Source organism: Bubalus kerabau, chromosome 1 (assembly GCF_029407905.1).
Source record: "Bubalus kerabau isolate K-KA32 ecotype Philippines breed swamp buffalo chromosome 1, PCC_UOA_SB_1v2, whole genome shotgun sequence".
Lineage (NCBI taxonomy): Eukaryota > Metazoa > Chordata > Mammalia > Artiodactyla > Bovidae > Bubalus > Bubalus kerabau.
The window spans coordinates 159,046,325-159,190,503 of NC_073624.1; the positions used below are offsets into that span (position 1 = coordinate 159,046,325).

General features: G+C 45.4%; 1 protein-coding gene and 1 long non-coding RNA gene across 3 annotated transcripts; one reads left to right on the forward strand and one right to left on the reverse strand.

Moving 5' to 3' along the window:
* Positions 1–14,559: 14,559 nt before the first annotated feature.
* On the forward strand, positions 14,560–98,534 carry SH2D4B (SH2 domain containing 4B). 2 transcript variants are annotated; one of them, XM_055537806.1, is made up of 8 exons: positions 14,560–15,177; positions 36,049–36,208; positions 37,784–37,931; positions 53,708–53,855; positions 70,734–70,950; positions 74,505–74,629; positions 94,280–94,500; positions 97,765–98,534. In XM_055537806.1, exons 1-8 carry the CDS (start codon positions 14,898–14,900, stop codon positions 97,855–97,857), a joined length of 1,392 nt encoding a protein of 463 aa, XP_055393781.1. In that variant the 5' UTR covers positions 14,560–14,897; the 3' UTR covers positions 97,858–98,534. The 2 variants fall into 2 exon arrangements, with proteins under 2 accessions (XP_055393781.1, XP_055393791.1); XM_055537816.1 differs by lacking the exon at positions 94,280–94,500 and having other exon boundaries at positions 14,560–15,191; positions 36,045–36,208.
* Positions 98,535–135,350: 36,816 nt separating this feature from the next.
* On the reverse strand, positions 135,351–139,848 carry LOC129641848 (uncharacterized). Its single transcript, XR_008709479.1, has 3 exons — positions 139,713–139,848; positions 136,902–136,981; positions 135,351–135,685 (listed from the first exon to the last, which is right to left on the reverse strand). It is a non-coding gene; the product is annotated as an uncharacterized LOC129641848 (long non-coding RNA).
* Between the last annotated feature and the right edge of the window lie 4,331 nt (positions 139,849–144,179).

Here is a 144,179-nt window from a genome sequence, read left to right on the forward strand (position 1 = left end):
CACCAGGATCCTCTGTCTGTGGGATTCTCCAGGCAAGAATACTGGAGTGGGTAGCCATTCTCTTCTCCAGGGGATCTTCCCAAACCAGGGATCAAACCCAGGTCTCCTGCATTGCAGGTGGATTCTTTAATATCTGAGCCACCAGGGAAGCCCTCAAAGACTACAGTAAAGATATATTCATTCTCAGAATGCTTTTAGGGTCTCCAGGGCACCTGAGGACAAGCCGACATGGGCACTGTAATACAGCGACTGTGATACAACTTTGGGATTCAAATGGATACTGTTCTGGTGAACTTGCCAGTTTTAGAGATTCCAGCTTTGGAGAAGGAGGAAGTCTGCCTCACAAAGGTCTGGGAGAGTTCTCTCTCCCTGAGTTTTCTTGCCATGCTCTGCATTTTGTACGTCAGCAGGGGCTTCAAAAGCATGGTTTAATAACTACCAAATTAAATTATCACCTAAGACTCTATCACCTCAAGTGACTTTTAAACTAATCTTTCTCTCTTTTTTCAGTATAAGTCGAGACAGTCCATGCACAGAGTATAAAGTAACAAGTACGTGTTCTGTTCCCCAGTGACATCCACCACAAAGTACCCTCCTTGGAAATGTGCATGCATATTCAAGTATCTTTTCCACACAAACGAGAATTGTGTTTTGCAATTAATTCTACTTAACTATATCTCAGAAATATTTCTCTGTGGCCGAATACCCATCTACAATGCGTTATCACAGTCCACTGAAGGACTGCCATGAGTGAATGAACCTAGTTTTAGAATGGGGATTGTGTTCACAGTCACAGGTAACAGAAAACCCAATTCAAACTGACCAAAACAATGAAGGGAGGTTTTTGGCTCCTGAACCTGGAAAGTCCAGAGGTGGGGTGAGTTTCAGGGTTTGATCTGAGTGACTCAGTGATGCCAGCACTGAGGATCTGGTTTCCTTTCCTGTCTGCTCCACCTGTCACGGTGTTCTCATCACCCAAGGCAGAGGGAGGGAAGACCCCACCACGAACCACCTGGAGCCGCTGAAGAGGACGGTATGGTGGTAAAGCCATTGAGGGGATTTCCACCCCCAGCAGCCCCCTGTGTGTGTTCATCCCACTGAAACGCCGTGGTGGGGGAACCAGACTCCTGTAGAGGAGACGGACATGGGAAAGGCTGCCAATCACCCCTATTACACTCCTGTGGATGAACATTTTGATTACAGGGTGTTTTGTTCTTACAAGGGCTATTAACCCCACTATATCTTATTATTAGAATTACCTCCAAGAAGGTTTTTGTAAGGAAAACATTTTACAGAAATAGTCCAGGGAGGTGGGCTGCCATCGTAATGAGCGGCTACTCAGGGCTGGAGTGTTCCTGTGCTGCCAGGCTGTTGAGTGGTAAGGGTGGCCTGAGCATCTGGGATGTACGGGCTAGTTCTGGGGTGAGGGGTGGTGGGCAGGGGATGGGTGACGTGTCCTCCAGGAGCCTGTGGCCTGCGACAGCACAGCTTCCACAGGGAGGCTGAGCAAGGTGGCCCTGCAATCCACCTTTGCCTTCGGAGACAGCTGGTCCTGTGAGAAAGGAGTGGCTTGAATGGCATCCTTGTGTACAAATGAGGACATGTGCGCTGGAGATCCAGGGCCGCCCTGAGGTTGCCAGGGAGGGAGCTGCAGAGCCCGGCAGACAAGCCTGCAATGGGGCTTTGGGGTCCAGATGGCTCACTGCCGGACTGCTGGGTCGACCCCCTCCTGGAGAAGGGCAGATCACCCTGATGGGCTCAGCCTATTGGTGTGGCCACTTCCCCAGACAGGTAGCTATGTGCCAGAGGCAAAACTAGACAGTGAACCCAGGGTAGGTGGGGAAGCGGGGGCGGTCTTGGCTCTGTGAGGGTGTATTCCCGTGGAGACTGAGTGGGGTTGCCATTGATCCTTTGCAGTACCAGGCTCTCTGTTCTAGATCAAGGCCTGTGCAGGAGCTTGGGCTTGAAAACAAACACCCCAAGCAAACACCTCAGTGTCTCAGTTTCTTCATTTCTCAGGTGGAAATAATTTGAGGTCTTGATTTCACAAGGTTTCTGGGAGAATCTGATGAGTTTGTGTAGAGGAGAGACAGCAAGGTAAACTTGAAAGGTGCTATCAGCTGCCCAGCCACCTACTGCTCACTAGCCTGTAGCCTTTGGGAAGTTATTTAACCACTTTGGGTGTTTTTTGTGAAACACAGCTCCAACATGAGGTTGTTTCAAGGTTTAAATGAGATGAGGTGGCTTATCTAAGCATTTTAACATAGGTTTAGATGGATTACTTAGTAGGCACCCCTCACAACTACTGCTAATGCAATGATTGAATTCTAACTACCAGTCCCCACCAGGCTCAGCTGCCTGGGTTATGAGAAACACAGCTCAAGTTCCCAGCCAGGCTGAAGTGAAAAGCCCCACTTTTCCTTTTAGGAACAAGGCTTAGGTCTGTTGGGGGCTCAGCCAGTATTTGAGGTTCAAGGTCTGTTTGCTTTCTATGTCATGGTGGTGGGGAGGCAGAAGACGGGTTTCTTGCTGGGAGTGTGGATCCTGCCAGAAACCAACACAGCCTGAGACGTAGCTCCTGAAGCCCCCAGAGGAAGCAGTGTTCCTCTCCAGCCAAGGGGGCCAGCAGAGGGCCACAGCCTGCCTTCAAGAGCTCCTGAAGGGATGATCTGGGGGAGACTGGGGAAGGAGCTGGGTTAAAGGAGCTTGGACGAGAAAGAAGAACCTGAATAGATGCTCTGAAACTAGCAGGATGACATGTTTGGATGGGGTGGATGCTCCTGTGGTTGGAAACCATATTTGGTTCCATTCCAGGCAGGGAGAACAGAGATGAGAGAAGTGCTGGGACCACCCTAGGCCTCAGAGTGAGGGGCTGAGTCCAGCGGAGGGGCCTGGAGCAGGCCTGAAGCCAAGGCCAGGAGGTGGTCCGTGCACCTCCCACCTTGACAAGCGAGTGTGTCCAACCCTGATGCAGGATGGCCGCAGCAGGACTGGAGGCACTGGTGTGTGTGTGTGAGACACGCATGCAGTCCTGGAGGCATGTGTGTGTATGTGTGTAAGACATGTGCATGCAATTCTGGAGGCACACGTGTGTGTGTGTGTATGTGGGTGTATATACGTGTGTGTGCACATGCATGCACTACACATGCATGCAGTCCTGCTGTACTAGCCCAGGTCCCCAGGAGGAAATCTTCGTTTTCAAGACCTTTTGGATTTTATTTATAGCCCTAAGGTCAGGAGGGCAGCTGGTTAACAGTGTCTTAAGACTGTTCTAAGGCACATGAGCCCAGCAGTCTCACCTTCGGGCTCCACTGCGTGGCGGCACCTTCTTCTGGGTCACATCATCCCCTCCTAGCCCTCACCGCCCAGCCATTTCAGCCTTACCGTGCCTTTGCAGGGAGCCCGGGGTTGCAAGCTTTGTTTGTAGGTGATTTTGGGGGTCCAAGCAGTCATCAGCTGGGGCTGGGAGGAGGGCTGTGTTTTCTTTTTAGTTTTAGATCTGTTCTTGCTTTGTTCTACTTTTAAAAGTCAGCACAGCTATGATCATACATGTGGAGAACTGACCTCTGGGAGGGACTGAGCACCCTGTTGCTGGAGGTAAAACCCAGGGCAAACCCAGGCTGGACACCTCCTGTTGGGGGTGATATGGATGGGGCTGCCGGGGAGGTTGCACTGCATGGCAACTCTTCTCATCCCTGAGAGGCTCTCCTTCCTGTGTATTTTGTCAGATTATTTTTCAAAAATGCGGCATCACTCATCTAAATGTTAAGCACATGTGAAAGATTTAACTCATTAATTAAACAATGGATCTGGCAAGATTAACAAGCAGTTCAAAGGAGAAATTGCAGTGGACTATAAATCTAAAACGAGTAAAGGAATGTTGAGACTGGCTTTTTTTCAGGGGGAAAGGGTCAATGGTCATTCCCCTTTCCTGAAGGATCATGCAAATATACTATATGCATGTCCATAGACAAGAAGTATTTTGCATTAACTACAACTTAAAGAGTTGTAAAACAGCTCAAAGGCAATGAAATTTGAGAATCAGGATCAGATAACTGAAGGCTGTTCTCTAAACCATGCAGAGTTTTCCACTCACAATCTCTTGCTTATTCCAAATTTCCTTCCACTTATTGTTACTCTGGCAGAGCTCACTTTAAAAAAAAATAGGACCCATTCAGGGAGTCCAAAGGAGCCAACTTCTCACTGTGAAGTGGAGCCCGGGGATGAGGGTGTCTCCCAGGTGCCCTTGGTCAGGGTCAGCCACTATCAGAGGGGTCCTAAGGGCACTGGCTGCCTTCTCAGTGGGGGCTGGATGGCTCAGGTCTGCTGCCCAGAGAGCCCACTGTCAGCAAAGCCACTTTAGACCCACGGGGTCACCCGCTCCTGCAGACATGTAGGATTTGTCTTCGTTCCTCCAACTGTAAGTCTCAATCATATCCCAAGTTACCCTTCCAGTCTCGCCCATCTAAGCTGAGGGGACTATTGCCCGTTAGCTAAATCCAGGCCACAGCCTGGATTTGAGGGCTCCTGGAGGGATGATCCAGGAGTGTGGGACTACCAGGGCCCTGAGGATGAAATTGGCTACTCCAGTAAACAGAACATCTGGTCACCTCTTCTAAAAGTTAGACATCTCACGTGTATCTGAATCTCTTTCCAAGCATAACTGCATTTTGAAGTGAGCTTACCTCCCCTCTCTGCGGATCTTAAAACAATTCTTGGAAGCTGCAGGGGGTTGGGGGGGTGGTCTTTGCAGGATTCTCATATAAAAGAGAATCTGTAAGGATGTTCTAAGAAACTGGGGTGTGGGGGCCCAGTCCCTGGCTGGTGAACTCCCCTCCTTCCTCCGGGCAACACAATTCTCACACCTGGCCAAAGTGTGCATTAAAAGTTTTCGACTGTGTTTTTGTTTTCTCTTTCTATATTCCACCCCGCACCGTTCTCCACCCCCAAACTGTACGGGGACAAATGTCAGTCACTGGCCTTGGAGGCAGCAATACCGGTGAACGTCCACGTGGTTCTCAGGAGCGAGGCTGGAATGGGCTCATCTGGACCCATATTCTTTCCTTCTGTTCCAAGTATCTGCTGCTCAGGGCAACAGTCAGATAGCCTCATTAAAAAACCTACTTTGGGCAACACTGCTGGGCAGGTGCCGCGCATGTTGAGTAGCAGAACTGGGTTTATAGCCCAGGATGTCCACTCCAAGGACTGTTCTCACCCTGTCTGAAAACACCAACTCACAGGACACAATCAGTGTACATAGAAGGGGCTGATGTGGGGGCCACACACTGATGTGGTCTAGTGTGGAGGCAGCACAGTGCCAGTGAAACAGACAGAACTGGGGACCATTTCCTCTGTCAAGTGGGGATACTGATTATAACACTGCAGCTTCAGCAACAGTGTGATGATTCTCTGTGTGTGACCCCCTAGACCAGCAGCTGTGGTATCACTTGGGAACTCGTTAAACATGCAAATTCTGTGGTCCCACTCTGGGCCTGTGGTAACAGAAACTCAGGAATAGAGCTCAGCCGTCACTGTTCTAACCAGCCCTTTGGTGATTCTGGGGCTTCCCTGATGACTCAGACGGTAAAGAATCTGCCTGCAATGCAGGAGACCCAGGTTTGATCCCTGAGTCAGGAATATCCCCTGGAGAAGGGAATGGCTACCCACTCCAGTATTTTTGCCTGGAGAAATCCATGGACGGGGGGTTGCAAAGAGTTGGACATGACTGAGCAACTAACACTTTCACTTTCACTTGGTGATTCTAACACAGGTTCAAGTTAGAAGACCACTGCATTAGAGTCAGGATTGGAGAAGGCAATGGCACCCCACTCCAGTACTCCTGCCTGGAAAATCCCATGGACGGAGGAGCCTGGTAGGCTGCAGTCCATGGGGTCGCTGAGGGTCGGACACGACTGAGCGACTTCACTTTCGGTTTTCACTTTCATGCATTGGAGAAGGAAATGGCAACCCACTCCAGTGTTCTAGCCTGGAGAATCCCAGGGAGAGGGGGAGCCTGGTGGGCTGCTGTCTATGGGGTCACACAGAGTCAGACACGACTGAAGTGACTTAGCAGTAGCAGCAGCAGTCTAGTCAGCTGGTGGCTGGAGCAGGGAAGAGGGTGAGGACCCAGTGAGGGAGAATCTTAGGAAAGAGGCCTGGATGCTTGCACATCACTCGTGCCCATGTTCCATCATCTGAAGCCACATCAAGCTGCCAGCTCAAAGTCTCTCTGTATGCCCAGGAAGAAGAGGCGAGGCTAGATATTGAAGGACACCAGCCGACTTTACCCTAAGTCCCACAGCTTGGGGAAGTGAGGATTGGGGCTGGAATCCCCCTTTGTAGGGAACTGAGGACCCAGCCTGTGGGGGATTGTTTGCCTAGCTCACAGCCTCTGCTCAGCCTTCTCACTGCTCCGAAAAGCAGCCTTGAGGTGGCGGGTGCCTCTTCAAGCTGAATGGTATGTGGGATCCCACAGGGACAGATGTGGTTTGTGGGCAGATGGTGGCGGGGAGCAGGAGGCACACGTACTCTTGTCCATACCCACCAGGGGTGACCACTGGGGAGGTGAGACACCACTGCATGGCCCCAGAAGGACTGTTCGGCTCAGAACAAGAACCCAGAGGGTGGAGGTGGAGGATGGAAGGGCAGGAACCTGTTAGGGCTCACTAAGACTTAGGTTTAGGTCCTGGATCATTAGCAGCTGTCGACTTTGACAACAAAATTGGCCTTGGAATAATAAAACTGTCTGCCTCATAATCTTATTCTGAAAATTAAAGAAGTTAGGAGAAGAAAGGCCTTAGCACAGTGCCCGTGGCTTCATGGTGGGCATGCAGGAAGTATTGGCAGTGATCTTGGCTCGCTCTTCCAGGCCCGGATGGGAGCCCAGGGCTCCCTGGAGTTCTCAGGTGCTTATAGGGTGAGGGCACTGCTGCTCCTCTCCACTGGGCGGGATGGCCTAGGGGCCTGGTGGGGCCAGGCCTGTGGTTTGGAGGTGACTCTGCAGCTGAGAGAGGCAGCAGGCAGGCCTGGCTGATGCATGGTCTTTAGTAGGTGCCAGGGGACCTGGGGAGGTCTGTGTGGGCGGCTGCCCATAGCACAAGCCTGTTTGCCATCTGCGGTCTCAGAGTCGCCTCCTGCCCTTTGAGTTAATAAGAATCAGTCCTGGGCTGACACAGTCAATCTGTTATACTTGTGCTGAGTGGCCTGGTTCCAGGGGGATTTGGATGGAGTCAAGCGTTTTCTAATTAGCAGGACCAGGGCTCCTGGAGAGGTTTAGGGAGCGGGAGTGCAGATGAGCGTAGGTTGTCTGTCTGTGATGGAGAGGGGGCAGCCCGCTCAATCCTCCCTCCACCTGAGGACCCAGAGCTCCCTGCTGTACGAGCGGTGTGCAGCCCAAAGGACTCGGCATCCGGTGAGCCGAGGACCATCTCTGGAAACCACCTTTTTTTTTGCTGTGTCACTGGCTTCCTGGGGGAGGTGATGAAAGGGGGGCTGGGCAGCAAGGAGGGCGGATGGCTGCCGTCAAAGAGAGAGCGGAGCCCAGGAGGGACCTCCAGTGGGAATGGGCCATCAGAAACGGCCCTTAGAGAGGGTCTGGCCGAGGTCCTTAGTGTCATGTCCAGTCCACCCCTGCGGCATCCTTGGCAAGACAAATGCAGGGCTAGCCAAGTAACACACTGGTCGTAATGACCTTAACGGAGAGGAGGTGAAGCAGAAGGGGACTGTGATAACAGGGAGGAGGGTGGGGTACTCTCAGAGAGGCATGGGGCATGGGGACAGGACCAGACTTCACACTGCCCCGTGTTTTCTCTCCATCAGTGTCTCCGCCTCCTGGAACGCTGGCCTGTTCCCAGACTCCCCGAGTGCTGCAGCCACAAGTTCAAACTGTAGTAGAAAATCAGCTGATTTCTCCTTGTTTTGCATATCGGTCCCAGGCTCAGGAAACACACCTGTGGAGAACTCAGGACTTTTCCTGTAAACCAGAAGGAGTCTGGGGACATAGAATTAGCTCCCAACACCCACCACCCCCACCTAGTATGTTGATTCACCAAGTTAGTGAGGAACTCAGTCCCATATTAAGGAACAGGAAATAACTCCCACTGCCACCTACTGTGAGCCTGGCCAAGTGGCTCTGACATAACTTACCGAACCCACTGAATGCTGATCAAAGCCTTGTGCAGAGACCTGATTACTTAAGCTCTGTGCCACTGGAAGGTCAGGTCTGGCTGGCTGCAACCCTGGGCTCTGAAGCTAGAATCACAAATGTGTGTGTCTGTGCTTTTTATTTAACATCAGCATTGGTGTCCTCAACCTGTACTCCACCCTGTACTCTGACCCCAGCAATTCCATGGTGGGGAAAGCCCCAAGCCCTCCTCATGAACTCTGCTAATACCTGGCACTCGGGCCCACAGGCTTCCCACTACTATGTCCCTTAATGGTTCCTTTTTGTCCCTCCTCTGTCCTGGCAGAATTAAAGTTCACTTTTTTCCCCTCTTTTAAATAAATCTCACAGCAAGCATTTTGTGAGTTAAACCATTCTGATGAAGATCTGGGGCAGAGTGGTCCACCGTCTCAGGTGTGTGGCCGCCCCTTTGCTTCTTCCCCTGCCTCCTCTGGGCTCAGAGATCCTGGTTTTCAGTCCTGGAGCAACTCAGCTCACCACAGCTTGGCCTCCCAAATGTGCATATCTAAACCTAGCATGGTTTCCAGAAGTTCATGGGCTGTTCCTTTTTTTTTTTTGGATTTACTTATTTATTTTTGTGTGTGCTGGATTTGAGTTGCTGTGCGCGCGCTTCCTCTAGTTGTGGAGAGCAGAAGCTGCTCTCTAGGTGTGGTGCTCGGGTTTCTCACTGCGGTGCCTTCTCTTGTTGCAGAGCACAGGCTCTAGGCACGTCCGCTTCAGCAGTTGTGGCTCATGTGCTTAGCTGCCCTGCGGCATGTGGGATCCTAGCTTCTGGACCAGGGATCAAACCCATGTCCCCTGCATGGGCAGATGAATTTTTAACAACTGGAGCATTAGGGAAGACCCTGGGCCTTTCCTTTTATTAGGACCTGTTTACTCTCTTTAGAAGGCACTGGGGGTTAAAATACTCTTTTTCCTGATACATTAAACTGGGAGCATCCTACACATGCTTTTCCCCACTAGTAATATATCACGATTACATTTATGCCAACAGATATGCTCAATGTCAGTTCTAATATCTGTATAGTATTTCATTCTATAGACTCACCATGATTTATTAATCTAAGCCCCTTTTATTGAATCCATCTGTTATTTTGAAATTTCCCACGATTATGACTAATGATGCAGTAGTTATTCTTTTGTATGTCACAGAACCCCTAAGGTCATGACCACTGAGGGCGATCCTGGTACAATCACAGGTAACAGGCAAGGATCTAGCTAATTATCCCAGCTCTGATTATTGAATAAATATCCATCCTCTCCCTCACCCCCGTTATTAAGTGTCAATTAGATCACATTCTAAATAATTACATACATATTTGGATCTGAGTATGGGCTTTCTCAGGTTTCCCTGGTGGTTCAGTGGTAAAGAATCCACCTGCAATGCAGGAGACAGTGGTTTGATCCCTGGGTTGGGAGGATCCCCTGGAGAAGGAAATGGCAACCCAGTCTGGTATTCCTGCCTGGAAAACCCCATGGACAGAAGAACCTGGAGGGCTGCAGTTCATGGGGTTGCAAAAGAGTCAGACACAGCTTAGTGATTAAACAACGGCAACTGGGCTTTCTTATTTCAATCTATCTGGTTTTTTGTGAGTGTGTCAGAACTGAAATGTTTGTTTTAGAAGTCTGAATACTGGCAGTATAGAGTTCAACATTCCACTGTATTTTCTAGACTGTTCTCATCTGTTCATTATTTGGCTAACTTGGGAAACACTTTATCAAAGTGTCTTGCCCACATACCAGTTAAATTTCAGGTTTGGCTTGAAATTGTAGAAATAGATGAATTATTTGAGATTGTATTAGTTATGCTTCGCTGCATGACACATTACCCCAAAGTTCAGCAGCTTGAAATAGCACTTATACATCTTACATCCTGTCTGAGGGTCAGGAAACTAGGACCAGCTTGGCTGGGGGATGCTAGCTCAGGATGTCTCGTCAGGTTGCAGTGAAACTGTTGGCTGGGGCTGCAGTCTTATCTGACCAGATCCTCCGCCACTCACGTAACTGTTGGCAGGAGACTTCAGTTCCTTGACATGTAGGTTTTGTAACATGGTGTCCCCAGAGTGAATGCTGAGAGAGAGAGAAGAAAAGAGAGAGAGGAAGGGAGAGAACCCGAGGAGGAAGCAGAAAAATCTTTTATAACCTAATCTCAGAAGTGACAGATGATCACTTCTGGTGCATGCTATTACTGATCACACAGACGACCCTGGTACGTGTGAGAGAGGCCACCCAAAGTCACAGATACCAGGTGTCCGGGATCATCGAGAACCATCTTGAAGGCTAATTAATACAGCGGTGGACTGAACATGTTACGGTACTGCAGCTCTTCAGTTGTGAATGCAGTGTGTCTCTGCTGCTGCTGCTAAGTCGCTTCAGTCGTGTCCGACTCTGTGTGACCCCATAGACGGCAGCCCACCAGGCTCCTCTGCCCATGGGATTTTCCAGGCAAGAGTACTGGAGTGGGGTGCCATCATACCAACTTAAATCCTCGGTGTGCTCTCAGCAAGGATATTCACTTTTTTTCACATAGGTCCACACAATGTTTGTTAAATTTATTTGCAGTGTTTCATATCTGGTTCCTATTGTGAACTGGATGTCTTTTAAGTGGCTGTTGCACTCATACAGGGACACTATTGATTTTTATGGCCATGATTTTTCAGGGGAGCTTAACAGGTAACAAAGCAGAAATTCCTCTAGACTGTCACTGAGCCTTTGGATCACAAAACAGAGACCAGATAAAATCCTAAATGTGCGCTTGGGACCAGTTTCCCCAAGTGACTTCGTGCCAGGGAGGTGGGAGGAGAATGTAAGGAAGGCCTTCCCGCAGTCCGTCTTTACGTGGTGCTCAGGGCAGCAGCAGCAGCAGGGCTGCCTGAAGTCAAGATGATGGGGTTCTCTGACCATGACTTGACCCTGCCTTTAAGGGAGCCCTGTGGTCAGGACCTGGGGGGATAGACAGGGCAAGTGGCCAGTCCACCTAATGCTCCAGAGACTTAGCCCATCTGCCCACAACTTCCAGGTATGGATCTCCAATAGCATCTCCCCAGAGCCCTGTTCTGCAGCGTTTACACAGCCTCTGGTCAATTCCCACATGAATGTTCCATCATCCATTCTCATTTCTAGTAGCTACAGTGTTTATCCAGCACCTGCTGCACACCCAGCAGAGCTCTCAGCACCAGGGATCAGCAAAGCACCTGCCCTTGTGATGCTTGTTACAAGTAGGGAGAGAGAGACAACACCAAACCAATTGTAAAATAGTCTTTTACAGAGTAAGTGATACAGGAATAAATAGAGCAGAATAAGGGAGGCTTCCCCGGTGGCTAAGCAGTAAAGTTTCCATCTGCAATGCAGGAGATGCAGTAGACACTGGTTCAATCTCTGGGTTGGGAAGATCTCCTGGAGGAGGAAGTGGCAACCCACTCCAGTATTGTTAACTGGGAAATCTCATGGACAGAGGAGCCTGGTAGGCCACAGTCCATGGGGTCACAAAGAGTCGGACACGACTGAGCATACATGCAACCAAGGAAGGATCGGGAATATAGAGGGGCTAAAAATTTGAGCAAAGACTTGAAGGGAGTGAAGGAGCTAGCTGAGACCTGGGCAGAGGGAACAGCCAGTATAAGGGAGGGAGTGTGTATTTGTGGAAAGGTGAGAATGGGAGTGGTGGTTAACAGGGACTTTGCGGAGGTGGGAGGGGTGGCTGGGAGGAGGCAGATTCTGTAAGCCTTGGACTCTGAGTGAAACAGGAGCCACTGCAGGGTTTCAAGTAGAGGAATGACGTGATCTACATTTTAAAATGACTTTAGATGTAAGCAGATACCTGATAGGAAGCTCCGGGATAAGGAAATGCCCTCTCTTGTGCCCTTGGTCCCCATGGGTCATGCTTCTACAGTCCTCATCACCTCCCTCAGAGACTTTGGCCAGAGTCCGCTGACTTCTCCCAACCTCCTGCTCTTCTGTCTTAGAGAAATGTCTCCAAGCCCTTATGCAGCTTAGGAACCTCTGGTGACAGGAAGGATTATCCCTGCCAAGGTTCTAGCCTTCCTGCTAGGAAGGTCTGGCTTTGTCTGCATGTCCCTCTTTGGGGGTGGATGCCAGTGTGGGCAAGACTGTGCATGTCCCTTCCCGTGTCCAGAGGCCAGTTTTCTTGGGGGCACATTTCAGCACTTCTCAAATATATTTATTTCACTCATAGGAATTATATATCTTACTCACTGTATAAAACAATACAGAACGGTCTAAAGTGGGCTTCCTCCCCCTTCCAACAAGAAAGCAAGGAACCATGTGTGTCTTCTTTCATATTCTTCCTTCGTTTATACGAAAACAATCAAACATAGAATTTTAAAAATGGATTGCACAATGCACAATACTCTGTCACCTTTCCATTTTTCTGCCCTGGACATTTTCCTCGGCCAAAGCAGACATAGAGACTCCATTCTTTGTGACAAGTGTCAGTGTTCCTCATTAGGCCACTCCCCACCCCACTGAGGGACATTCGGGTGGTTTCCAGTTACTTTCGTAAGAACATTGCCTGCGTGCACCCTGCCCCCAGAGGGAACTGCGTTAGCATGCAAAGTTCAACACATCACATCAGCCGATGAAAAATGAAAACAAAATAAAACCAGTTGGAAGGCGGTAAAAGGCCATGTGTAAATACCCCTGGGACTCCTCACCTGGTTCGTTTCCAGTCGCTGGGCGCTATCTCGGCAGGAACTGCCACGGGCTCCTTTGGTCTGCGCTGCCGCCGCCTTGGCGTCTGGGCTCTGGACCGCCGTCGTGTACTGGCGCAGCGCGCCAGCGGCGGGAAGGGGTCCACCTGCGCGCAGACCCCGGGGCGTCCGGCGCGCTTGGCCGGTGCTAGCTGCTTGCTCTCCCTCTGGCTCTCCCACGGGCAGGCGCGCCCACTCCGATTGGCCGTCAGGGGGCGCTCCAGGCCGAGTCTAGCGGCCTCCCTCGCCCGGGGACCGCGACCGGCGGGCGGAAGCCAGGCCGGAGGTGGAGCGGGGAGCGGGGCCAGGCAACACCCACCCGCACCGGCCCTAGCACGTCCTTCCGGAAACCCGATCCAGCCCGCGCCCCGGCCGCGCTCCATGCTCGGCCTCCTGCCCCACTGACCTGGGATAGCCAGGGAGCTCTTTGCCCGCTGGGACACAAAACGGGGTGCTAGCGTCGTCCTTCCCATTTGGCTACCACCCACCCTCTTTCAAACATATCACTACCACAAGGATGACATTATCACCGCCCTGGCCAGAGGACCAGACCTCATGCCGTCGGCAGCCGGCCCGTCCCAGCAGCTCTGTATTGTGCACGCTCTCTGTCCTCCCTGAGTGGGGAGGAGAGAGAAGAGGGTGGGTGGCATCCAGAACTACAGCGCTGCATGGCAGGAGCCTCTGTGTGGGGCCTCCATGGTCTGGGTCCCACTGGGACAGGCCAGCCAGACCTGTGGGTGGGGCAGCCTGGCCCTCTATACTTCCTGTGACCCCCTGGGCATAAAGAGCACCCACTCATACCTGGGTTCCATCACTCTGGGGTGCCTGATCCGCCTTTAGTCCTCTTGGGGAGGGAAGAGGATGTGAAGGTTACCATCCCTCCCAGGCCATAGTGCCAAACTCTGTTTTCTCCTGCTCAGGCTGCAAACCATCAAAATATTCATAGTATCTAGTGGATGTCAAATTTGAAAATTAGATGAAGTCCCCAGGTGGCAGCCTATGGAGTGGGTAGCCAGAGACAAGTCTCTTACCTTCTCTGAACCTGTTTCCTTGTCTGAACACAGGGGCAGCTGGGAATAGCTCTGAGTGCTTGTTAGGGTGAACTTTGGATCTGTTGCATGAGCAACACTACCCATCCTCATGGCCAAAGACAGGTGAGTTCCCTCCAAGCAGAAAGCAACATCCCCCTCTGTCCAGGGCACTTCACATTCAGGGCATGGAGAGGACAGAGAAAACACACTTGTATTGTTTGTGATCATGTCCAGATACTTGCAACAACAACAACAACAACAAAAAAAGGACCAGCAATGACCACAATTGACCCCATACTGAGTCAGCCCATTACCGGGGAAAGGGAGAGGTCCTTGAATCCTGTGATCAAGCCCCTCGGGTGTCCCTACTGATTCCATTTGGCTTTCTTCCTTAACTGCAAGCCAGAAAGAAGGGCAGATCTCTTTTCCTCCAAGGCAGAGTGTTAGAAGCATTATCTTAGTAGGCCAACGTCCTGGAAAAGAGACAGACTGGCAATGATGGAGCAACTAAAGCGAAAGACAGCAGCCTAGAAGCTCCTGGCTGGCTCCTCTGGCCTGTTTGATGTTGACTGAAAAGACATGGAATTCATTGGCAAACTTGCCTCCTCCTCCTCCTCTTACCTTTGGAGGAAAGATCGGTTCCTGGTTGGCTGGGGTAGTGTCATTGATACAGCTGGTGTCATCGTTACCTTCCACTAACAGATCACTCGACACCTGCTGGGCCAGGCAGGGCCAGGCCTGGGCATTGCCCGCAGAGCTGGAGGCTTTGACTCTTCCATCATCTGAGAGCCCAGGGGAGACCACGACCCAGCCTCTTGGGGACCCAACAGAAGGACTAGACTGTTCCAGGCGCCGGATTGCCATTGCAGGTCTTGGCTGCCTCTTTCCTTCCAGCTGCCTGATCCCTGTTGTTGTCCCGAGCAGAGGAGATGAGTTCGTCGTCAGCTGGGAGCTGTGGCAGAGTGACAATGCTGCATGGAGAAGGGGCTCTGGGAGTGGCTGTGGCGTGAGGAGCCCGGGGTGAGGAGTGGCCTGGGGTGTCCTGCTGGCGTGCGCATCCCAGGCGCCGCCATGCTTCAGCAGATCCTGCATGACATGTACATCGACCCCGAGCTCCTTGCTGAGCTCAGCGATGTGCAGAAGCACATCCTCTTCTACAAAATGCGCGAGGAGCAGCTGAGACGCTGGAGGGAGCGTGAGGCTTGGGAGGCCCTGGCCCAGGTTGAGGGCCTCAGGCCCCCCAAGGTCAAGCGAGGTAGGTGGCTGGGAGTAACCAAAGGCCTGAGCCCTGGCCTCCTGGGAGATGGAAAAGTTGATAATATCAGGCTGCGTTCTTTAAAATGTGTACTGATGTGATGAGGGTCAGGGGCTTGAAACCCTTGTTCTGTGAGCATCCTATCCCATTAGCCTGGGCGTCTATCTTTTATACAGGGCTCCAAGGCTGCACAGGGGACTGCCTGGGGACCCTGACGGCACGGACAGAGGGCAGGGTGCAACGAAGACACTCTGTTCCTCCCTCCCTTGCGAGTGCGGCTCAGTGGCTCCAGCACAGTGCCCCGTGGCCCTCCTCCCTCTCCTGTGAGAGGATGCTTTGGGTTGTGCTGGGGCCCCACTGGGCCTCTGGACCTGCATTAAGCGTGAGCAGCCCCAAAAGTAGTAGCAACTGCAGATGAGAAGCAAGGGTTCCACCCACATTTCAGGTAGTTACCATGCAGTGATGTGCCAGTCACGGCTATGGACTGGGGCGCCTGTGAGTGAGGGCACATCTGAAGCAGGCAAGCTGCTGAGTTATGCGGTACTCGAGACCCTGCTGGGGAGGGCACTGTATGTGGGTGCTGCACTTTACCATTCACAAAACCTGTTTGTCTTCTCTCTCATTGGCTGCCCACAACAGCCCTCCTCTTAGCCTCTATACTGTTGGCCAGAGTGAGGTGTAGACTTGATCAGTTTGCAAGTTTTCAGTCTAGGATATGGTTCTGCCTCTCGATAGACATACAGGCCCCTGGGTGACCTGGCTCCCTCTCTTCACTCCAGGCTCACCATTAGCCCCTGCCATGTTCTGCAGGCCGCACCTGCATCCATCTGGCCATCTTGCTGTAGCCTCTCTCTTTACACACATGATTCTTCTCTTGAGGAATGTTCTCCTGCTTTTATCCTCCTGGCAGACTCCTGCCTCTTGCAGTCTTTCGGGGGTGCTCCTGGCACAGGAAGTACTTGCTCCTTGGTGACTGCTTGGACCCATCCCTGCCCTAGCATTTGGCACACTGTCAGTGTCTGTGATCCTCTGCTTGCCTGGTTCTCCCAGGGGACTCAAAGCTCCGGGAGTGAGATCATTCTCCATCCTGTCTTCCACCCTCGGGTCTAACACAGAGTTGTCATAGAGTATGAAATCCCCGTTTTGAGCAAGACGTGGTAGGACCCCAGGGAGGCAAAGCTGTGACTTGGCTGCCTGTGGCTCGTGCCAAGGCTGGGATTGCACTGGCAGCTTCATCACTGCTGGTGAAAAAGACAGGCCACTTTCCTGCCCCACCCCCAGAGCCCTGGGGCCGCATGTCATCGATACCGTGACTCTTCTGGGAGGAAGACAGATGCCTAAAATTTTAACTACAAAAATATTTTTACTACGATTTGTCACACGTTGACATCTACATTTTCATGCATAAATTATACATTAAGCTCATTTGGGTTTCTGGTGCAGAAGACTCTTTTCCAGATAGTTAATTTTCTGATTTATAAAGAATGGAGATGAGGAGGAGTGTGTGTATTGCAGGTCAGGATCCTGCTCAGATCGCAGCTCTTTTCTGCAGTCCCAGAGCTGTCTGGGAAGACCTGGGGGAAGCCCAGGGGGCAGGCTCAGCCCCAGAGGCTGAAGAGCTTCTTAGTATGGGTCTGGGTGCACATTGTCTGCTTCTCGTCCTGGAATCTTGATAAAAGGTTGCAACAAACATCCCACCTGTCCGAGACCTTTAATATTTACCATGTGCTTGCCCTCACTGAATGCCCCCATAGTCCTGTCACCCAGTCTCAGATGAGGAAGCCACAGCCCAATCCTCCAAAGTCACCTAGCTGCTAAGAATGGAGTTCTGTGACTTTGACCTTGGTCCAGTGACTGATGTTTTTCTATTCACTCACTTCTGAACTCAGTGCTTCAATTTAATGGATGATCTGTGCGTGTATTCATTTGTTCATTCATTCATACCTTTAGCCAGCATCGCTAAGCTCTGATCTTGGTGAACTGGACAGAGCTTCAGCTCTTGAATCCATGGGTAAACAGATCAGATCCAAGACAGCATGCCAACTGGAGTGTCAGGAGTGAGGCTTGGGAAAGAAGCAGCCACGGGGTGGCTCAGGGCAGGGTGTGTGGGCACAGGCTCTATCAGCTGGATCTTTTCCTTCCTTTCACAGACACTTCCTTCCCAGCTGGTGCCTCCCTCCCTCCAGTCTGTCCTGAAAGAAGCACCTGCTGCACCCTGTTGTACGTGCCAGACTCTTGGGATCCCTGAGCACAGCTTAGTTCCCATCAGCCTGGAATGACCACGAACCTCCTCCTGGCCATTGATCCCCCAATCCCATTGGTCCCTGGAGAACTCCATCCCACCCTCTCTCTTCTGAGGACACTTCTCAGCTCCTAGCAGGCCTGACCTCGCTGTCCCTAGGACTCAGGCAGGGCAAGGTGCGTCCTGACCCCGAGAACGTCTCAGCTTTCCAGTTGTGCCCGCAGAGGGTAGGGATAAACACTGGTGATATGGATTATTCCGGTTTACAGAAACTCAGTGGTTGTTCTGGTCCTGGGAGGGTCCCCAGAAGTGAGCTGGGCTGAAAGAGGATGGTCATGGCTGGTCGCATCTCACTCCCCTGATCATGCAGGTGTGTCTTTTTGGTCTAGCTTTGTACTTTGCTGAGACGCTTCTGGTGTTCTGCCCTGTTGTAGAAGGTACAGACCCTTAGTCTATGTTGTTTTCCTATTTCCCATCATATTTGCTAGTTTTTCATGTTTCTGGCAAAATTGATGTCTGATGGAAAATTGTGTTGTTTGTTGAGACTCTGGGAAGACGTGTTACATTACATTCTGCTAGATTCACGCCACGGCCATCAAGCATGATGACTGCAGCTCCTCACATGTGATGTGGGTTCTTGCAGCCTTCACAACCTCCTGGCCCTTTCTGGGTTTTCTTGGGGCTGGAGCTGTGTGTCACCTGGAACACTGGACGCAGGACACATGTGTTCCTCCTGCTGCGGTGACCCAGGAAGCCTCTCCACCTGGTCTTGCTGGTTCTGGCCACGATCGGCAGTCCCTGTCAGTGTTAAATTGGTTTCTCCGTGACCATCTCCTTATCTGTCTGGACATCCTCTTCCTGGGGTCCAGACCTCTTCCCCCGCTCTCCTTCCTGCTCTCTCCTTTCATGTGGCTGACATTGGCTACAGTGCAAGCCAGACCTGCAGTCTCACGGAAGTGCCTTATTCTCACCCACCCAGCCAGCCTCATGCCTGCCCCTCAGTCCAGCCTATGGGAGACTATAGGTCCGGCTGTCCAGCCCCTACTGCTTCTGTTCCCCAAGGGTCAAGAGGCAGCTCCCACCTGTTAGGCCCACCTCTCTCTGTCCTCCCATCCTATGCCACTCCTACAGGCAGCCCTGACCTGGGGCTAGAGGGAGACACCCAATCCAGCATCCCGTCTCAGCTCTCAGCCATTCCCACTGCGCATCTGCCCTGGACTTGGTGCCCAGGTGGGCCTGGTCCATGCTCTAATGAAACCTGTGGGACACAGTCTTTCTCCCTGGACATCCACCTTGTCTCTGTTTCCTGGGAACCTTCCAGTAACCATGGCAACCTCACCTGCTTGGCCTAGACCCTCCTAGCCTCAGTGTGTTCCCTTTCCGGGCGTGGGAACCTGTACTAGCCTGCAGACATTCCCAATGCATCCATCTTCTCAGTGGTCCCCCTGTTTCAGGCTCATGCCCTGTGACCTTTCTCTGCAGAGTAGCCAAAGTGCCCTTTCAACACACTAAGCTCAGGGACCTCCCTGCCCCAGTGGCTTCCATTGCACTCAAAGGAACACAAATGCTTCTTGAGGGCCTCTACCCATTCTCCAACCCAGTTTCTCCCTCTTTGGTGTCCCTCTGTGTGGAATGCTCTTTTCCCAAATCCTCATGAGCCTGGGTTCTCCCCTCTGTTCATTTCTCAGTTAAATGTTGAGCTCTTCACTGACTCTTTGCCCTTAAGGAGCCCCACCCTTGTCTTTATTATAACATCCAGCCTGACTTCCCTCAAAGCACTTTACCTCATCTGAAAGTATCATTTTTCTTTTCTTTTTTTTTTTTTTGTGGTAAAATACACACAACATAACAGAGAAGGCAATGGCACCCCACTCCAGTACTCTTGCCTGGAAAATCCCATGGATAGAGGAGCCTGGTGGGCTGCAGTCCATGGGGTTGCTAAGAGTGGGACTCGACTGAGCGACTTTCCTTTCACTTTTCACTTGCATGCATTGGAGAAGGAAATGGCAACCCACTCCAGTGTTCTTGCCTGGAGAATCCCAGGGATGGGGGAGCCTGGTGGGCTGCTGTCTATGGGGTCACACAGAATCAGACACGATTGACGCAACTTAGCAGCAGCAGCAGCATACACAACATAAAGGTTACTATTTTAACCATTTTAAAGTGTGCAGTTCAGTGACGTTTAGAATATTGTGCAACCACCACCCGCGTCATGTACATCACCCCAGAAGGAAAGCCCATATCCATTATTCGGTCATTCCCCATCCTTCCCTCCCACAGCCCCTGGCAAGCACCGATCTGCTTTCTGTCCCTGTGAATCTGCCTTGGAGGTTATCGTCTTCTTTTTCTCTCACGTGTGTTTGCTTGTGTACAGTCTGTCTCCTCCATTAGCCTGCATGTGCCGTGTCAGCATGGCTGGGGCTGTGCCGTGTCCATCCTAGCAAGTGAAGAAAACCTGAGGATTGTGGTTGGGGCCAGCTGTGGGCGGGGAGCAGCTGAGACCCTGGTGTGCTTGGTGTGTCAGAGGGGCTTGACTGAGGAGACAGGTATTAAATGATTTCTCTTTTGAGTAGAAGGCTGTGAGCTGTGGGATTCCCAGGTGACTCAGTGATAAATCTGCCTGCCACGCAGGAGACATGGGCTTGATCCCTGGGTTGGGAAGATCCCCTGGAGAAGGAAATGGCAAACCATTCCAGGATTCTTGCCTAGGAAATCCCATGGACAGAGGAGCCTGGTGGGCTATAGTCTGCGGGGTCACACAGAGTCGGACATGACTGAGCAACTGAGCACGCATGCGCACATGACTGAGCGACTGAGCACGCACGTGCACGGTGTGAGCTGTGCAGTGTGACCTCTCCCCTGCTACTGCTGCTGCTAAGCCACTTCAGTCGTGTCCGACTCTGTGCAACCGCAGAGACGGCAGCCCACCAGACTTACCCGTCCCTAAGATTCTCCAGGCAAGAACACTGGAGTGGGTTGCCATTTCCTTCTTCAATGCATGAAAGTGAAAAGTGCAAGTGAAGTCGCTCAGTCGTGTCCGACTCTAGCGACCCCATGGACTGCAGTCTACCAGGCTTCTCCGTCCATGGGATTTTCCAGGCAAGAGTACTGGAGTGGGGTGCCATTGCCTTCTCTGGACCTCTCCCCTAGACGTTGAAAATCTTCAGTAAAAGTCTAACAGTCTCAGTATACTTGTGTTTTGTGATATATATTGTAGAAGCTGAACTATAGTCTGTAATATATGAAAAGTGTTAGTCACTCGGTCGTGTCTGACTCTTTGTGACCCTGTGGATGGTAGCCCATCAGGCTCCTCCGTTCCTGTAATTCTCCAGGCAAGAATACTGGAGAGAGTAGCCATTCCCTTCCCCGGGGACCTTCCCCACGGAGGGACTGAACCCGTCTCCAGCACTGCCTGAGGATCCTTTACCACCTGAGCCGCCAAGTGGTGGGAATTCTGTCACCTTTTCACTCGTACTTACAACTCATTTCCTTCTCATTTCTTTTTTTTTAACATACAATTCACCATTTTATTTTTAAAATTCCTTTTAGGCTTTTACATTTTGGGTCTATGATCCATTTGAGTTAATCTTTGTATGTGGTGCAAGATGTGACCAGTTGTTGCTGTAATTTTGCATAGAGGTATTCAAGTTTTCCAGCCGGGTTGGTTGCTCTGTACCGCATACCTTGTGGGACCTTAGCTCACCAACCAGGGATCAAACCCACACCCCTTGCATTGGAAGGCGGAGTCTTAACCACTGGACGCTGGGTAAGCCCTTCCTTCTCATTTCTCGTTTTAGGGTTTTGACTTCGATTTTTAGGTTGACTGACTCTGCTTTTTTCCTTTGCATCTGCCTAGTGTTCATTTCCTTGTATCTTTTCTTTCCCCCTCCTTTGATACTACCGTTTTATTTTAAGGGACTCGACTGAAAAGTGTATATTAAATAGGGTATATTCGTTTAAAGCTTTAAAAATATATACTTGAACCCATTTTATCTTTATCAGGAATGAAACGTTATAGATTGAAGATGAGAAACAAGGGTATTTTAATATCCCTCTCCATGGTTTTGTTGGTATAATCAAGAATTTTGGATTGATTTTGTTTAGTTATCTTTGAAGACTTATTTTTTATGCCAATAGCGGTTTTATAATCAAGTCATAACACTAATTACTTGGACACTAACTCCACTTTGTACTGCTAGTTCTCCACATTTTTTCCTCTGAGGGGAAAGTGATAAATATTTTATCCCCTCTCTGTGCCCTCTTGTACAAATGATTTGGCCAACCCAGCAGCATACCATTCATTGTTTGGATTCTCAGCACATCACGCAGAAGTTATTAAACATCAAGGGAAATTCGTGTTTGAAGCTGTCTCCTGTCCCATCCCTGTTCTTGCTGTCATATGCAGTGGGCATGCTGATTTTCTTCAACTCCCTTTTTAAATTTCTCTATTAGTTCCAACAGTTTTCCAGTAGCTCCACTTAGAGGACAGTGAGTATGTAGGAACGCTGGGAAATCAAGGGCATGGAAGCCCTGGATTTGGGGACTGTAACTCTTTGGGGTGTCACTCTGCTTCCCCTCATCTGGGATGAGGCGGGGGCTTTCTGGGTGGCGGTGAGGCTGAAGTGCGCAAAGTTCTCACGCTGGCTCTGGCCGGGGGCCTCTGCAGCCCCCTGGCTCTCTCCCTGTCCTGGCCTTCCCTGAGCCCAGTGCCAGGGTTCTGACCGAGACAGCTCTGTCAGAGCCCTCGGCTCCCTGTCTCCAGCATTTGCAGAAGCTGCAAAACTACAGACTCACCAGGTAGGCAGTGGGAGGAGCCAGGCAGAAGCTGCTGTGAGAGGATGTGGGGGCATGGCCTTAATCGCTTCTGGTGCCCAGTAGGTGTGGGTGTCCCCAGGGGTGAGGGTGCAGTCTTGTTGAATGTGGACAGAGGTCAGCCTTAGACAGAGCCCTTAACTGTCAGCTCTGAGCGTCCTGGATATGGCAGACAACTGAAGGTATGGCCTTGTCCCACTGAAGGTTTTAGGGAAGGGGGCCTGAAGGAGCCCTCCATTCCTCCTGGAATGGAGGCTCAGGTTCTGGAGGCTAAGGAGGAAGGCCCAGGATTGCAAGAAGAATGAGGCCTCAGAGTAGCTGCTTTCTCTGGAATGAAGATGAACTCACCTAGATGGAATGTCTCACCCACCCTGGGCCCATGAAGTGCCTGTTTATCTCACCCCCTTAGGGACCTGAGGTTGGGTCCTTTGTGTTTCAAGAAATCTAAGATGGGCAATTGAAGAGTTACAGCCCCCAAATCCAGGGTTTCCAAACCCCTGATTCCCCAATGTTCCTACAAACTCATTGCCCTTTAAGTGGATCTACTGAAAAACTGTCGAACCTAACAGAGAAATCTAAAAAGGGAGTTGAAGAAAATCAGCACGCCCACCTTAGATTCATGAAATCTAAGATGCTGGAGCTTGAAAGACACACTATTTTTATATACTGCTAAGAAAGCTGTAAGTGAAACCATGATACACCATTGTTTATAAGACACATCCTTATTTCAGAAACTTTTAAGATGTGTGTCGTCAAATTAACAAAATAGGTTATTATCTCTGTTTGAATTGAGGTAGAGTTAGAATCCAGGTCCAGGTTTGTTGGGGCTCCAGGTCACCACACTTGAGTGCACAGCATCTTCCTCCTTCTCACAGCTACTCTTATGATGAAACAACATATTCCAGGTGACTAAAGACCAATGCAGAAAAAACAAAAACAAAATTCTAGAAGTAATCGAGGAAAAAATGAGAGCATATTGGGGAGAGTGAAGGCTTTCTTAAAATAAGACACAACAATAAAAATAAGGAAAATAAAGATAAATATGACTAAATTTTTAAAATCTTTATAAAAGGTACCAAACTGAGTTTAAAAAGAAAAACAGGAGAGATAAATGAGAGGAAAATATTTGCAACGTTTATAACAGGCAAAGGACTTGTATCCAGAGATGAAAGAAACTTCCCCAGTCAGCAAAAGAAAAATAGTAGAAAAATGGAGGAAAGATATGAACAAGCCATTCACAAGAGTGAAATTTCAAATCCACAATGACCATGAGGAAAGGTCTTCAGCCTCACTAGTAAAGTATGTCATTGCCAATTAAAACAATAATACTGGCAAAAGTTAAAGAAGTTTAATAGTAGTAATGTTGACGGGGATCCTCCTACAAGGCTGCTGCTGCTGCTGCTAAGTCGCTTTAGTCGTGTCTGACTATGTGCGACCGCATGCACGGCTGCCCACCAGGCTTCCTCGTCCCTGGGATTCTCCAGGCAAGAATACTGGAGTGGGTTGCCATTTCCTTCTCCAATGCATGAAAGTGAAAAGGGAAAGTGAAGTCACTCAGTCGTGTCCGACTCTTAGCGACCCCATGGACTGCAGCCTACCAGGCTCCTCCGCCATGGAATTTTCCAGGCAAGAGTACTGGAGTGGGGTGCCATTGCCTTCTCCGCCTACAAGGCTAAGGAAGGACATATAAAGAGGGAGAGAGTTTCTGCAAGTACTCGAAGAGCTTGGCCCACAAGGATGGGATTCTCCTGCCCGCCTACCCCTCACCATTTTCCTGGATGCTGCCAAGAGCCCATGGGCTGTATATTTTTCTCTAGTTAAAAAAAATTTTTTTGGAGTGTAGATGATTTACAGTGCTGTGTTAATTTCAGGTGTACAGCAAAGTGAATCAGTTATGCACACACATATATCCACTTTTTTTTAAAGATTCTTTTCCCATACAGGGCATTACAGAGTGTTGAGTAGAGTTCCCTGTGCTATACAATAGACCCTTATTAGTTATCCATTTTATATATAGTAATGTGTATATGTCAATTACAGTCTCCCAGTTTACCCCACCCCCTCTTTCTTCCCTGGTAACTGTAAGTTTATTTCCTGCAGCCCAGGGACTGATTTAACAGATGGAGTTTTGCTCTACTCTGGCTTCTCCTGCCTGTTGCAGGACCCCAGCTGGGCATGCCAGGCTGAGCTGCTCGGGTTGTATTTTCTCCTCTTGCTTGAGAGGTGTTCATGCCTGCCACCTCCCTTCTTCCCTGTCCACCTCACTGCCTCCTCTTCCACCTGGAGGTCAGCAGGGGCAGTTTCTGAGAAAGGCCACCACCTGGTTATCTCGTGACTCCCTGTAACCTGACGCCAGGTCTCAACTCTCCTTAGTGGAGTCATGCTGAAGTAGCAGGTTGCAGGCAGCTGCCGGCTCCTCTCTTATCTCTCGGAGTGGCTAGTAGCATCACTGCTTTCCAGGTTTTCTCACATTAAAAACTAGCAAAGCTTCCTAGGATTCTCTCATTTGAAACCAGATTTTGCATTTAGCTTTGGGGTTTAAATTCTTCAGGTGCATTTCCACACCTGTTTCCTGCCTGTCCTTTCAAAATGACATGATTTGGGGCCTCAGGGAGCATTTATTTTTATCTTATCATCGCATGGATATGCTTATTATCTGGCCACCATGGTTGGGTTCCCTATACATTCCATAAATGATTTCAAACGTTTAAAACTTGTTGTTTATTTTATAATGGCTGAGAATGTAGTCTATCCAGGTGAGTGCTCTGTGTGCACTAGAAAGAAAGTGTTCCATTATAGCGTGGACTGTTCTATAGATGTTGGTTAGGTTAAGTTTGTTCATATCTTGTTTAGACTTCTGTACCTTAACTAATTTTTAAAATTACCTTGTCAAATAATTACCAGGAGAGTTTGTCTTGTTGTTGTTGTCCAGAACAGCTTTTTGAGACATAATTCATAAACCATACAAGTCACTAGTACCCTCCAGGCCCCTCGCTCCCTGCTCCAGCCTTTAGTAACCACTAATCTTCTTTAGGGGCTTCCCAGGTGGTGCTAGTGGTAAAGAACTTGGCTGCCAATGCAGGAGATATAAGAGACACAGGTCCGATCCCTAGGTTGGGAAGATCCCCTGGAGGAGGGCATGGCAACCCACTCCAATATTCTTGCCTGGAGAATCCCATGGATAGAGGAGCCTGGCAGGCTACAGTCTATAGGGCTGCAAAGAGTCAGACACGACTGAAGCGACTTAGCATGCAGTCTTCTTTAGGTCTCTGGATTTCCCTATTCTGGACTTTCATATGGATGGAATAATATAATATGTGGACTTTTGTGACTGGCTTCTTGCACTTAGCATAATGTTTTCAAGGTCCATCCACAATGTAGCATATATCTGTATGTCATTCTTTTTATGGCTGAATAAGGTTCCATTATATGAATGTATCACATTTTGTTTATCCATTTATCTCTTAAAGGATATTTGGGTTTTCACTTTTGACTATTATGAATAATGCTTCTGTAAACACTCATGTGCAAGTTTCTGTGTGGATGTATGTTTTCATTTCTCGTGGGTGTGTAGCTATGAGTGGGATTGCCAGATCTTCTGATAACTTTATGTTTAATAACTTGGGGAAAAAAAAAACTTGGGGAATTGGTAGATTGTTTTCCAAAACAGTTGCACCATTTTAATGTTCCACAAGCAGTGGGTAAGAGCTCCAATTTCTCCACACCCTCATCACTACTCGTTATTATTTATCTTTTTGGTTAAATCCATCCTTGGAAGTGTGAAGTGTTGTGTCATTCTGGTTTTGATTTGTATTTTCCTGATGAGTAAAGATGTTGAGCATCTTTTCTTGTGCCTTTTGGACATCTGTATATCTTCTTTAGAGAAATGTCTAGATCCTTTGCCCATTTTTTGACTGAATTGTCCTTTTATTATTGAGCTGTAAGAATTTTTATGTACTCCAGACACAAGTTCTTTATCAGATATATGATCTGCAAATATTTACTCCCACTCTTTGAGCTGCCCTTTTACTTTCTTGATGGCATCCTTTGAAACACAAAAGTTTTAAGTATCAAATTTTGATGACATCCAAATTGTATATATGTTTTTTGTTGTTTATGCGTTTGGTGTCATATCTAAGAAACCATTGTCTAATTTAAGATTATGAAGATTTATGCCTATAGCTATATTTTCAAATTTGTTAATACAGAATAGTATATGATATTCTCTTTTATTTATTTATTTAGTTTTGTCTGTGCTGGGTCTTTGTTGCTGCATGCCAGCTTTCTCTAGTTGGAGAGAGTGAGGGCTCCTCTTTGTTGTGGTTGGCAGGCTCTCGATGTGGTGGTTTCTCTTTTTGCAGAGCACAGGCTCCAGGGTGTGTAGGCTTCATTCACTGTGGTCCAGGGGCTTAATTGCTCCATGGCATGCGGAATCTTCTGGGTCAGGGATCAAACCCATGTCCCCCGCATTGGCAGGCGAATTCTCGTTCACTGTACCACCAGGGAAGTCCTTGATACTCTCTTTTAATCAGTTCATGTTTTACACTCTCTTTTTTATTCCTAATTCCATATATATATTATATATACACACGTAATGTATATAAACATATATATATATATATATATAAAACATATATATGTTTATATATATGTTTTAACTTAATTTAAGCATGCTGGGTGGTTTCCTATCATATTAAATTTTTTCAAAGAACAAATGTTTGGTTGTATTTATAATATATATGTCGTATATTCACTAATATTAGTTTTTTCTTTGGTAATTATTTTCTCTTTTTATTTTCTTTTATTAATGTCTTAGATTGAGAACTTAGTTTATTCATGTCTCATCTTTTTTTTTAAAAGAAAGCCTTAAAAATTTCTCACTGTAAAATATTTAAACATAGACAAAAATAATAAGTAGTGTAATATGTACTTATGGACCCATATTACTAACGGTTAACATGGTGCCTTCTTTGTTTAAAAACAAATTCTTTATTTGGCTGTGCTGGGTCTTAGTTGCAGCATGTGACATAAATTTAGTTCCCTGAACAGGAGTCAAACCTGACCTTCTACACTGGGAGTGCAGAGTCTTAGCTGCAGGACCACTAGGGAAGTCCTACCTTCTTCGCTTTCATTAAAGTGTGAAGTACACTTTAATATCTTTCTAAAATTTCACTCCTCATCACTCTCCCGATATGCAAGCCTATTATAAATACAAAATGTATCATCCTTATATATTTTCTGTACTTTAATATATATTTTGTGAGCAGTGTGTTGCTTAATCATTATATGAATGACATTATACTATATGCAGTCTGAATTTAATTTATTGGTTCTGCATTTTTTAAAGAGATATGTCTGTGTTGTTCAAACCTATTTATTTTTCTTGCTATGGAGTACTGCATTATAAAAACATACCAAAATGTATTTATCTGTTTTCCTTTACTGGTCATTTATGTTGTTTCTGATTTTTAATATTTTGGACAGTGTTTCCATGAACCTTCTATTTCAGGTTTTTCTGGGCACATGTGTACTTGGAAGTGCTTTGTAATAATGTGTAGCATGTTTAACGTTACTAAATATTTGCCGAATATCATCAAAATGATTGTATCGGTACCTTCTACCATCAGCAATTTATAAGAATTATTGTTGTTCTATATCCTTTCCAACAAGCAGACTTTTCCATCAGACATTTTTATTCTTTCCAGTCTTGTAGGAGTGAAATGGTTGTATTTTTTCATCATCATACACTCACAGTAAAGTTGATGGTGGTTTCACTCCTTGATGAAACAGTAAACCTTATTATTTTATTGTGTGACAAACTGGAAGGCTACATAAACCATTTCTGCTGCATACTGAAGGATGATGGCTGTCCTGAGGAAAAGCAGGATGTGATTTTTTGAGTTATGTGCTGAACTAGCCTCCTTTTTCATGGAATGCCATTTTTATTTGAAAGAAGACTGACAAATGATGTCTTTTTTCAAACTTGGATATTTGAAAATTAATAAGATGACTCTGTCACGTCAAAGAAAACAACTGATAAAATTTAAGGCAGTGATAAAATTCCAGCTTTCAAGCAAAAATTAGAATTTTTGGAAAACTTATATCAGCCACAATGAGCTTATTGGATTTCCAATACATAGAAGCTTTTCTTTGAGGTTTGAAGTGATATTAACAGATGTGATTTTATGATATTGTAAAATAAAATGGGTCCACATTTGGAAGATCTGCTCGACTCCATGGACCAGTATTTTCCAAAGGAACAATGAGAAAAGTTGCTAAATCACGCATGAGTGAAAGATCCTTTCAAAGTGCAACATAAACCAATGGATTTTAATTTTATTTTACTTAGAAATTTTAATTTTTAATTTTGTGGTAACCTTAGACTTACAGAAGAGTTGCAAAGTTGTTCAGAGAATTTCCCTTATACTCTGCATCTAGCTCCCACTAATGGTTACATCTTATGTCACCATGATACATTGACCGAAACTAGGAGATTAACATGACCTATGAATTTTAATAGGACAAAGTACAATAAATTCACTGATATTGTTTCAGGTTTCACATCACAACAAACATTTAAGAAACTACCACTTTAGTTTTGGTGTGGTATAATAAAAGATTATCTATAATATCTGAAAAGGCATGGATTTTTCTCTTTTCTTCTCTTTCCTATTATATATCTGTGTGAAGTCAATTTTTTTCATATGCTTCAACTAAAATTATGTATTACAGCAGAGTCCAGCTGCTTTCTATTAAGCTGGACATTCAAAGGATTTGCAAAAATGGAAAATGAAGCCACTCTCCCAATTAAATATTTTTTATTTTAGAATATATAGCTATTTTTTATAAAAGTGCTGTATATGTTATTATGTAATGGATTTGCTATTATTTTATCTTTTTTTGATCATGCCCCGCAGCATGTGGGATCTTAGTTCCTGACCAGGGATTGAATCCCTGCTTCCTGCAGTGGAAGCACAGAGTTTTAACCACTGGACACTAAGGGAGTCCTGATATGTTATTATTTTAAATAAATATATATTACAATTTTCTGTTTTAATTTTGAATATGGTAAATATTGATAGGTATAATCCACATAAACAAAAATCCTTTGAGATGCTCAATATTTTTAAAGAATATAAAGGGGTCTTGAGAGCAAGTTATTTGACAATAGTTGCTTGAAATGATACATAGTATGTAAAGAGTTGACTTTTCTACAATGCGTCTAGACTGCTGCTGCTGCTGCTAAGTCGCTTCAGTCGTGTCCGACTCTGTGCGACCCCATAGATGGCAGCCCACCAGGCTCCCCCGTCCCTGGGATTCTCCAGGCAAGAACACTGGAGTGGGTTGCCATTTCCTTCTCTAATGCATGAAAGTGAAAATTGAAAGTGAAGTCGCTCAGTCGTGTCCGACTCTTAGCAACCCCATGGACTGCAGCCCACCAGGCTCCTCCATCCATGGGATTTTCCAGGCAAAAGTACTGGAGTGGGGTGCCATTGACTAGTACTATCTATATACCATTCTTAGAGAACTGAGAAAAAAATCACCATTCAAATTATGTTTTCTAGGGCTTATTTCTCTCACAGGACTCTAGTAAAGAAAGATTGTTCTAGACATTAATAAGTTAATACATGTAAAATATGTTGAACCATGAATAGCATATAAGCCTTCAGTAGATGTTAACTGTTACTATTGCTTTTATTAATTGGTGGAGTTCTTTGACAGTTGTGCATACTCAAGTATCTTCTCTCAGTTGGTTGCTGATTTTTAATTGTCTTTGTGGTATTTTTTTGTGTGAGAAAATTTTAAGCTTTAATCTGTATTCAAATACATCAACGTTGTCTCTTATATTCTTTTTATGTCTCATAGAAGAAATTCTTTCCTTCCCCAGAGTAATAATGATATGCTTTTATATTTTCCTCTAAAGGTTTCTAAGTGTTCCTTTTCACAGACTCATGAAATCACCTTTGTCAAGGTCATTGGTGACCTCCATGTTGTTGAATCCAGCGGTCAATTCGGTCTTCATCCTGTTGACCCATCAGTAGCCTTTGACACAGTTGACCTCTCTTTAATCCCCGAAATGCTTTCTCCCCTTGGTTTCTGTGACACTGGGCTCTTTTTGTTGTTCTCCTGCCTCACAGGCTTCTTTGTCCTCATCTCCTTGGGGGTCCTTCTCCTGTCTACATGTTGGAATGTGCGGGACTTCTGTCCTTCCACCTCTTCTAGTTCCTTCCTATACTCTTTATCTGCTCTCATCTAGGCTTACGGCTTTAAATATCTATACAGTGATGGCTATAAAAAATTATATTTTAGTTCTAGTCTCTCCTCTGAACTCTTTTATTCGATTTCCTGTAGGATGTCTAATAGACATCTCAAACTTAACTTGGCCCAAACAGAAGTGTTGATTTATCCAAGCTATTTCTTTCATGTTATTCCTTTCAGTAACACCACCTTTCATTCCATTACTTAAGTGGAAACATTGGAGGTTTCTCGTTCTCTTTCACAACTCATATCCCAAATTTAAGCAAATATTGCTCTTTCCTCCAGAATATATTTTAAATCTTAACCACTTTATACTTCTTCCACCAGGATCATCTTTAGTCCAAGAAACAATTATCTAGCCCCTGGACTATTTCAGATGCTCTCTGTTCTACCGGGTGTCCTTGTCCCCTGTTTTCCACATAACAGGGAGAGTGAGCATTTTGATCTATCAATGAGATTATGTCACTTTCCACTTGTCATGACTTCCCATCCCACTTAGAAAAAAATCCACAGTCCTTACCTGGGTCAGCAGCGTCCAATGCGAAGGTCGCTGAATGAACTGAAGCTGATGCTTCTCCAACTGCATTTGTGATTTCCCTTCTTGCTCCCTCTCCTTGCAGCCATTGTAACCTCCTTGCTGCCCGTTGAGCTTGCTGAGCGCATCACCAGCACCTGACTTGAATCCTCCTCCGGCCCCTGTCTCACCTGGAGAACTTTGACTTCCCTCTACCCTGTAGGAGTCACATTCCTGGTGACCACCATTTCCTTCAGGACCCACGTGGGAGCTGAGGCTTCCACCCTGCAGACTGCTTCACGTCTGTTTAGTATTGAGTCCATGGAGGTATCTCTTGTATTCCTATACATTTGTTCCTGTTATTTTGGTTCTATATTGTTATGTGTTTGGACAAGAGAGATGTTTTCTTAAATTTTTAATTTTAACTTTTATTATTTTGGCTGCACCATGTGGTTTGAAGGATCTTAGTTCCCGGACCAGGGATTAAATCTGGGCCCTCAGCAGTGAAAGGGCAGAGTCCCAACTATTGGACAGTGAGGGAACGTGTGGAGAAGAAAGTTTTATCTTCACTGGGACATCAAAAAGAAAAGGCTTTAAACCTATAATTTTTCTTTTGAGCTTACTGTTACTTGTACTCATATTTTTTTTTTTTTGCTACAACTTTTCCCCTTGATAATGTATAATTTCAGTTTTGATTTGCCCTAAGATCCATGAGTTCTCTAGGAGTATTTTCTTCATGCCTATTTTCCCTCATTGATTTCTAAATTTAGTGTCATTATTAGAGAACATAGCCTATAACATTTTTCTCACAAATTGCAAGATCAGAAGAATAAAAGTATATTCTTAAACTTTAAGGGGTAAAGTTCTATAGTTGTTAAGTAAAATTTATTGACTATATTATTCAAAAACTTTATATTATTAATTTTTAAAATCTATTTGGCTTGCCAGCTTCTGAAATAAATATTGTAGAACTCTCCACTATGGATATATATACATTTTCAAATTCTCTTTGAGTTGTTAGGAGTTTTTGTTTTATGTAGTTGTCTGCTATGTTGTCTGTTGTATAAAGTTTTATGACTGTTACAGCTTCTTTGTGGGTTGCATCTTTTATTATCACATAATATTCTTTGCCTAGTCTGACATGTTTGCCCTTGAATTTGCTTTGTCTGACATTGGCACTTCTGCTTTCTTTTTGCTTGCCTTTGCACGGCCTATTGCTGACTATTTTTAACCTTTTTCTTTTTTACGTGTGTGTTGTATTTAAACAGTACAGAATTGGATTTTACTTTTTTTTTTTTTTTGCTTCGGAGAAGCAAGGATTCATTATTACTTGCAGCCAGTAAGGAGAATACTTGGCCTTTCCCAAAGCAGTGTCTGGATTTTACTTTTTATTTACATCTGCCAGTCTCAGATTTTTAATAGAGAAATTAATTCTGTTCCCCTTTTTGTGTTAATGAGTATACTTAGGGTTTAGGGCTTCTGTGTTATTTTTCATTGTTCTCTGTATCAGTTAGGAATGTGCTCGGCCGTAAGTGACAGAATGCACCATTAATAGTTGTCTGATTAAAGAAATCTTGCATATTTGTATTACCACATTTCATTTAGTAATTAAAGAACTTTATTTCTTGGAGTTCCTCATTTTTCCTAAATGATAAGAAGTCTGGAGGTGTACCGCAGTGGCTCGATTAGTTTAGCTTCTCAGTCAGATCGGCAAGGCCTCATCTCCTCTCACATTTCTGCTTACTCATCTCTGGCATGTGGCTTTCTTCCTCATGGCTGAAAAAGTCCTCCAGCAGCTCCTGACATCACTTCTTCATTCCAGCCAGGAAGAAGGAAAGGAGGTAAATGATCAAAGAGTGAACACATTTCTCCTAAGAAGTCTTCACCTTTTGTTTAGAACAAGAAAGCCTTTCGCTGGGACATCTGCCCATATCTTCTTGGTCAAAAGTGGGGATGACTGGTCACTTCTAGGTCGACTACTTGCCAATGAGAATAATATTATGTGATGGGTTTAGACCAGTTTCATTTGTCCTTTGAGGCTGGAGTAGAAACTTGCCTTTCCTGAAATGCAGGGATCTCTGTTACTTCCCAAATTGGGGTTTTTAGCAAGGGAGGAAGGTGGCTGGGATGGATGGTGAGGAGGTAACTGATAGCATCTGCTATGATAGCTACTCATTTTCTGTTGTTTTCTCTTTTCCTTTTAAGTATTTTTCCAGGATTGACAAACCTGTTATCGTGTACCTTTGCCCACTGCTAATTTGGAAGGTCTGCAATTCTGGTAGTAGTTGCTTCCTTGCTTCTATCAGTCATAATTAAACTTACATTCCTCTAGTACTGCATTGCTTTTAACATAGTAAAAAGATAACGATGCCTTTATATATCAGCCAGGGGAGTTAATGCTGCCGTCTGCAATAGATAAATTCTGAAATTTCAGTGAGTTATAATGGAGGTCTAGTTCTGATTACATCACAGCTTGATGTGGGTTGGGTAGCTGTGGCATGGCTCGCCTTGGAACACTGACTCGTGGATCAGGCCTATTTTCTCTCCACCATCTTGGAGTTGTCAATTTCCTGCTGGGTGGGTGGGAAAGAGAACGTGGAAAAAGGCACACTGACTGCAAACAGCCTTAGCCCGAAAGTGGCACAAGTTACTTCCCCTGACGTTTCATAGACTAGAATTCAGTCATGTGGCCCCATGGAATAGAAGGGGACCTGAGAAAAGTGGTCATTTGCTGGGCTCAGGGAGAGGAGGTGGCGTGCTGGACATAGTGTGGTCACTGTCACAAACTGTCATTCCAGTCATCCATGCATTTGTTTTTCTCTGCATAGATACACTCACTGCCTCCTTAATGGAGGTGCCTGCAAGTCTCACCTGGTCACTGCATCAGCCCAAAGTCCACAGTCTACATGTGTATGGCGTTAGGCCCTCTAAGGTCCTGATGTGGCTCAAAAGACATGTCATCCTCACACGCTCGAGACACGATACACAGTGGGGGGAGCAGGGTCAGAATGTCCACTGTGGAAAAGGAGGGAGTATGAGCCCCACTTAGTCACTAGTCTATAGCATCATGAGGTCCTCCAGGTCAGACTCTGTGAGGACCCCCTGCGCTGGCAGTGAAGGGATGACCTTGAATGGACACTGACCATACTCTGGAGGCTCCTCCTTGTTCATTATTCCCTAGGCTGCATCCGAAGTGAATACAGAGGATCTCATCCTCCTCGGACCATATAGATATAGACTTTGAAACCTGCCTCCTGTTCATCGAGGTTGGGTGCCCAAGGATTGTTTAAGTCATTAAGTCCAGACTCAGAGACTTAGTAGGCTTCTTATCTCTTTGCTTCCATGTGCCAGGAGCAACAGCTAAGATTCTTCTCTGGACGTATTTCAAAAATTGCGTTTTCCTTTGCATCTTTATCCCATGCCTCTACTTTTCAACTGAAGGTCATCTGCATTTAGGCTCTTTGAAGAATAAGTGTGAAAGACTGCACCCTTCGTGTCTTGTTTTAGCCTGGTTCCTCTCAGGAGCAGAGACAAGGGTGGGAGACAATCACACAAGAGTTTATTCAGCAAACACCTGTGTGAGAAAAAGGGCCGGGAGCTGGAGGAGGCTGTGGTCAGTGCAGGCACGACCTCGAGTGAAGGAGAGGGGAGGGGAGGTTGGGTGCAGGCGTTCCAGGCTGTCCAGGGAAGGTTTGTTACGGCCTCTGAGGAGTTGCCCTTCACAGGAGTCTCATGTCTCCCAGGAACCAGCCTGCCATGCTCAGCTGAAGGCTGGGAGCATGACCTTGGGCTCAATGCTTTCTGTTTCTTAAACACTTAAAAAAAAAATTAAAAAAAATTCTGGCTGCACCACCCAGCATGTGGGATCTTAGTTCCCTGACCGGGGACTGAACCCGTACTCCCTGCAGTGGAGTCCCAACCACTGGATTGCCAGGGAAGTCTCCTCAATTCTTTCTTGAACTCATTTCTTTCCCTTAACATCTTGCCAAACACAGCACCTAGCAACTAATGCATACTCCTAGTGCTGTGTTTTCCAACCTCCTTTCTTAAGAGAGACAAGTTCAGAAGGCATGAGGGTCTTTAAGTTACAGTGTCTGACAGCTTTACCAGATGCTTCGTTCCTGCATCACATGAATCTTCAGCCAACCAGCCTGCTAAACACCACAACTAAAGCAGTGACAGTCAGTTGATATTCCTGTTGCAGCCTGTACCCCACTTTGGGGTCAGATCTCCATTTTAGTCATGGTTATCAGTGGAATCTATTAGAACAGGCAGACTGAAAAATCTCAGTGACTTAATCCAACACAAATTTATTTCTTGCTCAGGTTATGGGCTGATGTGGGTCAGGGAGATGCAGGGGCCGGCTGCTTCCTCTTGCAACACCACCATCTCCAATTCTTTGCTTCCAGTCAACAGACAGGGAAGATGATAGATAGAGATGAGAAATGAGAGAGAGAGAAGACTCAGAAGATGCTTGGCTCCAAAGTGCCTTGGCTTGTATGAAAGTGTTAGTTGCTCAGTATTGTCCAACTCTGCAACTCCATGAACTGTAGCCTACCAGGCTCCTTTGTCCATGGAATTCTCCAGGTAAGAATACTGGACTGGGTAGCCATTCCCTTCTCCAGGGGATCTTTCCCATCCAGGGATCAAATTCAGGTCTCCTGCATTGCAAGCAGCTTCCTTACTGTCTGAGCCACCAGGGAAGCCTTGGCTTGGAAGTGACACAAGTCTTCCTTCAGTGAGTCACCTGATGTCCGCTCTGCTGAAGATCTCAGGTCTCTGGGCTTTGGACACCAGTTCCAGCCCTGAACACCTGCTCCAGCAGGCTGACCTGGCTGCCATATTGTTCCCTAGAGGGAATGGGAGGGGGAGATGGCGTGGAACAGGTCAATCTCTGTCTGGCATCCTCTTTGCAGATGACAAGGTTTTGTATGGTGATGTGATGGTTGTGCACCCCTGGTCAACCCAGGTCATTCCTCACTCATTACAATTCTGACCTTTTTTTTTTTCCTTCTTTCTCCTTTTTCCTCCTGTTGTGAGGCAGCGAGTGACAAGCACATCCAGTGGCTGCTGGGGGCAGATGGCGAGGTCTGGGTCTGGATCATGGGAGAAGGTCCCGGCGACAAGCCGTATGAAGAGATCTCTGAGGAGCTGATTGCAGAGAGAGCGAGGCTGCAGGCGCAGCGGGAAGCCGAGGAACTCTGGTGAGAGGTGCCATCGGGTGTTGAGGTGGGGAGAGGGTGCTGGTGCCTGAACACGGAGGCTTGGGGTGGGCTCAAATTAAGGATAATAGATTATGGGTGGGAAGGAGAAGCCAGTGCCAGGCAGCTGGCAGGCTGTTTGGAGCTGTGCTAAGATTAGGTGGCTGAAGAACTAGTCTTACATCAGGTAGAGCTTGTGGTCCAAGTCCCAGTTCCACTCATTAGTGGGGAGGTGATTCGAGGCCTCAGTTTTCTACACCTATGGTTTGGGGACCACAACACCTTTTTTATATAGTTGGATTTATTGAGATAATACATTTGATATTCTTTCGCCTCTTCCCTCACTGAGCTGTCCTTAGGACAGCAGGGCAATTTGAATATCACTCTTAAAGTCTGCTTGTTCCTCTTTGTGTTACCTCTGTTTTTCACACAAGATGGACACTGAAGCCTCTGCTGATACTGGGAGGGTCAGACTTCTTTCATAAACAACTTACGACATATTTGTTGCTAAACTTGGAAGTTTGTATGAGGTCGGTGCCAACATTTTTCCCTCAAGTTTTAATCACGGTGTTTTTGTTGTTGTTGTTTTTGACTACACTGGGTCTTCCGTCCTGTATGCAAGCTTTCTCTACTTGCAGCGAGAGGACTTCTCATTGTGCTGGCTTCTTTTGTTGCAGAATGCAGGCTCTAGAGCCCAGGCTCTGGAGAAGGCAAGGGTCTATGGGGTCACACAGAGTCGGACACGACTGAAGTGACTTAGCAGCAGCAGCAGCAGAGCCCAGGCTCAGTAGTTGTGGCGCATGGGCTTAGTTGCCCCTCGCATGTGGGATCTGTCTGGACCAGGGATTGAACCCCGCTACCTTGCATTGACAGGCAGATTCCCACCCACTGGACCACCAGGGAAGTCCAATGACAATGTTCTAATAATAAAATTGTGACATATATTCATGTTGAGATTTGACAGAAAACAGCAAAATTCTGTCAAGCAATTATCCTTCAATAAAAAATAAATTAATTAAAAAAATTGTGACATATGACCAATATTGAAAACTACAAAGAATTAATTAAAGAACAACTCAATAACCATCACCTAGGATAAGCATGATGAGGATTAGGGCAATACCTGCTCTGTAAAGTGCTGTATTCACGCCTTGATAAATTGATTACTGTAGATCCACAGCATTATTCAAGGTACCTGTATAGTATCCCATTACATGAGGAACCCAACTTGTTGTCCTGTTGAGGGACATTTGTGCCGTTTGCCATTTTTTTTTAATGTTATAAAAAATCCTCTGATGTGCATCTCACTACACCTTTGTAAACTCAAGCAAGAAATGGGATTCCCGAGATTTTTTTTTTTTTTCTTTTTCCCTGGCTTCCAAAGCAGTTCTGCTGATTTCCACTCCTGTACAGGAGAGGAATGGTTTTTTTTTCCCACCTTTGCCAACATTAGTGAACCTCAGACACTTGCCATTCTGATAGACCAAGAATGACTGGGCATGGCTTTTATTTGAAATTCTGTCGGCATGTGGTCCCTTCTTTTCCCACGCCTCCTGATATCTGCTGTTCTCTTGAAAGGAAACAGAAGGAGGCAGAGATCACCAAAAAGTTCCGGGATGCTCTGGCCAATGAGAAAGCCCGGATCCTGGCAGAGAAGTGGAAGGTGGAGATGGAGGACCGCAAGGCTGCCAAAGTCCTGGAGGAGCGCATCCATGAGGAATTCAAGGTGGGCCAGTGCCTGGGTGTTGGTGTGAGGCCACCTGTTGCAACCCCCAGCCTGATCTCTGGTTGGACCAGTCCTTGGCCAACCACTCTATGCTTTAGAGCACTCTCATAGTGCTTTATGAGAATAGAAATCAGACGTGTCTGAGTAGGAAAGAACTTGATATACCATCTTGGCTAATTCACTTCTCCTTGTACAGATGAGGAAATTGAGGGCCAGATAGGGAAGAGACTGTGTGTAGTGGTGATTGGTTTGGCAACAGAGCCAGGATCAGAACTCAGCCCTCTGCATCCCAAACCAAGGGTCCTGAAATGGGGCCGAAAGAGAGCTGAGTCTGTGGTCAGACCAGCCTGGGATCCAGTTCCAACTCTATTGCTCACTGCTGTGTGACCTTGGGAAGCTTGCTGAACTTCTCTGAGCTTCTTGTTTGTAATATTTGTAATAACAACACTCTCTTTGAGATTTTTGGAGGATTCAAGGAGATGAAAAATGTAAATTTTTCTGCCCAGGACAGAACATTGTTTGTAAGTTTGCATATCTGTTCATTCTGAGACTCAGAGTTTGGAGCTGGTAAAGGAGCTTTACAGTCCTGTAGCAAGAAGCTGAAGTTTCTTGAAAAAAAGCTTAGATTAATATTTTTTCTTCTGGTTCCTATTTTGAGATTTTTTTTTTTGGCTATGTAGGAATAATATATTTTTGAGGGAGTAGAAAACTCAGAAAATACTCTAAATAAAAAGGGAAAAAAAAACAAGAATCATGCTGAATCTCAGCAGTTGTATATTTTTGTGAATTGTATATTAATGGCATATGCCCATTTTTGAATTTTTAAAAACGTTCCCCCATAATGATTAGATAAAGGGGACATTGGCCTTTTAATATCATTTCTGTTGTAAATATTTTTTCTCAGTGTTGTTGTGGTTTTCTTAATTTTGGTTACAGTGGTTCATGATGTACAGAAGGTTAAAATTTTTATTAGCCAGTTATATGAATCTTGTTCTCTATTAGTTGTTTTATGCACAGAAAGGCCATCACAAGCTTATAAAAATACTAATCTACATTGCTTTGTATGTCTTTCCAGATCTCATTTCTTTGTACTCAATTTTCCTTCACTTTGCTATGTGGTATGATATATGGCTCTCACTTTATTTTATTCCAAATGGCTAGCCCATTATGCTAACATCATTTACTATGTAAATCATCCTCTCTCCTCTCATTGGATTTCCTGCCTTGATTCTTACTTCTTACTTACTTTTGGATCCTTTTGTGGATTTTTCTTCTTTGACTGATTATTCCTGAGCCAGATGTAATTGTTTAATTGTATGTAACTTTAACATAAATTTTACCATCTATTAAAGTTAGAGAGTATCATTATTCTTCATTTCTAAAATGTCCTTGGCTAATCTCATCCATTTTTTTCCCCATTAGAGCTACTTTTGAATTATATTCTCAGTATCCTCTTCTCCCCTAATATCCAAAAAAATCTGTGTGGTGGTTTTCATTGAATTGCATCAATACCATTGCTGTATTTGTGGAAGATGAACATTTTTTATAATATTAAATCATTAAATCTTACTCAGGAATGTGGTAAGTTCTTCCTTTTATCCAAAGTTTCTTTTTTTATCTTTGATATAGTTTTTTTTTTTTAAATACCTATAAATGCACTGGCCACCCAATCTCAAACATTTTCAGTGACATATGTTCTTGTGGGCTTCTTTTTTTTGGACTTGGGTAAAATTTATTGTTTTCTTTAGGTGCTCTCTGTTTCTTTTCTTTTAAATTTTATGTTTAATATTTTTATTGTTATTGTGATTGTGCTCATTACTTTTAAACCTACTGCAACTGCTAGCTATATATTTGCATTGTTATTGGGTCTCCTTATTTAACTTTCCCATAAGTTGCCCTTTTTCTCTAGGAGATTCTTTTGCATTTTTAAGTGAAGGAATATGTACTCTCAAGACACTTCATTTAAAAAAAATTCAAACTTGGAGAAAAGTGGAAAGAAAAATGACATGAGTACTCATATATTAATATTACCACCTACATTTACCTATTGTTAATATTTTGCCTCGATTTCATGCTCTTTGCTCTTCTCTTTCTGCATCCATACACGCACACCCACAGGCGCACACACGGTCACATAGACATACTTGTGCTTTTTCGTTGCTGTCAAACAGTTTGAGAGAAAATTGCAGACATAGTGCTTTCTAACCCAGGAGTTGGCAAACTATTTTCTGTACAGGAGCAGAGGTCAGTATTTTAGACTCTGTGGGTCATGCTGTCTCTGACACAACTACTCAACTAGGACATCATGGCACAAAAGCAGCCACAGACAACATGTAGACAAAAGAGTGAGACTGTGGTCCAACAAAGTTTTCAAATAATGCCTGTCATTGGCCTGGGAGCTTCCTGATCAAACCTTAATCCTTCAGTGTGCATCTCCCACAAAGAAGGACATTGCCTGTCATAGCCACAATAATCATTGTCACGCTGATTGAAATTAATGATGTAATTCCATAGTAGTGACTCAAATCCCATCCACACTGGAGAGATACTTAGTTTATATTGCTGGATTTTGCATAGGAGCCTGGTGGGCCACGGTCCATAGGGTGGCAAAAGAGTCCAACGTGACTTTGCAACTAAACAATAACAATTTAAGTCTGCTGGGGAAGAAAACCAGTACTTTTCACATGTCTCCAGCAGTGAGCATCACCTGTTCCAATCCCTAGCCTACCTCCTCCCCAGAGGTGGGCTGAGTCCCAGATGCTGGGAGGGTAGCTTGGCGGAGCTGGAGTCTTGGGGCTCGGTTCCCAGCAGAGATTCTCTGATGTTCTCCTTGAGGGCCTCAGTGATTGAGGGATAGAAATTGTATGCTGGCTCTGCGTTGGGGTTTATGGAGGAATCAGTAAAGCCATATGTTCACTGAGGAACCCAAATGCAGGCTTTTGTGTTATTTCCAAAGGTTATCGTTATTGTGTGGTTTTTTTCTTTTTTTTTGTATGTGTTTTTTCTGTGTGAACACATATAAATGTGTTATATATGTTTAATGTACATAGTAAGTATGTCTGCTCTGAGGAGCCTCAGAAGTACAAGTAGCATCTTTGAGGCCTTGGAAGGCTCATTAAGGAACGTCAGATCAGACATTGGGGCTGGATGGTCCTTGTTAATGAGCTGAGATATTTTCTGTCAGTGCGTCCGTACTTAGTTGCTAAATCATATCCGACTCTTTGCTACACGCCTGTAGCCCGCCAGGCTCCTCTGTCCATGGAATTCTCCAGGCAAGATACTGGAGTGCGTTGCCATTTCCTTCTCCAGGGAATCTTTCCCGCCCAGGGATAGAACCCATATTGCCTGCATCTCCTGCCTTGGCAGGCAGATTTGTTACCACTGAGCCACCTGGGAGGCCCCATTTTCTGGCAGAGCTGTCTGTAAATGAACTACCCTTTTAGTGTGACAGGCTCTCCATCACAGGAAGTGGTTATGTGTAGGCTGAAACAGTATCTGAGAAGGTTTCAGTGGTGGATTAAATATGCCTGACAGCAAATTCTTGGCCTCTCCTCCCTTTGAGAGGAGGAGTCTGGTTCCCCATCACTGAGCCTCTGTGACCTTGTGGCTAGCCTTGGTCTGTAGGGTGCAGTAGAAATGACTGTGTGTAAATTCCGAGGATGGATAAGAGCAGATTGTACCCTCTGGCAAGGCTCGCTTTTGTTTTCTTTTTAATTTTTTTTTCCCACATCTATATATTATTTTTAATTTTATTTTTAAACTTTACAAAATTGTATTAGTTTTGCCAAATATCAAAATGAATCCACCACAGGTATACATGTGTTCCCCATCCTGAACCCTCCTCCCTCCTCCCTCCCCATACCATCCCTCTGGGTCGTCCCAGTGCAGCAGCCCCAAGCATCCAGTATCATGCATCGAACCTGGACTGGCAACTCGTTTCATACATGATATTTTACATATTTCAATGCCATTCTCCCAAATCTTCCCACCCTCTCCCTCTCCCACAGAGTCCATAAGACTGTTCTATACATCAGTGTCTCTTTTGCTGTCTCGTACACAGGGTTATTGTTACCATCTTTCTAAATTCCATATATATGCGTTAGTATACTGTATTGGTGTTTTTCTTTCTGGCTTACTTCACTCTGTATAAGGGAAGCTGCCTCACAAGAAGCCTTCCTGCCCTAGGTTCCCAGGCTATCTGCAAGGACACCCAGGCTAGCTAAAGAGAGGCTATGTGAAGGAGCACCTAGGCACCACACATGTGAGTGAAGCCTTTGTGGTTCTTCCAGTAAATGACCTCAGCCAAGTACTCGACCATGACTGACATAATGTGGAGCCGAAAGGCCACCCAGCCAAGCCCAGCCCGAACTAGTATCTACAGAATCTCAAGCACATAAAACGTTTGTGTTTTAAGCCACTAGTTTTGTTGATAGCTTGTTGTTATAATACTTAGCAATAGATAACTGCAACAGCTTTGCCAAAGGGATTTACGCAACGGGTTAGAGATTGGTTTAGATAATTTGTATTGTGTCTTCCTACATCAAGATGCTAACATAATACGAGTCTTGCATGCAGCAATGCACCGATAACATTCGTCTAATTTAATACTTTTTCCCCTGAGACCAGAAGTGGAGGTTGTTTGGAGGAGGGTAGCGGTGGTAGTAATAAACTCCCTGTTCTCAAAAAGCTTACCAGGTGCCAGGGAAGAGAGAATTCTGAGCAGCCACTCAGCCCCAGCCATGACCGGAGGCACCTTAGAGGGCAGAGGTCTTTCCAGAACTCTGCACAAAGACAGAAAATGGAAAGGAGATAAATGGGGTGAGAAATGATCTGCTGGGGGAGAGAAAAAAGCACATGATGGGTGGAGGCAGACAAAAATCTGGAAAGACTGGCTATGAGGCCCTTGAATGCCATGCCAATGAGGTGGACTATTTTCTGTGGGCAAAGCAGACCTGCGTGTATTCAGAGGGCCATGTTTGATCACATTTTACAAGGAAAACTGGTGATGTGATTCAAGTCATGAACATTTAGGGTGCTGCTGCTGCTGCTGCTAAGTCGCTTCAGTTGTGTCCGACTCTGTGTGACCTCATAGACGGCAGCCCACCAGGCTCCTCTGTCCATGGGATTCTCCAGGCAAGGACACTGGAGTGGGTTGCCATTTCCTCCTCCAATGCATGAAAGTGAAAAGTGAAAGTGACGTCGCTCAGTCATGTCTGACTCTTAGCGACCCCATGGACTGCAGCCCACCAGGCTCCTCCATCCATGGGATTTTCCAGGCAAGAGTACTGGAGTGGGGTGCCATTGCCTTCTGAGGGGGAGCCAATTAGGAGATCTTTGCAATGGTCAAAGTGGGAAATGATGAGGGTCTGGACAGAGTCTGGGACTATGAAGAGATAAAGGGGATGGACAAAGAAACGCTGGTGGTGAAATCAACGATCAGTTAGATGTTGGTATGTGGCGCTAGTGGTAAAGAACCCACCTGCCAATGCAGGAGGCCTAAGAGGCATTACTGACTCAATGGACGTGTGTTTGAGTAGACTCCCAGAGTAGGTGATGGACAGGGAGGCCTAACGTGCTGCAGTCCATGGGGTTGCAGAGTCAGACACGACTGAGAGACTGAACTGAAGAGACTTAGGTTTGATCCCGGGGTCAGGAAGATCCTCTGGAGGAGGGTATGGCAACTCACTCCAGTTTTCTTGCCTGGGAAATCCCATGGACAGAGGAGCCTGGCGGGAGGACAGAGGAGCCTACAGTCTGTGGAATCCCAAAGAGTTGGACATGACTGAAGCGACTTAGCACATGAAGGAAAGCAGAGAGCAAGGCATCTGAGCCCCAGGTGGAGGGATGGCTAGATGGCACCAGCCTTTTGCATGGGGATCTGGGAAGGAGGTTCAGGCTTGGAGGAGAGAGAATGTGCTTGGAATGGTCATGCTGAGGTTGGTGTTTGTTGGTTTTGTTTTTCCACCCAGGACAGAGAAGAGTGGGGAATGGAGGAGAGGAGAGAACCTGTATGAGAAACCTGGTGGTTGAGGGAGTTTGCCTGGGGAGCCTGGTCATAGAAATTCATAAAATAGGAGGCATACTCCCAGAACCTTCTGTAGGATTAAAGACGGAGTTTAAAAATAAGAGCTACAGATAGCTAGAAAACTGTTTGTTTGTTTTTTTAAAAAAACAACATTCTGTTGTGGCTGACACTGTGCTTTGTCACTCAGTCATGTCTGACTCTTTGCAACCCCAAGGACTGTAGCCCACCGGGCTCCTCTATCCATGGAGATTCTCCAGGCAAGAACACTGGAGTGGGTAGCCTATCCCTTCTCCAGGGGAACTTCCTGACCCAGGAATCAACCCGGGGTCTCCTGCACTGCAGGCAGATTCTTTACCAGCTGAGTTGCTGGCACTATTTTAATACAGTTTACATGCATACAGAAGTTTTTTGTTTTTTTTTTTAGTAAAAAGGTCGTGGAGCCAGATAAAATTTGCATTTTCCCCCGTTTTTTTTTTTAAACTCCTCAGACTACTTTTAGGTGCTTCTCTCTCTGCTTCCACCCCCAGCACATGGGCAGCAGGGCTCCTGCTCTGTCCCTCACCCTCGAGGCCTGTGCCCTCCCTTCCCAGCCTGTAAGCCTCTTGCCCCGTCCTGCCTCCTCCGGGTTTCCGTGATGGGGAACAGACTCGGCACAGCTAAGTTGTCCTTTCATTTCCCTCTGTTTTCTACTCAAAGCCATTCTCTTTCTGTTCTTTTTCCTTTAGGGCTGGAGTTCATTTTGGCCACCTCACAACACGCTCTGCAACCAGAGATGCTATCGCTGCTTTAATTTCTCTCGAACATTTGTAGACTTTCTCTGAATTTCTCTTGGACAAGGCTGGCATCAGCGAGACACAGCATGGGGCGGTTTACCCTTTCCTCATCACAGATCATCACAAACACTCTCTTCATCAATTCATTAATTCACCCGCTCTTCTGGTCAATGTTTATGGAACAGCTACTATCTGCCTGGCCCTGTGCAGGGTACTAGTGATAGAAAAATGAACGACACAGGCCTGGCCCTGTCCTTTGGGAGCACGTCGTCCTACAAGACACGATGGTATCATTGGGCCAGGCCAAAAACAAAAAGGACTATGCCTTCCAGAAAAAGCATGTGTCTTCATGACATTTTCCACTGGGGTGAGACGGACTGCGCGTCTGTGGGCTCCTGTGGTGTGCTGTTACTGATGTGTTATCAGGAGAAGGGGGATTGAATCAGCTGGACAGCTCAGAGGGCTTTGGGCTTGCCAGAAAAAGGCAATCGACTCCTAAGGTGGAAGGCGAGTGTTTGCCTACCTGCCTTTTCGCTTTATTGGCTTTTCGCTGCTAACCCAAAGAAAGATGGCCTTTTCTTCAGTGATCACAGATGGGCCAAAGGATTCTGAAAGTAGCAACAGTGAGAGTTTCCAGGCAATTTCAGCCGTAAAGGTTGAGCATTTTGGCAAAACCAGGGTGAGGATGATGCAATACTCTTTATTTGTGGTGGAAAATGTCTTCTTTTATCAATTCATTTCTGTGAAGAGCTTACTTTGCCACAGTAAGTGACCGGTCATGTTCCTTTGAGGTGGAGCTTGATGCAGGTTTCTGGCTCTCTTTTAAAAGTATTTCTTTGTTTCTTTCTTTACTTATTTGATCTTTAGTTATGGCATGGGGACTGTTAGTTGTGGCACGTGAGATCTAATTCTGTGACCAAGGACGGAACCCAGTCCCCCTGCTTGGGAGCATAGAGTCTCAGCCACTGGACCACCAGGGAAGTCCTTGGTTTCTGGTGTTGTCCCATTCTCAGGAGAAAAGAACTGAGTGAACTGTGGAACTGCCATCCATCCATCTATCTGTCTATTTATTGATAGTAAATTTTCCTCCATCTTTATTGAGGTGTGATTGACAAATCAAAATTGTATGAGAGGAGAAGGCAATGACACCCCACTCCAGTACTCTTGCCTAGAAAATCCCATGGACAGAGGGGCCTGGTGGGCTGCAGTCCATGGGGTCGCTAGGAGTCGGACACGACTGAGCGACGTCACTTTATTTTTTCACTTTCATGCGTTGGAGAAGGAAATGGCAACCCACTCCAGTGTTCTTGCCTGGAGAATCCCAGGGACGGGGGAGCCTGGTGGGCTGCCGTCTCTGGGGTCGCACAGAGTCGGACACGACTGAAGCGACTTAACAGCAGTAGCAGCAGTAAGGTGTACAACGTGACATTTTGATATACATATATATTATGAAATGGTGACACAATCAAGCTGACTAACATATCCATCACCTCACCTACTCTTTTTGTGTGATGAGAGCACTAGTTTGATGAAACCCATGTCCATTAAATACGGTGTTCATTTATAGTCCTCTTGCTGTACGTTAGATCTCCAGAATTTTTGCATTCTGTATAACTGAAGCTTTGTGCCTTTTCGCCACACAGCTAAAGTATCTATAGATAGATTTTTAAAAGTAGTATATGTGTATCTACAGCGAAATATTATTCAGTCTTAGAAGGAAATCCTGACATTTGTGACAACACAGATGAACTTGGAGAACATTATGCTAAGTGAAATAAGCTAGACACAGAAGGCCAAATGCTGCATGATCTTACTTAAATGTGGAGTCTAACAAAGTTGAACTTGTAGAAGCCGGGAGTAGAATGGAAGTTGTGGAGTTGGGATAGGAGTGGGTGGGGAGGGAAGTGGGCACTGCCATTTACCACGCTGCTTCCTGTTGCCACAGCTGGTTGGAGTCAGAACACTGTATTTAATTTGAGGTGGTTGGTCAAATGCCATTTATCTATGGTACACCAGTCATAACCCTTTTCTGGGGGTACTAAGTCTCCTTGTTATGGTAAATTGTGTCCAGTTAAAATACATATGTTGAACTCCCAACCCTAGGGTCTCAGGATGTAACTGTATTTGGACCTAAAGGTCTTTATAGAGGAAATTAAGTTAAAATGAGGTTTTTAGGGCAGGCCCTAAATCAATGGCTTCCCAGGTGGCTCAGATGGTAGAGAATCTGCCTGCAGTGCAGGAGACCTGGGTTCGATCCCTAGGTTGGGAAGATCTGGAGAAGGGAATGGCAACCCTCTCTAATATTCTTGCTTTGAGAATTCCATGGACCGAGGAGCCTGGCAGGCTACAGTCCAAGCTAAATCAATATGTTTGTTACCCTTTAAAGAAGAGGAAATTTGGACAGAGACATGCGTGAACACAGAGGAAAGACCATGTGCTGCTTATAAGCCAAGAAGAGAGGGCTCAGAAAGAAATCAACCCTGCTGACACTTTGGTCTTGAACTTCTGGCCTCCAGAAACTGCGAGACAATAAATATCTGTTGTTTAAGCCTACCTTCCCCCGTCTATGGTGCTTTGTTATGGCAGCTGGGAAAACTAGTATCCTCACAAGGAAGTAAGACTGGGGGGTTGAAAGCCCTCTGGCTCTGACATGCCTCAACTGTGTGTAATTTCCCTGAGATGACTCTTGTTTGGAAGACTTCTGTGAGTGGACAATAGAGCTATAGTCCCTGGTGGAAGCTCTCTTGGTTAGTGCGCTGTGTATTGAGCAATGTGGTGACCACAATCCGATTAAGGATTCCTGGGAGAAGAATGGGAAACCCACTTTGTAAACTGTAATGTGCCATGCCAGTGTGACGCTTCGTTTTTATGCTGCTGAGATGCTAGTGACTGATGAAAGTGAAATACAACTTTGGGGTAAAATTTGATTTTTTCTGCTTTGGAGGCGGACAGACTTTGGTTCCAGTTTTGCATATGTCATTAACTCTCTGCTCTAGTATTTCACATCTTAAAAACAACCAACTCAACCCTCCCTTTTCTAGCTTAACCCCACAGCCCCCTCTGGCTGCTGCTTCCTGTCTCTGCTCATTTTTAGAAGGAAATGTCTTGAAAGGAGTTGTCTGTGGTCACTTCCTCTCTCTCCCCCATGCTGCCTGGATGGCTGCCCATTTGCTCCACCAGGGCTGCTGTTGACAAGATCTCACATCTCGTGGTCCTGAGACCACGTTCTGCAGTCCCTTGGTGCTTCTCTGTCATCTCTTGTGGTGTCTCAGTAGCCTGCAGCTCGGCTCACCACCCCCCTTTTCCTCTCAGCTTCTCCTGCAGACATAGCCCCCTCTGGGTTTTTATCTTACCCCTTGGTCTGCCTTCTCAGTCTCACTTTCTGGCTCCAACTCTTTCTCTCAACTTATAAATGGCTCAGTGCCCCCAAGGCATTCTGGGTGTTTTCTCTGATCTACATTCTTTCTCTAATTGACAACATCAAGCCCGTGGCTGAGAAACATCACCCCCATGCAGAGGGCCTCTCACTCAACCTCTGCAGCCTGAGCTTAAGTCCCTGGGACCCTTAAGTCCCAGGCTTATGCATCCCACTACCCACAGCAGGTCTCTTGGATGTCAGATGGCATCTCAGACTCATTAAAGATAGAATTTTGACTTGTTTTCCTTCCAGCTGTAGTGGATAATTCCCTACTCAAACATGCCAAACCCATTTCCAATGCTGGGGCCTTTGTGCCTGTGGTTCCCTCTCTCTAGAAGTTTCTTCTCCCTGAGATTCACTCATCAGCCTTCGTATTATTTAGGTCTCAGAGCAGCCCCTTCTCAGAGGATTTCTGGTCATGCTGTCTAAAGTAGCTGCCTAGACTCTATCACTTACCCTGTTTTAATTCTCTGTATACTTTATTATATAATATGATATATTGTATAGTGTATTATATAAATATTATATGTAATATGATATATTACATAGTATGATATATAATACTTCTGATATTCTGATATATTTTTTATTTTACCGGATGAGTGTTTTTCTGTCATTGGAAGGCAAGCTCTGAGAGAGTGAGGCTAAGTGCCTTTTTCACAGCTATGTCCCCAGTGCCTGGAGCAGGCAGAGTCTCCTAGCTCAGTAAGGATTTGGTGAATGACTGGAGAAGCCCCTTAACATCTTTATCCCTTAATTACTAACTCCTAGAGAGTGGGTCATTAGGAATTTGTCTTTTTTTAGAATTTAAAAACGTGATTGTTGAATTGGAGTAAAATTCTCAATCTGTGTCATTTCAGAAGTGACAAAATCCTTGTTTTTTTTTAAACGAGGGGCTCAAAACTCAGTTCCTGTCTTCTTTGTTTTTTCTTCTTGATCCATTAAACTATCAGCGGACTGAAAAAATTATAAGCCACAAAAACAGAAAATGAGAGGAGGGGAAGAGCAGATGAAAATAATGCCCAAAGAAATTTGGTTTCTGGAAGACAGAGGGAGAGTGATGGGAGGTTAGCGGGGCACCTGCAGGAAGGGGGCTGGTGGTCCTGAATCAGCTCAGCCCAGAGGCCCCACAGGCTCGAGACTTGGGGACATCGGGTTCAGTGAAGGATGGCGCTGAGAATGAGGGACTGGTGGCACGTTTTTGCGTGGAGCGGCTGGACCCTCAGTTCCGTGCTTTCACCCGTCTCTTCAGGCTACTTCATCCCTCCCTCTGACCGGGAGTTGAAAGGACAACACTGGGGCTCAGCATATCAGGACAAGTGGAGAGAACAGATGGGGGCAGGTAGGAATCCGGGGGAACAAGCACAGGTTTGAACTCTGAACCGTGGAACCTACAGTCAGGGTTGCCTGTAGGGTGTACAGAACTGGTCACATTGTTTTTTTGGTGGTGTTTTTGTCTATAGCAAGTTAATAATTTGAGCTACATAAACTCAGCCTATTAACTCTATTCTGGTGGCCAATCTCAGGTGATCTTATGATAAAAATATTCAGTTGGCCAGGAACATTCATCTGCTCGCTGGGCTACCCTTCTGGAACAAGGGCTTGGCCACTGGACCTGGGAGTGACTCCATAGTTATGAATCCTGGAGCTCTGTAGGGCACTTGGTTAACCCTTTGCATGGAGGAGAGGGTCAGAGAGTACCCTGAAGGGCTGAATGGGACCTGGTCTGGGTTTGGGGCATCTTACCTGAACCTACTGCTGCCCCTGCCTGTCCTGGGGTACTATTTCTGGGAAACTTGCAGGGACAATTTGCAAAAAGGTACCTCAAAGCTTTGGTTTCTCATGAATCATGGGGCTCAGGCTAGGGGTCCTGCTTGCTTGAGTCTAAAGGCTGTCCTACCTGTAGCCTGCCTCCTACCCAGACTCCTGGGATGTTGGTGGTCAGGCACCACCCAGGTGGACACAGAAGATGTCAAATAATTGCAGAGAAAGAACCTCCAGGTGTTTCCACCTGAGGGTTCTCAGTGGAGTGGCTGATCCCTCATCCAGTCTTCCTAGAGTGAAACCCAAGGAAACCCCGAATACACACTCCGAGTCTCTGTTTCAGATATACTTTTTTTTTTTTTTAGTTTGGCTGCCTTGGGTATTTAGTTACGACACGTGGTGGTGTGCAGGCTCAGTAGCTGTGGTGTGTGGGCTTAGTTGCTGCAAGGCAAGTGGGATCTTAGTTCCCCAACCAGGAATCAAACATGTGTCCCCTGGATTGCAAGGAGGATTCTTAACCACTGGACCACCAGGGAAGTCCCTCAGAAACACACTTGCTTTCCTCTTTGAATTGTGAGCAGTCAGGGAACATCAGACATCAGAAGAAAACTTCTGACACAAATGATAGGTACCAAATAAAACAAACTTTAAAACAAAACAGAAAACAGAAGAAATAGACCTACATCAGAATATGAGGGAGAAAAATCTCTAAAATCCTCAGAGATGAGTTTTGGCGTTTATGAAACAAGTACAGAATGCCACAAAGCAAAAAGGAACAAGCAAAGAATAAAAGAGGGCTTGGGAATTAAAAATGTACTAGCTGAAATAAAAAATTCAGTGGAAGGTTTGGGGGATAAAGTCAGTGAAATCAACCAGGAAGTAGAACAAAAAGGCAAGAGGCAGGAAGTAAGAGAGAAAGGATAAGGCACTTAGAGAGTCAAATCAAGAAGTCCAGCAGTTGACACATAGGAGTTCTAAGAAGAAAAAAGCAAAATGAGAGGAGAGAAATTATCAGAAAAATCCGAAGCAGAGATGTAGTAGACTAGGACCTGAAACTCCAATCAAAAGCACCCTGAGTGCCTAGTAATCAATGAAAGAAACTCCACACCAAGACACATCTATTAAAAAGCTTCAGAATTCAGAGATAAAGAGGAAAATAGTGCCTTATGCAGAACAATGAGAATCCGAGTGGCAGTACTGGATGCTAGAAGATAAGGAAGTGAAGTCCTCTAAGTTCTGCAGGAAAATGATTTTAAGCAAATTCTATGCTTAGCTAGACTAGCAGTTACATGCGAAGGTAACATAGATATTTTCAGACATGACTCTATATGGATATATAAATCATATATATATGATACAAAATATGCATATAGATCTAGCTATTCATATGTTGCTGTTGTTTAGTTGCTAAATTGTGTCTGACTCTTTGTGACCCTCTGGACTGTAGCTCACCAGGCTACTCTTGTCCATAGAGTTTTCCCAAGCAAGAATACTGGAGGGGGTTGCCATTTCCTACTCCAGGGGATCTTCCCAACTCAGGGATCCAATGTGCATCTCCTGCATTGGCAGGCAGATTCTTTACCACTGAGCCACCAGGGGAGCCCCTGATGGCTTTACAGTGAACTATATTTATTTTTAAAAAATTTATTTATTTATGGTTGCACTGGGCCTTCATAACTGTGCATGGGTTTTCTCTAGTTGCAGTGAGTAGGGGCTACTCTTTGTCCTGGTGTGCAGGCTTCTCATTACGGTGGCTTCTCTTGTTGCAGAGCCCAGGCTTTAAAGCTTGGGCTCAGTAGTTGTGGCATGTGAGCACAGTCATTCTGGGTCATGTGGGATCCTCCTGGACCAGAGATCAAACCTGTGTCCCCGGTATTGGCAGGCAGATTCTTCACCACTGGACCACCAGGGAAGTCCTGTGAACTATATTTAATTATGTACCAATTTTTGATATAATTATGAATTGTGATGTAAATCCATTGTGAGGATGATTAGAAGAAAAATATGGGTTTACACCAGTGTGGGAACTGTAAGTGCTAAATATTCATGTACCCCCAAAAAAGGTAGTAGTTAATGTCTAGAATCAATAAATCAATAATGGCATTGAAACATGTATAATATCATATATGAAACGAATCGCCAGTCCAGGTTCAATGCATGATACAGGATGCTTGGGGCTGGTGCACTGGGATGACCCAGAGGGATGGTACGGGGAAGGAGTTGGGAGGGGGGTTCAGGATGGGGATCACATGTATACCCGTGGCTGATTCATGTTGATGTATGGCAAAACCAATACAATATTGTAAAGTAATTAACCTCCAATTAAAATAAATAAATTTATATTAAAAATAAATCAATAATTAGCAGCATTATTCAGACATGGTTATAACCACATAAAGGAAAGTTAAAATAATTGAGAATGGTGACCTCTAGGCACTAGATAAGAGTGGGGTAGGTTGGGTAACGGAGAAGGCAATGGCACCCCACTCCAGTACTCTTGCCTGGAAAATCCCATGGACGGAGGAGCCTGGTAGACTGCAGTCCATGGGGTCGCTAGGAGTCGGACACGACTGTATAACTTTCAAGTAGACAACCTGAGCGACTTCACTTTCACGTTTCACTTTCATGCTTTGGAGAAGGAAATGGCAACCCACTCCAGTGTTCTTGCCTGGAGAATCCCAGGGATGGGGGAACCTGGTGGGCTGCCATCTCTGGGGTAGCACAGAGTAGGACACGACTGAAGTGACTTAGCAGCAGCAGCAGCAGCAGCAGGTTGGGTAAAGTGGTTTAGAGAATTAATTTTTTTTTTATAACAAGCCTTCTGGCATGATTGACATGTGTGTTCATGTTGCTTTGATTAAACAAAAGTAAAGGAAAATACACACAGCCTTTTTGGAGCTTGAAAGCAGGACAATATTTGGAGATTTGGGGCCCCCGAAACTGTTTTCTCTTTGAAATATCTTCTTTGGAAATGAGGTTAAGATATAATCATATCCTCCATTCTTCCCCAGTAGCCTAGTGGACACCTTCAGACCTGAAGGACTCATCTATTGGTGTCATATCTTTTTGGCCTTTTATACAATTCATGAGGTTCTCACAGCAAGTATACTGGGCTGGTTTGCCATTCCCTCTTCTAGTGGGTTAAGTTTTGTCAGAACTCTCTGCTATGACCTGTCCATCTTAGGTGGCCCTGCATGGCATGACTTCACTGAGTTATGCAAGCCCCTTTGCCACGACCAGGTGGTTGATGCAAACAGACGACTCATTGGAAAACTCCCTGATGCTGGGAAAGATTGAGGGCAGAAGGAGAAGAGGGTGTCAGAGGATGAGATGGCTGGCTGGCATGACTGATGCAATGAACATGGACTTAGGCAAACTCCGGAAGACGTGAGGGACAGGGAGGCCAGGTGTGCTGCAGTCCATGGGTTTGCAAAGGATTAGACACGACTGGGTGACTGAACAGCAACAACAATAATCATATACTGCTTAACTTGCCTCCAAGAAGACCAGGCTCCCCTCCTCATGCCCACTTCGCTCTTCCCCAGAACGGAAGTGTGACCAAGCGTGGCCCAGAGTTCTCTTATTATTGCAGAAAGCTTCACATATTTGGTTCACATATTTCAAGTCATTTGATCTTTACCATGGCCTGATCAGATATAACTGTTACCACTTCATGTGTGTAGAGACGGAGTCTGGAGTGGCCTCCTCTGGCCACCTTTCCATGTGACATCTCAGCCCTGACTGCCTGGTGACCTGTTACTGTCACCTGATGTCATTCTGTCTCCATGTTTTTTAGAGGAAAGAGGAAGAGGAGAGGAAGCGAGGAGAAGAGCAGATTCGCCTCCAGGAAGAGCAGAGGGCGAAGGAACTCTACTGGACCCTGAAGCAGGCCCAGCTGCAAAGCCACCCCAGCGAGAAGGAGGAACATGAGTGGGAAGAACAGTGTGAGTAGCACTTGCTTTTTTTAAAAAAATTAATTCAGTTCAGGTCAGTTCAGTCACTCAGTCAGGTCCAACTCTGTGACTCATGGATTGCAGCATGCCTGGCCTCCCTTGTCCATCACCAACTCCTGGAGTTTACCCAAACTCATGTTCATTGAGTCAGTGATGCCATCCAACCGTCTCATCCTCTGTCATCCCCTTCTCCTCCTGCCCTCAATCTTGCCCAGCATCAGGGTCTTTTCAAATGAGTCAGCTCTTCACATCAGGTGGCCAAAGTATTGGAGTTTCAGCTTCAGCATCAGTCCTTCCAATGAACACTCAGGCCTGATCTCCTTTAGGATGGACTGGTAGGATCTCCTTGCAGTCCAAGGGACTCTCAACAGTCTTCTCCAACACCACAGTTCAAAAGCATCAATTCTTCGGCACTCAGCTTTCTTTATAGTCCAACTCTCATATCCATATATGACTACTGGAAAAACCATAGCCTTGACTAGGTGGACCTTTGTTGGCAAAGTCATGTCTCTGCTTTTTAATATGCTATCTAGGTTGGTTATAACTTTTCTTCCAAGAAGTAAGCATCTTTTAATTTCATGGCTGCAGTCACCATCTGCAGTGATTAGTTAGGTCTGCTGGATCTTCCTTTCTGTCTGCAGTGATTAATTAGATCACTAGATCTTCCTTTCAGCATGCAGACTCTTAGTTGTGGCATATGGGATCTAGTTCCCTGACTCAGGCCTCTTGCAATGGGAGCTCAAAGTCTTAGCCCCTGGAACACCACGAAGGTCCTAAGCTTTCTTATTGGGGACTGGGAGACTGGCCTGTTTTCTCAGCCACTTTCCTCCCACATGTCTATTTGCTCAGTCATCATTCCAGTTCATCTGCTTAGCCCAGATGCCTTTAACCTGTGTCAACTATGTATATGGTTCTGCTAAGGATCCAGACGGTAAGAGCTCCATCCTCAAGGAACTTACTTGCCTGTTGGGGAGATTTCTTATACTAAAGAGTAAAACTCTACATTTACTGAGTTACCAATAATTTTCTGGCTGTGTGCTAAGCCCTGGAGATCCAGAGATGAGGGATCATGGTCTGTGTCTTGGAGGAACTCGCCGGCCAGGCAGGAGCTAGACACACAGGCTAAGGGCTTTGAGGGAAAAGGTACACGTTCTGTTGGAGCACATGGTGGCTATTCTGGGGGCATTCCAGATGAAAAGGTATAAAGTGAAGCTGCTGGGAGCATGGGGATATCGGACAAAGAGGCTGGAGAAGGTAGTCAGGATGGAGGACCCAGAATATGATGAAGGGATGTGGTCTGCTTAGGAAGTTAGAGATGTATGTGAAAAAGTGAAAATCACTTGGTCATATCTGACTCTTTGCGACGCTATGGACTGTAGCCTGCCAGGCTCTTCTGTCCATGGAATTCTCCAGGCAAGAATACTGGAGTGGGTTGCCATTCCCTTCTCCAGGGGATCTTCCTGACCCAGGGATCAAGCCAAGGTCTCCTGCACTGCAGGCAGATTCTTTACCGTCTGAGCCATTAGAGATGTATAGGTGGCTCTTAATCTTAGAGAGTGCTGGGGGTGGCAAGAAGTTAGGTTGGAAAGAAGAAGTGGAACTAAGCTTGAAGATGGTGTTTTAATACGTACTCAAGACTTGCCTTAACCAGGTATAGATAGGCATGCAGATGTGGAAATGACTGTTACAAGAAGTTTTTGCTCACAGATTCCTAGAAATGGAGGGCATGGTATGCCATGCAGGGCCACACAAGAAGCACCAGTGTGAGTCAAAAGGCAGAGGAAACAAGTAGAAAAAGTGGGCAAGAGCCTTTACTATGGTGTCATTGGGAAAGGTAAGGCATGCGTGTGTGTGAGCTCAGTTGCTTCAGTCGTGTTCGACTCTTTGTGACTCTATGGACTATATAGCCTACCAGGCTCCTCTGTCCATGGGATTCTCCAGGCAAGAATATTTGAGTGGTTGCTGTGCCCTCCTCCAGGGGATCTTCCTGACCCAGGGATTGAACCGGTGTCTCTTAAGTCTCCTGTATTGGCAGGCGGGTTCTTTACCACCAGCACCACCTGGGAAGCCTCAAAGGTAAGGCAGGACAGGGTAAACAAACAGGACTGGCTGAAGTGAAGTGGCGTCGCTTAGTCGTGTCCGACACTTTGTGACCCCGTGGACTATAGCCAACCAGGCTCCTCTGTCTATGGGATTTTCCAGGCAAGAATACTGGAGTGGGTTTTTGAATAATTTCAGCAGGGTCTGGAGTATAGGAGCTGTCTCTAGTTCTCTATACCCAGCACTGGGGTGATTAGGGCAGATGGACCGACTGAGGAGTACAAGAACCAGATAAACGAGGTGGTTGGGGTATGGGCTTTGCATTGGTTGGTTTGCATTTGAAAGGTGCACTTGCAGCTGGGTCCTTTGCTAGCTCTAGGAAATGGCTAGATTTTGGAGGGGCAGTATTTGAAGGACCAGCAAGGTCCCAGATGTCAAAACTTCAAAACATACAGAAAATAAAAAGACATGACTTGTATGCGTGGACAGAGGAAACTTGTAAAGTTGAGTGACATAGTTCGGGCTGGTTTGGGGTGTGAGAGAGAGGAGGAGACTGTGGCATGATTGACTTTGGAGATGACTAGGGCCATAGCAGGGAGAGCGGAGATATGAGGTGCCTTCCGCTGGCTAGCATTCTGATCTTCAGCATTTCACAACCATCTGCCCCATTCATTAGACAGACTTTAAAAAAATTGAGATACAATTCACACACCATAAAATTCATCCTTTCAAAGCATGCAGTTCAGTGGTTTCTAGTATACTCACAAAGTTGCCCCACCATTACCACTCTCCAATTCTAGAACATTTTCATCCCCAGAAAAGGAAACTCTCTGCCCACTGCCCCCTCTCCCACTATACCCCTGGAAATAATCTATTTTCTAATCTAATTTCTGTCTCTATGGATTTGCCTGTTACAGGCAATTCATATAAATAGAATCATGTATTATGTGGTCTTTTGTGTCTGACTTCTTTCATTTAGTGTATCTTCATGTTGTAGCATGGATCAGTCATTCATTCTTTTTTATGACAGTAAAATTCTAATGTGTTCGTATACCACACATTTGTTTATCTGTTTATCAGATGATGGCCATTTGGGTTGTTTCTATTTTTTGGCTATTACAGATAATGTTGCTCTGAGCATTTGTGTATGTTTTTGTGAATATGGATTTTCAATTCTCTTGGATATGTATCCAGGAGTGGAATTTCTGAGTCTTATGATAACTCTATGTTTAACACTTTGAGAAACTGCCATTCTGTTTTCCAAAGTGACCATACCATTTACATTTCTACAAGCAATGTGTAAGGGCACCAATGTCTTCCCATCCTTGTTAGCACTCGTTTTTGGTGTTTTGTTTAATATCCATCCTAATGAAATGCTATCTTATTGTGATTTTGATTTGCATCTACCTAACACTTGCCACGAAAATACTGAGGATTGTAAGGAGCTACTATGAACAGCTATAGTCCAACAAATGAGATAACCTAGGAGAAATGAATCGCTTTCAAAAACGTACAACTGAACAGACCAATTACTAATAAGAATGTTGAATCCGTAATAAAAAAATCTGCCAACATAGAAGAGTCCAGGACCAGATGGCTTCACTGATGGATTCTACTGAACATCTAACAAAGAATGAACACAAATCCTTCTCAAAATATTCCAAAACATTGAAGAGGAGGGGAGGCCAGCATCATCCTCATACCAAAGCCAGACAGAGACAGTATAAGCAGAGAGAGTTACAAGCCGCTATCCTTGATACACATAAATGCACAAGAATCCTGTAATATTTTGCTACAAAATATTTGAACATTTGGAAAGGCCCCATGGAAGAAATGGCAGGTGGTTTGGGAAAGTTGAGTAGGAAAGGGGAAGGTGGAGAAGGGTGTCCCAGCAGAGGGAACAGCACTGAGCAAAAGTGGGGTCCTTGTGTGTGTGGAACACGGCACATGGTTTTGAAAAAACTTATTTATGGCTGCGCTGGGCCTCGTGGCTGTGCGTGGGCTTCCTCTAGTTGTGGCGAGAGGGGGCTGCTCTTTAGCTGAGGTGCTCAGGCTTACTGCGGTGGCTTTTCTTGTTGTGGAGCACGGGCTCTAGACACACGGGCTTCAGTAGTTGCAGCACATGGGCTCAGTGGTTGTGGCTTGCGGGATCTAGAGTGAGGGCTGGGTAACTGTGGCACCTGGGCTTGGTTGCTCTGTGGCATGTGGAATCTTCCCGGACCAGAGATCAAACCTGTGTCCCCTGCATTGACAGATGGACTCTTAACCACTGGACCACCAGGGAAGCCAGCACATGTTTTGACGCGCCTGCAGCCTGGGCTTCATGTTGGGTAATGATGGAAATAAGGCTAAAAAGGTAAAACCTTAGGCAAGACCTAAGAAAAATTTGTTCATATAAATTTGGAATGGATGGAGAGATAGGTGGAAAAAGAAGGCAGGACAAAAGTTTATAGTGAAAAAAAAAAGTGAACAATCACAGAGTGAAGTCACTCGAGCCACAGTGTTCTGGGGAAGGAGCACTGGGCTGGGAGCCCTGTCCCAGAGTGAAGTCACACGAGCCACAGTATTCTGGGGAAGGAGCACTGGGCTGGGAGCCCTGTCCCAGAGTGAAGTCACACGAGCCACAGCGTTCTGGGGAAGGAGCACTGGGCTGGGAGCCCTGTCCTAGCTCTCCTGCTTCCTAGTGTATGACCTCAAGTAAGTTCTCATTCTGCTGTTGCTCAGTCTCTTCATTTGTAAAATGAGGGTGAGCATGGAGAGTTGAGGCTTGTTGGGAGGGTGAAATGAGAGAGAGGAACCCAGGTGCTCTCTAAGCTGTGAAGGGCTGTCACTCATGGAGCGTTCCTTTTTTAGTACCTACACCCTGAGATGGAAAGTTACGGGCTGGGCTAGTGTTTAGCTGGGGATGGAGGGTGGAAATCATTTGGTGCAAGTGCTGCCTATTTGCTAATTAATGGGCTGTGTGGCACCCGAAAATGGGAAAACCGACCCTAAACAGAGAAAAGATGTGATAATTCAGGCCCATGATTCCGGTTCCCTCATTTTATGCTTTCTTAAAGAATGATGAGCTTAACTCTGAAGCTGTCATTCAAATCCAGCAAAGCCATTCTGCACTCAATTAACTTAATATGAAAGCTATAGTGGGCCATTAATCTACTGGGAGCAGCAGTTTTTGATAAAACACCTAAATTAAATTCTCCAAGTTAGGAAAAAAAGAGGGAATTGTTCCCTTTAGTATCACTTGAATACAGAGTTAGTTATTCAGTTCAAACAGCAGAGCAGGCTCTGACTTCTAAGAAGCTCTGAATATATCAGGCAGAAATTCGCTTAATAGTTTCTCAGCAGGAATTTGTAGGACTGTGTTAGGTAACATCTAGTCGCCCAGAGATTTTTAGATGAGCCAGTCTGACTTGGCTAATGGTATCGCTTTTAAAAATTGGGACAGTGTTACAGTTAACCCCTCCCCTTCCTCTTTGAGCTTTATGATCCCAGTTGTGGCCCCCACCCCACAATCTACATCCTCGTGTCAACACTTTGTGGGGTTGTGGCCAGAGCTGAGTGAGAAAATGTGTGCTCAAGTCTACGAGGGAGTCCAGTTGTCTTGGTTCTGTTCTCTTCCCTCATAGAAGGGCATGTGCTCTGGAGTCTGGGTTTAAACACAGGAATTCTAGGGGACTCCCCAGGGATTCAATGGCTAAGAGTTTAAGCTTCCAGTGCAGGGGGCCCGGGTTCAATCAGGGAACTCGATCCCACAGGCTGCAGCTTAGAATTTGCATTGCCACAACTAAAGATCCTGCATATTGCAACGAAGATCAATAACCCCATGTGCCGCAACTAAGCTCCGGTGCAGCCAGAGAAAGAGAGTCAGTGATTCTAAACTGCTGTGTACTTGACCCAGGTAGAACCCGGGGGCTTGTGGAAAGGGGATATGGTCTGGAGATGGGATGGGGCAGAGAATTTGGGGTTTGAAGGACAGCTGGAGAATAGCACAGAAGTGTTTTTTCTCTCCACTGATGGGATGGGAAACTGTGGAGTTCCTCCTTGGGCAACTGCTCCCCAAACTCCAAGTGCCATATATTTTTGGTTTTACAGCTCAGAACAATGCCAGCCTGAGCCCCCACATGCCCGATTCAGGTCCTGCCTAGGGTTCTCTCTCCTCTTGATTGCTCAAGAATCCCTGGGGAGCACTCTGGTCTTAAGGAACCCCTGATGTTGCCCCTGGTGGCCAAGACGGGTCACTGTTGGCAGCCATCAGGATTGTAAGCCAAACAAGGATGGTTGACAGCTGACATCAGAAGCCTCTGAGTCCAGGTAGAGAGAGCCCTAAACAGAGATTTCTTGTTTAGCTGTGGGTGAACCTCACTGGATTTCTCTGAGGCTCATCAGGATTCATTGCCTCGGTGACAAACCCATTCTTCCCCAGGTTATGGCTGTTCCCCAGGCTACCAGAGGCCTGAATGTATATCCTCCAACATCTGGACCACATGTTTCTCTTTCTTAGGGGTCAGGAAACATCCCCTTCTCACAAAGCTTCATTTTCCCCATTTCCCTGACAAGGGCTCCTGACTCTATGCAGCCCCCCATCTTACACCACTTCCCCACCTCCACCCCGCTGTGCCTTAATGAGACTGGACCCTTTCTAAAGGTTGTATTCCAGTTCCCCTATCTCACAGAAAACACAATAATATTTAATGAACTCTTGCCATGTGCCAGGAACTGTCCAAGCCCCGTCTATGTACACTCTCATTGATGTCTCAAAGCAACCCTGTGAGGCCCTCATTTTACAGATGAGGAAATAAAGTAGAGCCAAGGTAATTCAAGTTGCCTAAGGTTCCCATGAAGCATAAGATGGAGCCGAATTTAAACACATCTACACACATACACAACCTGAATATTTATTGGTGCCTTTTCATGTATATAGGATTATTCACTAATTTTCAGAGACATTATGCTATTCACCTAAGGGCTTACTACAAATTGATAATGCTTTGAAGCATTTGGTTTCTCTGCAGGCTCTAACTGGCTCATCTGAATTCTATTCAGCACTGAGTCTTTTCTGTCTGGGCAGAAGTAGGGAGAACAGTAGTTAAGTGCTCTAGAAATAGGTTTCATAATGAGTGGCAACTGGTGATCTTCTAAGACCTCATGCTCCCTGGACCTTCCCCCCTGAATCCCATAGGCACCTCTACCTCCACTCGTTCAAAACCCAATGCTCCTCTCCCCCCACCTGCTTCATCACCTGGCTGTCAAGGCGGAAACTTGGCTGTCATTCTGGTCTCTTTTCTGCTCACTACCAATCCCCAAACCTACCAAGTTATAAAGATTCAACCTCCTCAATATTCTTGGAATCTATACCCCTTCTCCTCATCATCCTGACCATGTCTTAACTTTGACCCCATTTCTCTTTGTCTGGCTTTCTGTTTTGCAAACGTTCATGCTTGTTCCTGTCAAGTTCATTCCCAGCAATGTAGCTAAGTCAACCTTTGAAAAGTTCCAACAGCATCCTGCTTTCCTGCTTAAAGCCTTTCAGTGGCTTTCATCACTCTTTGGTAAAGTACTGAAATTGATTAGTCAGTGTTTTTGGGTTTCCTAAATGGCCTTATCTGTTTCTGCGTCTTTACCTCTTGCTCCCTCCCCACAAGAGCTTCCTTCCAGCCATTCTGTGAGAAATGTTGCAACTCCCTTTTGCCTCTGGGCCTCTGCCCCTGAGCTTCCTCTGCTAGAACAGCCCCTCCTTGGCCTCTCTTGTTTGAATCCCTTGAGTCCACCGGGCATCAACTTAGATGTCCTCCAGAGGATTTCTCTGCTCTCTCTGGCTCCCCAGCACCCTGTCCATACCGCACAGCTCCATGCACCATTAGCTGTTGTGTCCCCCCTTCAAGGCAGTGAACTCTCCGAGGATGGGGACTGTGTCCTGCTCGATGCTGTTTTTACATCCCCTAGCATCAGCCAGGCTGCCAGCCGACAGGGTGACCTCGTGAAAAATTAGGAAAAGGTGCCCGCTTTTCAAGTTGCTGCACTGGCATCTACCAGGAAACTGTCACCACATCTGTACATACTGATTGTGATCATGGGTCACTGTGCCCCCTGGAATTGTGCAATGCACAGCTCCTGCTTGCGCAACGTGGAGCTGGCGCAAGGGAGGCACTGTACACGTGTGCTAAATAAATGTGTTTTTTGTGCCCAAATGTGTTACTACTTAAAGTGTTAAAAATCCTGCCTCTTGCAGTGACTAGCCTGGCCACGTTTCTGGAGCTGTGTAACTGCTCACAGATATGCTGCCAAGAGGAAACCCAGCTCCTGCCATTTCTCTTCAGCGTGGGAGAACTGAGCAGGAGTCTTGAGCAGAGGCTCGGACGTGATTCCAGAGCAGCCTAGCAGTTCGATCCCTGGGTTGGGAAGATCCCCTGGAGAAGGTCACGGCAACCCACTCCAGTATTCCTGTCTGGAGAAGCCCACGGACAGAGGAGCCTGGCGGGCTACAGTCCATGGGGTTGCAAAGAGTTGGACACGACTAAATGATTTAGTAAACACACACAAGGGATGAAAGAGGGGGTGGTCTCTGTTTTCCACGGAGGGAAAACTAAGACCTAGGGAGGTGAAAACGTGTCGTGGGCTAGACAGAGAGTCAGGAGCAAAGCCAAGCAGAATGCTCAGCTCCCCTCCCGGCCTGGGGCAGCTGAAACTCCCAGGTCCAACAAGAGTGAGGCTGGACTCCTAAGACTGGGGGTCTTGGTGTCTTTTAAGCATGAGGGTTGCAGGCCGGCAGTCCTGGAAAGTGGTGTCTCAGTTCTGAGTGGTGGCCCCAGGCCGAGCAGGTGTGGGTACATCCTTGTGATAGGAGGGCAAAGCTGGAAGGGGCCTTTCCCCCTGATCTGCAAGTAAGAGAACTGAGGGATGGCTGGGGGCACACACAGCTGCGTACATTTCTAGCTAATGGCAGCACCTGATGTGCTCTGGCCTCTTCATTCTAAGCCCAATGCTCCCCAAGCCAGAATGTTACAGAATGGTTTATTATTTTTTTAAATTTTAAATTGTGGTAGGGGCCTTCCCTGGTGGTTCAGTGGGTAAGACTCTGAGCTCCGATGGAGGGGGCACAGGTTTGACCCCTGCTGGGGAACTAAGATCCTGCATCCTACAGGCCACATGGCAAGGCCAAAAAGAAGGTAAAAAAAACCCCAGCAAATGCATTGTGGTTTTGAACTGTGGTGTTGGAAAAGACTCTTGAGAGTCCCTTGGACTGCAAGGAGATCCAACCTGTCCATCCTAAAGGAAATCAGTCCTGATTATTCATTGGAAGGACTGATGCTGAAGCTGAAATTCCAATACTTTGGCCACCTGATGCGAAGAACCGATTCATTGGAAAAGACTCTGATGCTGGGAAAAATTGAAGGTGGGAGAAGAAGGGGACGGCAGAGGATGAAATGGTTGGATGGCATCACCCACGCGATGGACATGAGTTTGACAAAAGGCTCTGGGAGTTGGTGAAGGACAGGGAGGCCTGGCGTGCTGAAGTCTATGGGGTTGCAAAGAGTCAGACATGACTGAGCAACTGAACTGAACTGATACAGCTTCAGACTGACCATTTTAACTACTTGTAAGGGTATAGTTCAGTGACACTGAGCACACTCATGTTGCTTTGCTACCGTCACCGCTGCCCACCTCCAGAAATTTGCTTTCTTCCCACATTGAAACTCTGGCCCATTAAACAATAACCCCTCATTTCACCCTGCCTCTAACCCCTGGTGGCCACCACTTTCTACTCTGTGAATTTAGCTACTCTAAGTGCAATCCGTGGAGTATAAATGAAATCATACAACGCTTTTCCTTTTGTGTCTGCTTATTCACTTAGCATTAACATCTTTAAGTTTCAACCATGTTGTAGTTTGTGTCAGAATTTCCTCCCTTTTTAAGACTAAACAATATTCCTTTTATGTATATACTGTGTTTTGTTTATCTGCTTATCCATTGATGGACATTTGTGTTATTTCCATGTCTTGGCTATTGTGAACCATGCTGTTATGAACATGGGTGTACAAATATTTGTTTGAATTCATGCTTTCAATTCTTTTGGGTATATATCTAGAATTGGCATTGCTGGACCATATGTAATTGTGCATTTAATTTTTTTTATGGAATTACTGTACTATTTTCCGCTGCAGCTGCACCATTTCACAGTCCCACCAACACTGCATAAGGGTTCCAATTTCTCCATATCCTTGCCAGCACTTGTTATTATTGTATTTCTTTTAATTTAAAAACAATAGCTATACGGATAGGTGGGAAGAGGTATCTGTTTGTGGTTGGTCCATTTTTCAGTCTATAAATTCAGCTTTTCTTCTGGTCTTCAGTGTTTTCCTGTTGTTCAGCTGTCTTTACATTATTTCTGAGAGACGAGGTTCACTCTCCCCTTTAACAGATGGAGAAAGGAGACCTTGGAACCCACCTTAGAAGTGGGAATGGCTATGATCCCCCTTTGTTCTGTGCAGTGCAGGCCCTTGCCGTGCCTACTGGACAGGCCCGTGTGAGGTCATCCTGGACTGGAATTCGGGCCGTAGGAGAAAGCGAAGCTGACTTGGTTGGGGCCCCATCTCTTCAGTGGGTCCTCTGGAGTATGAGACAGTCTGATACTTGCTGCCTCAGGACCAAAGGTGCTTGTGGTTGGGATAGAAGCCCAAAGCTTTACTGGGATAGAAGAAAAAAGCTTTGAGTTCTGGCTGAGGGTTTCCATGGCAGATTCACATGATTACAGTTGGAATCTATCCCAGATTCAGAGAAGGAACAGAAGCAACCTTTGAAGATTTCAGAGCTTCCTTTAGGGTAAGATGGGAGTTCCCTGAGGTCCAGTGGTTAGGACTCGGCGCTTGCACTGCTCTGGCTGGAGAACTAAGGTCCCACAAGCTGCTTGTAAACAGACCCAGAATCCATGCCACTGAGCATCAAGGGTGCCCCCTCCTGGACTGACTGAGAACTGCTTATGTCTGCATTTTGACGGTGCTAATGCCACCCGCAAGAATACACAGAACTGTACAAAAAAAGATCTTCACGACCCAGATAATCACGATGGTGTGATCACTGACCTAGAGCCAGACATCCTGGAATGTGGAGTCAAGTGGGCCTTAGAAAGCATCACTGTGAACAAAGCTAGTGGAGGTAATGGAATTCCAGTTGAGCTATTTCAAATCCTGAAAGATGATGCTGTGAAAGTGCTGCATTCAATATGCCAGCAAATTTGGAAAACTCAGCAGGTGCCACAGGACTGGAAAAGGTCAGTTTTCATTCCAATCCCAAAGAAAGGCAATGCCAAAGAACGCTCAAACTACCTCACAATTGCACTCATCTCACATGCTAGTAAAGTAATGCTCAACATTCTCCAAGCCAGGCTTCAGCAATACGTGAACCGTGAACTTCCACTTATTCAAGCTGATCTTAGAAAAGGCAAAGGAACCAGAGATCAAATTGCCAACATCTGCTGGATCATGGAAAAAGCAAGAGAGTTCCAGAAAAACATCTATTTCTGCTTTATTGACTATGCCAAAGCCTTTGACTGTGTGGATCACAATAAACTGTGATAAATTCTGAAGGAGATGGGAATACCAAATCACCTGACCTGCCTCTTGAGAAACCTATATGCGGGTCAGGAAGCAACAGTTAGAACTGGACATGGAACAACGGACTGTTCCAAATAAGAAAAGGAGTACGTCAAGGCTGTATATTGTCACCCTGCTTATTTAACTTATATGCAGAGTACATCATGAGAAATGCTGGGCTGGAAGAAGCACAAGCTGGAATAATATGCAGATGACACCACCCTTATGGCAGAAAGTGAAGAGGAACTAAAAAGCCTCTTGATGAAGGTAAAAGAGGAGAGTGAAAAAGTTGGCTTAAAATTCAACATTCAGAAAACGAAGATCATGGCATCTGGTCCCATCACTTCATGGGAAATAGATGGGGAAACAGTGGAAACAGTGTCAGACTTTGTTTTTTTGGGCTCCAAAATTACTGCAGATGGTGACTGCAGCCATGAAATTAAAAGACACTTACTCCTTGGAAGGAAAGTTATGACCAACCTAGATAGCATATTGAAAAGCAGAGACATTACTTTGCCAACAAAGGTCTGTCTAGTCAAGGCTATGGTTTTTCCAGTGGTCATGTATGGATGTGAGAGTTGGACTGTGAAGAAAGCTGAGCACCTAAGAATTGATGCTTTTGAACTGTAGTGTTGGAGAAGACTCTTGAGAGTCCCTTGGACTGCAAAGAGATCCAACCAGTCCATTCTGAAGGAGATCAGCCCTGGGATTTCTTTGGAGGGAATGATGCTGAAGTTGAAACTCCAGTACTTTGGCCACCTCATGCGAAGAGTTGACTCATTGGAAAAGACTCTGATGCTGGGAGGGATTGGGGGCAGGAGAAGGTGATGACAGAGGATGAGATGGCTGGATGGCATCACTGACTCGATGGACATGAGTCTGAGTGATGGACAGGGAAGCCTGGCGTGCTGTGATTCATGGGGTCACAAAGAGTCGGACATGACTGAGCGACTGAACTGAACTGAACTGAACTGAATGCCACCCACTCCAGTATTCTTGGAGAATTCCATGGACCGAGGAGACTGACAGGCTACAGTCCATGGGATGGCAAAAGTTGCAAAGACATGACTGAGTGCCGAAAACTTTCACCTTTTTCACTTCCGATGAAAATAAAAGCTTTAGTTAACACCATGGTGCTCAAAATGTACATGGTACAGTTATAAGTGATATATATTAGTTTCATAGTAACTTCATAACAACTTTATGAGGTAGGGACCGTTATTATGTCCATTTTACTTTTGACAAAATGGAGGCCCAGGGTGATTAGCTAACTTATCCACTGTTACACAGCTGGTAGATGAAATTGAGATCTGAACCCAGGCAGCTTGGTTCCAGAATCAGGCTTTGAGAAATTTGAAGAAAAGATCAAGGTCAGAGGCCTGATTTAGTATAAGACATTGCTTTTCCAAAGCACTTCATCGTTTAGAGTGTTTTATATGTTTCATTTAATCTTTATAATAACTCAATGAGGCAGACACTCACATCATTCTTATTTTGACAGAGGTAAACACTGAGGCCTGGAGGCATTCAGGGACTTTCAAAAGAAAGCTGGCATAGAGTGTTGATGAAGGTTGGAGAAAAGGGATCCTGGGCACTGTTGGTGAGAGTATAAATCGATGCAGCCTCTGTGGCAAACGTTATGGAGGTTCCTCACAAAAATTAAAAATAAAGCTACCATGTGACCCAGCAATCTCCCTTCTGGGTATATATCAAAAGGAAATAAAATCAGGCTATTGAAGCGATATCTGTACTCTCATGTTTACTGCGACATTATTCACAGTGGTAGCCAAGCTACAGAGACAACATAAGCATATGTCAACGGATGAATAAAGACCACACACACACACACACACACACACATATATATACCCACATATACATACATGGACCTTTAGAGGTTATGCTAAGTGAAAAAAAAGACAAAGGAAAATACTACACAATTTCACTTACATGTGAAATCTAAAAAAGTCAAACCCATAGAAACAAAGAGTAAAATGGTGGTTTCCAGGGCTTGGGGGCAGGAGTGGCAGGGTGAGGAGGAGTTAGAAGTTGATCAAAAGGTACAAAATTAGAAGGTGAATAAATTCTGGGGATGCTTCCCTGGTGGCTCAGAGGTTAAAGCATCTGCTTGCAATGCAGGAGACCTGAGTTCGATCCCTGGGTTGGGAAGATCCCCTGGAGAAGGAAATGGCAACCCACTCCAGTATTCTTGCCTGGAGAAGAATCCCATGGACGGAGGAGCCTGGTGGGCTACAGTCCATGGGGTCACAAAGAGTCGGACACGACTGAGTGACTTAACTTTCAATGCACAGCTTAGTGACTGTAGTCAACAATAATGTGTTATATACTTCTAAGTTGCCTAGAATGAAAGTGAAAAAGTGAGTCACTCAGTGGTGTCTGACTCTTTGGGACCCCATGGACTGTAACTCACCAGGCTCTTCTGTCCATGGAATTCTCCAGGCAAGAATACTGGAGTGGGTAGCCATTCCCTTCTAGGGGATCTTCCCAACCCAGGGATCCAACCCAGGTCTCCCACATTGCAGGCAGGTTCCTTACCATCTGAGCCACCAGGGATCTCAAATGTTCTTGCCACAAAAAAGAAATGGTAACTATGTGACTGATGAATGAGTTAGCTAATGCTATGGTGATCATCATTTTGCAATATATTAAGTATTTCAACATCAGCACATAGAACACTTTAAGCTTATTTATGTACATCAATTATGTGTCAAAAAAAAAAAAAAAAAAAAGAAACACAAGAAGAGAAAAAGACCCAAGAAGCCCTCCTGGAGCTGCCGCCGACCCTGACTCCACATCAGTCTCTCCATAATCGGGGCTGGGCCGCAGGGCTGGCTTCCTGCTTGCAGCCTCGGCCGTGTCGTCACCTCTGAGTACCCTCTGTCCTGCTGCCTGGCATTTCTGAGCTGATCTGGCTGCACGTGCATCACAGCTGGTTTGAGTTGGTGGACACCTCTGCACAGAGGGGAGTTTGCAGAATGGTGGGGAGCTTGGTGGCCCTTGAACAAAGGGCGGGGAGAAGCTCAGAGGCCCATCGGGCTGGGAAAGAAAGTGGGTGGAAGGGGTGCTCCTTAAGGGCCAAGGGATTTGCCTTTTGTCCTGCAGGTACTGGGAGCCACTGAAGGCTTCTGAGGAAGACAATGGCAAAACCAGGGCTGGACTTTGGGAGGCTGCATTTAGTCCCTGTGTGACCCACGGCCTGTTCCCTCTCTAGCTGAGTTCCCAAAGCATGTCTTCCTACTTTCCACGTGACATCCTTCTATCACTGACTGTAGCTGTCTCTCAAGGGCTGTCAACTCTCAAAGGTCACTGGCCCCTGAAGAGATTTCATGGTTTAATCTCCAAGTCATGTCTGACTCTTTTGCGACCCATGGACTGTAGCCCACCAGGCTCCTCTGTCCATTGGATTTCCCAGTCAAGGATACTGGATTGCATTGCCATTTCCTTCTCCAGGGGATCTTCCCGACCCAGGTATCAAACCTGCGTCTCCTGTGTTGGCAGGCGGATTCTTTACTACTGAGCCACCAGGGAAGCCCTCCTTGTGGGGCAGAAGTGTCTGTGATCTGTCTGTAGTCTAGTGACTGAAAGCCCATGCTGGGAAACTGTGGTGGCAGGTATTGTGGTGTTCTTAGTACCAGGAACTGAAATTAGGTGTTTTCTCCACCCCCCCGCCCCCACCCTCTCCCTGCCTCTTCTGGGTTCCTCCCTCTTCTTTCCCTGGAAAAACTCCTGTTGATCTTTCCAGACCCAGTGGGGTGCTCAGTCTCCTGTGGTGGCTCCTGACTCCCTCACAGAATGGGAGTGCTGCAGCCCCTAAACTCCAAGACTTGTTGAGTCTCTGTTCTCCTTATACTACAGATATTTATTTGTCTTATTCTCCCAGCTACACTCTGAGTGTCCTGAGGGAACGGTCTCGTCTTTGCTATCTCTATATTCAGCCCAGAGCCTGGCAGGGTTAAATACTTAATGGGGTGCAGTCGTTCAAGCATATGTATCACTTGCTGACTGACGCATATGTATGCTAGGCGCTGGAATGCAGCAATGAATAGACCAAAGAAAGTCCCCCTCCCGCCACCCTGGCACTCTCAGTCTATGTGACCTCCACTTCTATAAATACTTTCTGAGGGACAGACTTCCCGCTGCCTTCCTCAGATCTCGTTGTGTTTCGACAATGGACTTTGACTGCTTGAAGAGGAGAAGCTCTTTTTTTAAGGATGAGGACCATTTGCCTTGTATCCTGAAAGTGCCAAAAGAACACAGGTCTCTGGTATTGGTAGGTTGTAGTTGCGTGCTATGCACGTATTGGGTGGACTTTGGAGTAGACTTGGACTTTAGGTAAGAGTTTTCTTAAGGCTTGGGCCAAGGCAATCGCTGGACCTGTGCAATGAGAACACTGCCAGCTCCAAGAGTTCTCTAAAAAGGACTGGATGGGGCCTGCCTTGATGCAGCCAGACTACAAAATAATCGGTTTTAATTCTAGACCGTGCTTCAGAGGTCTTCCTCGCTCTGTGCACTTTCCCAGCTCCAGGACTTCCTTTTGAGGTTTAGAAGCAGCAACTTGCAGATGTCCAACCTGCCTCGAGACATACAAAAAGACACGCTGGTGAGAGGGGTGTCGTGGCAGACATGGCGGCTCTGCGGTGACAGTAACTGAAGCGCCTTCTTCCCGCCCTCCAACACACTCACCCACCAGCTGTCAAGGCCTCAGGAAACCAAAGAGAAAGGGAACCGGAACCGGGACTCCAGAGTTTCCCATAACTCTTCCTCTGGGAGCAGGGAGTATGGGTCCCTGCCAGGCTTGCCCACTAACCCAGCCGGGCAAAGCAATGTCCTTCTTTGGAACTCAGTTTCCACGTGAGCAACATGAGGAGGGATGAGTAACGGGATGGTCTTAAGGGCTCTTGTGACTTTTTGTAGGAAATAGCAGGGGCTCTGGTACTGGATACACCTGATTTTATTTATATTTTTATTGATTTATTTTTTAAAATTTTGGCTCCACTGAGTCTTCACCGCGGCATGCAGGCCTTTTCTCTAGTTGGGGTGTGGGCTTAGTGGCCCCATGGCAGGTGGGATCTTAGTTCCCTGACCGGGGATCGGACTCCCATCCCCTGCACTGGAAGGCAGATTCTTAACCGCTGGACCAGGGAAGTCCCTGGAAATACCCGATTTTAAAGCTTGGGAAGTGGGTACAGTGGTGAACTCGCTCTCTCTTCCTTTCCAGTGCGTCGATCCAAGGCGGCTGATGAGGAGAGGAGCCGCCGAGCCCAGCGCGCCCGGGACGAGTACCAGCGTCACTCGCTCCGCGCCATCCAGAAGGGCACTGTTGCTGGACTCAGCTCCAGGTTCCGAGAGCTCGGCCAGAGCCACGAGCAGGAGGCGAGACTCCACCACCACCTCCCAGGCCCGGGGCCGCTTTCAACCCTGGCCGTGCCTGGCAGGTGGGTCGTGGTGTTGTTTGAGACCTTGGGTTATTGCCAACATGCCCTTAATAAGTAACCTTGTAGACATTAATTTTATACTCGGGCAACTATTATCTACAACAGAGATTCCCCAAAGTGGGACCACTGGATTAAGGGCTACATATATTTATAGTATTGATAGTTAAGGTCAATTTGTCCTCCACAGAGATGGTACCAGTGAACACTCTTATTCTTTAGCCTTGCCAGCAGTATGTTGTCAGATTTTTGTTTTTTGTGAGAAATAACATCTCAGTGAAAGTTTAAACCTGCATTTCTATTTATGCATGAGGTGAAGTATTTTGTATATGTTTAAGGGTTTTTGATATTTCCATACCTGTCTCTTTCCTGCCTCTTCTTTGTGTTATTGGTCTTTTTGTCATCTATTTTTTTGTTTATCGCTCTTCAGTCGCTAAGTCGTGTCCAACTTTTTGCAACCCCATGGACTATGGCACACCAGGCTCCTCTGTCTTCCACTATGTCCCAGAGTTTGCTCAAATTCATGTCCACTGAGTCAGTGATGCTGTCTAACCATCTCATCCTCTGCCATTCCCTTCAATCTTTCCCAGCATTAGGATCATTTCCAATGAATCAGCTCCTCACATCAGGTGGCCAAAATATTGGAGCTTCAGCTTCAGCAACAGCCCTTCCAATGAATATTCAGGGCTGATCTATTTTTAGAAACTCCTAAAATACAGGAGAAGAGATTCTCTTCTTTGTGATAAAACATTTTCCCCCCTGAATCTGTCGTTGGTCTTTTGACTTTTACAATAACGTTTTCTGTCGTGCAGGAATTTTTGATTTTTATGAGATCAGAGTTTCTTTTATGTTTACTGGATTTAGAGACATAGTTAGAAGTCTTCTTCCTCTTGTGCTTTTTTTTTTTTTTTAAGGAGACATATAATTTGTCCTTCAGGCCCAGAAGACAGAGCTGCATGGCCTGTTGCAGTCTGGCTCCAGGCTCTCTGGGTGTTGCTGTCAGCAGGGGAGATGTGATGGCCACAGCGAGCCACCTAGGGTGGGGCGGGGGGACCAGGGACCAGGCAGACGGAATGGCAGACCCAGGCACCAGAAGCCGCACATCAGCCTCTTTCCTGTGGCTGCCCTATGGCACAGGCCCCTGTGGCCTCACTGCCCTCAGCACTGTGGTGCCAACACATGCTTGCCTGGCTGTACTGCGGGCAGGCACAAATCTTCTGGTTTCTAAGACTCATTCTCCTTAGAAGGCAAGAGGAGGTTATAAATGACAGCAAGGAAAATTCATTCACTCTTGTCCCTCTGTTTCCAAGTAGAGAATCTGATTCCCCAGAATGTAAATGCTAGGGGGAGACGCTCCTAGAGGCCACCTGGCCAGAAGCCTTGCTCCTGCCCCTGCAGCTCTCTCCCATCCAAGGATCCAAGGACTTCACTTTCACTTTTCTCTTTCCTGCACTGGAGAAGGAAATGGCAACCCACTCCAGTGTTCTTGCCTGGAGAATCCCAGGGACGGGGGAGCCTGGTGGGCTGCCGTCTATGGGATCACACAGAGTCGGACACGACTGAAGCGACTTAGCAGCAGCAGCAGCAGCCCCACTGATCATGCCTCTGAGCCGTTCAATGGAACCTCACCCTCTGTCTTTCTTGTGTGTTAGTCACTCAGTCGTGTCTGACTCTTTGCGACCCCATGGACACTGTAGCCCACCAGGCTCCTCTGTCCATGGGGATTCTCCAGGCAAGAATACTGGAGTGGGTTGCCATGCCCTCCTTGAGGGGATCTTCTCAACCCAGGGATCGAACCCAGGTCTCCTGCATTACAAGGAGGATTCTTTACTGTCTGAGCCACCAGGGACGCCCTATCTTTCTTATGCAATCATTTTAAAAATCTGCAGTGTTCACTATTGCACGTGAGTACATGGATTCATTTTAGGGCAAGAAAAATAGGAGCTCATTCTGGGGTTTGCCAGGAAGCCCTGGGCTCATCATCCGTTTTTGCTGGTGCAGAGCAAATGCAATGACTGCATCAGGGGAGAGCTGATGTTTATTGTAGAAGAGAGGATGACAGTGGCGGTGAATTCTGAATGCCAGGGCTATTAGGTGGACCAGACAGCAATGACAGTGAGCATTTGCCAGGTTGCTGTCACTCAGGTGGAAAGGTGGGAAAGTTGCAGTTGTTTAAGGTGGGCCCAAAGTCTGCTCTGCTTTCATACCATAAATTAATATAATGGAATTTTTGAGCTTCCCTGGTGGTTCAGTGGTAAAGAATCTCCCTGCCATTGCAGGAGACGTGAGTTTGATCCTTGGGTCGGGAAGATCCCCTGAAGAAGGAAATGGCAACCCACTCCAATATTCTTGCCTGGGAAATCCCATAGACAGAGGAGCCTGGCGGGCTGCACTTCATGGGGTCACAAAACAGTTGGGCATGACTTAGCGACTAAACAACAACCACAAATGTTGCTGCATATCCACAAAGAGCCGTGCATGCTGTTATGGGGCATATGCTGTCAGACCCTTACTGGGCTTCGTGTTAGAATGGCTCCAATAAAACAGAATTTCTGTATACATCCAGGAGCCACAGTACAGACACAAAAACAAGTAGAATCTGGGCTTTTGTGGGAAAATATCAGAAAGCGTGGAAGTAGTGCCCCTGTTCATCTCACTCTAGGGATCTTCAGACCCTCCCAGATTGCCAGTCAAAAGTCAGCCATTGTGGTGCCTTGTTCCTGCCCCGTCTCTTTCCTCTGTCCTTTTCCTTTTTATTTTTTGGCGGTGAAGCTCAGCCATTTTCAGAGTAGATTGAGGCTGTTCCCTGTCCTGATACTGCGTCATAAATCATGAAAGCTAGTTGGCCAAGACAGGTGTCCCCTTAGATGGCCGGGGCAGGGGCGATGGGCGGGGAGATGGGCGGGGAGATTGGGAGAGGCAAAACCAGCATCCTCTTTAGTGGGGGTTTGGGGAGGGTGGAGGACACGCACATATAATGATTTTGCTGGTATTACATTAGGATCCTTCTTTATAGATTCTGCTGTTTATGCCCTGGCCTTTTCTCTCCCTCAGACATCCCCTCCTGTCCTATTTCTTGCTTGCACTTATGTGACTTTTTCTTTTTTATTTACATTAAAAGAAATGTTGACCTTACCAGGCAACAGGCGGGATCCCAGTTCCCATACAAGGGACTGAACCTGAGGGACCCCGCCCCATTCCTGGATTGGAAGCATGGAGTCTTAACCACTGAACCACTGGGCTGCCAGGAAAGTCCCCCTCCTTTAAAAAAATTTTTTTATCGGAGTATAGTAGCTTTACGATGTTATACTAGTAGGCTTTATTCCCCCAAAGCAAGTGATAACAGTTTTCTTTCGGGGAAAAATACAAACAGCTGGTACATTATAATCTGCAGAGAGCCCTCAAGTACTTGGATTTATTTAATCCTTTCCACAAGCGTGCGTGTGGGCACCAGGCTTGTTCACAGTGGTCTTCCCGGCTCCCTGCCCCTCCTTCCTGCCCCGCCCCTGCCCCCTCCCTCGTGACTCTCCCACACTCCATGGTCTCTGTCTCAGCAGGACCTGGGAGCGGCCCCTGCGCCCCGTCTCCAGAGAAGTCATAGTCCGCTGGTTTAAGGAGGAGCAGCTGCCTCGCCGAGCGGGCTTCGAGAGGAACACCAAAGCCATCGCTCCCTGGTTCCACGGTAGGCTGACTTTCCAGATCCCTGGGGTAGGTTTCCACATCTCATCCTCCCTCTGGGGTTGGGGCAGAGTCTGAAGGACTGCTACAATCAGGGGAGTGAGGATGTTAGACTCTGCTAATTCTGCTCTGGCCCCACAAAGACTGGCGGTCTCCCAGGTCTAAGGCTCAGTGTTCCTGGGCACCTGCGGAGAGGGCAGTGGAGAGAGGTCTGGTGTCTGCCCTTTCTGTGCTCACTGAATGTGCTGAGCTCGAGGCACAGGCTTTGATGTCCCCATGGCATGTGCTGGAACACTGAGTGACCTTCACAGAGACCGTTAGAGACCACGGCTTAACATCTCTGTGAGGGCGTCCTGGGGCCCACAGGCCCCCAGGGCTCTGGACCTGCACTGCCCTCTCTGCTGGGAAGGGATGAACAGGGCTCTTGTGCACGGCCCTCACTTCACAACCTGCTTGGCCGTCAAGGGCCCCGCAGAGGCATTGCTCTCTGGGCATTGTGACCCCCTTCCTTCTCCTGGGCCTCCATATACCCAACAGGATGGAGGGGGTCCTTATGGCTCAGAAAGAAGACAGTCAATGTTTATGTGTGAACTCACTGTATGTCCCTGGAGCTGGTCCCAGGGATTCCCTGCCTGGAACCTCTGTCTCGGTTATGTGTCCCTGTAGCCCCTGGGAGAGCTTCCCTTGGGATCACTGCTTTCCTTTTTACTCGTACATTATTGTAATCATGGAAGCACAAAACTAGCATCTTAGGCACCTGCATAGTGTGTGACTCATAGTGTTGAGGTGGGGGTTTGTCAGGGCCATTGGCTGCTCTGCCAATGGAGAAGGCATGGCAGAGTCCTCAAATTTATCTTTAGCTCTATTTTTTATCCCAGTTTTAAGAATGTAATTTTTATATTGTCACAGAGCAAACAGAAACGTGATTTAACTCTTGCAATTCACACAACTGATTCCGTGTTCTTCTGACAGTTCTACCATAAAGCATGCAGAAAGGTTGCTAATACATGGACCAGAGCTATTTAGTGACAAAGTTTTCATTGATCTGTGACAGGAGGAAAGAAAAAGGCTCATATATGGAGGGTGGCCAGCTATCTTTGCTTGGAAAGGACTGTGTCATATTCAAAGATAATATCCTGTCCTCAGTTTTAGTGTTAACATGTCCTGTCTCTTATGAACTGATGGTGACAGTAAGCAATGGTTATTTTTTTATAAATTGCCTTTGCTCAGAAAAAGGGAGGAATCCCGTGTTGGTTTCCACACTTTTGGTTTGATTTGTTGTTGTTTTTTAGTAGCGAAGTTGTGTCCTACTATTTGCGATGCTTTGGACTGTAGCCTGCCAGGTTCCTCTGTCCATGGGATTCTCCAGGCAAGAATACTGGAGTGGGTTGCCTTTTCCTTCTCCAGAGGCTTTTTATTGATGTTTACACCTAAAATCCCAAAGTCTGGAAGTCCTGTATGGTCCAACTTCTTTCCCATTGTAGCAATTCTCTATAGCATCTTTAGAAATAGATTTAAGGGACTAGATCTGATAGATAGAGTGCCTGATGAACTATGGACTGAGGTTCATGACATTGTATGGGAGACAGAGATCAAGACCATCCCCATGGAAAAGAAATGCAAAAAAGCAAAATGGCTGTCTGGGGAGGCCTTACAAATAGCTGTGAAAAGAAGAGAAGCGAAAAGCAAAGGAGAAAAGGAAAGATATAAGCATCTGAATGCAGAGTTCCAAAGAATAGCAAGAAGAGATAAGAAAGCCTTCCTCAGCAATCAGTGCAAAGAAATAGAGGAAAAACAACAGAATGGGAAAGACTAGAGACCTCTTCACGAAAATTAGAGATACCAAGGGAACATTTCATGCAAAGATGGGCTCGATAAAGGACAGAAATGGTATGGACCTAACAGAAGCAGAAGATATTAAGAAGAGGTGGCAAGAATACACAGAAGAACTGTACAAAAAAGATCTTCATGTCCCAGATTATCACGATGATGTGATCACTGACCTAGAGCCAGACATCCTGGAATGTGAAGTCAAGTGGGCCTTAGAAAGCATCACTATGAACAAAGCTTGTGAAGGTGATGGAATTCCAGTTGAGCTATTTCAAATCCTGAAAGATGATGCTGTGAAAGTGCTGCACTCAATTTGCCAGCAAATTTGGAAAACTCAGCAGTGGCCACAGGACTGGAAAAGGTCAGTTTTTATTCCCATCCCAAAGAAAGGCAATGCCAAAGAATGCTCAAACTACCGCACAATTGCACTCATCTCACACGCTAGTAAAGTAATGCTCAAAATTCTCCAAGCTAGGCTTCAGCAATATGTGAACTTCCAATTGTTCAAGCTGGTTTTAGAAAAGGCAAAGGAACCAGAGACCAAATTGCCAACATCCGCTGGATCATGGAAAAAGCAAGAGAGTTCCAGAAAAACATCTATTTCTGCTTTATTGACTATGCCAAAGCCTTTGACTGTGTGGATCACAATAAACTGTGGAAAATTCTTCAAGAGATGGGAATACCAGACCACCTGACCAGCTTCTTGAGAAATTTGTATGCAGGTCAGGAAGCAACAGTTAGAACTGGACATGGAACAACAGACTGGTTCCAAATAGGAAAAGGAGTACATCAAGGCTGTATATTGTCACCCTGCTTATTTAACTTATATGCAGAGTACATCATGAGAAACACTGGGCTGGAAGAAGCACAAGCTGGAATTAAGATTGCCGGGAGAATTATCAATAACCTCAGATATGCAGATGACACCACCCTTATGGCAGAAAGTGAAGAGGAACTAAAAAGCCTCTTGATGAAGGTAAAAGAGGAGAGTGAAAAAGTTGGCTTAAAACTCAACATTCAGAAAATGAAGATCATGGCATCTGGTCCCATCACTTCATGGGAAATAGATGGGGAAACAGTGGAATCAGTGTCAGACTTTATTTTTTTGGGCTCCAAAATCATTGCAGATGGTGACTGCAGCCATGAAATTAAAAGATGCTTACTTCTTGGAAGAAAAGTTATGACCAACCTATATAGCATATTCAAAAGCAGAGACATTACTTTGCCAACAAAGGTCTGTCTAGTCAAGGCTATGGTTTTTCCAGTGGTCATGTATGAATGTGAGAGTTGGACTGTGAAGAAAGCTGAGTGCCAAAGAATTGATACCTTTGAACAGTGGTGTTGGAGAAGACTCTTGAGAGTCCCTTGGACTGCAAGGAGATCCAACCAGTCCATTCTGAAGGAGATCAGCCCTGGGATTTCTTTGGAAGGAATGATGCTAAATAAAGCTGAAACTCCAGTACTTTGGCCACCTCATGCGAAGAGTTGACCCATTGGAAAAGACTCTGATGCTGGGAGGGATTGGGGGCAGGAGGAGAAGGGGACGACAGAGGATGAGATGGCTGGATGGCATCACTGACTCGATGGACATGAGTCTGAGTGAACTCTGGGAGTTGGTGATGGACAGGGAGGCCTGGCGTGCTGTGATTCATGGGGTCGCAAAGAGTCGGACACGACTGACTGACTGAACTGAACTGATAGCATCTTTAGTGGGACTCCCTCTTGCTAATCTGTACTAGAGAAGAAGCCTCCTGCCGCACAGTCAGTGTTAGGGAGTCACTGCTGCAGGTTGGCTGAGGCTCTGCTCTTGGCTGGTCTTGGCCGGGCATCATCACTGGGGCGGGGGTACTCTGCTCCGTGTAGCTCTCATGCTGCTCTTGGGACCGGCAGGCCAGCCTGGGCACGCCCTTCTCAGGAGCCAGAAAGCAAATGGCAGCCTGCCAGGCTCTTGAAGTCTAGCCTCCACACCAGCATGCCGTCACTTCCACCTCGTGCCATTGGCCACAGCGTGTCACAGGGTTGAGAAGGTGGGAAAAATACTCTGCTCCTTTCGTGTGAGGAACTGCAAAGCCATGTGTCAAAGAGTGTGAAGACAGGGAGGGGAGGAGAATTCGAGCCCATAATGCAATCGATCACAATCCTCATGTAAATTTTTTCTTTCCCCAGGGTAAGCAGTCATCATTAATTTAGTTGAATTTTAGGTGCAAAATTCAGGTGTAAAAAGAGACTCTTGTGACTTTGTATTTTCTTCCTTTCTGTCAAACACATGTGGTTGTGTTGTTGAACCATAATCCAAACAGCAATGTGGACCAGGAGTCTGAAGATCTGGGGTCCTCTCTAGAACCTAGCAGCTCTGTGAGCTTGGGTGTGTCCTTTCAATTCCTCCTCCATGACCATAACATTGACTCCATGGGGTATGTATGAGGATCAAGCCAACAAATGTGCTCTGTCCATGAGCACATGAACGTGGGTGCTGATGCCTCCCGGAGTCTGAGACTCCTCTTCTCCAGAGAAAGTCTGGGAAAGTGGACTTGGAGCACAGAGCAGGAGGGGAGGAGGAGGTGGCTTCCCACTGGGACCAGGGGGTTCTTGATAAAAGTCTCCTCTGTTAAAAAGAGAAAAAATGCTAAGTCATTTCTCCTTTCTCCTGAGTTCATTGTTATGTTCCTGGGTTTCTAAGAGATATTTCTGGTTATATAAAAATACTCATGAGAAAAGCTATTGCATGTAAGCTTGGCTTTGGGGGAAAAATATCTATTTTTGGACTTCAACATGTATCTGAAACTATTAAGAATATCCTCTGTCTAAATACTGCCTTAGTCAGAACCCATTTCTCCTCCTGAGCTTTACTTCTAAAAATCAGTCGCACCTGGTTCATGGCTTATTGTCATGGCAGCAACCCACCGGCTGTCGCCAGAGGACTTGCCCTGAGGGCTTGGCAGGGACTGCGGGTGTGCAGTGAATAGTGGAGTTGGGGCTTGGGTGCTGGAGTGGGCCTCCTGATGGCCTGTCCTGCACTCAAGTTGGGTGTTCACCTCTTAACTTTTTCTGACAACCACCAGGGCAGGGCACTCCCCATCCATGTAGTTGGTGCAGCTTGTAGGGACCCAGCAGTTGAGGTTGGCTTTCTGTGCAAAGCAGAGCTCCCAAGTGGAATGGGCACTGCTTCCTTCCTTCCCATGCTGTGTCTTCAGGACACACGTGGAGGAGAGGATTGTTGAAGGTCCCAGAGCTGCAGGGTTCTAGGGTGGGTCCATCCCTTCAGGCCCTTTGTCCACCTTATTCTTAACCACAGCATATCTGATTGTGTTTGAAGCAGGGGAAGGACATGGAAGTTATAGCAGTCATTTTTAGTAATTATTTTTTTGGGGGGATGTTTGTCTTGCAAATGTGTGTGTGGTGGGGGAACAAAGCCACCAGTCCTCAATCTCCGGAGTCCCATCTGGAAAAGGGAGATCGTTAAGTGGATTCGGGGCTGGGAGTTCTAAAGAGACACATTTCACTTCAATAGAAGAAAGATGGTTGCAGCTACTGTTGGGCAGAGGGATGGCTAGTGGACTCTTGAGATGGGTGACCAGAGGGCCTTTAAGAATGTCCGTTCTCAGCGTCTGGTATGCAGTGGGATTCTGCTGGCACTGCCCCAGGACCACCAGTCTTACTCGCCGCTCAAGCTTTCAAAGTTTTCTCAGGTTGTTGGGAGCATGGGAAAGGTTGGCCAGGGCGTGGGGTTAGCCACAGAGCAGGCACCTGGGTGGGAGTCTGTGGGCTAAGGAGTGAGGGTGTTTTCTTCCTAAAAATGACTGTTGAGCTTCTTTGTTCTTATTTGTGTCTCTATTCCCGGTACTGTTTTCCATCCAGAAACTGAGGCTCAGGCAGTGGACACCCCCTCCTTGGATGGCCCTTCCAGGAGTCCTGTGGGAGATGGGGGAGCAGACACACCAGGCTGTCCTGCAGCCCCCCAAGGAGGTGGGAAGGATTGTGCCTGTAGAGGCAGAGGGTGAGAGGCAATGTGGACTCCCCCAACTGCATGCTCTGGGAGGTCACATCCTCTCCGAGCTGCATGGAACAGAAAGAGCTTGGCTGGCTGATCAATACTACCCGTTGGTGATCCTCCTGGCAGGCTGCTGCCATGAGGTCTTGTGTGTTTGCCTGGAAGAGTGGTTGGATGTGCACTGTCTCAGAGAGACTCTCAACTTCTTGAGTTAGTCATGGTTGGCCTTCTACAGATAGCATCACTGATGGCCAGAAAAGCTTGAGAAATCACCCTTCTTTACCCAGTAGTAAATGTGGGAGCTGGGATTGGCTCTGGCTCCCAGTTTTTGTTGCTCCATTCTGGTGGCTCCTTGAATATACAGCTGGCCAGGGAGGGAGACTGGGGCAAAAAAGTGCTCCTCTGGATTCACAGTCCCTTTACTATGTATTCACTTGAACTTCTTTCATGCATGGCTCGAGTCCTTTTATTTTATTTAGTTTTTGGCTGCACTGGGTCTTTGTTGAGGCACTTGGGGTTATTTGCTCTGAGGCAGGTGGCATCTTATTAATAGTTCCCCGACCAGGGATTGAACGTGTGTCCTCTGCATTAGAAGGCAGATTCTTAGCCACTGAACCACCAGGGAAATCCCCTTGAGTTCTTTATTTTAAATCTCACCCCTTCTCATTCCTTGGACTTTCCAGAGCAGAGCTGCCTCTAGTTCCTAACCTAGCTTGATGGGAAATCAGGGAATGCCTTGTACAGTCTTTGTGATCAATCTCGGAAGCTAGAGTGTCTGAGGCTGAGAAGGAGAGAGTGAGCCAGCTGAGGCTTTTGTCCTCAGCCCCCAAGAACAATAGAAAGATAGGAAGCTATGGTGAGACTTTGGAACCTGTTGAGAGGTGGCAGCCAGAATTGGAGGGGTGGGGCGGGTAGTGAGACCTGAGCACCAAATCCATGTGAAGCAAGAACTAGCTGCAGAAACCAGCGGTCATGAAAGTAACGGTGGTGTTATGGAGATTAAGTGTATAATATTTATAAAGTGTTTAGAACTTGCAATAAATGCTTCTACTTGTTATATGGAATAAATAAACACGGTAGCCTTTGGAGATGCATATCAGGATTTGAAGCATGTGAATGGTGGCTTCATACCCTTAGGGTACACCGCTCCTGTCACTTGGAAGTAAAGAAAAAGATAACATCAAACAAACTCTTCACAAAAGGAAGATGGGATGTATTTAGCCTTCCCCACAAAAAAGTAAAAGTCTGAATTTTCTTTCATTATGAATATGATACCCATCTTGAAATTTTTTAAAGAAACTGTGAGGGATAACACATGGGTCATTTGGAAGGGATGGTTAGCATGTTACCATCCATCATGTCAAGTCAGATGACTGATTTTCCTCTCCAGAGCAGAATTTGGAATGGAAAATTTCCACCAACTCTTATCCTAAATGCAAACATTTCTAAAGAAGAAAAAAAGTAGGTCGGTTGACCTACTTTCTTCATAAGTTCTTGCTTAAGCTGTTCCAACTAAGAAATAAAGGAATCTTTTTCCTTCTTCTTTTATTTTTTTAAATTGTGCACTGGCTATAGGTCTCAAAAAAAGATGACAAAGAAGAGTGGAATTATTTTTTGCTTTAGGAAAGCCTCGATTGTAATGGTGTTCTCAAGATTTTAACTCTTTCCTTTCCCCTAGTTCCATGTTTCTGATTTCAGGCCCTTTGTGTCTTGTCTACCTAACACTTTTTCATTTTCCATGCTTTGCTGAGATTGTTTTGTGATGCGCAGGTGTGGGTAACTAAAGTGTGTGGAAAGGGACAGACGTCGGAGGATCTAGATGGCTTGGATTTGATAGAACTGATTTTTTATTCTCTATTGGGATTAAATAAAAGCACAGAGTAACAATATACTGTGATTTCTGTTGTTATTGGTTTAATATACTTCTGATGGTCTCATCATATTTCTGGTGGTTGCAAGAGAGTCTTCCTAATTTGCTGACACTGGGAAGTTTCTATCATGGGTTAGACGCAGGAAACTGCCTTTAGGTTTTCCGTGCCCCAGGACCTGTAGTCTAGTTTCCCACGGATGCCCAGCCTCAAGCTTGTCCCAGCCCTGGGATGAAGGGCTCCAGCTCAAGCCAGAACCTTTTCATGGCCTCACACTTTTATGATGACAGGCATGAGATGGAAGCCTTGGGGTGGGAGGCATAGCTGCTGTCTTCCAATCACTAATGTCTTCTAGGTCAGGGGCCTCAAGAAGTGGAACACTTCTAAAAATCACAGGGTGCTGACTTTGATTCAGTCTGACCATCTTTTTTAGCAGTTAGTTGTCCTGAGATGGAATAAACTACGTCCAGGAGCCCTGAGCACACCGACTGCTGAGATATGTAAATAGAGGCCAGACGGCCCTTCAGTCAAGACAGTGAAGGGCTGGCTTGTCCAGTGTGATGGGGATTAGGTCAGATCACATGACTTTTCTCCCCTACTTTCCCACCATGAGCTCTTCTTTCTCTGCTTATCTAGAAACAAATAAGGTGGCTTTGACATTTGCTAGAGAATGAAGTCTGGTTGCTACAGTAGTTGAGAAGCTTTCTGGAAATGACTTTTATAATACTTATGCTTAAGTATTAAACATCTGTCATACTCAAATTACCTTGTTTAGTAATTAAGTTCTTTATTTTTTTAAATCATAATTTTATTTTTCTTCACATAAATTTAAAATTATATTTGTGTTGCATTAAGCTAATATCTTCATTCATTTACTTATTTTTTAAAATTTATTTATTTTAATTGGAGGCTAATTACTTTACAATATTGTATTGGTTTTGTCATACATCGACATGAATCTGCCACGGGTGTACATGTGTTCCCCATCCTGAACCCCCCTCCCACCTCCCTCCCTGTACCATCCCTCTGGGTCGTCCCAGTGCACCAGCCTCAAGCATCCTGTATCCTGCATCGAACCTGGACTGGTAATTCATTTCTTATATGATATTATACATGTTTCAATGCCATTCTCCCAAATCTTCCCACCCTCTCCCTCTCCCACAGAGTCCAAAAGACTGTTCTATACATCTGTGTCTTTTTTGGTATCTCACATATAGGGTTATTGTTACCATCTTTCTAAAGTCCATATATATGTGTTAGTATACTGTATTGGTGTTTTTCTTTCTGGCTTACTTCATTCTGTATAATCGGCTCCAGTTTCATCCACCATAAGTTCTTTATAGATTCACATGTCAGAGCAATTTGCCTGTGTGAGTGCATGCTCAGCTGCTTTGAAGCTTTGCAGCCCTATGGACCATAGCCTGCCAGGCTCCTCTGTCCATGGGATTCTCCAGGCAGGAATACTGGAATGGGTTGCCATTACCTTCTCCAGGGGAGAACGTTTGATCCCAACCCAGGGATCAAATCCAAGTCTCCTGTGTCTCCTGCATTGGCAGACAGATTTTTTACTGCTGAGCCATCAGGGAAGCCCCATTTGCCTCCAGCTTTCATTTAAAATAGAGATGATGCTTTGACGTGTTGCGGTCACACTCCTCCTCATCAGCCCCCAGGAGTGCACAGGGCAGGAGGGCGTTGCCTGCTCTAGGTTGCAGCCTCCTAGAAACACTTCCTGCAGGCGATCGATGTGGCTAGCGTGGCTTGCAATTAATGTGTGTTTCCTCCTGCAATAATCACGAATAGACTGTCTGCCCCCATGCAGAGCTCACAGTGCTACCAACATTTGTACAGCCACATTTCAAGCTTATTTAACTGTACAATGAAAATGCAGTGTACTTTTCTATAATTTCTCTGATCTCATGAAGTTATCACCAACCCCTTCTACCCCTCTAGGTGGTAGGGAAAAAATGAACTCTCATCCATTCCGTTTAGTGTCATTCTTTTCAATGTGGTCATCTTTAGTTAACTTGGTCATTTTGGGGAGAATAGGCTTTGGGATTGCGGTTGTCTCACTCCACTCCCTGCTTCTCTCCAAAAGGGCATCTGAGTGTCAGTCTTCTCTGCACTTGTGGGGAGATGGTCAGGGGCAGGACTGCCATGCGTGTTGTCTAGACTTTGCAAGAGGATGTGCAACTGAGGGTATGAGAGAGGCCAAGATCTGGGTCCCTGATCTGCTTCCAGGTCCTGCCCCCTGCTTGGGGCCATGTCTATCTGGAGGTGCTCAGAGGTACCACTTGGATTGGTGGCATCCCTGGGCAGGTGTTGCCTGATCTGGTACCATTCCTCAGGTGTACACTGGTCTGTATTCATGGGTTTGGTTGGTTTGCCTCATGTGTGGGATCAAACTGGCTTTTATGTTTTAACTGGTAATTTAGTGAAAATTTCTTTTGTGCTTTGTGTCTGGTAAACATCAAACATCCAGTATTTCATTTATCCCTTCCACAATTCTCTGTGCTGTGCTGTGCTTAGTCGTTTAGTCATATCTGACTGTTTGTGACCCCATGGACTGTAGCCTGCCAGGCTCCTCTGTCTATGGGGATTCTCCAGGCAAGAACACTGCAGTGGGTTGCCATGCACTCCTCCAGGAGATCTTCCCAACCCAGGGATTGAACCCAGGTCTCCTGCATTACAGAAGGATTCTTTACCAGCTGAGCTACCAGGGAAGCCTGCACAATTCTCCAGAAGAGGTAATAATAATACTTGTTAGAGTTTGAGGTTGTTGAATTGTCTGGGCAGGGGCACTAGGGAGCAGGCTCCTGTGTAAGGTATTTAAATCATTTGTTGATTATTAACATTAAGCTTCAATTTTATGTGAGACACTGTGCTAAGCACAGGGCATATGGTGGTGAGCAAAACTGACAATTTCCTTCCCCTTGTGACACTTACCTTCACTTGCAATTGACAGAAAGCTATCAAACCGATACACTCAAAAGAGGCTAGTCCAGCTTCAGGCTTTGCTTGATTCAGGGAGCTTGTTTTCAGCAACTGGCCTCTCTCCATCTCTCAGCTCTGTTGCTCTCCGTGTTGTTTTTATTCTCAAACAATACATCAGCCTGAGGTAGCATGCCTGCACTTGTTCTCCTAGTTTCAAATCTAGCTGAAGAGGGGACATACTTTTCTCTCAAATAATTTGTAGTATTAGTCCCAATATTCTGCCTTGTTGACTCTGGTGTGGTCACATGCCCACTCCTGAGCCAGTCATCATGGCCAAATGGTTGAGCTCTCTGATTGGCTAGGCTTGAGTCACATGACCACTCCTGGAGTAGGGACGAGTCCATCCCATTGCAACTGGATAGACTGAGTGGGAAGGTGTGGCTCCCCAAAAGAAGCTCACCATTCTCTTGCCAGAAGAAGCACAGATGGTCCTGAGTGGGCAAGACCAATGGAGGGCCACCATATTGAGGAAAATAACTGTCCTAGTGAAGCTCACAATCCAGTCAATGAGACTGGCGTGAATCAAATAATGAATTTTTACTTCCAGTTGAGGTTATTGCTACGCAAGATCCTTGTGTAGCCAGTTTCAGAAGTCATTTTGCTGGGTGGTTGCAACCCTGTCATGAATAGCGGCATCCATAATTTGAACCTGGCATGTCAGCTTGGAACAGGCAGGCAGTCATGGCAGGAAATGGTGCCTTTTGTGCATAATACGTCTGAAACCAAGAAGCTTGTTCAGTGAAACCCTTGTCTCAGCACTTAGCTGTGGCTAAATTTCATTTGGAGTTATAAAAAATGAAGGCATTGGAACTCATTCATCACAATCTCTGTGGCTTCAGGATGCTCTGAGAAACTGTTGAGAAGGAAGAGCTTAATAATTCCAATCCCCTTAATGTTATTGTCTGGAAAGTGTGGCAATAAGAAAGGAAAGTCACAGAAATGAATGAGAAATAGCTGAGCGGTAATGGAGGTGTTGTTGGCTGGCCGGTGAGGCGTAGCTTTGGTGAAAGCTTTAAGAAATATGCATGTCAGATAAATTGAGACCCATAAAAAGTAAAATGTCATGTCTGGCCTGCCTGCCTTTCTTCCTTTTTGGGGAGAAGCCCTAACAGAGAAATAAAAGGAGCTCGTTTGGTTACTCAGGTTCAATTTGAGCTAATGATTTCAGGGACCAGTATGGAAGTGGTGGAGGGGATGGGAACTGAATCCTGGGTCTGCTTTAGGATTTGCTAACGTGTGGATTTATGGGTCCGTGAGAGCAGAGTGTCTTTTGCAAGTGTGCTTAAAGTGCCTGTCCTTCCCCGGGGCTGCTGTCAATTAGTACAGATGGAGCAACTATTTTGATAGTGAACACTGAGTTTTGGTGGTGTTTGAGAGGAATTCAGGGAGATGATTAGGGGAGGCGTCAGGAAGAATGCTTGGGGATTTGTGCCTGAGGTGCAATAATAGACCTGAGCGGGGAGCAGCAGCTGCCCCACCTCACGGGAGTTTTGGCTGCAAACTCCCACCCATGCTATTGTTGTGCAGGTGCCAGGGGCCTGAAGTCATCCTGGACTCCTTTGCTGTGCTGATGTACATGTTCCCTGCTGCCTTCCCCACTTTCTCACCCTCACATGATGAAACCACGGGAAGTGGGCTGCTGCCCTGAAGGGCCTCTATCCCCTGACCTCGGCCCTGTCTTTTCTGGGCAGAGGCCCCACAGGGGGCATTGCAGTGAGTCAGATTGCCTCCAACCCCCAGAGAAGCCTTGGGCACCTGTGGGACCTGCAGGTCAGGTCAGGTCCGACACCCTGTTCCCCTTAGTCCCCATCAAGGGCCTCCATCTGTACGCTGGGCTTCTGCCAGATTACAGCTCTGCTTCCTTGTGCCACTGACCCTGGTGAAAAGCAAGGCATAAAGTCACTGGAGGCCCCCCGCACAGCCTTCTTCTCACCCATTATCCCTCTTCCTTTCATCAGATATGATCCCTATTCTGAGTATTTTGTCCATCATTTTTTTGCTTCATATATTGTTTATATCTTGGTCTCCAAACACGAGTGTTTAGCTTTGTGAGTTTTTCAGTTTAATATAAATGGAACTACACTGTATTTATTTTTCAGTTATTAGCTTGTTTCACACTTCATTGAAAAATAATTTGTTTTTTCCTCATTGCATCTTCCCACTTCTGCTGTTCGGAGGTTATACCACTCTCAGTGCCTGTCTTTCAGTGGTTAATTCAGATGATTTCACATGCATGCTTTGTTAATATATATCTTTAACCTCTTCCTAAACAAATTCTAATCATCCTACTCTCAAATGATAAGATATTATCCAGTAATTTAGTTCTATCTTTTTTAAACCCTCAAATTACCCATGATTATTGTTACTTTGTAAGTAATATATTTTAAAAATTGACTTAAAGTAGCCATACTCATCATTTATTCTAGCATTTCAGATTCTCCGTCTAGGATTATATTTCTTCTAAATGATATATATTCTTTAAAATTTTCTTAGTAGTCAAACTCTCAAATTTTTTCTGAATATACCTTTACGTTTCCTTTCACCTTGAGAGAGTTTCATTAAACACCACTATTTTTTTCTCAGCACCCTGAAAATATTACTAACCCGTTGTCCTCTGGCTTCTGTTATTGCAACTGAAAAGTCAGCCACCAATTTGTTTATTCTTTGTAGGTAATCTGCCTTTTCTCTCTGGTTGACAAACTCAGACACTGAGTCGCTTTGTGCCATTTCACTATTATGTGCTGACTAATTCTCAGCCTTCATTCTTTTTTATAATTTTGACTTCTTTTAAAAAAAATTGGCTCTCTCTAGTGGGGGCTGTTTTCCAGTGTGGTGCACGGGCTTCTCTAGGGCTCTTGGCTTCAGTAGTTGTGGGGCGGGCTTTAGAGCAATCAACATTCGCTCTTTAGATATTCCCACCTCTTCAATCTCCTCTCTGTTTAGGGGTGTTCAGATTATTCATGTATTAGGCCTTTCATTCCATTCTCCATGTCTCTCAACCTCCTGAGAAGTAGATTAAATTTATGTCACGTTATATAGATGTCCCATGGATGTGCCATTCTTGGTCTCCACTGTGATGTTTCACTCACTCACCTCTTCTGCTCCTCTTTCACCTCATCATCACTCCTTTCTGCTCACATAGCATCTACCCAGTCTTCAAGGCACACTTCCCATCCCTCTTCATTGCCTCTATAAATCTCGCCCTGACTTCCAGAGATCTCATTCATCTCCTCCTTCTTGGTCTTTCACAGTACTTACTGTCTCTGCATGAGAGAACATGGTGTAGAGCAAAGAGAGCTGGACTTGGAGTCCGAGGCCCTAAGTTCAAATTCTGACTCTACCACTTAATAGCTCTGTGACCTTGGGTGAGTCACTTGTCTTGCTGAACTTCAGTGTCCTCAGCTATGAACTGACAATGGTAGGGTTGTTAGGAGACTAAATGCGATGGGGGCCACCGAGTCCCCAAGGTACTGCCCAGTGCTGGCTTCAGTATCAGGCTTCTCATGTGACCCTTGGCCCTCTGCCTCACAATGGAAACTGTTCCTGGCTGACTAGTGGCTTGGGAGCTGGATACCAAGGTTGCAACTGTGGAAATGTAGCTGTGAAGTAACGCTTACATGAGAAAGCCATCACGGAGTTGAAATCCCTGGCTTGTATGTCTCTAGTCCATACCCTTCAATCGATTTCCCACTCTTGAAGATTCTCGTGTTCTTCCTCTGTTTGGGGAAGATTAGTAGCTCCCCACTGCCCTCAGAATGAAGTCCATAATCCTTTTAATGGTGTCGAGAGTGCTTTGGGGCCTGACCCCTTCCAACCTCTACACGTCTTTCCACTGCCCAGCTCCTACTTCAGCTCTCCCTCCAGCCACAAAGAATCATGTGCTCTTTCCTTTTGCAAACTTCCCCCTTTTCCGTGCCCCTCTGTCTTAAACTTTCTATTCTCAGTCTAACTGGCACTTCCATCCCTGGGTTCCAGAGCTGGGTGGGTTACCTCTCTGAGCCCATATTCTATGGTCTTTATCACCACCAGTTACAGTGAGCTCCTCTCACACCACATCCCTCCCCACACCCCCATAAAAATTCTGCTAATCTTGATTTCAGTCCAGAATCAAAGATTCTGGAAGGCAGGAATTGTTTCTCATTCAATGGTGACTCTCAGATGCCCAGCATGGGGCCTGGATCCTAGAGAGTGGTTGATAAATGTTTGTTGGAGGAAAGAAAAGGGAAGAAAGGAAAAGAAGGTGTTTTTGGAAATTACAGGAAAAACTACATTTCCTGTTGTCTGAGGGTGAGAACTGGCTCAGATAGAATCGGTAGCTGTATTCTCCAACAATTGTCAACAACCCTGGAGCATTATCTGGTAAGGCTGTATCCCTCAGCAGAAGATCTTGATTATTAGCAGAGTTAGAAAGTTTCTGTGGTCCTGATGGTGAGCTCACTCCCTAGCCAGAAGGGGGGAGGTATGCCCCGCCATTTCCTCAGCCAGGAGGTTATAAAGTGTATCAAAGGAGATGGGATGGGATGGGATACGATTAATGCTGATTCCCAGTACACTTAGCTTAAGGGTGATCTGGGGAGAGAGAGATGGACAGCAGAGTAATGGAGCAGGAAAGCAACTGCTTCTTCCCCCAAGCAACCTTCACATCCCCCAGCCACCAACTAATTCTCCTGAGGGTTGGTTTTCTGTAAAACTGTCTTTGCCATCCTGAGCTATGAGGCTGTATTACCTTTGGTCTTGGACAGATTACGATTTTGAGTCCTAGGAAGGCATCAAAGAGGTATCACAGAGTTCACTGATACTTATTATTTGAGCTGCCTGCTGAGTCCCCCATATGGAATAGCCCAGGCTAGGGCCCAGGGACCCAAGTGGTCCCCTTCAGAAAAGGTCACCCTCAGCAGCCTCTGCGAGAGGACTGGGTGTGTGGCGTGTGGGAAGCACGGCCCAGCAGTACTATGATTGTTGCTGCTATCAGCATGAGGTAACATCCAACAGTAGCACATATGTTGTGTACTCCGGTACTCTTGCCTGGCAAATCCCATGGACGGAGGAGCCTGGTGGGCTGCAGTCCATGGGGTCGCGAAGAGTCGGACATGACTGAGTGATTTCACTTTCACTTTTCACTTTCATGCTTTGGAGAAGGAAATGGCAACCCACTCCAGTGTTCTTGCCTGGAGAATCCCAGGGATGGAGGAGCCTGGTGGGCTGCCGTCTATGGGGTCGCACGGAGTTGGACACGACTGAAGCGACTTAGCAGCAGCAGCAGCAGCAGTGTATCCAGTACAGATTAGTTACATGGTATTGGGCAGTCATTACTTCTCAGGCACATTCACATGTGTGATAAGCACATTCACACATGTGATAAGCACATTAATACATTACTGTAATGAAGTCTCAAACAATCTAAGACATAGGTGCTATAATCAGTACCATTTAATAGACGAGGACACTGAACTGGGTTTCAGAGGGGCTTAAGTGCCCTGCCTAAGGCCACCTGTTGATTAAGTCCCTGAGCTGTGATTTTAGTTCATGTGCATATTCACTGCTCTAAAGTAAACAAGCCCCCCTCCCCCCAACATCTCTGGCACTCGGAATATAAAGATAAGGTTGCTTTGTCTGTTCAGGTCATCCAAAAGCAGAAGTCCAAGAACTTCATTGGAGGAAATGCCTTTGAAGGATGAAGGGAAGAGGGAATGGGACAGGTGGGGAGAGTCTTAAGAACATGGTGCAGGTCTGATACCTGTAAATGGCCAGAGGGAAGGAAGGATGGATGATTGAGAGGAAGAGCCTGACATGGGAGTGCAGCTCAGAAGAACACCTTGGTCAGGCTGAGGGGAAGCCCCCGAGAAAAGACTGCTCAGTAGAGGAGTCCCACATAAGAGAGTGTCATGTAGGGTCATCAGGAGGAGAAGGGGATGACAGAAGATGAGATGGTTGGATGGCATCACTGACTCAATGGACATGAGTTTGAGCAAACTCTGGGAGATGTTGAAGGACAGGGAAGCCTGGCGGGCTGCAATCCATGTAGTTGCAAAAGTCGGACAGGACTTACCGACTGAACAGCATCAACATAGGATAGGCATGGTGGCTCTGCCACCCCTGGACTGTTATAATACCCTTTGCCCTGAATCAGGCATGTGGTACCTCCTGGGCATGGTGGATCCTGCAGGGACAACAGCTGCAGATGCTGCTCCTTGAAGCAGGCTCTCTCTGGAAGGGAGGCTGAGCAGAACTCATGGCTGCCAGTCTCCATCCTTGAGCTGGTTTCCAGCTGGTTTACTAATATACTGTAGAGTCTGGGCAGAAGGTCATGAAAGCCCAAAGGTGAGCTGTCCCAACCTTCTGGGATAAAATGATTCCTGATGGGTCAGGCAGAATGTGCAATGAATAAAGAGAAGCCAATGGGGCTAGTTTGGGCTTCCCTTGTGGCTCAGCTGGTAAAGAATCTGCCTGCAATGCAGGAGACCTGGGTTCAATCCCTGGATTGGGAGGATCTCCTGGAGAAGGGAAAGGCTAACCAATCCAGTATTCCGGCCTGGAGAATTCCATGGACTGTATTGTCCATGGGGTCACAAAGAGTCAGACATGACTGAGCAACTTTCACTTTCAATGGGGGCTGGTTTAGGGGAGAATGAATTGAAAGGCAGAAATGTAAGCTTAGTCCTTTTGGCTCAGAGAGACACCTTTTTCCAGTTCAACCACCTTGAAGGATGTTTTCTAACCCACACAAAGGTAGAGTATAGACAACCAGCAGCCTGTGATTCCTGGGAGAGAAGAGAAATCCTTCAGTGAGGGTTCCAGATCAGCCGGGAGAAAGAGGGCATTCGGAGCCTGGTGTCCACTGTTCTTGAGCCAGGCTTTGCCAGATGGAGGTCAGTGGAAAGATCTTCTGGGGTTTTAGATGGCAGAGAGAAGGAGAAGGGGATGACAGAGGATGAGATGGTTGGATGGCATCACCGACACAATGGACATGGGTTTGGGTGGACTCCAGGAGTTGGTGATGGACAGGGAGGCCTGGTGTACTGTGGTTCACGGGGTCGCAAAGAGTCGGACATGACTGAGCGACTGAACTGAACTGAACTGAGATGTGACTTTGCCATTTTGGTGTTACTGGTCACTTTTGCTTATTAAAAACTCAAGTCACATCAAGTGTTTCCACCCATTTTAACTCTCCTCTCCACCGCCAGTTGACCCTGGGCTTCAGCTTGAGATACTTCAAGTTGGGACAGAGGTGGTGTCTTCTGGTCTTCCTCCTTCATAGGCCTTGGCTTCGTCTCTATCTCCCTTTAATGACCCCTCCACCCCAGCCACCTTTGGGATCTAAGTCCTCTGGTATTGGGGCAGGGAGGTGGCTGAGGGACACTGCTGAGTCTTTTGACAAATCCTTGGGATGCCCTTTTGGTTGGTCTTCTTTTGGCTGCCGCTGCTTCTCCAGCTGAACCCACCAAGGCCGTTGGGGGCATCTAGCCTCCTGCGTGGATGTGTGTGCCATCCTCCGGGTGCCCTGTGGTGGAGGTGCTTCCCACCCGCTTCTGTCCCCCTCTCTTCCTGGTTTCTGCTTATCCTGCCTGGTTGGTGGGGGAGGAGGGTTGTTGGCTCGATTGCCTCCTGGTAAGTCCTCGGCCCCAGGAGGAAAGAGGTGGCCCCCATTTGTGCTGTTGGCTATCTTAACAGGGGACCTGTGACCGTGTGGTGGCTTCTGTGTCCTCTGCTTTGGGCACAAGGAGGTCCTGCCACACCTCCTGTGAAGCAGGAAAGATCAGGGAAGGGAGTGTCCCTGCACTGAATCATGGCAGAGGCACTGGGGGTGCCGTGGCGGGGGGTGGGGGTGCTGAGTGACCGTGTGCAGTGCCTTCAGGGTCAGCGTGACGAGCAGCCCAGCCTCCTTCTGCCCTCTGCTGTGTGACTGGCAGAACCCTGCTGAATGTATGTAGGTGGTAAATAAGTGGGTGTGTAAGAGGACATTGTGTTGCAAATTTACCTTTCCCCCAAATAACAGATGAGACCAGGAGCCAACATTCCCACAGCTCTTCTGTTTATGAAATGATTTTTCAGTTTTTGGTCTCACTTGAAAATCATAACATGCCCTTGAAATAGATAGGTTAAGATGGTCATTTAAATGTTAAAAGGCCTTGGAGAAGTTAAGGGCTTGGCTGAAGGTCCCATAGGCAGGTGCTGGCAGGGGTGGACAGGTAGACTAAGTCTCCCTCTCCTTTTTCCACCACCCTGCCCTCCAAAGCCTGACCCACCAAACACATGGCCCCTCCGATACTGCCCAGAGGAGAGCAGCTCCTGAAAAGCCTTTCAGGGGATTGACACTGATGCACAAACACCTCTAAGGCCAGACCTGACTGTCATACTCTGGTGAAGCCACATTGTGTAGAACTGAAGAACGTGAGAATGTTTTGTTCTTTGAGCTGAAGTGGTGCTTAATTCTGTGCCCCTATTAAGAAACTGTTTGCCTTGTGTCTATAGATAGACAGAGGAAATCTTTTTACTTCCTAAGAGGAACTGTTGTTTCCAGGTGCTCACTCACAGGTACCAGAGAGATAACCAAGGTAGTAATCATAAGTCATTCTGGTCTGTTCATTAAAGCAGGACTCTCAAGGATCTCCACAGGGCAATGTTTGTTGACTTGTATTTGTAATCGATAGACGGTAAAATTCCGGCTCATTACTAGTTCTTTGCTTGCCCGATTTTACTCAATTAATCCAAATTAGTGTGGCTTAATTTGGAGGAAAGCATGCTAAACTGGGGTCTTAGTAGAAACTCTGCCCCCAAGCTCACCGCCGCTAGTTGCTCCGGGCCAAGAGGTCCCCTCACTGGAATAAGGGAAGTGCTGGACGGCTCCTGAGGCTCCCCTTTTCTCTAGACTTTTCACAGAGGCTGAGGGGCAGGGATGAGCTGGGAAGCGTGGCTGGATGAGAAAGGGGTTGCAGAATCTGCTGACATTTTTTTCTTTTCTTTTTTAAACCAGGAATTATCAGCCGAGAAGATGCCGAAGATCTCCTTGAGAATATGACCGAGGGTGCATTTCTGGTCCGGGTCAGTGAGAAAATCTGGGGTTATACCCTCTCCTACCGCCTGCAGAAGGGGTTCAAGCATTTTCTTGTGGATGCCTCTGGGGACTTTTACAGCTTCCTGGGAGTGGACCCCAATCGCCATGCGACACTCACAGATCTCATTGATTTCCACAAGGTATTCCTCTTAGGGTTGCTGATGTGGGGGAGGGCAGAAAATGCCAGGCTGTGGGCATTCTAAGATATGAGGATGGAGAGTGAGCAGGTAGCCCCAGAAATTCTTTAGGATCACAGGGATCTAGACCATCCTGATGGAGGAGGCCAGAGATTGTCTAGACCAGGCTCTGGAATTGCTGTTCTTCTCTGGGCAACTCTCTACTCATGTGGGCATCTCCAGCCCTGGTCTGCAGGCGTGTTCTTACCTTGAGTACCTGAGTGAGAAGGGGGCTGGCTGGTTGACTTGCCTTCTGTCCAAGCCCATGTCTCACCCCCAGCTTGTTCCAGGATGTCCCTCTTGAGCATGTTCTAGACAAGCCTCTGGCAGCTTCATAGGGTTGGCTGAAGTTGGGCAGGCAGCCCTGCAGTTAGAGAAGCTTTTCTGGTGCCTCTTGTTCCAAATACAGCCTTACCACTTAATTTGTGTGTGACCTCCGGCAGTTTCCTTATTCATGCCGAGCTGAAGTCCCCTAACTAGGCGAACAAATGTCTTATAAATAATACTTAGCTTGGCTCCTGAGAGTCTTACATGGGGACTGTGTGTAACAGCGCCCTGTAACTGTGAAGCGGTATGCGCATTCTTGTTTCCCACAACTCTGTTTGTTATTTGTTCCCCTGCTGGGGACCTCACATTAGAAGAGATGTTGCCTTCCAAACAGTGTGTATAAAAAGAAACAACTTTTGTGTTAATGTGGCTTCAGTACTACTTGTGAGAAAGCCAGCTGTGGAGCTCAGTGACCCAGAAAGGTGGGGCCCAGATTCTAGGAGAGAGATCTGTGACAACACAGGGGTCCCCATCTCCCTGAGCTTCGCAGGTGTAGAATGTTCACAGAATTCCGTGGCCATCTCACTGGGTTTTTGCTATAAAAGGGACTCTGGGATTCGTATTACTTGTTCTTCACGGATGTCCCCAGGTCTCTAGGGCAGCTCTTAACTTCAAGTAAAGCACATAGAAAACTATCCAATTACAAATAGCTAGATGCTGGGAGGAGAGAACTGCCTGGAAAAGTAGGTTAACCAGACTTTCTCCTTACATTTCAGCCATGGGACAGAGGAAGGAGGGGTGTGTGGACATTGGCACCTGCTCTGTTTTGAGCGCTGTGCCTGTTGCTCTCATCCATGATGCATGTTGTATTTAACTTTCACCATGACTCAGGCTCCCCAGGTAGTACACTTGTAAAGAATCTGCCTGCCAAGGCAGGAGATGCAAGAGACGTGGGTTCAGTCTCTGGGTCAGGAAGATCCCCTGGAGAAGGGAATGGCAGCCCACTTCAGTATTCTTGCCTGCAGAATTGCATGGACCGAGGAGCCTGGCAGGTTATAGTCCATGAGGTCACAAAGAGTCGGACATGACTGAGTGACTGACACTTTCACAACATATCCTTGAATGCATGTTTTGAAAGCAGAGTCCCTGAAATCAAGCTCCAAGTTTTAAGCCTCACCTTCATTATTGTGTGTCATTTTGGGCAACTATTCAAATTTGGGACCTTAGTGTCTTCCTCAGTGTTGTTGTTGCTAAGTCGTATCTGACTCTTAGCGACCCCATGGACTGTAGCCCGCCAGGCTTCTCTGTCCATGGGGTTTCTCCAGGCAAGAATACTGAAGTGGGTTGCCATGCTCTCCTCCAGGGGATCTTCCCAACCCAGGAATTGAACTTGCGTCTCCTTCATTGGCAGGTGGATTCTTTACCACTGAACCACCACGGAAGCCCTTCCTCCTCAGCAAGATAGGGTTAATAATAGTACTCACCTCTTCAGGGTCAGGAAGGTTTCAATGAGATATCATTGTGTAAAGCACAAAAACACTATACCTTACATTTGTATATTATCAGGACAAGCTGGTTGTGACTGACATGTGTCTGTGGGATGTTTTGAAATCCAGGCACGCACCACATCCTTGGTGTGGATGTATCTTACAGTTTCGTTCTCCATCCTCCTTTTGCTGGTCACTTTCGCAGCTTCCAGGTTTTCATGATCACACACGGTTCTGTATGTGTCCCTTTGGGCACACATGCAAATCTTTTTCTGGGATGGATCCCTCAAACTGGAATTGCTGGCTACAAGACTATGCACATTTTACTTTGTAAAGATCTGCCAGACTGCCCTCCTAAAATGTAGCGCCAGTTCATGCTTCTTCCAAAACTATATGAGGCTGTTCCCGGACACTGCTGCCAATAATGGGGATTATCAGTCATTTTAATTTTTTCCCACCAGATGGGCAGACAATGTATCTCACTGTTGTTGAGCTTGCATTTCTCTCATTACCACTGATGCTGAGGATTTTTTCACACTTTAATGGCCACTTGGATTTCTCCTGTGAATTATCTGTTTATATCCTTTGTCCATTTTTCTACTCAGGTGTCTTTTTCTTACAGATGTGTTGATGTGTCAGTTCTCCTGGCAACTAAATTGCTCTTTAGTTACGTCCATTCCGCTCTCCAGGTCTTCTATTGAAAAAAAGTGTTGAACTTAAATGGGCGTCCCTTTCATTTCCAGGTTCTTTAATGGGTTCTTTTATTGTATAATAGTCCATTCTTGTTTCGTGGATGATTTATCTTCTTATTTCACTGAGGAATTTAATACATATCTGTGAAAGACTCTTTGTTTGTTTTATAAACCTGATATTTTCTTGGGAGTCATTTCGATTGTTTGAGTTTGGCATCTTTCTTTTATGGTTATGAGTTTCCTTAAATGTTTATAAGTTTTGGGCTTTGGGGGGAATCTGTGAACTTTGAAATTCCTATTTGTTCATCTGTGGATACAGTTCCTGTTTCTCAAATCCAGCCTCTTCATGTGGTGAAGGTTGGAGTTGACAGTGAGGATCTCATCTTTGGGAGTGGAATTGTCTGAACCGTTTGGATTGCTTCGGCCTCCGCTCCTCACATCCTCACCTGCTTGAGGCACAGACCTCTGTCATCTGGGGTTCCCCCAACCTGCCCACTGACAACTTGTTCTCCCCCCTGCCCTACATTTACTCCTCTGACAATCTCATCACATATTGATTTTAGTCTTGCTTTGTTGGTGGCCTTCCTTCTTATTTTCCCATGCTTTTATAGATTTATTTCTTTTTAAGAACACTTTTTCTGTCATTTCTATAAATTTGAATGAGGAGGAGGGAGATACATATTCTTAGTCTTTCTATCTTGAACCAGTCTCTCTCTGGTGAACATTTATTTCCTTTTTCTGCTTAAAAGTGAATTTTCCTTTTTTTTTTTTTTCCTTTTTAGGAGGAAATTATCACTGTTTCAGGGGGAGAGTTGCTGCAGGAACCCTGTGGACAGAGGGACAGCCCACCAGACTACCATCTGTTGTTTGAATGATTTTTTCCCCCCTTCTCAATTGGACTTCATTGGGCATCCTATTTTTGAACTCAAGAACTTCCCAGCTCAAATCCTTATGGCCTTCTGGAAGATCCACTAACATCCAGAGGAACAAGTGGATTAGTATATTTCAACAAATATGAAATATATGGTGTATGTGTTGGTGGTTCCTGACTCAGTGCCCAGGACAGAAATTGCTAATGGCTGATGCAGCTCTTTCCTGAAAAATTTAGACATGACCTCAGAAAATAAAGCCGTTTTGTCAGGGCTGACCTAAACTGAGCTCCTAGAGTACACGGTCATGTTTTAATTAACCAAATAATTCCAGTGCCGAACTCTGAATTTAACCTATGGTAGACGTTCAATAAATGTTTGTTGAATGAATGCACTTCTTTTGAAAGTTTTCCAACACTTGTCAGCAATAATTTCTAGTAAGTTCTATTTGTCACTGTTTATAAAGTCATGGAGATTAGGGAAGAAATATTGTAAAGAATTTATATGGAAGGCATAGGTACTGTATTTTAAATGATATTCATTCTCACTGATATTATCATTGGAATTACCTAAGGCTTCTGAGTCCCAGCTTCCAGAGTAGATGACTTCGCCCTGCCTTTGTATTTTCCTCTTCTTCTGCCACCTCTCCTTTTTCTTGGAATCATATGTTGGCCTCAGTTTTGCAATATTGAGGCAGTGGTTTCTTGTATTTCTACAGATGTGCCTAAGCCCCAGGGAGAATTAAAAATCCAAGGATGGTTTGTAGACCTCTGATATGGCCTTTGCTTTCTAGGATGTGGTCCTGTTTATGCAGGTTACTCAAATAATTAGCTCTATCCTCACAGTCTTTTTGATTTTGATTCTACTGTCCATTTATACTGGGCTTCCCAGGTGGCAGTAGTGGTAAAGAACCTGCCTGCCAGTGCAGGAGACATAAGAGACACAGGTTCTCTCCCTGGGTCAGGAAGATCCCCTGGAGAAGGAAATGGCAACCACTCCAGTATTCTTGCTTGGAGAAGCCCATGACAGAGGAGCCTTGTGGGCCATAGTCCATAGGGTTGCAAAGAGTTGGACTTGACTGAAGCGACTGAGCATGCATGCTCGCATGCCTATTTGTACTGAGTATGTCCTATTTATACTATATTTATACTGAGTACATTCTTCTTATTAACAAAAAGACTCTCCCAGTAACTCAATAACTTTCAGCATCGGTGTCTTTGCATGCTCATGTTTCACATTTATGGATTATATGTATTTGTATATGACATGTTATCATGGGAATTTTATAGGCTGCAGAATCAAGCAGACTTGGGTTCAAATCACACCCTGAAACTGACTAGTATTATAATGCTGGCAGTATTGTATTTGGTGGGAGTAAAAGGATGAATGGACTCTGGCCATCAGTGGACTGGTTACCTTACTTGATAGTTGTATCAAATATCTCTCATGCTCTATTCCACCACTGACCTCACCCATTCCTCAGATCACCTTGGCTACTTGCTACTTGTTTTACTCCAGTCTCCACCACTAAAACCAGTTCTGAATGGGCTCTACTCTTCCCTACCATGTTGATCAGCTTCACGTGAGCATTGGCCAATGGTGCCTTGCCACGTGTGGTGCTATGGACTGTTCTGTTACTGCAGAGGCATTGAGACACCATGCAACCAAGGAGAGCTGGGAAGTTAATTCCCCATGCAGGGAATTTGGATCAATGGGAGACAGAGGCTGCTAATCAGTTCTTCTCCCTTCCTCCTCCCTTCTGTATGGACTGTACAGAGGCAGTTCTTCTTATGCAAGACATATTAAGACAGTCCAATAAGACCGAGCAACTGGTCATGATGAAACAAGCAGTAGCTGGATCAGTACCGTCCCCTCCATCTCTGCCTCACTTCTGCTTTTTTTTTTTTCTTCTCTCCTGGTCCCTCGGGACTTTGTTCCCATGTGAAACAGCAGCACATAAGCATGTGCCACAGGCTTAGCATTTTGGGGAAGCCAGGGTAAGAATCCATCATACAAATATGTTTTATATAAAATCTGCATCCTGACTCCATGGCCTCCCTCCTATTTCACCGCATCGCAAGGGCCCTGAATGGATGCAAGAAAGTGACTGAGGAAATCGGCTTCCTGAACCGCAAAGTGCTTTAAAACCTGATTATTATTATTATTATTATTATAATTACCTTCTTTCTAGTAGACTCTGAGGAATCGAATTAGAGTTTTGGCTGCTACTTAACTAGCCATATGACGCTGTTCATGTCATTTAACCTCACTAAAGTTCAGTGTAACTGAGAAGAGAATTTCCTATGTGGCCATCACTGGGCCTCTTGGCAGGTCAGCCAAATGATAGATATGAGAGTTCTGTGAAATGGAAGGTATTGCTGGTGACAGCTGCTTTAACAGCGACGATGGTTTCAAGTGTCAAGGGGGTAGGATGTGATGATCTGCGAGGTGTTAGAAGGAACTAACCAGAAGAAACTTCTCTTCAGCAGCAGCTTTGAAAGCAGACCAGGATGGGTTGAGAACTCGATTCCCTGAGCTGTTGTTCCTGTCACCCCTAATTAACTTGTGAGAGACAACAGCTGAGTTTCCCATGCCCAGCTCATTTATTTCCTTTTATTTGGGGCCCGCATTTTCTGCATGTCTCATAGATTTTAGGTTTTACCTGGCCTTAAAATAAATTCCTTGTAAGTTGTCCTGCAAATGAAATTACTGTCTGGAAAACTGCAATCTCATCTTGAGAGTTTTATTATGCTAATAAATGTCAGGATTCTCAAATAAAGGAATTGCCTATTTTTTTTTCCCTGAGGCCTACAAATATAATGAAAAACAGTCAGCCAGCTACAGGACTCAGCAGAAGGAAAATTTACAATCCACAACTAGAAAGAGAAGTTGTAAAAAAACACTGTGCAACTTAATGGAGGATAAATTTCAAGGAATGAAAGGGGAACTTGGAGTAAAGATTTGGGGGAAGGTCCCTGTGTGTGGAGTTGGAGCTGCACACTGTTGGGGGAGGGGATATGTAAGGAACAAGGGCTGTGAAGGGCTACTGAGAGGGAATCCTTAGATGGGACATGTGTTGGGACTTCCCTGGTGGTCCAGTGGTTAAGACTTCATTTCAATGCAGGAGCTGTGGGTTCGATCCCTGGCTGGAGATTACAAATGCCTTACAGCCAAAAAGCTAAAACATAAAACAGAAACAATATTGTAACAAATTCAATAAGATTTTAAAAATGGTCTACATGTTAAAAAAAAAAATCTTAAAAAAAACAAAACAAGAAAGGACACGTTGAATAGGAAGATCTGAGTCCCTGGGGACCATGCCCCTTTCTGTACCCTTAAATCTTTCATTATCCTCAGGATAAATTTGGAGGCAGAAAGACCTTTGTTTTGTGACTCTAAACAAGTGTCTCCAACTCTCGGGGCCGCAGTTTCTCCACAATGCCTGGTGTCAGAGCAGTTGCTGGGAAAATAACAGAAGATTTTGTAAGAGTTAACGACAAACGCTGAGTTCTGTGTGTGAGTATAATTCTCACAACCATGCTGAGGGAGACAGTGCCATCATCCTCATCTTGCGTGTGGGGAAACTGAGGCACAGAGAAGCTCAGAACTTTCCCAGGGGCACTTGTTGTCTTGCAGCACTGCAAGTTGTCTTGCAGCACTGGGGTCCCCCAATCTGGCTTTGGAGCCTGTGTAGACCTCACACCAGTGCTTTTCAATCTCGGATGTGTAAATGAACACAGGTGACGTTCTTAAAGTGTCCTCCAGCGGCTGCGGGGCGGGGGCGGGGGGGCCTGAAGGTGTGCATTTCTAACAAGTTTCCAGGTGCTGTCAATGTTGCTGGACCTTCGGCCACAATTGGAGCAGCAAGCCTTGCAAATTAAAGCTGCAGGCCAAACTCGGCCTCTCTGCTGTGTTTCTACAGCCTGAGCCAAGAGTGGTTTTTATATTTTCAGTTGGATGGAAAAAATTAAAAAGAAGAATAATATTTTATGACCTGTGAAAATTACATTGAATCCAAATTTCAGTGTCCATCAATAAAGTTTTATTGGACTACGGCTTTGCTAGTTTGTTTACCTAGTCTTTGGCTGCCTGTGGTCTGCAAAGCCTAAAATATTTTCTATCTAGCCCTTTATGGAAAAATTTGCTGACCCCAGCATTAAGTTATGGTGTGTATGTGAGAAATTACTTTTGCTTTCTTTTTTCTGCTTTATCTAAATTCTACTCCTTAGGAGAGATGCTAACACCATTGTTTGTATGTCTGAGAAACCTGAGTAAATGTGTTACGTGTTTCCATTTAAATTTGAAACTCATCTCTAGTAATCAAAGAAGAGGCCTGTTTCTTTGTCAAAGGATGTTAACCAAATATAAGCAAGCACTATCACAGTTATATAGATACTTTACAAGGGCACAGGGTCATTTGCTTTCTCAAATGAATCATACTTCCCTATAGTTCTTTTTGTTTTGTCCTTAAGTCTGTGAGGTCCTGGAGGCCAAGTGATGCCATATACCTGTGTGTTTTATGGTGCCTGGAATAGTCGCTGTTGTCAAATTGCATTTGTTATGGATTGGGGACAAATGGGCTGTGTGGATTTCAAAAGGCTGCTTTCACCTTTAGGGAGTCCTGTGGTAGAAAAGCCCAAGCTGAGCATCACAGCTGCCTTGGGTTGGAATCCTGAATCTACTACTTTCATCTGTTAAGAGGAATAAACAAGCAAGACCAATAAGCTCAAAAACAGCTCTGCTAACAGCTAGTCTCAAGTGGGGGAACTGAGAATTCAAACAAAAATCACATTTCGGCAAAACTGTTCTGTGACTTGCGAAACAGATAAACGGAACCAATTAAACAGTAACTCCCCGTTCTCCCCTCCTTCCAGCCCCTGGAAACCACCTTTCTACTTTCTGTCCGAATTAATGTGATGACTCTAGGTACCTCATATAGGTGGAATCACTGTATTGGCCTTTTTGCCATCGGCTTGTTTCACTTGGCATAATTTCTTCAAGGTTCATCCATATTGTGGCACGTATCAGATTTTTTTTCCTGTTGAAGGCTGAGTAATATCCCATCGTATGTATATACATTTTGCTTATCCATTCTTCTGTTGATAGACATCTGTGTTGCTTCAACCTTTTGGCTGTTGTGACTAATGCTGCCATGAACTTGGGTGTGTATTTACCTGACTCGTGTGTCTAAAGATCTCTTGGGTGTTTCAGCAACTCCCTAGTTTATAGATTCTGACCAATCCCTGCCAAGGTTATGCTGTGATCAACTTCAGCTCCAACAAGTTATCTTGTCTACCTCCCACAATTCTTCTGGTATGTGCTCCCCCTTGCTGCGACCAGCTGATCAATATAACTTTGGTTACACATGTATTCCAGGAGGGCTTTCGCTGGTGGGCTTTATAAAGATGATGTCTGTAAAGTATGGGATCCATGATAAACAGTTAATAACAGCTGAATGTCCCGTCTCCATTGACCATGCTAAGATCAGCTGTGAGAGTCGCCATTGTGGGCAATAGTCCATGTCCATTTCTAACATCATCTCACAGGATGAGTTCGTGGACTTGCTGGGCTATGAGTTTATACTCTAGGAAAGTGTATAATGTGGACAATGGTGAGGTTTCAGAGCCAGAGACAGACTCAAAAATGGTTATGCCACGGACTTCCCTGGTGGTCCAGTGGCTAAGACTCTGCGTTTCCACTGTGGGGAGCCTGGGCTCGATCCCTGGTCAGGGAATTGGTCCCATATGTGACAGTGAGGATCAAAGATCCCACAAGCTGCAGCTAAGACCTGGCACAGCCATACTGACATATAGACACTACCATGTGTAAAATAGATAGCTGGTCAGAAGTTGCTGTATAACACAGGGAGCCCAGCCTGGCATTCTGTGATGACCTAGATGGGTGGGGTGGGAGGAGGGGACAGAGGCTTAAGAGGGAGGTGATATATGGCTGATTTGCATTGTTGTATGACAGAAATCAGAGAAGGCAATGGCACCGCACTCCAGTACTCTTGCCTGGAGAATCCCATGGATGGAGGAGCCTGGTAGGCTGCAGTCCATGGGGTCGCTAAGAGTCGGACACGACTGAGCGACTTCACTTTCGCTTTTCATTTTCATGCATCGGAGAAGGAAATGACAACCCACTCCAGTGTTCTTGCCTGGAGAATCCCAGGGACGGGGAGCCTGGTGGGCTGCCGTCTATGGGGTCGCACAGAGTCAGACACAACTGAAGCGACTTAGTAGTAGCGGCATGGCAGAAACCAGTACAACATTGTAAAGCAATTTTCCTTCAATTAAAAAATGAATTAAAAAAATAAAAAAATATCTTAAAAAACAACCCCCCTTCAAAAAAATGGTTATTCCAGATACTCTTCTGAAGGAAAATTTGTTACCCTAGAGGCATCGCATGTTAGAGGCCCAGCAATCAAAGTGACCCCACTCTGGGGGAGCTGAAGGAGAGAAGGCCTCAGGAGCATCCATGTTCTGTAGAAGGGGGAGGTAGCAAGCTTGTCTACAGTGGACCCTTAACCTATTCACCAAAGGGCTTCTTCCCTCCATGGACACCTCATTTTGCATCCCCTACCTAGGCAGGAGGAGGAAGCAGAATAGAGGGAAGAGTAATTCATTGAGGGTCACCAACATGCATCCAAATCTAAATGGTTGAAGAATAAAAGAGGCTTCTAGAAACAGGAAAAAACTGGCATAAGTAATGGTATGGCAGTATAAAAGTGCATGAGTGTATGTATGCATATATTCCAGGAAAAATGCTTTAAAAGACCCTGTGATCAACAAGGTCCTTCAGAACCAAACTTGGGGTGCATATATGTGTGTGTGTGGGGGGCCTCTTTAGCATCTGTAATCTACTCCTCCATTATCACACAAACTGAATATCTGTACAACTAAACTCATCATAAGGGACTCATTCTGCTTAGATTCTCACTCATCAGCCAAGTGTCTTGGACACTTCTGCAAGCAATTTGTACCCCTAACTTGGGTGTTGGCCAAAAACTCAGCCTAGCCCTTCCATAACTTGGTTTCTTCCTCATCTATCATTCCTTGACTCTAATTGATGTTTCATATTGCTATTTATGCCAGTATGACTCTGGTTAATTTCTTTTTTATTCTCACATCTTCATGGGGTTTTGGTGGGGTTTTCCCATTTGGCTTTTTCTGATTGGCTGTAATTATTGCTTGTCATTTTGCCTTTCTTTAGTGATTCTTTTTCCCCTGCGCAGCTGCTGGGCAATTTAATAAGCTGGGGGCCCACCCCCTTCCATGCTGCATGTGTATGGTTTTCAGCCTTCTATTTCTACTAGAGATTGTTGAACAGAACTACGGAAAGTTCTCTGAGCTAATGAGGCCTCTCTCCTCATTTCCAGTTTCTAAGGCTTCTTGAAAAGTAAAGAACACTTGTGGCTTACAAGCAACCAAAAAACACACAGAGCAACCAAAATAGTATGCTGAAATACAAAAATTAGTATTTGAACAAATAACTAAATCCATATGAACATCCATGATCTAGCAACCCAGGGCCCTACTCTAAAACGTTGTTTTAGGAATAAATCAGACACTTTTCCCAGTCTGCCTAACAAAATATCGTTTTCCATTAACCGCTTAGCAATTTGTTCAGGAGGCATGGAATCCCTGAACACAAGGGCCATGGGAAAACTAATTAATGACACTCTGCATTAGAAACATTCTTAACCTTAAAAAACAGAGGCTAACTCACAGCTGAAACAGAAACACAAAAATCATTTTAGGAACAACTTAACTTTTATTACTTAGTACATACCAAGGGAGGAATACTTTGTGTTAAAAGCACTTACCTGACACGTCTATAAAACAATGGAGCCCGGGCTGGTAGGTGTAGCATACAGAGCCCTCAAAGAGAAACCGTCAATATTCACAACAGAGATTTATGTTCTCAATTAAGCAATTCAATTATTGGTTTAAGGAAGGAACCATTTCTCCCAACAATTTACAAAGCCTCTGAACACTAATTTTTAACCAATTGTACTCAAAAGTACAATGGTGACTAAAAAGGAGAAAAAGTTAGGAGACACATTTCATAGGCTTTTATAAGCTTTTTGTCTTATCTCAGTTTTTTCTTCAAATGAAATCATTTTCTCCCCCATTGCATATGTGATTTTTTTTTTCCTCCAGTGACACTGAGAACGGCCAGGAAAAGATCTAGGGGCTGTTGGTGTCTACGTCAGTTGGGGCCCCAGTAGGAAGGATGAGGGGGCCTCAACAAGAGTCACCAGATGAGGTTTTATTCACAAAGGTGGGGGTGTAGGAGACCCATGGTGGAAAGGGCAGTGGCTTAGTGGCATCCCACATGGTACCCCCAGGCCCTCATGCTGTGAGGAGGGGAGAGCAGTTACAGCATGTGGAGGGAGGGACATGTACAGCCCGCCATTCTGAGCAGGTCAGGACTGTGTCCAGGGACAGAGCCAGCTGACATGACCTTGCAGGGAGGCAGCCTGGCCAAGAAATAAATAGCCTGCAATCACCCTGCTCCCTGTTTCTAACCTCTGCTGGGTGCCCCAGTGGCTGAACCTGCCTGTGGCCAGAGGGTCTGAAACTCTCGGTGAACTCTGCACAGGACAGCCACCAAAGGTGGAGGAGTCAAGAATGTATCTGGGTAAGGGGGCAAAGTTAGTCTGAAGGTGTCCCAGCTTTTCCTGCCAACCTTGAGTCCTTGTACGTATTCAGAGATAGTGTCTTTGCCTGCTGTCCTGTTCCATCCACCACAGTCACCTTTCTAGGTCCACTTGTGAAGTCCGTTAACAGATCTTTTTATTTTGCTTTTGAAGGCAGATGCCGTATCTTATCACCCAGCCTCTGGCTTTGAAACTTGGCTGTAGTGTTTCAGCATCTCCACCACAAGGACCCTCACCTTTCTCCCCGTACCTGAGGAGACAGACCGCCTGGCGGTGGTCACCGGACCCCGGGATGGCAGACCACCATATCCTCCGCACTCCAACATTCTCTAGTTTACACTGCTTTTCATGGATTTTCCAGTATCATCATTTTTAGCACTGAGCCCATTCTTCATACATTTCTGGCAGTGATCATTTGAACAATCTCTAGTTAAAGGTTTATTTCACTTCTAACTTTCTCCACTTTTCCCATGGTATAGATTTTCTCCTTTTTTGAATCTCCAAAGACAAAGCAATAATAGGAGACAAGGGAAATTCATCAGAGAAGCACACACTTGGAGTCAGTATAGTCTGAGCATCACGAGGGTTTTTTCCCCTGAACCTGGGGCTCAGTGTCCCAGCCCAGGAAGCCAGGGCTCTGCTGCTAGGACGCTGTGGAGACTTTGGGTCCCCCCTACCAGGTGACTCTGTCCATTTTCTTTGTGTAGTTGTTTTATGGTTTTGGCAGAACAAGGGGATGGCCATTTAAAATGGTTGTCATTTCCTTACTGGTTAATCTGAGCATGGAATGAAATTTCTAGTGTAAATTCTGCAGATTAGAAGGAAGAAGTGCAGCTCAACTACAGTTTGGACTGGAGGCAGAGTCTAATTGGACTGTATTTGAAACTTTGCACAATAAAAGGGAAACAAACCAGCAAAGAGGGGAAGGGACCTCAGTTCAGTTTGTGTCTGCCCAGACAGGAAATTATCCATTCACAGGGCTACATGATGGGTATGAACAGGATGATCTAAAGCAGTTTCCAGGGATCCTGAAAACAAAACAAAAAAACAAAATAGACAGTAATGTTCCTACTCTAGAGATGCTAACCCCTTGGTCTGGGCTGGACCTCATCATCAGTCTATTTTAATAAGTGGAGACTCTGTTTCTGAGGTTAAGTGTCCCCTCTGTAGGGCACAGGACAGTATGGACATGCTGTCTTTGTGACCATGACGACATGTACTATCTTCATGATTTAGGTAACTGTGTGAGAAATGCCACTTTAATTTTCTGCAATTAAACCTAGTTTATATCAAGTCCCCATTTTCTGAATAAAATTTGGTCATTTCAGGTTAAAGTAAGTGATTTCCCAGTCTCCTTCCCAGGATGGATTTACCAATATCATGGAGAGCAAGCAGCTTTATCCAAAGTCCACCAACTTAAATGTTTATCACATCCAAAAACACCCTTGCAAAAATCCTTGGCCACATTATCTGGGCGCTGTGGCTCAGCCAAGTTGGCTCATAAAATTAACCATCACAGCAGCCCTTAACTCCAGAGGCTAATGATGGGGTTCCGCACTGGCCTGCTGTTGACATGACCTGGGCCACGGTGACCCTTAATCAGTGGTCCCTTCTCTTGGGGGTCTGCCACACTCACAGGGCTGCCATTTGTGCCTCAGACTGGAAGAACACAGATCTCTTTGGCATCCCAAATCAAGCCTGTGCTAAAACACTCTGCCTTCTTCTTGGTCCTAAAGTGGAAGGGGGAGATTGCCCCCTTCCCTCTGCCCGCACCACACCAGCTCTGTTCTTTCTCTAAGGTTGGCCAATCCAAAGGCACAGGATTAAAAATAACTCTGTCTGCAGAGTCAGCCGGGGTGAATTCTTCTGGGAGCTCTACTGTGAAAGCGCGTTCGTCAGGGGCTTACAAGCCTGTCCAGTCCTGCCTTCCTCCTGCTAGAAGGCGACAAGAAGTGAGCTGCTGTAGCGAATCGCCTGTGTCCTCTGGGTAGTGTATGTGACTTCAGAAGCATCTGCATTAGCTCCAGCTTCTAGGCTCTTCCTGAGGGGATGGGGAGCTGTGGGCCAGCTGTGCCTGAGAACTCCAAATGCTCTTTCACCTTCCAGAGACAGGGGTTCACGTCACACTAGACCCTTTCTAAAGACAAGTCCCTTCTGACCTTGGGAACTCCACGCATTCTTTCCTTTGTCAGAGACAGTGTGGCCAGGACTTGCAAGATAATGAAGAGAATATAAATCCAGGTTGGTATTCCCTGACCCTTGCCTGCTTGCCTCCCATCAAGGTCTGCATTCAGCTTTTTGCTTTGTTTGGAAGAAATAAGCCCCTTACAGCCAGCTTTTATTCACTTTTTCAACATTGCCTCAATGCCTTCTAAGCGCCTGCCCTGCATTGGGTGCTGGGAACATAAGGCTAAATCAGCACCAGGCAGTGATCCTGAGGGGGCTCCAGTGTAATGAGGCCACTGGAGCAGACAGAGGCAGAGCTCCGTCCGTCCCCGTGGACCCCATTTCATCTTTGCCACAGTCAACACTCTGCTTTCAGGAGCACAGTGGCAGCTGCCAGTCTTCCTGGAGTGTGGTGCTAGGGCGACTGGAGCCACTTGCAGGGATGTGCCTTGGACTTACACCTTCCTTCTCCAACCCTGGATGCCATTAACCAGTGCCCATTGGGTACTGAGTGTGGGAACCCCGCCCCTCACCTTGAGTTGAGTCAATTCTGAGGCACAGTTTACCCTCCTGAGGTCCTCTTGGAGGTCAGTTTGAAGCCACCTTGTTTTACTTTGGCCCAAGATCGCCTCCTTGTTGGCTTTGTCTTCTTCCTGTCCTGTTTTCCCACTCCCTCGTGTATCTTTCCTGGAGACTTTCCTTCATAAATCATTTGTATGAGATTTCTCCTCCCAAGGTCTGTTTTTGGGGGAGTCTGTCCTAAGGCAGTCAGAGAAACCTAGTTAGAAAAATATAAAACCACATGATCAGATTTAAGGGGTGCTGGGAACATAGCTCTAGGACACAGAGAAAAGTATTGCAGGGAAGTTCTGGCACATCGTGATGCTAGGCCTGTGGACATGCATCTGTTATCTATCTGGCTGCCTGGTTTCAGAGCCCTTTATCTCAGTGGGTCTGGCTGGAAGGCAGGATTCTACCACAGAAGTTGAGAAGCCCAATTTCCCTATTTTCTGCCTTCCTGGTAAGAAGGGCGAAGTCCCCCAGACTTGCCCACCTGCACAGTCTGCCCAGTCTCTGCAGCTGCCCAGTCTCATTTCCTGGATCGGTGATGGGGGTGCGGGGTGTGGGGGTGTGGGGGTAGGGCCAGCCTTTGTGGGGCATTGGTGGAACACACACTTATGGCTTCCTGTGCTTGGTAGTGGCAGCAGAAGGGTGGTCCCTGGCCTGTTTTGCACTGAAGTCTTGGCTGTGGTTCTGTCTGTGATTTCCTACATTGCCCTCCACCTGCCCAGCCACTCTCTCCAGCCTTCTAGGTGATTCTCTCAGCTCCCTGATATCCTCTGATATGCTATTCTACTGCTTATGTCACTGAGGGACAGACTCTGTTGAAACCAAAAGCTCTGGCTCGTCCTTGAGTCAGAAGTTTGGGGAGGATTGAGGGAGAGGACAGGTAGGGGCGTGTGGAAAGGTGCAGAGGTATGTAAAAGGGTACCGGGACTTGGCAGTCTGGAGTTACTGGGGATGCAGTCAGCGATGGGCTGGAGAGGGTCATGACGGAAGGCTCTTACAGGCTCTGCTATGGAGATGGGATTACAGTGTTTCAATCACTCCCTGCTTCAAAATGTAACCTCAAATTGGGGGTGGGGTGGACTTTTGTCCCTTTATAACCTAAACTCTGATGTAAAATAAACTGCAGTATATTTCATTCACAAACAAATATTTCTGCAATATCTGCTGCCTCTAAACTCCCAGATTCTTGGGTTCAGAACTATTATGGAGAAAGGCTCCCTCCCCATTTATCTTAAATTCTAACCCTTCTCACATAAGGGGAGCCAAGGTGATGGGGATGATGCTTTTAAAAGCAGTTCACATTCTGTGTCTAATTTGGCTGCGTTATTTTCATCCTCTCATTTTACAGATGAGGAAATTGAGGCTCAGATAAGTTAGAGGGCTCTTTGAGGTCGCTCCGTGACAGAGCACTGATGTTAGTATGTGAACCCAGGCCTCCCAGCTCACAGAACTGGGTCTCTTTCTACATGCTCCTCTGAAGATTTTCTGTGCAGGTCACGTTCCAGTGTCTGCCTGGGGCACGTGTGAAATACGGCTCACCTCCAGCGTGGCGATGAGGCATCAATCTTACTTCTTCTGTGTCTTTCCAGTTTGGGTGTGAGAGAAGATGTACATTCATCAGGGCCACCTGAGACTGCTGTTAAGGACCCAACTCTAACTGATCCACAGCCTCGGGGTTTACAATTATAGGTGGATCTAACCTTGGCCGTGAGGGGCTAATAAAATGAAACTGTGATGTCCATAAGTTTGAGATGCTATGATTTACATGTTTGTGTAAGTCACAGCATTTTATGAACAGTAAGCTGCTGAGGACACAGAACCTATGGGGAGAAAATTCAGGTAACAGTAACAGACACTATGTACTGAAAGTCTGTTACATACTGGATACCATCCTAGGTAGATGTATATGGTATCTACATCACCCACGAAAAATGCAGACAGGTGTGTGCATGCTCATTTTATAGACCTAGAATTCAAGGTTCAAGATGATTTAACCATTTTTGTCTGAGATCATATGGCTGGTAAGTAAAAAAAAGGGGTTCAGACCATTCTATCTGACTTCAAAGTACATGCACTTTCATCTACAATCTCGTTACTCAAAGCGTGGTCCTTAGATTAGCAGCATTGGCGTGACCTGGGGCCTTGTTAGTAACGCAGCACCCCAAGCTCCAACCTAGACCCAGCTAATCAGAATTTGTGTTTGAACAAGATTCCCAGGAAATGTCTGTTCATGTTAAATTCAAGGACCCTCTCTAGGCTCCACAACGAGGCTTCATAGTTTCAGGATCTTGAGGATGGAGTTCTGATTGCCATAGTCTCAACTGCTCATGTACAGGACGAAGTCTCATGGAACACTTTCCTTCCCCTCCATGTGTAATAAGTTCTGCTTTAGTTCTACTAAAGTTCTACTGTAGCCCCACATCTTTTGTACAGGTTCTAAAACTGCTGGAGAGGAGCCAGAATCTCTTAAAGGGAGGGTAACCCGGGCTGTGATATTCTGTTTGGCCAGCAGGGGGCACCTGCAGCATCTGCTGAGGCAGCCCCTCCTGCAGCAGGAAAGACAGGTGGGAGTCTCAGACCATGGCAATAGGAAGGGTGTAATGTAGGAAGTCATACTACTTGTATGATCCACAGCCTCGGGGTTGACAATTATAGGTGGATCTAACCTTGGCCGTGAGGGGCTAATAAAATGAAACTGTGATGTCCATAAGTTTAAGATGCTATGATTTACATGTTTGTGTAAATCACAGCATTTTACCAGTATCTACGAGTAGTAAGCTGCTGAGGACACAGAACCTATGGGGAGAAAATTCACGAAACAGTAACAGACACTATGAACATACTATGTACGTACTGGATACCATCCTAGGTAGATGTATATGGTATCTACATCACCCATGAAAAATGCGGTCAGGTGAAAAAGCCCTACCCTCTGCTTGCTTAGCTTGGGGAACTTAGAGCTGTGGCCCAGACGTGTAGGGGTTTTTGTTAATGTGTGTGTTTCAGGGTAAAGGATGGCTTTAAGTTAAGTGTGAGTTGTTCAGTCATATCTGACTCTTTGTGACCCCATAGACTGTAGCCCGCCAGACTCCTCTGTTCAAGGAATTCTCCAGGCAAGAATACTAGAATGGGTTGTTATTCCCTTCTCTAGGGGATCTGCCTGACCCAAGGAATGAACTCAGGTCTCCTGCATTGCAGGCAGATTCTTTACTGTTCGAGCCACCCAGAAAGGCCCATGCACCTCTCCACAGCCTGTAAACCTGTGGACGCAGGAGCATATGGACAGGGGATGGGGGTCCTGGGTTCTAATTCTGCCTTTGCAGACTCCCAGTGTCATTCTGGAGAAGGCAATGGCACCCCACTCCAGTACTCTTGCCTGGAGAATCCCATGGATGGGGGAGCATGGTAGGCTGAAGTCCATGGGGTCGCTAAGAGTCGGACATGAGTGAGCGACTTCACTTTCATTTTTCACTTTCATGCACTGGAGAAGGAAATGGCAACCCACTCTAGTATTCCTGCCTGGAGAATCCCAGGGATAGAGGAGCCTGTGGGGTACTGTCTATGGGGTCACACAGAGTCGGACACGACTGATGTGACTTAGCAGCAGCAGCAGCAGTGTCGTTCTGGACCTGGAGTCCTTTTCTCGGCTGAGGAATAAGCTGCATAAAATCAGCTCAGGTCTATTCACCTCTATAATATTTTGTGAAGTCATAATTAAAATGCCCCAAGAGAACATTGTCTATTTAAAAGAATTATTTTGTTAAATCAAACTGTGTAAAGCTAATTATCACTCCTTAATTCATCTATTTTATAACTTTCACTTTTTTTCTGCCTAAGTCTTTGTTTTTTTTTTTTGGTACAAAAATGAATATGTAAAATATGAAAAGAAATAACAACAAAACACAAATTTAAATAAGTTGCCAAATACCACAAACACCCTCAAGTTCAAAAAGATGGTATAATGTTTTCACTAACTAGCTCTTTTTAACACACCTCTATGGTACTTTCAACTTCCTACATATCTTGGCTTCATACTCTTTGATTATATCTCTGTAAAATTATCATTTCATAATATTTTGCAAATGAATTAAAAAGATAAGCTATTGCTTCCTCCAACAGAGTTGATCAAAATTTATGTTTTAATCTTGATATTTGGGTTGTATAAACATCAGATGGGCTTCCCTGGTGGCAGAGGGGTAAAGAATCCATCAGCCAATGCAGGAGACACAGATTTGATTCATGGGTTGGGAAGATCCCCTGGAGTAGAAAATGGCAACTCACTCCAGTATTCTTGCCTATAAAAACATCCTGTGGACAAAGGAGTCTGGCAGGGTATAGTCCATGGGGTCACAAAAAAGCTGGACACAGCTTAGGAACCAAACAACAGCAAGCGTCAGACACAGACACGTGGTAGCATCGCTACAGGATTGTGTTGTACAGACAGAAAAATGGAAGCAATTGTATTTTAGCCAATTCCCATTACCCCAAAGAAAATATGCAATGCATTTATAACTTTATACACAGTCTTCTTAAGTGTCTTCTTGAGAGGAGAGAACTTCCATTTGAACTAATGTCAATGAAAATGCTGGCCTCCACCATCAATTGTATATAGCTGATCATTTGAAGAATTTTTCACTGATTGACTTCTGGCTCAGGACATTTTAAACCTTGTTTCTCCTCTAACGAGTCAGCAGACACAGTGTGGAAGCTGTTCCTACACTCCTGCTTTCTCCAAAGCTCTGAAGGAAATCCCAGCTGAGATTTCATCGCTGGTGTGGGTCCCTGTCTACGGCTGAACAAGACTTTGATCTCTTCTGCCCCTAAAACGTGTCCGCAGAGGGTGGGACCACTTGAAATACTTCTTTTACAGCTGTGATTCTTCTTCACCTCTTCTGAGCTGGCTCAAACCTCAGTGCCATTTCCCTCCTAGCTCATGTGTCCTTTCTTTCCATTAACTGTTTTTCTCAACAAGTTTCCAAAGTTTGGAACTATGAGTAGGCTTGGGAAGGAAAGAGCTTCATTCTACTTTTCCCTCTCAGGGACAAACACAAATGGAAGCTAATGGTTTGGTTATTCTTTTTTTTCTAGAGAATATTTCTTAGGTAGGCGTCCCTGCCTCTTCCCTGTCCTGATGATTCTCTGCCTGTTTTTGTTTGTTTATGCTTTTAAATGACACCTCAAATGAGGATGTAGACAGTTAACTTCAGAATGAGTGAAATGCTATGGGACAAATGACCTGACTTCTTTGAAAAAGAAATGACATAAGAAAAATATTGGGGGTGGGGAAGTAACTTCTGAATGAAAAGAAACTTAAGAGACACATCAACTGAATGTGATATATGGACACTGTTTGGATCTCCATTTGAACCAATAGCCTATAAAAAGGACATTTGTGAAATATGGTGGTCTGGAAATCAGCTGATACTAAGGAGTTTTTGTTAACTGGCTGGGTGTGAGCGATAGTTTGGATTATGGTTCAGCAAATGATGAACACTCATTCTCCTACTACTACCTGTATCCCTCCCAGGGGCAGGGCCTCTACAGATAAGGACGAGGCGGGCCCAAAGTTCTATAGAGGCAATGGTAGTGGCCTCAGTTCACGGGGTTGTGATAGGTTAGTGGGGTTAGACCCAGCTTCCTCTGCCTGATTTCTCCCATCATCTCCTCCCATTGTTACACCTTTTCCTGCCCTTGGGCTGTCCTTTCTCTTTCACCTTTCCTAAGGAAGCTCTCCTTTTGGCCTTACTGTTCTCTATTCTCCACCCTACTTTTGACCTGCCTCCTCCAGGTAGCTGTCTCTACCACAGCACCTGTTGTTGCCCCTTCCCTGGAAGTCCACTGTACACCCTGAATTTACATGCATTAGCATACAGGTCAGCCTTTGATCACCTGCTCATCTCCCCAGTTGGACATGGGGCTCTTTGAGGAAGGGCAGGAGCTGGCTATTATGTATGCTGCCACCCGTCTTATTCTATGGGCTCAGAGAGGGTTTGCTGATTGAAAAGTATATCAAGTAAAGATATTTTACCCTGGAACATATATTTGCATAAAGATGGGGTGGCCGCAGCAGTGCCTATACCAACTGGAGGTGAGTTTGGAGGCAGTGAGAGCACCAGATGGGAACCTGCAGACCCCCTGGAGGATGAGTGATGTAGCTTTATTTCATCAAGTTGCATCCCTGATCATGGCACTTCAGAGATGCTCCCTGGGCAGACAAGACATTTGTTAGCTCCACTGCAGGGGTTCTCCACCTGGGGCACCCTGTAGAATCACATGGAGTGCTGAGAAGTCAGTTCTCTTGTACAGCCCTCCCTGCCCATCGCAGACTCATTAAAACAAAATCTATGGAGGTAAGCTGTGGACCTAGGCATCTTATTTTTAAAAATTCATCTAGATGATTCCAACTGCAGCCGAGGTTGAGAAGCACTGGGCTGTGGAAATCTTTGCCCCACTACAAAGATGGGATTTAATGGAGTCATTTACAAAGCTGCCAGCTGTTCCTTGTAGGCTGTGCCAACAGAGAGAACAAGCTTATAGTTTTTTATTTTTATGCAATATGGTGAATAATCCTAACAGTAAGCAAGGGAAGGTTCTTAAAGCCACATGCTGCAGGAGAAATTCAGAGGGGTGGGAAAATTCCCTTTTTGTAGAAGGGAAAGGGGCTGGTCAAACATTTCAGACACTTTTACCTTCTTTGTTTGGGAAGGAAGCTGGAGTGTGCAGTGGGGAGAGGGTACAGTGGGCAACAGGGTAGGAGGAGGGGACCTAAGGAAGAGCATCACCCTTGAAATTTGTAGTTAAAGGATGAATTAAGCCTTAGGTGGACTTGGCTACCTGGAGCCCAGTGTTCCCAACCTACCACCACTCTCTGCTTTGGAGCTAAAGTGCTCAGAGGATGTGACCCAGTGGGGTGTGGCTGGGAGCCGAGGCAGGTGTGGTTGGCTGATGGGTGCTGGTAAAAAGAGAGAGTGCCAGCCAGCTTGTGACCCTCTGTTACCACAACCAAGGCTCTGTCTCCTTAGCATTTGCTACCCTAGCTGACCACTGAGTGGGTAAAAGGGATGAATTACTTACACGATACTTGAGGTTCAAAAAGGGACACATGTCCTAAACTTCCTAAATATATAATATAAACTCCAGCCCTGAAGTTCTGCCCATGAGGTCTTGCCATTCCTGGGTTCTCCTTGGACAAGTGCCCTGGGGCTTCCATGAACCATGGTGGCTGCCTGTGCCTCTTGCTCTGCTCCTTCTGCTAATGACATCATTGCTTCCCTGGGAAGGACCCTGTGATGATGATCTGGCTCCCATTAGGAACAGAAACCCAAACCCTCCCTTTCTGCAGCCCATCTTAAAGGGCTGGAATAATTCTTCTTTCAACCCTCAGTGTTTAAAGCTGCCAGCTCTTCTGCTAAGACTAGCTGTTCTCATTGGATGCCTCTGGGGAACTTTAAAAACTGATGCTTGGCTCTCACCTCCAGCTTCTCTGATTTAATTGGTCTGGATGCAGTTTGGGCATAGTGATTTTTAAAAGTTCCAGGTGACTAACTTGCAGCCAAGGTTGAGAACTTCTGCCAGCCCAATTTTTCTTCACTGTGTATATAGAGAACATCCATAAACTCAACTGCCTGCAGAGGGTGAGTGGTTAACATCAGGATTATTTGGGGTCTCTCACCTGCCCACATCCAGTGTGTCTTTAAAAGCCTTGTGTAGGCTGAAAACAATGGCTGCAGGGTGACCCTCAGTGGGCAGTGAGGGACCATTCACTCAAAAATTTTAAAACAAAAACTTATTCATGTAAATATCCACTAGGTAAAAGAAATCCAAGACTTCAGGAAAAATATTTCTTTCGGGGAATAAGACACTGTTATAGTATATTTAAGCTAAACAAAGTTATAGTATATTTCTAGCAAATATATAGTGTATTTCTAAATGGGGGCTTCCCAGGAGGCTCAGTGGTAAAGAATCCACCTGCAAAGCAGGAGATGTGAGTTCAGGCCCTGGGTCAAGACGATCTTCTGGAGAAGGAAATGGCTACACACTCCAGTACTGTTGTCTGGGAAATATCATGGACAGAGGAGTCTGGTAGGTTATATAGTCCATGGGGTGGCAGAGTTGAACACGACTTAGTAACTGAACAACAACAACAGCATTTCTAAATGAGGTTATAGTGCGTTTATAACAAATCATCCGGCTACACGGGTTTCCTAGTTCACCCACCTTCAATACCAGTTCCACAAGACCAGGGACCACTGCTGTGAATTTCCTGCTTTACTGATACTGTCCAGGCCAGAGGCTGGCACTCAGCCAATGGTTGTCGCAAGAACAGATGACTGCCTGGATGGGTGGATGGATGGGTGGTTACACGATGAGTATATGGATGGCTGAACCAGAATTGCTGCCTCCTGAGAGGCTCTGGAAAACCAGCCTCTCACTTGGGGTTTATGGTTCTTTTCACAAGCCAGAATTGGCAAGGGACATCTGAAAGCAGAGTAACCTATAAATTCAATTTTTTAAAAGGCCGGAACTTCAGAGCCCCAGAAAGCTTTATTTTAGCTATTCACATAGCTGCAATTTAAGATTTTAGAAGAGTAGCCATCTCGTCAGCTTCTCTATCTTGTGATGTGCAGGCCCCACGACTGAGGAGTGGAAAGCAAATGTATTCCAATGAAAGCCATCGGCCTCAAAGAGTGACCTTTCCGATACAATGATTCATAAGAAAAAAAATGCCACAATGAAAAGAATAAGATTCCTTTCATTTTTTTACCAGCTACTTTTATTCCTAGAGGAAATACCTTTCAGCCGCCCTCTCTACCACTATTGTGTTGGTCTTTTCTCTGCACCCGGTACAGAAGGGGATCTCCCAGGACAAAGACACCTCGAGCTGGTGGGGGGAGATGGGAGGATGTGAGGTGGCTATTGTCGACTCCCGTCCTGACCTGGTTTCGCTCTGGCTACACCTGATCTGTCGGCAGAACTGCAGGCTTCTCACCTCTCTTCCTAGTCAGTGAGAAGAAAGTGGCCTGTGTCCAGCATCACAGTCCCCCTCCAGCCAGGGATGGTGCATCCCAGGATGAGCTGTTAATAGAACTGTGTCTCAGATGACGGATGGGTTCTTCTGTTTGCTCTGTGAGAGGTTTCAGAACTTGATGATATTGGTCAAGGCTTTAAGACAGGGGGGTGAAGAGGTCATAGGAACTTCTGGGTCAACAGTCTATTGACCCTTGATCCTTTCCCAGGAAAGGGACTGTGGCCCCCTGAACCCTGTTTGTAGACATATCATGAGTGGTAAAGCCCATGCCTGGTGGGGCATCAGTGCTCTGCCCCTGTCTGCAGGAGTGAGTGTGCCAGATGATGGCTGAGGTATGCCCCACGTGGAAACATTCCTAAGGAAAGGGCATCAACTCTCCTTCGTCAACACGTGCAGGGCTGGATGTGAGGACCTAAAGGACCTGGTGAACCCACAAGGCGTATCCTCTTTTGAGGATGTGAGCTTTCTGTTAGAGTCCTGCTCTGTGCTGGGCTCTGTGCTTTACACATTTTATTTCCTTTAATCCTCACAACAGCCCCTCAAATGAGCATGGTCACCTCTTTTTAGAGAAGAGGACACAGAGGCCCAGAATCATACAGCTAGTAAGTGAATGAACCATGCTTAAAATCATGGCATGTTTAATGAAAAGCCTAGTGACTGACACCCAGGGGCCCTGTAGAAATTCCAGAGGCTCCACAGGGCATGAATAGAAGAGGTGGGAGGAGGAACACATGGGCAGGACAGCGACCTTGTCAGGCTGTGTCAGGAAGAACAAAGCTCCTGAGAGACTGAGACTCAAGATTAATAAGGACAGGTTGGGCTCAAGGGCCTATTAATTTTGTCTGGAGTTAGTTGAACAAGGACAGTATCTGAAATGTGAAGTTTGGGGCAAGGGTAACAGCCAGAGCCAAAAGAACACTGTTTTGCTTCCCATTCCCTGTAGGGTGCATCCATTTATGTACTGACTCAATTTGGATGGAAGAACCAATACAATGGGATCATTAAAGACTCCCAGAGACAAACTGTATCATTTATATAAAATGAAGAGTTTTAACAGAAATAAATTCTGAGATTACCCCTAGGACAGTAATAGCAGATAGAAAGGTACAAGTCAGAAGGATCAGAGCTTTAGGACCTATATCAAAAGGCTCGAGGGTCTTGGTCTCAGTGCTCCTGACAGTATGGGGCCTAGCAGAAGAAGCAGTGGAACCACAAAATGATGTGTGTTTTTGTGCTATGGAAATCTCATTTGGGGGTTGCATGGTTCAGATACTGCTGCTGCTGTTGCTGCTGCTAAGTCGCTTCAGTCATGTCCGACTCTGTGCGACCCCATAGACAGCAGCCCACCAGGCTCCCCTGTCCCTGGGATTCTCCAGGCAAGAATACTGGAGTGGGTTGCCATTTCCCTCTCCATGGTTCAGATGATGTTTGGTGAATTGGCAAATGCATAGAGAAGGATTCATTCATTCTTTCTTTCAAAAATACTAGTGTGTCAGTGCCAGGCTCAGGCACTCATAGATTCCCTAATGAAAAGTGAAAGTATTAGTTGCTCAGTCGTGTCTAACTCTTTGTGACCCCTTGGGCTATAGCCCACGAGACTCCTCTGTCCATGGAATTCTCCAGGCAAGAATACTGGAGTGGGTTACCATTCCCTTCTCTCCAGGGCATCTTCCCTACCCAGGGATTGGATCCAGGTATCCCACGTTGCAGGCAGATTCTTTACCACCCAAGCCAACAAGAAAGCCCTTTCTTAATGTACAGACTGATAAACAAGTTCAGAAATAACAAGACTGATTCAGATCCTAACACAAGTGCACGACAGAATTCGAACCAGGGGAATGTCAGAAAGTAACTGGTGAGTGGAGGTTACTTTTGATTGGGTGCCCAGGAAAGCCCTGTTTGAGGAGGTGACATTTGAGCTGATGTATGATTGACAAGAAGGGGCCAGTCATGTGGAGGTCCAGGCAAAGGTAACAGCAGTGGTGGATGGCCTGATGTAGGAATCAACCTGGTGAAGAGTGGAAATGAAGGCGTGAGCTGCAGTCCTCTATTGATGCGAAGTATGGCAGCGATGGCTAACTACTCAGCAGGCTTTTTTCTTCTGCTGAGCACCCAAGTCTTGTATATTTTCTAGCCACCCTTAACATTAGGTGTGTGACTGTCTGGTTATGTTTCAGCCAATGGAATGCAAATACAAGTGATAGATGTCCCTCTAGTCCTGGCTTCTGAAACCCCCCCATGCCTACTCCGTGTATGTTTTCCTTCTGCTGGTCTGATGGTGATGAGCAAAATATTATTAAGAGCCTTGTTTTGAAGGTTTTAAAATTTTAAGTGTTAGTTTACTTTTTGGAAGATCAGATCAGGGTTTCTGTTTGGGATACACTAGGTTTATCCCATTAGAGGGGATTAGAGAGGCCATTAGACATCCACAAGAATTTGCCTACCAAGAGATTAGGAGGCACAGTCTATAAGATCACTTTCACTCCAACACCAATTGCAAGTTCGGGGACTTTAAACACTGCCTTGATATTTAATAATTCACTAGAAAGATTCACAGAATTCACTGAAAGCCATTCTATCCATATTTATGGTCTGCTACGAGGAAAGAATACTGATTGAAATCAGCCAACAGAAGAAGCTCGTAGCAGAGTCCAGAAATACCAGACATGGAACTTACATTGTCCTCTCCCCATGGAGTCGGGACAGCATTGTTCTACTGGTGTGAATGTGAACAATATGCGTGGAATACTCACGAATGGGGACGCTCATCTGAGCCTCAGGATTTGGAGTTTTTATTGGCGTCAGTTGTGGAGGCATGATCGATTGCTCACATGACTGATCCTAACTTCCAGTACCACATAAGTCAAATTCCCTGCCCTAAATCGCATTGTTAAGACTATTTTGCATGATCCAAGGCTCTTAGGCAAATAAAGATGCTCCTTTCAGGCGTGACATTTTCAAAGGTTTAAAGATAACCTCTCAGAAGCAAAGGGCAGAGGCTAGACTTCTTCTGGGGCAAGGTTAAATTCTTTACTGCACAACATCCAAAAGGAAGTGTGAGGTAAACAGTTGGTATATGAATCTGGAGCTCAATAGAAATATCTGAGCTAGAGCTAGAATGGTTGGGGGTGGTCTTAGACATAGGGATGTTATTAACAGCCAGGGCTAGATAGAGGGAATTTGAGGGCTTTGAATAAATCCTGAGCACCCAGCATTTGGAGGTATCCAAAGAGCCTGAATTCGGAGAAGGCAATGGCACTCCACTCCAGTACTCTTGCCTGGAAAATCCCATGGATGGAGGGGCCTGGTAGGCTGCAGTCCATGGGGTCGCTGAGGGTCAGACACGACTGAGAGACTTCACTTTCACTTTTCACTTTCCTGCATTGGAGAAGGAAATGGCAACCCATTCCAGTGTTCTTGCCTGGAGAATCCCAGGGACAGGGAAGCCTGGTGGGCTGCCATCTGTGGGGTCGCACAGAGTCAGACACAACTGAAGCAACTTAGCAGCAGCAGCAGCAAAGAGCCTGAATTAACAGAGGACACCAGTTAGTATCAGCCAGTGAGTAGGAGAACACTAGACACTTTCAGAGAGCTTCTGGTATAGCTATCTATCTATCTATTTACCTATCTATCTACTTACTTATCTACCTATGAAAATGATTAAAGGTGTCAGAAAACTCGCATACAACAGAGTTTAAAGGAAAAATAATTTATTAGTATTTAATGGAATGCTTAATATGCATTAAAACTTATGCTTGCATTGTGCACAAACTCTTTGAGCTATCTTCTCCTGTAAATCCCCCATTTTATGAAAATTACTAACATTTAGTGAGTGCTTAATATGAGTTAAGGCTGGTGTTCAATTATGCAGAAGACTCTGTGAAGTATTTTCTCTATTAAATCTTCCACATTACAGAAGAGGCATTATGGCTTAAGAGAGTAAAATAACTGGACCAGGGCCAAACTAGATTCTCTCCACACCTGCCTGACTTCAGAGGTCTTGTGATTAAGCACGAGGCAACACAGCTTCAGTCTGGGCACTGGGGACTGAGGACGGAATGAGGGGCCCTTAGTGAGGACAAAAGTGCTTCCTGCAGGGCCGCCATTTAGAAGCAGATGGATGGCTCAGCAGGTGAAGAATAGCCTGCAATGCAGGAGACTTGGGGGACAAGGGTTTGATCCCTAGGTCGGGAAGATACCCTGGAGGAAGAAAATGGCAACCCACTCCAGTATTCTTGCCTGAAGAATCCCATGGGCAGAGGAGCCTGGTGGGCTACAGCCCAAAGGGTGGCAAAGAGTCGAGCACGAAAGAGTGACTAAGAACTATAGAACTGTTCTATGTAGCAGCAGAGGGCAGAGCCAGGGCCCACCCTTGTCTGCTGAGAAGATTTCATTTCACACAGAGAAGACTTCCTGGGGTCTAGGGCTCTCTGAGTCAGGCTCATGTGGTGTGGGAGGTGTGCAGGCTCGGCGAGCCATGGTCACAGAGGGTAGCCACGTGTCCTCTCTCCAGCTAACCTGCTGTTCCTTTGATGTGGACCCCATGCTTTCTGAATCATTATGTGTAACCCAAATACCACAATCCCCACTCCTCTAAAGTTTTTCTTCTGAGGCCTTCACTGCCGTTGGGGACATACCTGTGTTGTTGCCATATAAAGCTATACTGAGCACTAATTATATGCCAGATGCTATGTTAGAAGTGTCTCAACAACCCCGTGAGGTTGATAGTATTCCCATTTAAAGGTGGGAGGAGAAAAAAATGAAGCCTGAAGCTACTGTGTTTCTCTATGAGAAGCATTCTACAAAATGTGATTATCCCCAGCTCCAAACCAAGCATGGCATCTAGGCTAGTACCTAATTCTCAGGCTTGCCCATGCATGGAGGAAAATGGGATATTGAATACTTAAAAGACGTTATTGTCGCATTAATGCAGAAGCTTGGCGTGATCACAATGTGAAATTTACCTGGTAGCTCAGCAGTGAAATTGCAGCTAATTAATTTTGCCTGACTTGATAGAATCCTCCTCAGTCTTTAATCTTCTGTCTGCATTTTGCCAAAAGATGAGTGGGGGGATATGGATGGAAATGTAGTCTGTAACCTGCAAAGTAGCTTCTGTGTGTGGCCACTTGGCATTTCCTCTGTAGGCCACACGGGGTATTCAAGCACAGACATTTTCTTCTCATGGGGGTCTGGGTGGAAAGAAAGCTGGAGGCTCTTAGGACTGTAGAGCAATTGAAAATAAGGAATCTGGAGAAGGAAAGACAAGGGGATTTAAGAGTCTAGGTGTACAGATTTGGTGGAGAAATTCAGAGAATATTTTTCAAGCTGGAAAGGTTCTTAGAAATCATCAATTCTATTCCAAACCTCCATAATAATATTGCGATTGTCTTTAAGTTAATTTGGACTGACCCTGGGAACTTGACCCGGGAGGATCAAGTTTGGACAAGGACCCCTGAGCCTACCATCCTGGGCTTGGTAAAGCCCAAGGGTTGAGGGTGACATCTGAAAATAATCTGTGGCTGCAACCATGAGGAACAGCATCCGATCCATTTAGATCTGACTGAACCGTGCCTGACCTCATCTAGACGCATTGGCTGGTGGAGGGACCCCTGTTAAGCCAAGGTTGGGGTTCCAGCCTGGGCTGCTGAACCAACTTAGGTCTCAAGCTAAGGGAGCACAGCAGCAGGGGTCCCTCAAGCCATGACTACGAGTCCCCAAAGCATGCCAAAGCTCCTTTTGGGGAAACTTGTAGAATGTTTGCTGTTTTGCTGGTCAAAATCAGGACCCTTCCCAAACTTAAGCCATTTCTCAGAATTCTCTCTCTCTCTTTTTTTTTTTGCTGTGGATGATTTTAAAGTCTTTATTGAGTTTGTTACACCATTGCTTCTGTTTTTTATGTTTTAAGTTTTTTTTTAGCCGTGAGGCACGTGGGATTTTTAGCTCCCTGACCAGGGATTGAACCCCCACCCCCTGCATTGGAAGGCGAAGTCTTAGTCACTGAACCACCAGGGATATCCCTCAGAATTCTCTTTTTTTCCTTTGCTTGACCATGTCTTTTTTAATGTTCCCATTAGCCATCCTGTTCTATAGCCTGATAAGAAGCAGTCTTCCCATCTTTCTCCATTCTTGCTGGTTCTACCAGTTGGTCTCTAGCCCCCTGGGAATACCAGTTCATGAAGGGCTGAGCTTCCCAAGAAAAGGAAGTTGAGTTTAGAAGTGTTGGAGAACCCCTGAAGGTTTCTTCTCTTTTGTTAGATTCTTTGTAATTCAATAACATTTATTTTTATAATGGTGGTTAAATTTACAGAAAAAATTGCCAAGACAGAACAGAGAATTCCTGTGTACATCTCACCCAATTCCCCCTATTGTTAACATCGAATATTAGTGCAGCAATTTTGTCACAGTGCATGCGTGCTCAGTTCCTCAGTCATGTTTGACTCTTTGAGACCCCATGGACTACAGCCTGCCAAGCTCCTGTGTCCATGGAATTTTTCCAGGCAAGAATACTGGGGCGGGTTACTATTGCCTTCTCCAGGGGATCTTCCTCACCCAGGGATCAAAGCTGTGGCTTCTGTGTCTCCCATATTAGCAATGGGATTCTTTACCACTGAGCCACCTGAGAAGCCCTGTCACAGTGAATGAATCAATATTGATATATCATTATTAACTACAGTTTGTACCTCATTCAGTCTTCCTGAGTTTTTATCTAATGTCCCTGGTCTGCTTCGGGATCCCATCAGGGATATCAGATTTCATTTCATTGCCATGTCTCCTTTGGCTGCCCTTGGCTGTGACGATTTCTCAGACCCACCGAAGTCTTTTAAATAGGGGTGATACTTGGTCAGATTTGTGTTTTGGAAAACTCGGGCTCTAGAGTGATGGAAGGTAGGTATGCTCTTAGAGATGGATCTCAGGGTGTCTGCTGGCATCTAGGCTCAGACCACTAGTCTGCAGGGCAGGGGTCTGGAGGGGGGCTATGCTGCTCACTGGGTCAGGGTCATGCTCTGTCCCTGCCAGCAGCATTGTCAAGAAACCTACTCTTTTTGTCTAGGTTTTTAGATTTTTAGTGTATAATTGTTCAATCTATTATTGTTTCGTTTATATTGTGTCTGTTGCTAGTTCCTATTTCATTCTGTTTATTTTAATATTTCCCCCTTTTATTTAGACAGGTTTTGTCAAAGTTCTATGCTGTTAATTTATCGAAGAACAAGCTTTTGGCTTTGTTAAATGTCTATTTTTTGATTATTAATTTCATTCATTTTTGCCTTTACCTGTATTATTTTCTGCTTTTTTCTTTTATTTGCTGTTACATTTTCTGCAACTTCTTGAATTGACTATTTGCTTTCAATTTTTGTTTTAATTTTCCTTGATGAACTTATAAATATCTGAAAAGTTTGGCTTCTGTTATTCCTACAGATTTTGAAATGGGGTGTCTTAATTGTTACTGAGTTTTTAAGTATTTATTAACTTTACTTATGATTTTTTAGCCATCAACTCATTAGTAATATGTAATCCTGTTTCCTGATACAGAAGGTTTTGAACTTAAATTTTTGTTGATAATTTCTAATGTTATTATGTTCTGAGTAGAGAACATTCCTCTGTGATACTGAATCCTTAGAATTTTCTGACACTCCCATGGCTAAACACATGCTAATTTCTTGGTGCATATTAAGTATTCAATTAAAAAATTTCATTTTATATTTATTGGGTGTGAAGTCTTCTACATTCAATACCTGCGTTATTCAGATACTCTATATTTTTGCTCAATTTTATTCCTTTATTTATCAGTTTCTGGGAGTGAGTATTCATTTCTCAGCTGTAACTGTAAATTTATACATTTATTCCCACAGTTCTGTCAGTTATTTCTTTATATATTTTGAAATTATATTGTAAAGTGTATGAATATTCCTAATTATTAATATATTTTTTTACTCTGCTATTCTCTTTGATCAATACATAATGTTGTTACTCTTCTTGTTTTGAATTCCATTCTGTCAAGTGTTAAGATTGCTCTCCCAGCTTTCTTTGGCTTCATATTTGCCCGGTTTATCTTTCCCCCATTAAAAACTTTTTAAGGCTTTCTCTATTTTTTTTGTTTGAAAGGTGTCTAAGACAAGATATTGTTGGATACTTTTAATGAATCCATTGTGGGGGGGGTGTCATTTTAAACTGTTGCTTGATCCATTTGAATTTTTTATTATTAGATTATGTTCTTTATTTTGATTTAGCATTTGATCTGGGAAGCTGGTCTTTAGTGAGATTAGAATTTGTATTTTAGTTTTGTCATTTATTAGCATGAAACTAAGCATATTTTCTATTTTAACTTAATTTCTTTCATTTCTTTTGCAATAGAATGCATAATAACATGCATCTTGCATAACCGTTGTGAGATTAAATGTTTACAAAGCACTTAACAAAATAGTTATCATATAATAACCATTTGACTCATCTCTCTACTCACTTTCCTCTTTATTGAGGAAGCATATCCTACTCTTCAGAATAATATTCAAAGATGTTTCCCATAAAATTTGCCATATTTTGGCACTGAGTGACCCATGATTTCTGCCCCACTCGATAGCTTTTCTTAATCTTTTCTTTTTTCAGTTAGTCTCCGGATACTTTGTGCCATTTGTCAATACCCAGAATGGGAGTGATTTATTTTGACTTAACTTAAAATATGTCATGATTTATTACCTTTAATATCATTTTTCAGGGAAGATAGAAAAATACATACTCAAACTCTTTAAACCAAGGGATGAACTTCAATCTTTGCAGTGAATTAGTTTGGTGGAATTTAGTTCTGTTCATTCAGGGGGCCAGCCCTCAAGAATTTTTACTTTTACTTGAGGATGAATTAGGGAACATTCTCTGTTTGAAACAAGAGGCTTGCTGTACTGTCACAGGAAACCTTTTTTTTTGGAAATTAATTTATTTAATTGGAGGCTAATTGCTTTACAATATTGTAGTGATTTTTGCCATACATTGACATGAATCAGCCATGAGTGTACATGTGTCCCCCATCCTGAACCTCCCTCCAACTTCCCTCCCCATCCCATCCTTCAGGGTCGTCCCAGCGCACTGGCCCTGAGTGCCCTGTCATGCATCGAACCTGGACTGGCGATCTATTTCACATATGGTAATATACATGTTTCAATGCTATTCTCTCAAATCATCCCACCCTTGCCTTCTCCCACAGAGTCCAAATGTCTGTTGTTTACATCTGTGTCTCTTTTGCTGTCTCATATATAGGGTCATTGTTACCATCTTTCTAAATTCCATATATATGTGGTAATATACTGTGTTGGTGTTTTCCTTTCTGACTTACTTCACTCTGTATAAGGGGCCCAGTTTCATCCATCTCATTAGAACTGATTCAAATGCATTCTTTTTAATAGCTGAGTAATATTCCATTGTGCATACGTACCACAGCTCTCTTATCCATTCATCTGCTGATGGACATCTAGGTTGCTTTCATGTCCTGGCTATTGTAAACAGTGCTGCGATGAACATTGGATTACACGTGTCTCTTTCAATTCTGGTTTCCTTGGTGTGTATGCCCAGCAGTGGGGTTGCTGGGTCGTATGGCAGTTCTATTTCCAGTTTTTTAAGGAATCTCCACACTGTTCTCCATAGTGGCTGTACTAGTTTGCATTCCTACCAACAGTGTAAGAGGGTTCCCTTTTCTCTGCACCCTCTCCAGCATTTATTGTTTGTAGACTTTTTGATAGCAGCCATTCTGACCAGCAAGAGATAGTACCTCATTGTGGTTTTGATTTGCATTTCTCTGATAATGAGTGATGTTGAGCATCTTTTCATATATTTGTCAGCCATCTGTATGTCTTCTTTGGAGAAACGTCTGTTTAGTTCTTTGGCCCATTTTTTTGATTGGGTCATTTATTTTTCTGGAATTGAGTTGTGGGAGCTGCTTGTATATTTTTGAGATTAATTCTTTGTCAGTTGCTTCATTTGCTATTATTTTCTCCCATTCTAAAGGCTGTCTTTTCACCTTGCTTATAGTTTCCTTCATTGTGCAAAAGCTTTTAAGTTTAATTAAGTCCCATTTGTTTATTTTTGCTTTTATTTCCATTCCTCTGGGAGGTGGGTCATAGAGGATCCTGCTGTGATTTATGTCAGAGAGTGTTTTGCCTATGTTTTCCTCTAGGAGTTTTATAGTTTCTGGTCTTACATTAAGATCTTTAATCTATTGTGAGTTTCTTTTTGTGTATGGTGTTAGAAAGTGTTCTAGTTTCATTCTTTTACAAGCAGTTGACCAGTTTTCTCAGCACCACTTGTTAAAGAGATTGTCTTTTCTCCCTTGTATATTCTTGCCTCCTTTGTCAAAGATAAGGTGTCCAGAGGTGTGTGGATTTACCTCTGGGCTTTCTATTTTGTTCCATTGATCTATATTTCTGTTTTTGTGCCAGTACCATACTGTCTTGATGACTGTAGCTTTGTAGTAGAGCCTGAAGTCAGGCAGGTTGATTCCTCCAGTTCCATTCTTCTTTCTCAAGATTGCTTTGGCTATCTGAGGTTTTTTGTATTTCCATACAAATTATGAAATTATTTGTTCTAGTTCTCTGAAAAATACTATTGGTAGCTTGATAGGGATTGCATTGAATCTATAGATTGCTTTGGGTATTATACTCATTTTCATTATATTGATTCTTCCAATTCATGAACATGGTATATTTCTCCATCTATTTGTGTCATCTTTGATTTCTCTCATCAGTGTTTTATAGTTTTCTACATATAGGTCTTTTGTTTCTTTAGGTAGATTTATTCCTAAGTATCTAACAAACAAAAGCCCAGGATGAGATGGCTTCACAGGTGAATTCTACCAAAAATTTAGAGAAAAGCTAACACCTATCCTACTCAAACTCTTCCAGGAAGATAAACTGCCAAACTTGTTCTATGAGGCCACCATCACCCTAATACCAAAATCAGACAAAGATGACACAAAAAAAGAAAACTACAGGCCAATATCACTGATGAACATAGATGCTAAAGTCTTCAACAAAATACTACCAAACAGAATCCAACAACATATTAAAAAGATCATATGTCATGACCAAGTGGACTTTATCCCAGGGATGCAAGGATTCTTCAATATTTGCAAATCAATCAATGTGATACACCATATTAACAAATTGAAAGATAAAAACCATATGATTATCTCAACAGATGCAAAGAAAGCCTGTGACAAAATTCAACATCCATTTATGATAAAAACCCTCCAGAAAGCAGGAATAGAAGGACCATACCTCAACATAATAAAAGTCATACATGATAAACTGACAGCAAGCATTATCCTCAATGGTGAAAAATTGAAAGCATTTCCCCTAAAGTCAGGAACAAGACAAAGATGCCCACTCTCACCACTACTATTCAACATAGTTTTGGAAGTTTTGGCCACAGCAATCAGAGAATAAAAAGAAATAAAAGGAATCCAGATTGGAAAAGAAGAAGTAAAACTCTCACTGTTTGCAGATGACATGATCCTCTACGTAGAAAACCCTAAAGACACAACCAGAAAATTACTAGAGCTAATCAATGAATATAGTAAAGTTGCAGGGTATAAAACTAACACACAGAAATCCCTTGCATTCCTATACACTAATGATGAGAAAACAGAAATAGAAATAAAGGAAACAATTCCATTCAAAGGAAACCTTTTAAAAGTGAATCTGTAATAGAAAACTGGAGATGGACTTTGCAGCAGCTAGAAAGTGTTTTGACTTGATGGAAGTAAAACTAATGCATTGTCAGAAAATTAAGTAAACAAGTTTGCCAAAGTGTATAGAACAGACACAGGCAAAACTAATGAGTGCTAAGGGGAGACTGGAAGTATTAGGTAATTGTTGGTACAACAGACAGTACCTGAGAAAGAATTTGAGGAGGTGTAGAAGGTTGGAGATGTTCTAGGTAGACCGGGGAAGGGCATTTAGATGGAGAGGGCAGCATACCCTGAGGAATTTAGGTGCGGAACAGCACAGCTGCCTGTGCACCGACAAGTGGCTCTACATTGGGCCTGGAGGGGCAGGAAAATGGTTATTGCTTGTGCATTTCTGGCTGCACTCAGATGGACTGGAAGCAGCAGGCGGGTGCTAGCAAGCACAGTGTTTTCAGAGGTTAGTCTGCATTTCCTAAAGACCTCCGAGGCATCAAGTTAAGGGAGGATTGGTTGTTCGGGGGAAGGCCACAGACAGGCAGACAAGTTGGGAAGTTATGGCAATCATCCACGTGACAGACAGCAAAGACTGGAATCTGGTCATGTCATCTGGGAATGGAGAGAAGGGGATATGTTTGCATCGGATCAAGGAGACGAATTGACAACACTTCACTATTGATTGGATATAGGACTTCAGGACTGACTCCCACTTTCTGGAGTGAGTGACTGAACAGATGAGAAAGCCAGTCATCAGGATGGAGCCTCTACAAAGAAGAGACAGTGGGGAAGACAAGGAGCTCAATTCGGGACCTGCTGAGGTGAGGCTGCCTTTTCAGAAACCTTCCCCTCACCACTCAAATCTTGTCCTCATTTTAATAAGGTGCTTGTTGAAACCAACTGTCACTTACCTGCCTCTGTTGTTGGCACATCATAGCAGCTCAGTTTCAAACACGTGGCGATTTAGGGAAAGTCATACATTAGAAGAGAGCCTGGAGCTAGAGCAGTCTTGGAGAAACGGCGCAGGAGTTGAAGACAGACTCAGTGTACCATGAGTTTTAGCTACTCAGATCCTCAGGAAACTCCTTACAGTGGACAAAACCTGCTGAATCTCTGAAGTATGGTAAGCCAGTGGGGCGAGGTGGAGGGAAGAAACTAAGGCCAAAACTCATGCAGGAGATGGCTGTGAAATGGTGGGAGTTCTCTGGCCAGTATTCAACCCTGGAGGAGGTTGATGCTGGGAACAGTAAGAGAGTGATTTCTCCCTTAAGGGCAGGCAAGTGGGCTGGTGTCTTCAATGCCTTCTCACTGCCTTACTTGGCCCACAGGACAATGACGGGGGGATTTGCCCCAAGGTGGGAAGAATGAGAGGTGGAAACATGAGGAAGAGGGCAAGCCAGGCTTGTTAGGAACCTCCCAGGAGTTCTGTGGTCCCCAAGTGAGGTGGTGCCTTCTCCTGCCCTGCAGCCCAGCCACTCTGCGCCTCACACTGATCTCCAGCCAGGCTCTCCTGACACCTTCCCTGGCCCCGATCCTCTTTCCATGGGAAAGTCACTACATTGGTGGGGAAAGGAGCACTGCAGAAGGAAGATCCAGGGAAGTCTGTATCACTGCCTACCTGAAAAGTGAGCTAAAGTCCTAATTTGTAGTGGATATCATTTATGTTTTAATAGAGGTTCTATAGATACTATCTCATACTCCAGCCAAATTCCTAGAATTTTGGTGATTTTAGGTCTTCTTATGGAAGGGCATTCAGTCCTGCAACAAGATGTCCTTGTTTGGGCTAATGCACGTGTTGACTTTTTCAGTTTTGTGGTTGTTCAGCTGGGGATTTGTGGGACATGACACAGGCAGCACAAACCAGTGACACAGTGCTCTACTCAGCTGGGTGGAAGTCTGGGAATTAAAACACCGTTTGCTGCTCATTATTTGATTGATTGGGGAGGTAATTTATTTATGAAGGTTGCTTTCACTGCAGTAGCAGGGGGACTGGTTTGCTAATGAGACAGTCACAGGACATGGAGTTCTCTACATGAGGGGGGCAAAGTCATGAGGGCCAAAAACATGGGTTTTAGATCCAAGTGATGTGAGGTGGATTCCTGCCCCCATTATTTATTTGCTGGGTGACCTTGACTTCCCTGTATCTCAGTTACCACACTTATAAAATTGGGGCAATGATATGTGCCTCAAGGGGCCATTGCAAGGATTGGATGAGAAAAAGAAAAGAAGGTACCTGCAACTCAGTAGGTACTTCATCAGGGTGACTTTTCCTCCCCTCTAGAGAAGCTGGATTGGAAGAAAGATAGCAACTAGAAGCAGATAACCTGGAACCAAGTGCCATGGCCAATCCTTCCAGCTCTGAGAAGCTCTTAGTCTCTGAGACACTTGCCTCATCTGTATGAGAGGATTAATATCATTGTTCTCTCTGATGATTTCTGATAGACGCTATGAGGTCCTCAACTTATAGTGTTGAAAATCCTTTAAGAGCCGTGAAGCCTTCCTAGTTACTGTGATGTAGGAGGATGTGTGTGAAGGGTCAGGATGGAGAGTGAAGGGTGTGAGTCTGTCTAGATAGGATTTGTAGGTGGAGAATATTCACTCAGTATCCGACAGCTATTTGTTAGTATGGGTTTGCTGCCGCTGTTGCTGCTAAGTCGCTTCAGTCGTGTCCGACTCTGTGTGACCCCATAAACAGCAGCCCACCAGGCTCCCCCATCCCTGGGCTTAAGCTACGTCAATTCTAGGAGTTAACATGGTCTGTAGGAGTGTATGGAGGTGGGATTGATCCTCATGTTAAATCAGAGGAAGGCAGTGGGATTCCTCTTGACATGAAGTACCCTTGAGAGGAAGACAGCATCATGGTGCAAATGCCTGGCTGCTGGTCAAGAGACCACTATAGGAGGGGTGAGGTGAGATTGCCAGGAAGCCTGTCCTTCACTCCAGACCCTTGGGACAGATGCCTGAGCCTTAAAATAAGCTAATCTGAAGGGGCTATACCTATTGATCTTCTACAACCCAGCAGTGATCCCGGTACCAACCAAACCTATGGTAATACACTTTGAGTGAACAAATGTTTTGAGTGTCTTTGTGGGACACAGAAAAGACAAGGCCCTGATAGATTTGGAATTGAGGATGGCAGTGGCATTGACTTTAGTGCTCTTTGCATTGAGCTTTGGCATCTAATGAGCATCTGTGCCTAGTTGGGCACTGGGTCGTGGGCCTCACTTTTTGAGTGAGTGAAGGAAGGAGAAATTCCCATAAAAGGTGCTGGAGGACAAGAGGCAAATTGCAGATACCTAGTGGTAACTCTGAGGTCTCATTCTCAACAGTCATGTGTGAAACCTCTTGACCACTTTGAGAACTGGAAGGAACTTGAGAGGGGTCAATGTTTCCATGGAACACATTGTAGTTGTAGTTAGAGAAGCATTTTTGATAACCAAGCTATTGTATATGTGTAGGGAAAGTTGGATAGAAACAAAGATGCATGAAGTAGAGTCCTCATACCTAATAGAATTTATAGTCTAGTCCTGAAGTGGACATGTACATCCCTGATGTAGGAAGGAGGGAAGTAATTAGGGTCAGAAGAGGGGTCAAGGACAGGTGACATGAGTACTCAATGGAGGGTAAAGTGTCATCTGGCCAGAAAATCAGTGTAGGAGTGGGCTTTGATCTAGGCGGTTGCCTCTACCAACGTCACATGTGTATCGTGTTCCTCTCAACTGTAGCCAGGGAAGTAGGCTCATGAGAGGAAGACATGGCTGTGGGATCTTTGCTTCTTGTCCCTCCAGTCAGATCTTAGAGATACCAAGTTTCCCTCATCAGAACTCTCTGCAGCTTGACGCTGATAGTCTGGCTTCCATGTGTGTGCTCAGTCACCTCAGTTGTGTCCGACTCCCTGTGACCCCATGGACCATGGCCCCCGCCAGGCTTCTCTGTCCATGGGATCCTCCAGACAAGAACACTGGAGTGGGTTGCCATTTCCCTCTCCAGTGATAAAGTATGAAGTGAGTGAAGTGAGTAAAGTGAAGTTGCTCAGTCGTGTCTGACTCTTTGTGTCCCATGGACTGTAGCCTACCAGGCTCCTCCGTCCATGGAATTCTCCAGGCAAGAGTACTGGAGTGGGTTGCCATTTCCTTCTCCACTGGCTTCCACAGAGCCACCTAATTAATCTCCCTGAAGCATGACCATTTATGTCACGACTCTGCTCTCAAACCTTCAATGCCTCCCAATTGCCTCTGCAAAGATTTTTCAAACTTCCCTGATGATAAGAATCTCTCACTGGAATATCAGGACTTTCCCCTGGAAATTCTAAATCAGGATGTTTAGGTTGTTCCCCAGCAATCCATTTCCAAAATAAGCACTTAAGATGATTCTTAACCTCAAGTAAACTTGAGAAACCTGCAGAATAAATTCTAAACTCGTAAACCTAACACTATGGAGAATGCAATAAAGTAGTCTGCAGAAAGAGAGAATGGACAATATTCTGGGAGAGGCGAGGATGAAAGAGACGGAGCTTTCAGCTTTTTATAAGACACCCTGTGTTCTGACAATAAAGACCTTTGTTTTGCCTAAAAATGCATGAGCAACCAAGGGATCTTGCTAATATATGAAAGATATTAAGAGGTACACAGATTGGTGAAAACACTTTCATCTCCTCTGACTCCACCTGGAGAAGGTAGCTCAGCTCTGTTACCCTCTCTTACTTTTTCTTTCCTTTTTTCCCCTCTGAATCTCAGTGAAAGGAATGTAGAGTTTATCAGATGCCAGAATATCCTTGATCTACTTCAAACTTCTCTTTGTTACCCAAATTCATTCTAGAGCACACTCAGTAAGTCCTCTGGTGTCTCCCTGAGGAGATATCTATGCTTGGATACCTGGAATGATGGGGAGCTCACTATCTTACATAATAATCTTCATATTTTAAGAATTTCAGTGGTTAAAATTCATTTTTATCTTTCAGCCTTGAATCAAGCTTGACTCTCTAAAATGAACCAGAACAATTCTGTTCTCTTTTTCACATTATTTTTCAGCTATTTGAGATTTGATACATGTTTAATCTTCTCTTCTGTAACTAAACTTCTCCTTGGCTTTTACACATAATTCCTCACATTATTATTATTATTTTGAGTTAGCCTGGCTTCTTGGTAGCTTTTCTTTGGGAATGCTCCAGTTTATCAGTTTTCCTCTTAAAGTGAACACAGCCCTCTATGTGGGGTTCGGTTAGGAAAGATGATCATGTCCCTTACTCTGGCAGTGAAAGTTTGTTAAACTAAATGTAGTGTGTGTGTGTGTGTGTGTGTGTGTAGTATATATGTAACATATGTGTAACATACATGTCATATTAGCTAGGGTATAAATATTTGGGTAATACATTTGTTGGTTACTTTATAGCTAACTTATCACACCACTGACTCAGAGACACTTCCAGGCAGCAAAACCTCTGACCCTTTTCACAAATACTGTCAAGTCAGGTCTCTCAGCTAACATTCTCCATTTTTCCAGGCATCCCAAGGTCTTTAGAGGAACGTCAGGATTTTGAGTTTTCTTTTGCAAGAGTAAAGTCTAGAATTAGCATGGCGCTGGGTTCGAAGTTTGACTCCTGGGTCTGCTTCCAGCTCTACCCTTGACTCGCACTGTGACAACTCCACCTTCTTCTCAGTGGGTCTCAGTTTTTCTCTTCTATAATCCAGGAGGCCAGGATCATGATATGGGTTTCCAGCCAACCTCTGGTTTTGGCAAGGTTCTATGGAAAGGGCAGAGATGAGCTCATAAAAATGTATCCATACCTCAACCCCACTCCTGTTGGAGAGAGGGAGGCTCAGGGAGAGGTTGGAAAAGTAGGATGCTGGGAAAGGTCCATGTGCTGAGCATCAGTGGGACCCATACCTGCTCTAGGTGTCAGTGGAGCACAGTTCTGTGGCATGGGTGAGGCTGGCTGGGTTAAGCCTGTAGTTTCTGGATGGATAAATAAGGCTACATGTGGAATCTCTATAGCCAAAGGCAGGGGCTTCCACCAGCTTCGTGGCATAAGCAATTCAGGGTATAGGCAACTAAGATCTGCTGAGGATGTCAGTGGATCCCTTAGATAACGTCAGGCATGGGTGCTGGGGAAGGAGCTTCAGGAACGTGGCGAGGAGGCAGGCCACTGTGCTCCCCAACCCCATCCTTCCCAGTGCCTGCTCCCTGCTCCCTACTCCCTGCCCAGGGCCAGTGATCCGTGGAATTTGAGGTGTGTGCTGTCATCCTGGTGCAGACACAGATGGAGGGGTAGTGAAGCAGCACCGTTTGTTTTTGGGAAGCAACAAAACAGAAAACCTTGTGTCATTTTAACAAAGAAAAAACGAAACAGCAGGCAATTAGGCAGGAGTGTATCAATTAGTGAGCCAGAAAAATGTTTTACAGTATTTTGATGATTCAACACTGTCAAATAAAAATGACATAAAAAAACAACCCCCGAAACAAATACCAGAAAACCCACAGAAATCATTAAATAATCAACTTCATTTAAATGCACTTAAAATACATGGAAACAGAAAAAAAAAAATCGAGAGATCCATTTGGTAGGGAACAGAGTTACTATGATGTGATTGAGCCCCCCCTTTTGTTAAAGGAATACACTTGCACCAATTCTCTTCTCCTGTGCTCCTTTCAACACGGTTTCCTTTTGGCCAACAAACTACTGTGAGCTTCCATCCACACCCAGCCTGGAAAATGTAGCTTAGTCTCTGCACACGGCAGCCAGGGACAGAGAAAGCACCTCCCTTTTGGGTCTGACGCCACAGGCTACTCCTCAGCCAGATCAAGGATCATATGGAATAAGTCATGCAAGTTGGAAGCTATAAGGGAGAAGAGTGTATTTTGTCATGACCTGGTCTTTGGATTGGATTGGACTGCAGCGACTTAGCACGCACACACCAGCTTTGATACTCACTAGCTATGTGACCTCAAGGAAGATATACCTTAGCTCTGGTAGGTCCAGTTTCTTCATTTGTAAATCATGGTAATGATTCCTGCTTCAATAGTTTATTGTTGGGATTACCTGAGAAAATACATAAAAAACATGTGACCTATTGTAGGTCCTAAATACATGCTATTTCTCTCCCTCCTCAGAGCTTCAGTCTCAAGTATAATCAGCATTTTCCATCCTGACTTGCCTTAGGAGTAAAAGGAAGGGCCATTTGGCTTGTGGTGACTACAAGTAGACTTGCTGGGTACCGGGCTCTGGAAGATTTTCTGGAAGATTTGTAGAAAGTTACTTTCTATCTATAGGGACTGGTTCCCTCATTTTCAAAATAGTTTTACCTCTAGAGGAAGCCTGTACAAGGAATTGAATGTCTTTTTCACCATCATCTCCCTCGTCTCTCTAAGTGGAGTGTGCAGGTCAGTTTCCATTTGCTTTTTATCTTCTCATTGAAGTAAGTCCTTCAGTTTTGGAATATTTTTGTTGTTGTTCAGTCACTAAATTGTGTCTGACTTTTTGTGACCCCATGGACTGCAACATGCCAGGCTCCTCTGTCCTCCACTATCTCCCAGAGTTTGCTTAGATTCATGTCCATTGAGTCAGTGATGCTATCTAATCATCTCATCCTCTGCTGCCCCCTTCTCCTTTTGCCTTCAATCTTTCCCAGCATCAGGGTCTTTTTCAATGAGTTGGCTTTTCACATCAGGTGGCCAAAGGTCTTGGAGCTTCAGCTTCAGCATTAGCATCAGCCCTTCCAATGAATATTTAGGATTGATTTCCTTTAGGATTGACTGGTTTGATCACCTTGCAGTCTGGAGTATACAAAAGTCTGTTTGTGGGGGTGGAATATGGCATATGGGGTAGAGGAGGTCAAAGGGAGTGCTGGGTGAGGTGGAGAGGAGGTTGCAGAGATAAGATGGATCCTGCTGGGATGATTGTCAGTATGTGCAACAGAGTTGTGGTTCAGTGACTCCAGAGGAGCCTTCCTGTGGCTGGCCCCTCAGCCTGGGAGCAGGTGGGCAGAGTTTCCTTTGGGTGAATTGGGGAAAGGCTGAGCTGTCCTGGGCAGACCGTACACCTGTGAGAGTTTGAGTGCCAGTCTGAGATGCACCCTGCGCTGGTCTGGCCCAGAAATGTGCAACACTCAGGTTATTATGATCATAAAAATGTATTTATTCTCACATCCAGTACCCACAGTGCATCCATTCACATAAAGCCATGTGCTTTGAGCCCCACACTTCTAGAACCCCATACCTCAGAGTGGGGCAGCCAATAGAGATCACTTACACAGCTCCATCATGATTCAAACAGGGAAACTGAGTACCAGAGTTCACGGGTCCAAGATGACCCATAGACCTGGAGGCAGGACCCAGCATGCCCCTGGTCCCCCTTCTCCTGTTTCACTCACTGCTGCTCATTAGGCACAACATTCGTCAATTCTTCAGCTATTTTTTCCAGTATTTATGTTTATTTTTCTGAATTATGAAATTGGACTGCTGTTTTCGACCTTTCAGTTTTAGGCAATTACCCATTGACTTCTCATCAGTAGATGTAGGGTCGGCTCTCCTGTCTTTTGCACCCCCCACCCCTTTTTAGTCTCCTCATCCACCCAAGTCCTCTCAGTTTAATGAAAAACACTGTTCACTAAAGGTCAAGTTGGTCCTATGATTACATTTTCTGTCTTGTACAACTTTTCATTTTCCTGGAATTAAAAATCGTACATCAGTTTTCTATTTGCATAATTTCTGGTGTACCTGTCATCATTTTTTCTCCATCAGATATGCGATAAACTTGACAAACAGGTTTTGCCAGATGGAAGCTGCATTTTCAGCCATGTCTTGGATCAGCCCAGTTCCTTACTAGTCTGGCTGGAAGAACAAATGGGGTTATACTAACAGGAGGCATCTGATTTCAGGGGACCTGCTCCATCTGCTCACCCAGGGCCTGGGCTCTCCCTCTGTTACTAAGTCCAAGCACGCTCTGCTCGCCGCATAATAAGCTGATGAATCCAGTGAATCCTAGGTGAGGTGTTGAGGCAAGGAATATGACTTTATTCGGAGAGCCAGCCGACAGAGAAGATGGCAGACTAGCATCTCAAAATAACCATCTTACGGTGGGTCTGGATGCCAGGTTCTTTTTATGGATCAGAGATGGGGGAGTAGGGGAGAGGTGAGGAAAACAAAGTAAAGAGGCCATTAATCTTGCAAATATCTCCTAGAAATGGCAAGCCTCAGGCAGGGGGATGTGTTAGTTTCTTTCTTCCTTCCTGCCATCTACAGGTGGACAGCGTTCTGAATAAAGGCTCTTTAACAGTCAGGCAGGATTCTCTAAGGCGGACCATTATGTATGATTATTATAACAAAAGCAACAGAAAGCAAGTCAAAGAAACAGTTTGAATATGGAGTCAGAATTGACTTCTCCCTGCAATACTTCCTTGATCTGAGGGCTCTTGGAGTTCTGGGTACTCACGAATGGCTCTGACTCTGGCCATTTTCTGAGACCTTTCTGCTTCTCTGCTCCCTCCAGCTCTCATCATAGCATCTCCCACTGGGGGCTGTTGACTTCTGCTGGATGCCAAACTTAGTACTCTGAAGTTCACGCGATGCCAGCCAGTGATGCAGTACCTGTGACAAAATGGGACTGGTGCTTCTCTGTCCTCTAGGTTACCAGGCGCTAGACGATATTGTCATGGCATTATCAGACCAGGGCTGAGCTCACCACTGCGCTGGGCCCTTCAAACATTCCCTGATGGTTGTGTGAAGGTTTTGTCTTTGTGCTCTGCTCTAACATTGCCCAAGGCCCACATTACCTGTTCACAGGAGTCCAGGCTCTCGTCCACAGGCTGGGTCAATGAGGGACTGCCAGGGCCCTTTCAGTTGGCTCCCCGATCTTTTGCTTGTTGGTATTTCTTCTCCTTCCGACGATGCTCCCTCCCCACATTTCTCTGCTATCCTTGTCACCATCAGCCACTCCCTTCCTTCTCTCCAGCCGTAAATAAATTCAGGGAGCAAAATCCAAGCTCTTGCTTTGGGAAAAACATGTTGGAGCTGGACTGTTGTTTTGTTTTTTAATGTTTTTAATTAAAAGATAATTGATTTACAGAATTTTGTGGTTTTCTGTCATACATTAATAAGAATCAGCCATAGGTACACCCATGTCCCCTCCCTTCCAGACCTCCCTCCCATCTCCCTCCCCATTCCACCCTTCAGTCTGTCACAGAGCCCCGGTTTGAGTTCCCTGAGTCACAGGGCAAATTCCCATTGGCTATTTTCACCAAGATCAGTGTCTTTGTCTTTGAGACTTTGTTTCAGCTTGGAGTGCCCCTGGGGAAACTAGGGGAGGGGAGGGAAGTACACAGAAAACAAATCCATTAATGCTTTGAATCTAATCTGCCTGGGGAGCAATGTAGATGCTGCCCACGCCTGGATCTTCAGCATTTTTAAGGGGAAAGCTGCTTTTTGATTTGATTTTTGTTCCCTTTAGGAGCCAGAAAGTTCCTGGGACTGGCCTGTGAGCTGATTCTGCAACATATGTGCGTCATTCCTTCCCTGTCCCTGGGCCACTCTCTGTTTCTGGGTCAAGCCTGTCCTGGCCCATTTCACCTTTACTGAGCAAGAAGCCCCCAGTCCTCTTCACCAGCCTCTTTGGAACGGATCCAGATCCAGTTTGGGGCTTCCCTGGTGGCTCAGTGGTAAAGAATCTGCCTGCAATACAGGAGACGTGGAACACACAGATTCAATCTCTAGGTCTGGAAGATCCCCTGGAGGAGGTAATGGCAACCCACTCTAGTATTCTTGCGGGAACTCCACTGGACAGAGGAACCTGGCACGCTACAGTTCAAAGGGTCGCAAAGAGTTGAACATGACTGAGCGCTTGAACACATACATAGATCCAGCTTAGGCTCAAGCTGAGACCTGACAGTCTTGATTTAAATGATATAAGGTTTTTAATTATACTATTTTCAATATAAATTTTTTAATTTATTTTTTATTGAAGGATAATTGCTTTACAGAATTTTGTTGTTTACTGTCAAACCTCAACATGAATCAGCCATAGGTCTCCCATCTCCCTCCCCATCCTACCCCTCTAGGTTGATACGGAGCCCCTGTTTGAGTTTCCTGAGCCTTACAGCAAATTCCCGTTGGCTATCTGTTAGGTAGGTAGAATAGGGAAAAGGAGTCCAAAAAGGCGGTGGCTAAAAGACAAGGAAGGTCCGAGGACCAGAGTGAAGACTTCAGGCAGAACAAACAGAACAAACAGCACTCCTGGCTAAGCCCAATTTGCATAGGGCAGGCCCAGGTGGAGGGAAAAAACATATAAAAGGAGGAGCCAAAGCGCTTTCTCTCGGACTCTCTCTCCTGTGATCGTATAGTGGTTAGTACTCTGCGTTGTGGCTGCAGCAACCTCGGTTCGAATCCGAGTCATGGCACCATAGATGTCACGCGAGTGTATGTTCCTCGGTTCTTTGTCTCGTCACAACAAAGATTTGGAGCAACGGACATTAAAGTCCTCGGCGCATCACAGCTCTTGGGTCTTGGACAAACCGTGTTACAGCTCTTAGGCAAATCAGTGTTACAGCTCCATTTTATTTAGAAGATAGCAGGAGAATCCAGGACTCGAAGAGAAGAGATTGGAGGAGTGCGTGGGGAGGGAGAAAGAGAGAGAGAAAGAGAGAGAGCGCGCGCATGCACGTGGGAGACAGAGTCCGAGAGAAAGCACTTTGGCTCCTCCTTTTATGTTTTTTCCCTCCACCTGGGCCTGCCCTATGCAAATTGGGCTTAGCCAGGAGTGCTGTTTGTTCTGTTTGTTCTGCCTGAAGTCTTCACTCTGGTCCTCGGACCTTCCTTGTCTTTTAGCCACCGCCATTTTGGACTCCTTTTCCCTATTCTACCTACCTAACACTATCTATTTTACATATGGTAATGTAAGTTTTCACGTTCCTCTTTCCATACATCTCACCCTCTCCTCCCCTCTCCCCATGTCCATAAGTCTATTCTCTATGTATGTTTCTCCATTGTTGCCCTGTAAATAAATTCTTCAGTACCATTTTTCTAGATTCCTTATATATGCATTAGAATACAATGTTTATCTTTCTCTTTCTTACTCACTTCACTCTGTATAATCGGCTCAAGGTTCATCCACTTCATTAGAACTGACTCAAATGCATTCCTTTTTATGGCTGAGTAAATTCCATTGTGTATATGTACCACATCTTCTTTATCCATTCATCTGTTGATGGACATCTAGGTTGCTTCCATGTTCTAGCTAATGTAAATACTGCTGCAATGAACAACGGGCTACATGTGTCTTTTTCAATTTTGGTTTCCTCAGGGTATATGCCTAGGAGTGGGATTGCTGGGTCATATAGTGGTTTTATTCCTAGTTTTTTTTAAAGGAATCTCCATACCGTCTTCCATAGTGGCTGTATCAATTTACATTCCCACCAACAGAGCAGGAGCATTCCCTTTTCTCCACACCCTCTCCAGCATTTATTATTTGTAGACTTTTGATGATGGTCATTCTGACTGATGTGAGGTGATATCTCATTGTAGTTTTGATTTGCATTTCTCTAATAATGAGCAATGTTGAGCATCTTCTCATGCGTTTGTTAGCCATCTACATGTCTTCTTTGGAGAAATGTCTGTTTAGGTCTTTTCCCCACTTTTTGATTGGGTTGTTTATTTTTCTGGCATTGAGTTGTATGAGCTGCTTGTATATTTTGGAAATTAACCCTCTGTCAATTGTTTCATTTGCTATTATTTTCTCCCATTCTGAGGGTTGTCTTTCACCTTGCTTATAGTTTTCCTTTGCTGTGCAAAAGTTTTTAAGTTTAATCAGGTCCCACTTGTTTACTTTTGTTTTTATTTCAATTGCTCTGGGAGGGGAGTCATAGAGGATCTTGCTTTGATTTATATCATCGAGTGTTCTGCCTGTTTTCCTCTAAGAGTTTTTATAGTTTCTGGTCTACATTTCTTACATTTAGGTCTTTAATCCATTTGGAGTTTATTTTCTGTATTGTGTATGGTGTTAGGAAGTGTTCTAATTTCATTCTTTTACATGTAGCTGTCCCGTTTTCCCAGCACCATTTATTGAAGAGGCTGTCTTTGCCCAATTGTATTCTTGCCTCCTTTGTCAAAAATAAGGTACCCATAGGTGTATGTGTTTATTTCTGGGCTTTCTATCTTGTTCCGTTGGTCTATATTTCTGTTTTTGTGCCAGTACCAGACTGTCTTGATGACTATAGATTTGTAGTATAATCTGAAGTTAGGAAGGTTGATTCTTCTAGAAAGAAAAATGGAGTTCTTTCTCAAGACTATGCTTTGGCTATTAGAGGTCTTTCGTGTTTCCATATGAATTGTGAAATTTTTTGTTTTAGTTCTGTGAAAAATGCCACTGGTAATTTGATAGGGATCACATTGAATCTGTAGATTGCATTTGGTAGTATAGTCATTTTCACAATATTGATTCTTCCTACCCAGGAAATGTGATATCTCTCCATCTGTTTATGCCATCTTTAATTTCTTTCACTAGTGACTTATAATTTTCTGTGTACAGTTCTTTTGTCTCCTTAGGTAAGTTTACTCCTAGATATTAAATTATTTTTGTTGCAATGGTGAATGGGATTGATTCCTTAATTTCTCTTTCTGATTTTTCATTGTTAGTATATAGAAAGGCAAGTGATTTCTGTGTATTGATTTTGTATCATGCAACTTTGCTAAATTCACTGATTAACTCTAGTAGTTTTCTGATACTATCTTTAGGGTTTTCTATTATCCTGTCATCTGCAAACAGTGAGAGCTTTACTTCTTCTTTTCTGATCTGGATTCCTTTTATTTCTTTTTCTTCTCTGATTGCTGTAGCTAGGACTTCCAGAACTATGTTGAATAATAGTCGTGAAAGTGGACACCCTTGTCTTGTTCCTGATCTTAGGAGGAATGCTTTCAGTTTTTCACCACTGAGAATAATGTTTGCTGTAGGCTTATCTTATATGGCCTTTACTATGTTGTGTTAGGTTCCTTCTATGCCTATTTTTTGAAGAGTTTTAATCATAAATGGGTGCTGAATTTTGTCAAAGGCTTTTTCTGCATCTATTGAGATTATCATGTGGTTTTTATCTTTCAATTTGTTAATATGGTGTATTGCATTGATTGATTTGTGTATATTGAAGAATACTTGCATCCCTAGAATAAAACCAACTTGATCATGGTGTATGAGCTTTTTGATGTGTTGCTGAATTCTGTCTGCTAAAATTTTGTTGAGGATTTTTGCATCTGTG

Excerpts from the sequence above, each read along its gene's own strand:
- SH2D4B (XM_055537806.1), top strand. The coding sequence starts at position 14,898 with ATGGAGAAGGGGCTCTGGGAGTGGCTGTGGCGTGAGGAGCCCGGGGTG. Across the intron at positions 53,856-70,733 it reads ACATGAGTGGGAAGAACAGT|TGCGTCGATCCAAGGCGGCT; the intron begins GTGAGTAGCACT and ends CTTCCTTTCCAG. Across the intron at positions 74,630-94,279 it reads CATCGCTCCCTGGTTCCACG|GAATTATCAGCCGAGAAGAT; the intron begins GTAGGCTGACTT and ends TTTTTAAACCAG.